This window comes from Molossus molossus, unplaced genomic scaffold (genome assembly GCF_014108415.1).
Source record: "Molossus molossus isolate mMolMol1 unplaced genomic scaffold, mMolMol1.p scaffold_m16_p_7, whole genome shotgun sequence".
In the NCBI taxonomy this organism is placed as follows: domain Eukaryota; kingdom Metazoa; phylum Chordata; class Mammalia; order Chiroptera; family Molossidae; genus Molossus; species Molossus molossus.
In genome coordinates this window covers 77541523-77685701 of record NW_023425401.1, presented here as the reverse complement: position 1 = coordinate 77685701, position 144179 = coordinate 77541523, and the positions used below count along the sequence as shown (strand labels likewise).

Genomic DNA, 144179 nt, shown 5'->3' with positions numbered 1-144179 from the left:
CATTCCAGCCAGCAGTATGTTAAAGTACCCTTTTCTCCACATCCTCACCAGCACTTGTTGTTTGAAGATTTGTTGATGGCCACCATTATGGCAGGTGCGAAGTGATATATTATAGTCATTTTAATTTGCATCTCTCTGATGATCAGTGATGTTGAGCATTTTTTCATGTCTCCTGGTCATTTGTATGTCCTATTTGGAGAGGTGTCTATTCAGGTCCTAGGCCCATTTCTAAATTAAAATATTTGTCTTCCTTTTGTTGAGTTCTATGAGTACTCTGTATTTTTTGGATATTAACCCCTTATCTGAAGTTTCATTGGAAAATATGTTCTCCCAGAGAGTGGGTTCCCTTTTCATTTTGATGCTGGTTTCTTTTGCTGTGCGGAAGCTTTTCAGTTTGATGCAGTCCCATTTATTAATTATGTCCTTTGTTTCTCTTGACCTAGGTGATGTATCAGTGAAAATTCCATTACATGTAATGTCTGAAATTATTCTGCCTATATTTTCTTCTAAGATTTTTAGGGTTTCATGAGTGACATTTAAGTCTTTTATCCATTTTGAGTTTATTCTTGTGTGTGGTATGTCTAGTTTCTATTTTTTTGCATGTACCTGTCCAATTTTCTCAATTTCATTTATTCAACAGACTGTCTTTCTTGCATTGTATGCTTTTGCCTCCCTTATAATATTAATTACTCATACTGTCTGGTCGATTTCTGGGTTCACTGTTCTGTTCCATTGAACAGACATTGATATGTCTGTTCTTGTGCCAGTACCAGGCTGTTTTGATTATGATAGCTTTGTCATATAACTTGATATCTGGCATTGCGATATCTCCAACTTTGTTCTTCTTTTTCAAGATTGTTGTGGCTATTCTGGGTCTTTTTGGTTCCATATAAACTCTTAGAGTATTTTTTCTAGATCTGTGAAATAGCCGTTGGTACTTTAATAGGGATGCATTGAATCTTAGATTACTTTGGGTAGTATAAATATTTTAATGATGTTGATTCTTTTAATCCATGAACATGGAATATGTTTCCACTTTTTTATTTTTTATTTTATTTATTTATTTATTTATTTTTTATCCTCACCCAAGGACATTTTTTGTTCAGGTAGAGTGGGAGGGAGAGAGAGGAAGAGAGAGAGAGAGAGAGAGAGAGAGAGAGAGAGAAACATTGATGTGAAAGGGACACATCGAGTGGCTGCCATCTGCACGACCAACCAGGGCCGGGGACAAACTGCAACCAAGGTACATGCCCTTAGCGGGAACTGAACCCGGGTCTCTCAGGACCGCAGGCTGATGCTCTAACCGCTGAGCCAAACCGGCCAGGGCTCCACTTTTTTATATCTTCTGTTATTTCTTTTTTCAATATTCTATAGTTTTCAGGTCTTTTATCTCCTTGTTTAAGTTTAATACTAGATATCTTTTTTGTTGTTGTTGCAATGGTAAATGGGATTTTTTTCTTTTTTAATTTCTCTTGAGTGTTTATTATTGGTGTATAAGAATGCCATCATTTTCTGAATGTTAATTTTGTATCCTACTACTTTGCCAAACTGATTAGGGATTTTTATACACAAGATCATGTCATCTGAAAATAATGACAGTTTCATTTCCTTCTTTTCCATTTGTATGCCTTTTATTTTTTCTTCTTGTCTAGTCACTGTGGCTAAGACCCAGTTCTATGTTGAACAAGAGTGGTGATAGTGGGCATACCTGTCTTTTTCCTATTCTTAAGGAAAATGCTTTTAATTTTTGCCCATTAAGTATGATGTTGGCTGTATGTTTTTTACATATGGTCTTAATTATTTAGAGATATGATCTCTTTATTCCCACATTGCTGAGTGTTGTTTTTTTGTTTTGTTTTTTATCAGAAATGAGTGCTGGATTTTGTCAAATGCTTTTTCAGCATCTATTGATATCATCATGTTTTTTATCTTTCATTTTATTTATGTGGTGTATCACATTTATTGATTTGTAAATATTGTAGCAACCTTAAACACCTGGGATAAATCCCATTTGGTCACAGTGAAAAATGTTTTTAATACATTGCTGGATCCAATTTGCTAATATTTTGTTGAGAATTTTGGCATCTGTGTTCATCTGTACTATTGGCCTGTAATTTTCTATCTTTGTAGAGTCTCTGGTTTTGGAATTAGGATTATTCTGGCCTCATAAAATGATCTTGGAAGTCGTCCTTCCTCTTGGATTTTTTGGAATAGTTTGAGGAGAATAGTCGTTAGTTCTTCTTTAAATGTTTGATAAAATTCTACTATGTAGCTGTCCAGTCCCAGGCTTTTATTTGTTTATTGATTACGGCTTCAATTTCTTTAATTGTTATTGGTATATTCAAGTTTTCTGACTCTTCCAAGTTCAGTTTTGGGAGACTGTGTGATTCTAGGAATTTGTCTATTTTGCCTAGGTTGTCCAATTATTTGGAGTATTGTATTTCTGGGGTGTGAGTTGTTACTTCTGCTCTTAAGTTTCTGATTTTGTTTATTTGGATCCTCTCTGTTTCTTTGTGAGTCTGGCTAAAGGTTCATCAATCTGGTTTATCTTTTCAAAGAACCAGCTATTGGTTTCACTGATCTTTTGATTTTTTTTTTTTAGTGGAGACTAAATTATGTCATTTGTTTCCACTTTGAGCTTTATTATTTCCTTTCATCTACTTGCTCTGTGTTTTATTATTTTTTTTGTTTGCTTGTTTTATTTTGTTTATCTAACTCTACAACTTAAAGAATTAGAAAGTAATCTATTAAAAATGTTTCTTCTTTCTTGAGGTAGGCCTGTAATTCTATGAACTTCCCTCTCAGGACTGTTTTTTTCTGCATCCCATAAAGTTTCTGTAGTTGTGTGCTTATTTTCTTTGATTTCCAGGAATTTTTTTATTTACTCCTTGAACTCCTTGGTAACACATTCATTGTTTAATAACATCCTATTTATCATCCTTGTGTTTGAATGTTTTTTAGTGTTATTTGTTGTAATTGATTTCTAGTTTCATGCCATTGTGATCTGAAAATTTGCATGATATGATTTCAACCTTCTTCAACTTGTAGAGTTAGTATGTGTCCTCACCTGTGGTCTATCTTTGAGAATTCCCATGTTCGCTTAAGATGAATGTGTATTCTGCAATTTTTGGAGTGAAATGCTCTGTAAGTATCTATTAAGTCCATGTGACCTAGTGGATCATATAGGGTCTCTGTTTCCTTGTTAATTTTTTATCTAGAGGATCTATCCAGTAATGTCAGTGGGGAGTGGAAGTCCTCTGCTATGATTATTTTGCTGTCAATTTCTCCCTTGAAGTTGTCCAGAAGTTTTTAAATATATTTTGGTGCTTCTAATTTCAGTGCATATATGTTTATTAAGGTTATATCCTCCTGTTGGATAAATCCTTTTAATATTATATAGTGGCCTTATTTTTCTCTTTGTATGGCCTTCATTTTGAAATCTATTTTGTTGTCTCTTGGTATGTCCTTCATTTTGAAGTCTATTTTATCAGATATGGGTATTGCTACCCCAGCTTTTTTTTATTATTATTATTTGCTTGGAAACATTTTTTCCATTTCTTCACTTTCAACCTGTGTGAGTCTTTTCTTGTGAAGTGAGTCTCTTGTAGACAACATATATATGGGTCATGCTTTCTTATCCATTCAGCTACTCTGTGTCTTTTGATTGGAGAATTTAATCCATTTAAAACTAATGTTATTATTGATATTTATTGCCATTTTTTCTTTACAAAATTTTTATTGATATTAGAAAGAGAGAAGAAGGGAGAGGGAGAGAGAGATAGAAACATCAATGAGAGAGAATATCAGTTGGCTGCCTGCTGCATGCCCCCCAATGAGGATCAGACCCACAACCTAGGCATGTGCCCTGACTGAGAATCAAACTCGTGACCTCTTGGCAGATGAGTCAATGCTCAGCCACTGAATCACACTGGCTGGGTAACGTTTTTATTTATTATGCTTATATTTCTCACTATATTTCTTCTGTTTATTATAGCTGTCCCTTTAAATTTTCTTGCAATTCTGGTTTGGTGCTAATATATTCCCTTAGCCTTTTTTGTCTGGGAAGCTCTTTATTTCTCCTTGTATTTTGAATAATAGTCTTGCTGGATAGAGTAGTCTTAAATTCAGATCCTCATTTTTTATCACCTTGAATACTTCATGACATTCCTTACATCAGCTGACAGCATGTGTGCGAAGCAGCTGATTGATGTTTCTCCCTCACATCAATGGCTCTCTCTCTCTCTCTCCCCCTTCTTCTTTCTCAAATCAATAAAAAATAAAAATACTTGTCTTTCTAACCCACAGAGCCGGAAAATAAAACTGAATGCAATATAGATTATAAAGCTTTAAAAATTTGCATTTTATTTTATTGTACAATACTAAAAATGTATTATCTTTTATCCCTGGCTGATGTGCTCAATTGGTTGGAGCATTGTCTAGTGCACCAAAAAGGTTGTGGGTTTGATTCTTAGTCAGGGCACATACCTAGGTTGCAGGCTCAATCTCCAGTTTAATACAATAATCAGAACCCTAAATTTAATTTAAGGTGAAGGTTTCTTCATTTCCTCAGACAGGGGGCAATTAACCACACACAACCTCTTTCTGTTAGAGTCCCTTTGCATCTCCAGTCAGTTCTCTTGAGTAGGGTTCCTTTTAAAGCTTCCTAAATATGCTCCTTCCCATGGAACTACTTGATTCTTGTCAGGATCCTTGTCCTACTCTTTAGAAAGTATAGCTTATTCCCAATGTTCTGATTTCCCATTACTGAAAAGAAAGAAACAATTCCAGCCATTAGAAATCTCCAAGGAAGCCTCAGACACCATTTCCTCCAAAAGATGTACTAACTAATATCTTAAGATGATTCTCTCACAGCTCTTCTCACCTGACAGAGATGATGGAGAAACCCTTCCTCATAGTTGGAGGAAGGGGTGGAGGGCATTGTGGAGACACACAATGATCTAACAACTTCTCTAGCTTCTTTTCCATCAAAATTGTGGTTATTTAGGCTGAGATAAGGAGATACAAATGAATCTTCTCTTTAAACTCTCAACACTTCATTCTTTTTTTTTTTTTATCCTCACCCGAGGATAATTTTTTTCCCATTTTTTGTTCAGATAGAGTGGGAAGGAGAGTGAGGAAGAGAGAGAGAGAGAGAGAAACATCGATGTGAAAGGAGCACATTGAGTGGTGGCCACCCGCATGACCCAACCTGGGCCAGGGACAAACTGCAACCGAGGTACGTGCCCTTAGTGGGAACCGAACCCGAGTCTCTCTGGACTGCAGGTCGAAGTTCTAACTGCTGAGCCAAACCGGCCAGGGCTCAACACTTCATTCTTTAGTCACTGAATGTGTTTAATCACCAGGGAACCACCCATCTTTTGTGGGGCCTGAAGCTGATACAGTTTTGTGGAGGTGTTAATAAAAATAATGCAAAATTAGAAATGAACATGAATATTTATTAAGAAGATGAAACAAAATCAGAAATAATTTAAAAAATTTAAAAGCCTACAAGTACCCTAAGCCTCACAAAATAAAAAAATGACAATATTTTTTAAAAATTAACTGCCTGACACACCTTTGATTTTTGGTTGTATATTCTTGATATCCTTTTCATATGCCAATAATTTAGAAATACCATTTTTTAAAAAAATATATTAGAAATATTTCAAGTTTTGATCTTGCATGGTTAATTGAAATTAGTTTGTTTTTTTTTTTGTTTTGTTTTTTTTTGTCTATTTAGTTCCTCTGACCATTTTTAAATTAGGTTCTTTGTCTTCCTTTTGTTGAGTTGTATGAGTACTCTTTATATTTTGGAAATTAACCCCTTATCTGATGTATTGTTGGCAATTATGCTCTCCCATAGAGTGGGTGGCCTTTCCATTTTGGTGGTTGTTTCTTTTGCTGTGCAGAAGCTTTTGAGTTTGATATAGTCTCATGTGTTTATTTTCTCCTTTGTTTCTGTTGCCTTAGGTGATGTATCAGTGAAAATTTTGCTGCGAATGATGTCGGAAATTTTGTTGCCTACATTTTCTTCTAGGATTTTTATGGGTTCATGAGTCACATTTAAGTCTTTTATTCATTTTGAGTTTATTCTTACAAATGGCTAAGACACGCATGAAAAAATGTTCAACATTGCATTACTAATCATCAGAGAGATGCAAATTAAAACATCAATGAGTATCACCAAATACCTGTCAGAATGGCCACCATCAACAAATCATCAAACGACAAGTGTTGACGAGGGTGTGGAGGAAAGGGGACTCCAGTACACTGCTGGTGGGAATGCAGACTAGTGCAGCCACTATTGAAAACACTATGGTGTTACCTCAAAAAATTAAAAATTAAATTACCATTTGACCCAGTGATCCAACTTTTAGGAATATACCCTAAGAAGCCTGAAACACCAACCAGAAAGAATATATGTACCTCCATGTTCATAGCAGCACTATTTGCACTAGCTAAGATCTGGAAACAGCCCAAATGTCCGTCAGTATACGAATGGATAAAAAAGCAGTGGTACATATACACAATGGAGTTCTATGCAGGTATAAGAAAGAAAGCACTCTTATCCTTTGAGACGGCATGGAGGGACCTGGGAAGTATTACCCTAAGCGAAACAAGCCAAACAGAGAAAGACAAGTATCATATGGTCTCACTTATTTGTGGACTATAATGAACATAACAGTCTGAGAAATGGGATATTACCAGAGATGTGGAAGTGGGGTACAGACTGACAATCCCCAGAAGAGGGGGTGGTGGGGGAGAGATAAACCACAGAAGTTATATGCATGTATGCATGAACAATGGACATGGACAACAAAGCAGGGGACAGGGCGGGGAAGGAGGGGGATAGGGGAATCAGTGTGGGGAGGGAGAAACATCTGTAACAAAAATAAATACATTATTTAATAAAAAAATAAAAATAAAATAAAACGAGTTTTTTCTTAGTTTAAAATTTTATTTCACCTTTACACCTCTTTATCGTATTTGCAATGTAAATTTTTGTAACTATTATAAAATTTGGGAAACTCACTAGTGTTTTATATGTATACAGAGAATTTCTTTTTTATATTCTTTTATATAAGATTTCAGGGTGCTCCCAATTTTCTCAAGCAGCAATTAAATATTCTTTTCATGGACATTACTCATTGTCTGGGGAGGGGCTTTGTGCAAGTTAATTTGCTGTTAATCCACTGTGAAATGCTAGTATTAGTGGTTTTATAATGTCTTGGCATGTATCATCTAGGTAAGTGGTTTCAACACATTTCATCTTATAGCACACATAAACTAATTACTAAAATTCTGTGGCACACCAAAAATCATATATTTTGCCTATCTGATGAAAAAATAAATGTAATTTTGATTCATTCATACCAGATGACTATTGTTGTATTGGCTGTTGTCATTTGAAAATCTAAGAGAGGAGAGATCAATGCCCCTGACTAATAATCATTTGTTGCATGTTCCAAAAAGTCTGTGGCTTGCCCTGGCCAGTTTGGCTCAGCGAGTAGAGCGTCGGCCTGAGGTCCAGAGAGACCCGAGTTCAGTTGCCGCTAAGGGTGTATACCTTGTTTACAGTTTGTCCCCAGCCCTGGTTGGTCGTGCAGATGGCAGCCACTTGATGTGTCTCTTTCATGTCGATGTCTCTCTCTCTCTCTCTCTCTCCCCCCTGTCTCCCTCTCTCTCCCTCCTACTCTATCTGAACAAAAAATGGAAAAATGTTCTCAAGTGAGGATAAAAAATAATAATAATAATAAAAATAAATAAATAAAAAGTCTGTGGCACACCAGTTGAAAATCACTGATCTATATCATCTAGTCTCTTGACTTGGGATATGACTCTCAGCACCTATTCTATTATTCTTAGCCTTTAGGACTTCATTTGAAATACAGACTTTAAGTGGTATTACATAATAATATATGGGATCCGTATGAGAGGATTATGTTAGTTTAAAAAATGATATCAAACTTTGTACCCTATAGACAGAAAATAAATATCCCACCTTTCAAGCCATGTAAGTTTTAAGACATTATTGTAAAGGTCAGTCATTGACAAGGCAGTAAACCTAGAAAATTATTACATAGGGATATTAGAAAAGGTCAACTGTTTTAGTGGAGTTTGAAGAAAGTAGCAAAATATATCAGAAAACAATTTTTAAAAATCATATAATTGTATCAATGATACTTTTGTTTATACTAACCTTTCTAGTTACATTTTGATATGATATGAATGGTGATGGTTTTCTTAAGTTTACTTCTACCTTGTTTTCAGTTTATGTTGCATAGTAGACTAATAGATGATAGTAAGTCTCCCAGCTCATCTCATAAAAATCTACTCATTTTGGACTTCCGGTCAAGATGGCGGCATAGGTAAACGTGGTATCGCGTCCTCCCACAACCACATCAAAGTTACAACTAAACTACAGAACAACCATCATTCAAAACCGCCTGAAATCAAGCTGAATGGAAGTCGTACAACTACGGAATTAAAAAAAAAAAAAAAAAAAGTAGCTACATCCAGACCGGTAGGACGGGCGGCGCAGCGGCGCGAGGGGTGGTGGCGGGGTGGTGGCGGCGCGGCGAGACGGGCTGGTCCCACACCCAAGCGTGGTGGATAAAAATCAGGAGGCTCCCGCGGCTGGGAAGGTCCTTCTTGAGGACTGAGGGGTCCCCGTCCCACACCAGGTGCTCCACTCAGGGTTCCAGTGCCAGGAAGAGAACTCCCCATAACTTCTGGCTGGAAAAACCAGCAGAAACTGAGGCTCAGGGAAGCTGAAGCGGCTGGAGCCCCAGGCAGCTCCCTAAAGGGCCGGCGCACGGACTTATCAGACTCTCTCCCTCTAAGCTTGGAGGGGAGGCAGCTCGAGGGGCGCCAGAGACATACAGGGAAGAACTGAGCTGTTTGGCACTGGAGCTAGGGCTGGAGAGGGGGTTTTCTCGGGGACAAACGTGCTGTAAGAGGCCTTTGTTCCTTTGGTGAGCCCTTCCCGGGGGCGGCAGACAGAAGCCATATCTGGGACTCCAGCAACCTGGCTCACACTGGCAGCCCCGCCCTGGTGACTCCCTGAGGCCCCGCCCCGCCCCACACAACTTTCAAGCCCACCCAAGCTGTTGCCAGTTGCTTAATCATAGGATTGGCCGGTCTTGGATCCTGCTTCAGGTTTTTCCTAAATTCTTTCAAACGAGCAGCATCGGGTCTCAGCGAGCCCCATACCTCTCATTAAATAATACACAGAAACAAACACAGGGAGACAGCCAAAATAAGGATACAAAGAAACAGGTCCCAAATGAAAGAACAGAACAAAACCCCAATAAAAGAACTAAGCGAAATGGAGATAAGCAACCTAACAGATACTGAATTCAAAATACTGCTTATAAGGATGCTCAATGAACTTAGTGAGAACCTCAGTGAACTTAGGGAGGGCCTCAAGAGCATAAAAAAGGACCAGTTAGAAATCATGGATACACAGTTAGAATTAAAGGAGGCATTAACTGAAATAAAGAATAATTTACACAGCTTCAATAATAGAGTATGTAAATCCAAGGAGCAAACCATTGATTTGGAACATAAGGAAGCAAAAAATCCCCAATCAGAACAGCAAAAAGAAAAAAGAATCCCAAAAAATGAGGATAGTGTAAGGAGCCTCTGGGACAACTTCAAGCGTGCCAACATTCGCATCTTGGGGGTGCCTGAGGGAGAAGAGAAAGAACAAGAAATCGAAAACCTGTTTGAAACAATAATGGCAGAAAACTTTCCTAACCTGGTGAAGGAAACAGACATACACGTCCAGGAAGTACAGAGAGTCCCAAACAAGATGAACCCCAAGAGGCCCACACCAAGACACATCATCATCAAAATGCAAAAGGTTCAAGACAAAGAGAGAATCTTAAAAGCAGCAAGAGAAAGGCAGCTAGTTATCTACAAGGGAGTTCCCATTAGGCTGTCAGCTGATTTCTCAAAAGAAACTTTGCAGGCCAGAAGGGAGTGGCAAGAAATATTCAGAGTGATGAAAACCAAGACCCTACAACCAAAATTACTCTATCCTGCAAAGCTGTCATTTAGAATCGATGGACATATAAAAACTTTCCCAGACAAGAAAAAGTTAGAGGAGTTCATCACCACCAAACCGTTATTATATGAAATGATGAAGGGTCTTTGAAGAAAAAGATAAAATATATGAACAAAATGGCAATGAATACATATCTATCAACAATGGAATCTACAAACAAAATGAACAGGAAGAACAGAAACATTCTCATAGATACAGAGAACATTTTGTTGGTTGCCAGTTGGGAAGGGGGTTGGGGGAATGGGTGAAAAAGGTGAAGGGATTAAGAAGCACAAATTCATTGCTAGACTGACAAACCTCAAAGGGAAAGGGGTTGGGGGGGTGGGAAGAAATAAACCAAAGAACTTATATGCATAACCAATGGACACAGACAATAGTGTGGGAAAAGGTGGGAGGGGGGCGGGAGTGGGGACGAGGGGTTCAATGGGGGAAAAATGTGGAACATCTGTAATACATTTTACATCCAAAAATAAAGATTTGAAAAAAAAAAAATCTACTCATTTTACAGATAGAAAAAATAAAATAAATTTAAAGAAAAAAATTAGACTTAAGAAGTGACTTGCACTGGGTGCAAACTAGAGTCCCGAATTCTGATCTCCAAGTCTGGTCAATTTTCACCACTACATGCCATGCCAACCACTGGCATTCTGTTTGCACACAATCAGGTTTTCCATTTGCCCCTAGTACCCAAGGTTTTGTTTTTGTTTTTCTTCTTAAATTGGTTTTCTAATATGTTCATTTCTTAGATAAAGAGTCCTAAATCCCACCAGTTGAGGAGCATTGAATAAAATTATAGCCATGAACTGAATGGCCAAACCTACTCTTGCCTGAAACATCACCTCAGCTGTTTCAAAGCAAATCTAATGTTTCAGTCGATGGAATGACTGGTTCTTCTGGGCATGTTTCTGTGTGTACAACATATTTTTTTTCTCTGATCTCTCCATGAGTTTCTGGAATGCGAAGACTGCTTTCCTCAGAAGAAACCACTGGCCTACATACTTCTTTTTTTTTTTTTTTTTTTTAATGTTAAAAGGGGCACTACTATAACAAACAATATAAAATCTTGACCTGTTTTCTAGTTATCTTTCTGCCTGTTCTTTATCCAAGTGCCTGAAGAAAGTATTGTAGTTTTGTGAGTCAGCTAAATAAGTCGAATAAATTAACAAATAAATATACTAAGCAGTTATTAAACTGCATCCCAATGCTTCCACACTGGACTCCTTTCTGTCACATGACCTTCTTCACAAATATCGTTTTTCTCCTAACAACTTATACTTCCAAATTTCTAACACTCTTTCCTTTTCTTAAACCCAGGTTACTCCCTTTCCTTTCTTCTATTCCTTTTTCCTTCTTCCTACTGCTAGATTTTTTTTATTTAACAATTCAAATGAAGTACACTTTTAATAATTAAATCATATTGATACTGAATTGTTATCAGTTAACAATCCATAAGTAATATTTATATCTGAACTTATTTTGGCTTTTTGCTCAAATTTCCCCATGGTGGTATAAGAATTTTCTGTAATATTAGCAATGAATGTGGGAAAATAATGAGTATGTGTGTGAGAGATAAAGACACAGAAACAGAAACAGAGACACCTAGACAGAAAGATTTTATATGCATGTTATCTTATATTATCTAGGATAATTTAAAAAAAAAAGCCAAGGGACATTAGTAAGATCAAAGCTGTATAATATTTATGTGGAGTTAGAAGAAAGTAGCAACAGATACTAGAAAATAATTTTTCAAATTATAATATTATATAACAATGATTTATTCATTCGTACTAACTTTTCTACTTTGATTTTGATGTGAATGAAATGATGATCTCCTTAAGTTTACTCCCACACTGTTCTCAGTTGCTGTTACATAAAATCTTGTTTTCCAACATGTCTTAGGAAGAGAGGTAGAAGAATCAGCCTGGCCTCAAAGTGACATGTGCCATTCTCATTCTTAATCCTACAATTGTAACTTGTCCCATGATCCCACCCTAACTTTAAGAAGGCTGGAGGATAGAGGGAGCGTCAAAATCCCTTGCCACACATTGGGCAGCTGAAAATGCATAGGTCTTGGAGTTCAGAAAATCAGCATTCCAATCTAACTCAAATTCAACAGAGAAGAGTGTATTTTACATGTTTTATCAAAAGGCATGCTTTACTTCCGCTTATTCCCAAATTTATATTGATGCCACAACACCTAATATTTAAATGGATACATTTTGCCGAAGAGCATATAAATCATTGATTTATTGTTTTTATTTTGCTTGAGAGCATTAATATGTTAATCCATTCCAATAAATAGCATTTCCAAAAAAATTAGAAGGAAGCATCAGAAAGAAAACTAGGAGAAGCATTTATTTTATAATTTATTCTGCTCTAGGCCATATATGAGAAACCACAGCCAACATCGTACTTAATGGACAAGAACTGAAAGTGTTTCCATTAGGATTAGGAACAAAACAGAAATGTCTGCTTGCACCACTCTTATTCAAAATACTACTGGAAAGCCCAGCCACAGCAATTAGACAAGAAGAAGAAAGAAAAGGCATACAGGTTGCAAAAGAAGTAATAGAACTTTTGTTATTTGCAGATGACATGATACTGTATATAGAGAATCCTAAAGATTCCACCAAAAAAGTACTAAAACTAATAAATGAATTTAGTAAGGTAGCAGGATCCAAAATAAATAGCCAGAAATAAGTTGCAATTTATACAATAATGAACTATTTAAAAAGAAAATTTAACCAAGAAGGTTAAAGACCTGTACTTGGAAAATTACAGGATGTTGAAAAAAGAGATAGAGGAAGATACGCACAAGTGGGAGAATATTATGTGTTCATGGATTGGAAAAATTAACATCATTAAAATGTTTATACTACCCAAAGGAATCTATCGATTCAATGCAATTACCATTAAAATACCAACAGCATATTTTAAAGATCTAGAACAAATACTCTAAAAGTTTATTTGGAACCAAAAAAGATCCTGAATAGCCACAGCAATCTTGAAAAAAAAAAGAACAAAGTAGGAGAAATCAGTGTGCTGGATATCAAGTTATACTACAAAGGCACTGTAATCAAACAGCTTGGTACTGAGACAAGAACAGGTATATAGATCAATGGAACAGAACAGAGAATCCAGAAATCAACCCATGACATTATACTCAATTAATATTTGACAAAGGTGGCAAGAGCATACAATGGAGTAAAGACAAGTCTCTTCAATAAACGGTGTTGGGGAAATTGGACAGCTATATGAAAAAAATGAAACTAGACCACCAAGTTACTCCATACACAAGAATAAATTCTAAATGAATAAAAATTTTAAATGCAAGTTGTGAAATCATAAGAATCCTAGAGGGCAACATAGGCAGAAAAATCTCAGACATCTCATGTAGCAGAATTTTCACTGATGCATTGCCTAGGGCAAGAGAAACAAAGGGAAAAATAAACAAAAGGGACTACATCAAACTAAAAATTTTCTGCACAGCAAGAGAAACCAGCATCAAAGTGAAAAGGGAACCCACTGCATCGGAAAACATGTTTGTCAGTGATACATCTAATAGGGGGTTAATCTCCAAAATATATAAGTACTCATATAACTCAACAAAAGGAAGACAAACACTTCAATTAAAAAAAATGGGCAGAGGACCTGAACAGACACTTCTCCAAATAGGACACAAATAGCCAAGAGATATATATATTAAAAACATGCTCAACATCACTAATTATTAAAGAGATCCAAATTAAAATGACAATGAGGACAATGAGGTATCACCTCACACCTGCTAAAATGGCTACCATCAACAAATCAACAAACAACAAGTGATGGTGAGGATATGGAGAAAAGGGAACCCTAGTACACTGCTGAAGGGAATGCAGACAGGTGCAGCTACTATGGGAAACAATATGGTGTTTCCTCAAAAAGTTAAAAATGGAAGTGCCATTTGACCCAGTGATCCCACTTCTAGGAATTTATCCTAAGAATCCTGAAACACCAATCAGAAAGAATATATACACCCCTATGTTCATAGCAGTGCTATTTACAATAGTTAAGATCTGGAAACAGTTCAAGTGATCATCAGTAGATGAGTGGATTAAAAAACAAACAAACAAAAAAAAACTGCCCTGGCCGGTTTGGCTCAGCGGTAGAGCATCGGCCTGCGGTGCGGAGAGACCTGGGTTGGTTCCCGCTAAGGGTGCGTGCCTTGGTTGCAGTTTGTCCCCGGCCCTGGTTGGGTTGTGCGGGTGGCGGCCACTCGATGTGTCCCTTTTGCGTCGATGTTTCTCTCTCTCTCCCTCTCCCTCCCCACTCTATCTGAACAACAACAACAAAAAAACAGTGGTACATATACACAATGGAATACTATGCAGCTGTGAAAAAAAAGAAGAAGGATCCTTTTCCTTTTGAGACAGTGACCTGGAGAGTATTATGCTAAGTGAAATAAGCCAGTCGGAGAAAGACAAGCATCACATGATCTTATTTATATTTAGAATTTATTTAACAAAATAAACTAATGAACAAAATAGATCCACAGACATGGAAACATGGAACAGACTGACCAATCTCAGAGGGAAGGGGGGAGTGGGAAGAGATTAATCAAAGAACATATATGCATATACGCATAACCCTTGGATACAGAAAATAGTGCAGTGAAGCCTGGGTATGGGGTGCAGGAGTCAGGTGGAGAACATCAATAAGAGAAAAAGAGGGGGCATTTGTTTACTTTCAACAATAAAGTTATGTATATTTTTAAAAGAACCTAAGAAAACAATCCTATTTACAATTGCATTAAAGAAATACCTAGGAATAAATTTAACCAAAGAAGTAAAAGACCTATGCTCAGAAAACTGTAAGACATTAAAGAAAGAAATTGAAGAAGATTCTAATGAGTGGAAGTATATACTGTGTTCATAGATATGAAGAATTACCATGATTAAAATATCCATACTACCCCCAAGCAATCTATAGATTGAATGCATGTCCTATCAGAATACGAATTGTGTATTTCACAGAAGTAGAATAGATAATCCTAAAATATGTATGGAAACACAAATGACCCCAAATAGCAACAGAAATCTTAGAAAAGTAGAAGAAAGTGAAAGGTATCAAATACCTGATATGAAAAAATAATACAAGGCTATAGTAATCAAAACAGCATGGTACTAGCATAAAAACAGATACATAGATCAAGAATGCAGAATAGAAAGCCAATGCCTATATGATCAAGGAAGCAAAAACACACAATAGGGTAGAGACAATCTATTCAATATATGGTGTTGGAAAAATTGAAACCACATATAAGAATAAACACAAAATAGATTAAATACTTAAATATAAGACCTGAAATCATAAAATTCCAAGAAAAAACATAGGCAATAAAATCTCCACATTTCTCATAGCAATGTTTTTTTTCTGATATATCCCCTTAGGGAGGTAAACAAAAGAAAAAATGAACAAATAGGACTACACCAAACCAAAAAGGGTTTTGCATAGCAAGGGAAACCATCAACAAAACATAAAAATAACCTTTGAATGGAAGAATATATACACCAATGATACTTCCTATAAGGGATTAACACTCAAAATTTATAAAAACAAAAAACTCAACACCAGAAAACAAAAAAAAAACAAATAAAAAGTGGTGAACACACAATACAATGTACAGATAATGAATTATGGAATTGTGCACTTGAAACCTATATAATTATATTAACCATTGTCACCTCAATAAATTCAATAAAAATGAAAAAAAAAAAAAAGTGGGTAGAAGACCTGAATAGACACTTTTCTAAAGAAGACATACATATGACCAATAGACATGAAAAGTTGCTCAGCATCACTAATTATCAGAGAAATGCAAATCAAAACCACAATGAGATAACATCTCACATTTGTCTAAATGGCTATCATCAATAAATCAACAAACAAAAGTGTTGGTGAGATAATCTCACTTATTAGTGGAATATAATGAACAATATAAGGTAATAAACAAAACAGACCCAGCGATATAGAAGTAGGGTTCAGATTGACAAACCTCAAAGGAGGGGAAGGGGCAGAGGGAAGAGATAAACTGAAGAACTTATGCGTATAAACATAATCAATGAACATAGACAACAATGCTGGGTGGGGTGGAGGGCGGGGAGGGGTGGAGGGTGTCTGGGAGAAACAGGAGAAACATCTGTAACAAAAATTAATTAATTAAATAGTAATTTTTTTTTTTTTAAAGTGTTGTTGAAGATGTACTGTTGGTGGGAGTGCAAATTGGTACAACCACTAGGGAAAACAGTGTGGAGTTACCTAAAAAAAAAATTAAAAATTAAATTGCCTTATATGCTAGCAATTCCACTTCTGGGAATATATCTGAAGAAACCCAAAGCACTAATTTTAAAGACTATACACACCCCATGGTTACTGCAATATTACTTACAATAGCTAAGATATGGAAGCAACCCAAGTTTCCATCAATTGATGAGTGGATAAAGATGTGGTACATTTGTAAAATAGAATATTACTTGGCTTTAAAAAAAAAAATAGTATCTTCCCTTGTCACTGTGGCTGTACACCGAAAGGTTACGGGTTCAATTTCTGTTCAGGGCACATATCTAGGTTGCAGGTTCAATCTCGGTCAGGGTGCATATAGGAGGCAACTAATCAATGTTTATGTCTCACATAGATGTTTCTCTCTCTCTAAAGTCAATAAGCATATTCCCCAGTGAGGAAAAAAAAATATTACCTTTGCAAAAGTATGGATGCACCTGGAGAGTATTAGGCTAAGTGAAATAAGTCAGAGAAAACAAATACCATTTGATTTCACTTATATAGGGAATCTAAAGAATAAAACAAACACAAACAATAGAAGTAGACTCATATATACTGAGAACAGACTGATGATTGCCAGAAGGGAGGGAATTTGAGGGGCTGGGTGAAAAAGGTGAAGAGATTAAGAAGTACAAATTGGTAGTTACAGAATAGTCACAATGATATAATTTATAGCATATGGAATATAGTCAACAATATTGCAATAACTATGTGTGGGGCCAGGTAGTTACTTGAAATATTGGGGAGACCACTCTGTAAAGAACATGCTTGTCTAACTACTATGCTGTACATTTGAAGCAAATTCAGAATAATATTGAATGTAACCTGTAATTACAAAATTAAAGAATAATTGAAAAATAAAATTTTCTTCTGCTTTGTTAAAATTTGAGTGAAGAAAGCAATAGAAAATAATGGAAACTGGATTAATTTGTTCCAAGCCCCAGAAAATGCCTATTTACTGGCCTAATTTGTATATAATATGTAGAAAAACATAAGTCTCAACAAGAAATAAAAGTGTACAGTATGTCTAAGGGTTAAATTCAGTGTAAAGCGTGACTCTCTCCACAAAGCGTGACTCTCTCCACAAAGCGTGACTCTCTCTCTGCACTCACACTGATGACGCAAGCAAGGCGCGCTGGGCCGAATGAACGCCATTTGGCTCAACTCGGCTCATCTCGGAAGTTCGAGTTCCAAATATTTGTTCGGATTCCAAGACAAAAGTTTCTCGAATCTCCTGGTCGAATACCGATTTGGTCGAAAGTCAAGGCGTTCGAGAACCGAGGTATCACTGTATATAAATGTATAATATCACTAGTGTGCAGTTCAATGCATTTTCACAAATTAACCATAGATCAGTCATCAGCTATCAGTCAAGATATGAAATGTTACCAGTAATTCAGAACACCTTTCTAGTCAGTAACCTCCTAAGGGTCACCACTATCCTATATTCCAAGAGCATAAATGAATTTATACTTTACAGAAATTGAATTACACAATATATAGTCTTCTGTTCCATGCTTTTTTTACTTAGCATTATCTTGAGGTTTATGTTATGATATTAGATTGTTTCGATTTACATATATTGCCATTTTATTCCACTGAGTGAATAAAGCCATAGTATTAGATATTTAAAGTAAACAATGAAAATTCAAAAATGGCGGCAGAGTGAATGGAAGCTACACAGACAGTCTCCCAGGACCAAACTGGAATTACAACTAAAACACAGACAAATCAAAAGCAACAGAAAAGCAGCTTGCAAGGACCATATAACCAGGGACACTGACTCAATCCTGGTAGGATTGCGAAGGCGTGAGACAGGGGCTGGGAACCCATGGTCAGCAGCTCAGCAGCGACTATACTTGTGAGCAGCGCCCTTGGGTTAAACTCCCAAGCGGCTCCACAGCACAGAGCCGGGACAGAGGCTAAAATATCCACAGCCACTCACTTTGGGCTCCGGAAAAAGGAGGGCAGACTGGTCAGGAACTGTGTGGGGACACTCGGAATTTAGAGGGCGCTCAGACCTTTTGCTGAGTTGCAGCCACACAGGATGGTGGCCATATTGCTCCTTCCCAGGGCTCTGGGGAGAGGCAGCAGCCCCTCCCTCGGAGATCCAACCCCACCCTATGGCCATTGAAATGCTAATTGAGGCTCACTAACAACCAGCATCTGCCCTACCCTCAGGAAATACCCTTATGCTGAGCACCTGAGGGAGTTTTTCAATCAACTAACAACCCAAAACTCTTCAAGTAACCTGGACTGCTAGCCACCAGGCAAAAATCTAGAGGATAAGAGTACCATTTCTGGGCTAGCAACTCTAACCAGGAATGTAAGACTTGACAGTGGTGGTTAACATGGGTCCTCCCTCGCTCATCTAAACCCAGGAGAGGAAGCCACAAACAACAGAACTCCAATACCCACAGGAAAAACTTGACAGGCTCCAAAGCCCACTGTGATAGCTCAAATGGTGAAACACAGAAACAGAAGCCAAAAGAAAGAACAAGGGACCTCCACCAAAGATGATATCAATGTGGAACCGTTAGGCAAGTTAACAAAGCTAGAATTCAGAGCCATGATCTTGAGGAAGCTCAACAGCATGAGTAAGGACAAAGAGATGCTGAAAATAAACCAATTGGAAATTTAAAACCACAAGGAAGAGATCAAGAGTGACATATCAGAAATAAAGATCACATTGGAAGGTCTAAAGAGCAGAGTAGAGGAAGCTGAGGACCAGAGCAGTGAATTAGAAGACAAGGTAGAAAAAATCAACCAATCAGAAAACCAAAAGGAAAAAAATGACTAAAAAACAGGAAGACAGTTTAAGAGAATTGTGGGACAACTGGAAATGTAACAACATTAGCATCATAGGAGTCCCCAAAGAAGAAGAAAATGAGCAAGGGTTAGAGAATATATTCAAAGAAATAGTGACAGGAAACTTCCCTAATTTGGTGAAAGAAGAAGGCATTCAAGTTCAAGAAGCACAGAGAGCCCCAACTAAGAAGAACCCAAACAGGCCCACACCAAGACATATAGTAATTAAAATGCTAAAAATTAAAGGCAAAGAGAGAATCTTAAAAGCAGCAAGAGATAAGCAACAGGTTACCTAAAAAGGAAACCCCATAAGGATCTCAGCTGACTTCTCACAAGAAACACTACAGGCCAGAAGGGAATGGCATGAAGTAATCAAGGTCATGAAAAACAAGGATCTGAATCCAAGACTACTCTACCCAGCAAGGCTGTCATTCAAAATAGAATGTCAAATAAAGAGCTTCCCAAACAAAAAAGGCTAAGGGAATACATTAGCACCAAACCAGCACTCCAAGAAATGTTAAAAGGACTGCTGTAATTAGTAGTAGAAATAGGAAGAAAAATATAACCACTCTAAACAAAAATGGCAATAAATAAGTACATATCAATAATCACCTTAAATGTAAATGGACTGAATGCTCCAATAAAAAGACACAGAGTAGCTGACTGGATAAGAAAGCATGACTCATCTATATGTTGTTTACAAGAGACCCACCTCACAACAAAAGACTCACATAGATTGAAAGTGAACGGATGGAAATAAATTTTCCAAGCAAACGGAAAGCAAAAAAAAATGCTGAGGAAGCAATTCTCATATGTGATAAAACATTTCAAAATGAAGACCAAGACTAGACACAAAGAAGGCCACTACATAATATTGAAAGGATCTATCCAACAGAAAGAAATAACCTTGGTAAACATATACGAACCCAATATAGAAGCACCAAAATATATTTAAAATCTTCTGGGGGACTTCAAAAGAGAAATCAACAGCAATACAATCATAGCAGGGGACTTCAACACCCCGTTGACATCACTGGATAGATCCTCCAGACAAAAAAAATTAGCAAGGAAACAGAGACTATAAATGAAGCACTAGACCAAATGGATTTAATAGATATCTACAGAGAATTACACCCCAAAATTACAAAATTCACATTCTTCTCAAGTGCACATGGGACATTCTCAAAGATAGACCACATGATAGGACACAAACTAAATCTCTACAAGTTCAAGAAGATTGAAATCATATCAAGCATCTTCTCAGATCACAATGGCATGAAACTAGAAATTTATTGTGACAAAAACATACAAAGACATTTGAACACATGGAGACTAAATAGCATGTTATTAAACAATGAATTGCTTACAATCAAGATCAAGGAAGAAATTAAAAACTTCCTGGAAATCAATGAAAATGAACATACAACAAGAAAAATCTATGGGATGCAGCGAAAGCAGTTCTGAGAGGAAAGTTCATAGCACTACAGGCCTACCTCAAGAAACAAGAAAAATTTCTAATAGACTATCTAACCTCACAACTTAAAGAACTACAATGCAAATAAAAGAAAACCCCAGAGCAAGTAGAAGGAAATAGTAAATATCAGAGCAGAAATAAATGACATGAAGAGTAAAAAAACAATTCAAAGGATCAATGAAACGAAGAGCTGGTTCTTTGAAAAGACAAACAAGATTGATGAACCCTTAGCTAGACTCACCAAGAAACAAAGAGAGAGAACCCAAATACACAAAATCAGAAATGAAAGAGGAGAAATAATAACTGACACCACAAAAATACAAAGGATTGTTAACAAATATTATGAACAATTATACGGCAACAAATTTTACAATCTAAGTGAAATGGACAAATTCCTAGCAACACATAGTCTCCAAAAACTGAACTGGGGAGAGATAGAAAACTTGAACAAGCCAATAACAACAAAAGAAATTGAAGATGTAATCAAGACTCTCCCGGCAAACAAAAGCCCAGTCCCACAAAGCTTCATGGGGGAGTTTTACTGAACATTCAAAGAAGAACTAATACCCATTCTCCTCAAACTATTTCAATAAATTCAAATAGAAGGAATACTTCCAAATTCATTTTATGAGTCCATCATAACTTTAATTTCAAAACCAGAAAAGGACACTACAAAGATGGAAAACTACAGGCCAATATCCCTGATGGACATAGATGTCAAAATCCTGAACAAAATACGAGCAAATTGAATCCAGCAATACATCAAAAAAATTATTCACCATGACCAAGTGGGATTCATCCCAGGGATGCAAGGCTGGTACAATATTTGCAAATCAAAAAATGTGATACACCACATAAATAAAATGAAAGACAAAAACGACATGATCATATCAATAGACGCTGAAAAAGCATTCAACGAAATCCAGCACCCATTTCTAATAAAAATGCTCAGCAATGTGGGAATAGAGGAGTCATATCTCGACATAATAAAGGCCATATATGAAAGACCTACAGCCAACATCATACTCAATGGGCAAAAACTAAAAGCATTTCCCTTAAGAACAGGAACAAGAAAAGGATGCCCACTTTCGCCCCTATTATTTAACATAGTACTGGAAGTCTTAGTCACAGCAATCAGACAGGAATCAAAAAGAAAAGGGATCCAAATTGGAAAGAAGAAAGGGAAACTGTCATTATTCACAGATGACGTGCTCTTATACATGAAAACCCCAAAGACTCCATCAAAAATTTACTAGACTTAATAAATGAATTTGGCAAAATATCAGAAAACAGAATTAACATCAAGCAATCAAGGGCATTCTTATACACCAATGATGAACTCACAGAAAGAGAAACTAAGAAAACAATCCCATTTACCATCGCAGCAAAAAAATTAAGATACTTACGAATAAACTTAGCCAAAGAAATAAAGGGCCTATTTGCTGAAAACTACAGGTCATTGAAAAAAGAAATAGAGGAAGATATAAAAAAGTGGAAGCACATACCTTGTTCATGGATTGGAAGAATTAATGTCATTTAAATGTCCATACTACCCAAAGCAATCTATAGATTCAATCCTATCCCCATCAAAATACCAAGGACATAGTTCACATAACTAGAGCAAATACTTCAAAATTTTATATGGAACCAAAATGACACCAAATAGCCACAGCAAGATGAAAAAGAAGAACAAAGTAGGAGAGATCACATTAACAGATTTCAGGTTATACTACAAAGCCACTTTAAACAAAACAGCCTGGTATTGGCACAAGAAAGGCAGATAGATCAATGGAACAGAACAGAGAACCCAGAAATGGACCTAAGACAATATGCTCAATTAATATTTGACAAAGGTGGCAAGAGCATACAGTGGAGTAAAGACAGCCTCTTTAATAAATGGTGTTGGGAAAATTGGACAGCTACATGCAAAAAAAAAAAAAATGAAAGTAGACCATCAACTTACAGCATACACAAAAATAAACTCAAAATAGATAAAAGACTTACATGTGAGTCATGAATCCATAAGAATCCTAGAAGAAAATGTAGGCAACAAAATTTCAGACATATACGCAGCAGAATTTTCACTTATATATCACCGAAGGCAACAGAAACAAAGAAGAAAATGAACACATGGGACTACATCAAACTCAAACTCTTCTGCACAGCAAAAGAAACAACCACCAAAATGGAAAGGTCACCCACTCTATGGGAGAGCATAATTGCCAATGATATATCAGATAAGGGGTTAATGTCCAATATTTATAGTGTTCATACAGCTCAACAAAAGGAAGACAAAGAACCCAATTAAAAATGGGCAGAGGAACTAAATAGACACCTCTCCAAACAGGACATACAAATGACAAGAGACACAAGGAGAAATGCTCAACATCACTAATCATCAGAGAGATGCTAATTAAAACAACAATGAGGTTCACCTCACACCTGTCAGAATGGCCTCCATCAACAAATCATCAAACAAGAAGTGTTGGCGAGGTTGTGGAGTAAAGGGGACTCTAGTACACTGCTGGTGAGAATGCAGACTGGTGATTAATTGTTGAGTAAATGAATGAACACAGGCTTGAAATTTTCTATATGCTGATGAGACTATTATCTGGTAAATTTGCTGACATCAGCTGCACCTAGTGACCATATCAGATTATAGATACTGAAAGGACTTTTGCGTCAAGCCAAAATGGCAAGTATTCAAAATAGATTATTGATTTTTCACTTCCCTTTACTCACATCACTGACCTATATTTGAAAATATATTTTACAGGATATTCGAGATAAACTTGACTTGTTTCTTTGAATATTAATCAAAATTTGTAGGTGTCTTAATTTGTTTTGCCAGGTAAGTGGCTATTATTGATAGGACAACCTATTTTCTTCAACTTATTGTAAACAAACAAAGAAACATGGTGGGAAACAGTATTTTTACATCTGTTCTTTTTTGTTTTTTTTAATCCCCACTGAGTATATATTTTTAAATTGATTTTTATTTTATTTTTTTTATTTATTTATTTTTTTTATTGATTAATTTTTGTTACAAATGATTCTCCTTTTTTCCCCCAGTGGTTCCCCCCTCCCCCTTCCCTCCCCGCCCCTTCCCCCGATTGTTGTCCATGTCCACTGTTAATGCCTATATGCATATAAATTCTGTTGTTCATCCCTCTCTCAGCTCCCCACTCCTTAGGGGATTGTCCTCAAACTGTTATGTTCATTATATTCCAGAAATCAGTGAGATCATATGAAATTTGTCTTTCTCTGCTTGGCTTGTTTCACTCAGGATGATACTTTCCAGGTCCCTCCATGTAGTCTCAAAGGACAAGAGATCTTTCTTTCTTACCGCTGCGTAGTACTCCATTGTGTATATGTACCACAGCTTTTTAATCCATTCGTCTACTGATGGGCACTTGGGCTGTTTCCAGATCTTAGCGATTGTAAATAGTGCTGCTACAAAGATGGGGGTACATATATTCTTTCTGATTGGTGTTTCAGGCTTCTTAGGGTATATTCCTAGAAGTGGGATCACTGGGTCAAATGGGAGTTCAATTTTTAATTTTTTGAGGTGACACCATATTGTTTTCCATAGTGGCTGCACCAGTCTGCATTCCCACCAACAGTGTACTAGAGTCCCCTTTTCTCCACACCCTCGCCAACACTTGTTGTTTGATGATTTGTTGATGGCGGCCATTCTGACCGGTGTGAGGTGATACCTCATTGTTGTTTTGATTTGCATCTCTCTGATGATTAGTGATGATGAACATTTCTTCATATGTCTCTTAGCCATTTGTATGTCCTGTTTGGAGAGGTGTCTATTTAGTTCCTCTGCCCATTTTTTAATTGGATTCTTTGTCTTCCTTTTGTGGAGTTGTGTGAGCACTCTATATGTATTGGAAATTAACCCCTTATCTGATATATCATTGGCAATTATGCTCTCCCATACAGTGGGTAGCCTTTCCGTTTTGATGATTGTATCTTTCGCTGTGCAGAAGCTTTTGAGTTTGATGTAGTCCCATGTGTTCATTTTCTCCTTTGTTTCTATTGCCTTAGGTGATGTGTCAGTAAAAATTCTGCTGCGTATGATGTCTGAGATTTTGTTGCCCACAGTCTCCTCTAGGATTTTTATGGATTCATGGGTTACATTTAAGTCTTTTATCCATTTTGAGTTTATTTTGGTGTAGGGTGTAAGTTGATGGTCTAGTTTCATTTTTCGGCAAGTAGCTGTCCAATTTTCCCAGCACCATTTATTAAAGAGGCTGTCCTTACTCCACTGTATGCTCTTGCCACCTTTGTCAAATATTAATTGAGCATATTGCCTAGGGTCCATTTCTGGGTTCTCTATTCTGTTCCACTGGTCTATATACCTGTTCTTGTGCCAGTACCAGGCTGTTTTGATTATGGTGGCTTTGTAGTATAACCTGAAATCTGGTATTGTGATCCCTCCAACTTTGTTCTTCCTTTTCAAGATTGCTGTGGCTATTCGAGGCCTTTTTTGGTTCCATATGAACTTTTGAAGTAATTGTTCTAATTCTTTGAAGTATGCCGTTGGTATTTTGATGGGGATTGCGTTGAATCTATAGATTGCTTTGGGTAATATGGACATTTTAATGATGTTAATTCTCCCAATCCATGAACAGGGTATGTTCTTCCACTTTTTTACATCTTGTTCTATTTCATTTTTCAAAGATCTGTAGTTTTCTGCGAATAGGTCCTTTATCTCTTTGGTTAAGTTTATTCCTAGGTATCTTAATTTTTTTGCCGCAATGGTAAATGGGATTGTTTGCCTAGTTTCTCTTTCTGTGAGTTCATCATTGGTGTATAAGAATGCCATCGATTTCTTGACGTTAATTTTGTATCCTGCTACTTTGCCAAATTCATTTATTAAGTCTAGTAAGCTTTTGATGGAGTCTTTGGGATTTTCTATGTACAGTATCATGTCATCTGCAAATAATGACACTTTCACTTCCTCCTTTCCAATTTGGATCCCTTTTATTTTTTCTTCCTGTCTGATGGCTGTGGCTAAGACTTCCAGTACTATGTTAAATAGGAGTGGCGAAAGTGGGCATCCTTGCCTTGTTCTTGTTCTTAAGGGAAATGCTTTTAGTTTTTGCCCATTGAGTATGATGTTGGCTGTAGGTCTTTCATATATGGCCTTTATTATGTCTAGGTATGATCCCTCAATTCCCACACTGGTGAGCGTTTTTATCAGAAATGGATGCTGGATTTTGTCAAAGGCTTTTTCAGCATCTATTGATATGATCATGTGGTTTTTATTCTTCAATTTATTTATGTGGTGTATCACATTTATGGATTTGCGAATATTGTACCAGCCTTGCATCCCTGGGATGAATCCCACCTGGTCATGGTGGATAATTTTTCTGGTGTATTGCTGGATTCGATTTGCTAGTATTTTGTTCAGGATTTTGGCATCTATGTTCATCAGGGATATTGGCCTGTAGTTTTCTTTCTTTGTTGTGTCTTTTTCTGGTTTTGGAATTAGAGTTATGCTGGCTTCATAAAACGAGTTTGGCAGTCTTCCTTCTTCTTGAATTTTTTGAAATAGTTTGAGGAGAATGGGTATTAGTTCTTCTTTGAATGTTCGGTAAAACTCCCCTGTGAAGCCATCTGGGCCTGGGCTTTTGTTTGCTGGAAGAGTCTTGATTACATCTTCAATTTCCTCTGTTGTTATTGGTCTGTTCAAGTTTTCAATCTCTATCTGATCCAATTTTGGGAGGTTATGTGTTTCTAAAAATTTGTCCATTTCGCTTAGATTTTCGAATTTGTTGCCGTATAAATTTTCATAGTAGTTGTTAACGATCTTTTGTATTTCTGTAGGGTCAGTTGTTATCTCTCCTGTTTCATTTCTGATTTTATGTATTTGGGTTCTCTCTCTTTGTTTCTTGGTGAGTCTAGCTAAGGGTCCATCAATCTTGTTTATCTTTTCAAAAAACCAGCTCTTTGTTTTATTGATCCTCTGGATTGTTTTTTTGGTCTCTATGTCGTTTATTTCTGCTCTGATCCTTACTATTTCTTTTCTTCTGCTTGCTCTGGGGTTTTCTTTTTGTTTACTCTCTAGTTCTTTAAGTTGTGAGGTTAGGTAGTCTATTAGAGATTTTTCTTCTTTTTTGAGGTAGGCCTGTAGTGCTATAAACTTCCCTCTCAGAACTGCTTTTGCTGCATCCCATAGATTTTGTATTGTTGTGTCCTCATTTTCATTGTTTTCCAGGAAGTTTTTGATTTCTTCCTTGATTTCCTCGGTGACCCATTCATTGTTTAATAACATTCTATTTAGCTTCCATGTGTTAAAATGTCTTTGTATGTTCTTCTTGCAATTGATTTCTAATTTCATACCATTGTGGTCTGAGAAGATGCTTGTTATAATTTCAATCTTCTTGAACTTGTAGAGACTTAGTTTGTGCCCTAACATGTGGTCTATCTTTGAGAATGTTCCATGTGCACTTGAGAAGAATGTGAATTCTGTAGTTTTGGGGTGTAGTTCTCTGTAGATATCTATTAAATCCATTTGGTCTAGTGCTTCATTTAGAGTCTCTGTTTCCTTGCTAATTTTTTGTCTAGAGGATCTATCCAGTGATGTGAGCGGGGTGTTGAAGTCCCCTGTTATGATTGTATTGCTATCGATTTCTCCTTTGAAATCCTCCAGAAGATTTTTAATATATTTTGGTGCTCCTATATTGGGTGCATATATGTTTATCAATGTTATATCTTCCTGTTGGATAGATCCTTTCAATATTATGTAGTGGGCTTCTTTGTCTCTAGTTATGGCCTTCAATCTGAAGTCTATTTTATCAGATATCAGTATTGCTACCCCAGCTTTTTTTTCTTTTCCATTTGCTTGAAAGATTTTTTTCCATCCCTTCACTTTCAATCTGTGTGAGTCTTTTGTGTGAGGTGGGTTTCTTGTAAACAGCATATAGATGAGTCTTGCTTTCTTATCCAATCAGCTACTCTGTGTCTTTTTATGGGAGCATTCAGTCCATTTACATTTAAGGTGGTTATTGATATGTACTTATTTATTGCCATTTTTGTTTAGTGTGGTTCTATTTTTCTTCCCATTTCTCCTGGTAATTACAGCAGTCCTTTTAACATTTCTTGCAGTGCTGGTTTGGTGCTAATGTACTCCCTTAGCCTTATTTTGTCTGGGAAGCTCTTTATTTGACCTTCTATTTTGAACGATAGCCTTGCTGGGTAGAGTAGTCTTGGATTCAGATCCTTGTTTTTCATGACCTTGATTACTTCATGCCATTCCCTTCGAGCCTGTAATGTTTCTTGTGAGAAGTCAGCTGAGAGCCTTATGGGGGTTCCTTTGTAGGTAACCTGTTGCTTATCTCTTGCTGCTTTTAGGATTCTCTCTTTGTCTTGAATTTTTGGCAGTTTGATTACTATGTGTCTTGGTGTGGGCCTGTTTGGGTTCTTCTTACTTGGGGCTCTCTGAGCTTCTTGAACTTGAATGTCTTCTTCCTTCACCAAATTAGGGAAGTTTTCTGTCACTATTTCTTTGAATATATTCTCTAGCCCTCGCTTACTTTCTTCTTCTTCAGGGACTCCTATGATACGAATATTATTACGTTTCCAGTTGTCCCACAATTCTCTTAAGCTCTCTTCTTGTTTCTTAATCTTTTTTTCCTTTTGGTTTTCTGATTGGTTGATTTCTTCTAGCCTGTCTTCTAATTCACTGATCCGGTCCTCAGCTTCCCCTACTCTGCTTTTTAGACCTTCCAGTGTGTTTTTCATTTCTGATATGTCATTCTTCATTTCTTCCTGTTGGTTTTTCATTTCCAGATGGTTTATTTTCAACATTTCTATGTCTTTACTCATGTTGCTCATGTCCTTACACATGCTGTTGAGCTTCCGCAACATCATGGCTCTAAATTCTAGTTCTGTTAACTTGCTTAACTGCACCTCATTTATTTCATCTTCTGTAGAGGTCTCTTGATCTTTCATTTGGCTTTTGTTTCTGTTTCTCACCATTTTGGTTATCACAGTGGGCTTTGGAGTCTGCCAAGTTTTCCCAGTGGGTGTTCGTGTTTTGCTGTTTGTGGCTCCCTCTCCTGGGTTTGGATGCACCAGGGAGGACCCACTTTAATCCCGCCAAGTCCCCTGTTCTCCGGGAGTCTGTGTGGTTCCAGCGGAGAGTTTAGCAGGCTATAGCGTTAGGAGGGCCCATGCAGGGTGGCAAGGGAGGTGGTGGGAATAATTTCCAGCCAAGTTCCCTGGTCCCGCCCAGTTCCCTGGGGGCCGTGAGTCCGTGGGGCTTCAGCGGCTGCAGAGTTTCCAGGGCCGTGCAGGGCGGGGAGGGAGGCGGTAGAATTAATTTTCCGCCACGTTTGCAGGTCCCACCGAGTTGCCTGGGGGCCAGGAGTCTGTGTGGCTTCAGCGGAGAGCCTAGCCTAGCTGGCTACAGGGTTTCCAGGCCGTGCACGGCGGGGGGGGGGGGGGGGAGGCGGTAGACTTAATTTTCCGCCGCGTTCCCCGGTCCCACCGAGTTGCCTGGGGGCCAGGAGTCTGTGCGGCTTCAGCGGCTACAGGGCCTTGCACGGCAGGAGGGGAGGCAGTAGAATTAATTTTCCACCTAGTTCCCCGGTCCCTCCGAGTTCCCTGGTCCCGCCCAGTTCCTTGGGGGCCAGGAGTCTGTGAGGCTCCAGCGGAGAGCCTAGCCTAGCCGGCTGCAGCGTTTCCAAGGCTGTGCACGGCAGGGAGGGACGCGGTAGACTTAACTCTCCACCGCGTTCCCCGGTCCCACCGAGTTGCCTGGGGTCTGCGAGTCTGTGCGGCTTCAGCAGAGAGCCTAGCCTAGCCGGCTGCGAGTCTGTGCGGCTCCAGCGGAGAGCCTAGCCTAGCCTAGCCGGCTGCAGAGTTTCCAAGGCCGTGCACGGCAGGGGGGGAGGCGGTAGCGTTAACTCTCCACCGCGTTCCCCGGTCCCACCGATTTGCCTGGGGTCTGCGAGTCTGTGCGGCTTCCGCAGAGAGCCTAGCCTAGCCAGCTGCGAGTCTGTGCGGCTCCAGCAGAGAGCCTAGCCTAGCCTAGCCGGCTGCAGAGTTTCCAAGGCCGTGCACGGCAGGGAGGGACGCGGTAGACTTAACTCTCCACCGCGTTCCCCGGTCCCACCGATTTGCCTGGGGTCCGCGAGTCTGTGCGGCTTCCGCAGAGAGCCTAGCCTAGCCGGCTGCGAGTCTGTGCGGCTCCAGCGGAGAGCCTAGCCTAGCCTAGCCGGCTGCAGAGTTTCCAAGGCCGTGCACGGCAGGGAGGGACGCGGTAGCGTTAACTCTCCACCGCGTTCCCCGGTCCCACCGATTTGCCTGGGGTCTGCGAGTCTGTGCGGCTACAGCAGAGAGCCTAGCCTAGCCGGCTGCGAGTCTGTGCGGCTTCAGCAGAGAGCCTAGCCTAGCCGGCTGCGAGTCTGTGCGGCTTCAGCAGAGAGCCTAGCCTAGCCGGCAACAGGGTTTCCAGGCCGTGCACGGTGGAAAGAAAGACTGTAGAGTTAACTTCCCCTCTAGTTCCCTGGCCCCTGCCCAGGCCGCTGCGGACCCTGGGCTCTTGGTCCCCTCTCCCGTCCTCGCAAGCCTACCAGGACTGAGTGGGTGTTTCTGGTTAAGTGGTCCTCCAAGGTGTCCTTCAGCTGCCCTTTCCTGACGGTTTGCCTTTGTTTTCCTTGTAAATCCAGTTTGGTCTTGGGAGACGGTCTGGGTCCCTCCATTCACTTCGCCGCCATTTTTCTCTCTCTTAAATTGATTTTTAGAGAGAGAGGAAGGGGAGAGAGAGATACTGATGTGAGAGAAATATTAATCGGTTGCCTCCCATAGGCGCCCTGACCTAGGATCAAAACCATAGCCTAGATATGTTCCCTGAACAGAATCAAACCTACCACCTTTTGCTGCATGGAATGATGCTCCAACCAACTGAGCCACCCAGCCAGAGCTGTTCTGATTTTCATGAACACACCTATCTTGCAATATTCTTTGGCCTTCTTGCCATTTAGGATGTGATCCACCAGATTTTACATTTGTTCAACAGAATTGATAAAAAGCCTTTGTCTGTGGCAAAAAGCCTTTGTTCTCAACCACACATATTTCCACTTCAACTCACCAAAGGCGGGAATACTTTTGTTACTCAAACAGGAAAGCTGGGTCATCTAAAAGGGTCATGAAACAGACTTTTTCCTATTCAGAGACCTCAGAGCCTGAATGTGTGCAACTTAGTTCCTATCCCTTTGGAGACAATCTTGTGGGAGTAAATTTTTCCATAGCAGGAGAGACACTGTGCTTTTTCTTATTGCACTCCAATTTCTTAGAATGTGCAAGAAGTCAGATGTTGAACTAAGCTCTAGATTTCTGTCTTCTCTTTCAAATACATTCTGTACAGATTTTGGCACAATTGTAGGTTATGCCACTTAGCCTCCCTACCACTATGATACATAAGGAAACCCCTTTTATTGGCTGCCAACAAATAAAGAGTTTGGGATAGCAGGGTTTGAGAGCATGTATTCAGAGTGGGCTTGGGATCGGCAGGAACACTGTGTGCACTACAGGCTGACAAAAGTGTACAGTTTACGAGAGTAAGGCAAGATGGAGCTGTTGATGGTGAAAAAGAGTCAAGGAGGCTGCAAGTACTTAGTAAATGAGGCAAAAAAGTAAATGTCACAATTCTGTGTTTCTGTTTCTCTGTCTTTCCTTCTCTTTCTCATTTCTCTAAAGTGTTTTCAGAGCTGAGACATTAATTGTAAATTTTCCAAAGTTTCTTATTCTTTATGTAGCAGGCAAGCCTCAGTGTTATACTTAGCTGTTTCTGCAGCTACACACTGATCTATCCCTAAAATCACCGTTGAACTTGTAATGCTGAAGAATGTGCTAGTTTGAATCAGCGTTACCATACAAGGCAGTTTTGAATTCCTCATGTTAACCTTTTATTACTCTTTTCAAGTTTCCCAAGCATTGCCAGACATCTTGAACTTTGTGGAATGATTATAAAATTTATAAACATAAACCTCTGATTCAACTTTGAAACCTGTTAAAGAATGCCAAAATTATATTAACAATGCCTATTTCAAATCAAAGACCTGGAATACCATTTTGATTACTTTGACCCTAGAAAACATTTGTTGATATCATTAGGTAATTGATAAATGGGCATTGCAACAGCTTTGCTGATTTTAAAGGAGATTATACAACCCAGAAACAGTGCTTGGACTGCAAAGCTGGCCTGTGTGTCTGGGTTATTTGCAAAGGCCTCGGATATTTAGAAAGCTGCTCCTTTAAAATCTCCAAAGCATTTGCTATAAACACTTCATAATGTAAGTATGTTTCCTTTGGCACCTCAGCAGGGCAGTACATATTTTAATCAAAATATGAGAGATTTGGTTGAGGAATAGTAAGGGTTTTGTCATTAGCAGGCTGATATGGGGCTGCTGCTGGTTGCATGACCCAGAATCAATGCAGTATGTAGCAACTCCTTAACAAGGGAAGACCTTTCTTTAAAGGATAAATCAATGCTATTGGAATACACACAGGTTCATAGAAGAATCTCTATGGAAGATGAAACAAGCAAAAGAAAATAATTTTTATGTTGTCCTGACACAGTTGATATGAAAGGGAAGAGATGTGTGCACAGTATGGCAGTATGGTGAAATAGACACGAACTCAGATGTTAGGGCTAGACTGCCAGAGTTTGAATTCCAGTTCTCATGCTTTCCCAGTTAGTAGATTTGGTCAAATTACATAATTTCACAGTCCTCAGTTTCCTTGTCTATGAAATTATATAATAAAAGTACTTACCTCAAGTGTTGTTGTGAGGATTGAGTGTATATGTATAAAGCATTTAGAATAGTGACTAGCTCAGCTCTTCAAAAGAATGTTAAGGCAATTTTAAAAAGGCGAGAGTGAACTTTGTTTTAAAAAAATGTTTCAGTCTAAATTTTCTCTCACATGATAATGCTTGCCCTAACACATACATATATTAGAAAGGTCATTCTAAAACTATTAACTCTTCCTTTGGTAAAATTCATATTAAGTATTCTAATAAATGCTCTGTGATTACTTCCCAAAGACCTTTTGGCTGAAGATAAGTAATGGAAATTCCCATGGTCATTTTATAGGTAAAAAAGCAAGAATTATTCTCAGTCTTTGATGGGAATATTGAATCCTCCTCCTGGGATGCCTCCTTTGCCACAGGGGCCTTGCCTGCTTGCTTGCTCTGTCTTATGGTGCCATAAGAGTGGGCAGATAGGAAGCCTTAATAAATATTCCATGGTAGTGATGCTTTCACAATAGTGCCTTACAGTTACCTCTTAGATTTCACAAAACTCTATAGGGTATTTCCTGATAGAAAATACTGGGTGCAAGTGCTATTGGGCGGACAGTAAATTCTGAATGAAAGTACTGTGTGTCACTGTGGTCCTATGCTGTCCTCCAGCTTCTCTTTTCCCTGATTCTCCAGCCCCTATTTCAAGTCCATTAGCAGAAATTCATTTGGAACAAAGGGAAAGAGAAAATGTGTGTTGATAAAAATAATGTACAACATGCTTTTGTCAAGCAGGACTGCCAAAACTTTCACATGCTCCCTAGTTATTCACTCTTATATACACTTAAGTACTTTGAAGGTATGATTCATAAATTATAAAATTGAAATTGAAAAGAAGTAATTCATTTTTAGATTTCAAAAATAATATTCAAGAAATAAGGTAAATCACTGATTAAGAATAGTATCACAAGCCGTTCATTATTTTTTGGTAAATTATATGTATTAACAAACTTTTGGACTATTCTCAAGATTTTATCTCTTCTATTTGGTTTACGACAATGGATTGCTGGTTTAAATACCTGTCTCCCTTATGACTTGTGAGATTATGAATTTCTTGAGGGCAAGGCCTATAATGTATATAGTTTTATACCCACAGTACTTAGGAGCTTATGGTGATGGATAAACTCCCCCTCAATTTGGAGAATAAACATGGCCCTGTATTCTAAGTTTTCTCCCCTTGAATCTTTCGTAGCACTGAAGGTGTTTCTCACCTCGGCAAATGGAGTCCTAAGGATTCTATTTGTCTAGTAAAACAATTCAAAAACTGAAGACTCCCCATTGGAATACAAACTTCCTGCTTGCTTCCTGATTATGATCCTATACCCTAGAATGTACTGTGTTGAAAAAAGTGCTCTGAATATAGGTTATTATAACTGTTCCTGATATTTATAAACTCTACAGAGTAACATTTAGTAGCATGCAGTGTAATTTCACATTTTGCAGGAATTATCCTATATATAATGAATAATTCTGTTCAATAAATGTTGCATATACCATGGCTGCATAGCAAATTACCCCCAAATTTTGTAACGTAAGGCAACAATTCATGTGAGTTTATGGAATCTATGGTTCAGGAATTTGGACAGGACACAGTGGATTCAACTTGTCTTTGCTACTGCCAGGACCTTCAACTGGAAGATGTAGAGGCTGGGGAATTGAATCATTTGAAGAATCATTTACTCACCTGTCTGGCAGCTGATGCTGGTATTGGGCTTGGAGCCTCAGTTCCTCTTCATGTGGATCTCTCCACGTGGACCCTCCAAATGAGCTTCCTGACAGCATGATAACTGGTTTTCATCCCTTGAAACAGAGAGCCTGGAGAGGTGGCATCACTTGTTATGACCTAGGCTAGGAAGGCATGCATGCCACAATCTGTTCATCTAGGTAATCATAAAGTCCCTCTCAGGTTCAAGAGGAGGGAAGATGGCCTCCAAATAGTAAGTGGCAGGGTTCTGGAAGAGCACGTGGGACCAGAAATATTACTATGGATATTTTGAAAATCCAATCTGCTACATAGGAATTGATATTCTCATTTTATAAATGAGAAATTGAGACAGAGAAGCTTTGTGGTTGTTCAGAACTTTCAGTGTCTACTGTGGAATTACTAAAACTGATAGTAAATTTTTATTTCTTCAGAGAAGAGAAAATATACTGAACCTGTCTTAATTTTACCTGGAGAGAAATAGAGTAACATGAAAATCATTTCAAAACTATCATTTACATATAGCCACATTTCATAAGAAGAATAAGACCCTTTTTTGATAAGTTAATATAAAATGCTAACATAATTTTGTCCACTGAGTTCTTCATCTACATCTCAACCAGAGGTACTTTTTATTCAGATTTCAGGTTCCAAGCTATAATCTTCCACCTGGCTCAAGCTTGACATATTCCAAAGCAAACTCATCATTTTTTCTCAACCTAGCTCCTCCATAAGTGAATTTCCTGTGCTAAGCATTAAGCACTCTATTGGGTTCCAGGGAAACAAACATAAATAAAATTGCATTCCTGCATTCAAATAGGGCAATGATATAAGTAAACTAGTAATATAGGTCAAAACCTTTTCGATTTTTTTTTTTTTTTTTGATAGAGTGGGATGGAAGGAGAGAAACATTGATGTGAAAGAGACTGCACGACCCCAACTGGGCCAGGGATCAAACCCGTAACTGAGGCATGTGCCCTTGACCAGGAATCGAACCTGTGACTCTGGTTTACAAGCTGACACTCTAACTGCTGAGCCAAACCAGCCAGGGCAAGACCTTTTTGAGCCCAGAGGATGGGTCACAAACTTGGTGGTGTTCAAGAGTGTCTTGGATTCGTTACTTTGAGGTAACTACCCTTGCAAAGTCATGCAGGTACGAAAATAGCTACTTCAAGAAACTGCAAGCATTTGGGTGTGGCTAGATAACAATGTGTAAGTATGAAGGATTGGAAAAAGAGACTGAGTTAGTCAGATTTTTAGAAAAATAGAGAATGGATCAGAACAATGTTTCTCAAAGTGTGGACCCAGACATCAGCATCATTACCCGGGGACTTGTTAAGAATGCAAATAATCAGCCCCACCCAAGACCTACTAAATCAGAAACTCAGAGTGGGATCTAGTAATGTCTATTTAGCAAACCCTCTAGGTGATTTTGTTGCAGACTAAAGTTTGAGAACCACTGAGTTAGAATGAGTGTGGGAGAATAAGACTATAGACAGAAAGGCTTGATAAGAACTTAAATATTCCTGGCGAGAAAAAATAAGGTTATCAATTGAAGTGTTGGTTACGGTACTGGAGAGGCAGGAGGCAGGCATGAACATATTCAAATAAGTGTTTCAGATAGCCAGATAAGTCAGCATGGTAAAGGCACCAAGGAATAAGTTATAGGTTTTTGGGGGGAGGAAGAGAGAGAGAGAGAGAGGTTACCTGTGATTTGAAAATAGATCAGATAAGAATGAGAATGAGATGGGAGGTGGGGAGCAAACCAAGCAAACTCCACAACCATTCACACCAAGGACTTCCTTGTGTATCTTGCACTGACTCCACATCATCCCTGGCTATGTAAGTGGCACCCTGCCTAAGAAAGATGTCCCAAATGATGCCCATCTCATCTCACAAACCAACAGAAACCCAAACTTTAGAACTAAACAGCTGCCTGGCAATCCCATACCTTTCAGCTAAAGACTGAACTGTAAATAATTATGTACCATAGTGGTCCCTGTCATCTGCCAATTTAACAGCCATTTTCCTCCTTCCTATATGAGAAAGTTATTGTTCTGGGTAACCACGTGCCCAGCTCTCAGAGCAAGAATTATGATTGGATAAGTCAACCATATCTACTATTTTCCTTTCCTTTTTTTTTTTTTTTTAATCCTCACCCGAGGCCATTTTTCCATTTTTTGTTCAGATAGAGTGGGAGGGAGAGAGAGGATCAGAGAGAGAGAGAAACATCGATCAATGTGAAAGGAACACATCGAGTGGCTGCCACCCACACAACCGACCAGGGCCAGGGACACACTGCAACCGAGGTATGCGCCCTTAGTGGGAACCGAACCCCGGTCTCTCAGGACCGCAGGCCGACGCTCTAACCTCTGAGCCAAACCGGCAAGGGCCTATTTTCCTTTTCCTCTGAGTATGTTCTAGCCAATGAAATGAAACACTGGGTAAGTCTATTAGGAGCTCCTGAGAAAGAGTTTTCTCCTTGTTAAAAAAGTAAAATAACATTTTCCCCCCTGCTCTATACTTTAGGTGCTGTTATATGAGGGAGTTGTGTTTGAATAAAAGGACAGAACTTAGAATGGAAGGCAACACTTACAGGATGGAATATCAGAGGTTAAAAGAAAGTTTCTTCTAAGCCAAATTTGTGCTAGCCCATGTCTCATCTTTAAGGCACTCTTGGCTGTGTTTTAGTTACTTATAGCCAAAAGCATTCCTAACTGATTACTCATCTTTCTCTAGCAAACTATCAGGACTAACCTTGGTTTACCTCCGCTCTGTTTATCCTAGGCATTTATATTTTTTGGCCTCATTTGGAAACCTGATGTCCATTCAGCTTTGTAAAGCCCCTAATCTGGCCCTATCCCTTCCTACACTCCAACTTTACCTCTGTGCCCTCTGAGGTCCACTTTCTGTGAACTGCAAACTCACTATACTCTCAACCTCTTCATCTCCTTGATCCAGGTGATGCTCAGTATTCTGCAAGGTCTCTGCTTCTTCTGCAGTACTTCAAGTAGAGACCAGTTTTCTTTCCCGTAGGTGTCTTACTCATTCTCCATTGTTATTTCCACTAATTCCTTTGTGCTTCCTAACAATCAAATCTCTTTGAAGTATAATACATGGCCTCAGACTTTACCACTCATTTTAACCCTTAGTTGATATCTATTAAATTCCAGGACACTCCATGTTTTTGATAACTTTAGCCTCTGGATCACTCTTCTCTCCATCATTTTCCCTGTTGTCTTTCTTGGTGACTTCAACATATTCACAGACATTCATCCCATACTTGGGCCTGCTATTTCCCAGACTCCTCAAATCTAACAATCTTGTCCTCATCCTACTCAGTTGTAACTCTAAGGAGGAGAGGGACAATCAATGGGACTTGGCCCTCCTTTTTTGAACTATATCATAAAGACTTCACTATCAGTATGTCTGGTGACATCAACTAAAATGCCTTTGCATATGACAATGGCTGACTCTAGTGAAGATAAGTTTTTGTGTGCATGTGTGTGTGAAGGTCAAGATATATTGGAGAAAATGATCATTGAATAAAAATCAATAGCAGTCTTCATAAATGTGAGCATGAAATTATATTCAAAACAAGTATAAAAGGTTAATGATATCTTGTTTTGAGTATTTCAAAATACATTATCAGATTAAATGGAAGTTAAATGGCATGTTGTTTGCCATAAGGAGACAAAATAATTAGCTAAAGTTGTTTAAGCATCTGGTAAATATATGAAAAAAAAAGATTCTATTAGTCAAGCAAGAATAGGTTTCAGGTTGTATATTCAAAATACACCCATGTACCCCAACAATTTTTCATATGTGTGAGTATTCAGTATAATCATCAAAGTTGTTATTGAACACTTAAATCAGGAGAGGTCAGAGAGGGGCAGAGAAAATCTAGTAAGAATTTGTGGGAAGTGCTACTTACTGGAGACATTAGTTTTCTGAGGAAGTAAGTGAATACCTAGAATGCAAGTTCAGATATGCCAGGGCATCTTCAGACAAAGGCTGGGTGGTGGTGTCTATTTGGTAACCATGGTGAAGTTGAGTGAGTTTAAACACTGCATGTTGGTAATTCCTTAAGAATGAGTCAATAATAAATATTTTGCCTTTGGTAAAATTGGGCTGAAATACTTTAATGTCAGATTTGAAAATCTATGCTTGAAGACTTCAGAGTCATAGAAGTTTCACCTAACCTTGATTAAAGAAAAAACAAGCCTTAGCTCCTCATTTCAAAAAAAATAAAGATACCATACAACAAATATGAAGGCCAGTGGATCTCTTGAACAACTGATATTTTTTAGTAGGATTAAATAACCCCAATCCACTGATATCTCAAAACTGTAACTGTAATCCAAGGGTTACAAGCAAAATTATTCTGCCTAAAAATGAATAGGATATGTGTACATTCTGTGAATGACTTCATACGTAATCATTCTAACATAGTCTGTTACAATAGATAGTAAATATATTATCTCAATATACATTAACTGATTGTAAATATATTATGTCAACATACATATTTTGAACTTCCAGAGTCTCAGGAAAGAAATATCTGTCCTCCTTTTTCTCATGTAACCCCTCTATTCTCAAGTACCCATTGCTGATTAGGGGATAAGAGAATTAGAAGTCATCATTATCCTTCTCTAATATCCAAGATGGTGGCTTCTGAAGAAGGGAAAAACATCTTTTTTCTTACTTTCTACGGTACCTTTATTGTGATTCCTATTCTGGTATTCACTCCCTCCCAATCTAGTCTCTTTTCAGGGTGAGGGTGTCTCTGCTGCTAACTGCACAAATGTGGTTGGTAAATGCCAGCTATATAGGATGCAAAAAGGATAAACTATAAATCTGAAAAATAGAACTTAAATGGGATTTGGATAATAGAGACTTCCATTTATTAACCAATAGGAAATAACTAGACAAGGTTATTCTTCATTATCTACCTTTGGGGGAAAAAAAGCATTTTATTAGTTCCCTATCTTTTCCTCACCTCAAGAGGATTTAAACTTAACTATTAACTATCTTATGCTCTTATTAAGTGTTCATAGAACAATGCATTTGAAAGAATTTTTTTTTCTTCCTGATTAACAGTTTAAAATGGCAGGAAACTTTGAAACCTTTTGTATAGAGAGTTTATTCTCTTATATTACAAGACCAAACCAAACTAAACATAAATGAGGATAAAAAGCCAAATGTAGTGGTTCTTTATTTTCCAAGCAAAGTCATTTATTGTTCTAGGAAATTTATAATATACATGCAATTAGCATCTTTGGTAGTAAATTATGGCTTTGGTCAAATTTCTTGGGACTTTACATCACCCAACCAGTCTGATTCCACCTGAAACCCAGAAGAGTGGAGGCTAGGCAGGCAGACATATAAAAAATGGTCATGTTAGTATGTAGGGCAATTGTTTCAATGTATTCCCATTTAGCCATGTCTTGGGGAGGGAGGGAGGGAAATATAAGGAGAAGCACTATCAGTCAAACAGAAACTGGAAAAAAAATCAAATTATTCTGGGTGTTTGTCAGAGAAAACTGCTACTCCCACTGTGACAGAAATGCTTAGCAGGAAAAATGTCATGATTTGCTAATATGAGGAAGAATGAATCTACTACTATTCCACATTTACTTCTTATTAACAATAGGTTGCCATGAAAAAAGCTGTAGAAAACCAAAGATTTGAAATCTGAGTATAAGAGTAATCATTGTTAGATTCACCTCATGAGAAGATAGTTTTCCCTTTTATCTAAAAAAAAAATCTTGCACATGACTTGAAAACTAACAATTTAAATGACTTGATTTATTTTAAAGTTTCATAAAACATATTCCTTTATTATAACAAAAGCCTAATTTCTGTTCAGTCTTGTGGGCAGCCTTTGTTTGGGTAATTTTTAATCCTTGGATTCAGCTCCACCTGCTGTAACAAGTGCTTAATTGCAGAAGAATTTATTGTGTGCTCTACAATGAAAATGATATGAAGAATAAAGTTACAATTATTACAGTAAAAGAACTTTTATTTGGAATAATAATATACATATCATTAATTTTATTTAATTTTCATAGTGCATAGTGTGTGCAAGTATACAAGAAAAAATAAACATTAGGGATACCTAAGGATGGAACTACATTGGTGAAGACAATTGATATACCCTTGAACAGACTTAGAAGCATCACACAGCAGTACTATTAGAAAAGAAATAAAATCATGGGAAAATATATCCAAATCACGGCAGGCAAGTACAATCAACACAAATTATAGCTTTTTGGGTACAAAAGTATACATGTTATTTGGATTGAAAACATAATACAATGAATGGTGTGGCTTTCAAATCCAAGCTGAAAATCATCTATAGTAAAAAGTGTGGACGCCACATGTGACAATAAAATATTTAAGGCCACTTATGGAGGTCACCAGCTTACAAAGAAAATACTGAGAGATAGAAAAATTGAGAGAGAGAGAGAAATGCAATGAAGTCACTCTGCCTAAATTAGGAAAGAGTGAATGCATCCCTTTAAAATGAAAACAGCTCTCCATACTATGTTGTATTTCTATTTTCTCTGTCCAAACAATTCACTGTGTATTGCTACAAAATTCAGCAAATATGATGAGCTTATAAATGTAGAGCTTTGGCATTAGGAAAATTTAAATTTCTTTTCATTTTACAGTAGAGGAAAACAAGAATATAGAACTAGAAATGCTCATCTCTCCATTCAGCACGCTAGCTTTTAAGTTTTCAGATATACTATTTGGCACAAGGGGGATGGAGATATAAAGATGAATTAAACCCAAGCTTCCAACTCAAAGATATTACAACTGGAAAGCTAAAGAAAGATAACATTCTTTACCATTTTAAAATCAAATGCTCAAAGCAGGTTTTAAATGTTGAGATGAAAAAAAAAATGGTGAGGGAAAAATAGCAAAGAAAGATACTTAAAATCTTCTGGTTTGCTTTATAGTTTCTTTTTTTCTCATTTATTTTTCCAAATTGCATTTTACAGTAGAAATGCAGACCACTTTGGATAGCTACGGCTCAATACTGCTTGGTGCTCTCCTCTTAATACATCAGCTTCTTACATGCCACTGAACAGAAAACCATCCCTTCTACTGGCATAAACTTCTGCCCAATGAGACATTTGCTGCAGCAGGAGCACAGAAAGCACTCTGTGGATGCATGCCAGCTGAAATTGTTATAGGTCACCCGCTGTACTTCAGGATCAATGGCATTGTGGCATCCTTGACAAACCTGTTAAGTTAATGATACAAATAAGAAGAGAATGAGATTGACTTTTCAATTTATCATTTTAGCCAACAACTGTAATGGGGTCTATATGCTGAGCATTCTAAGAAATAACAAGTAAAGGCCAAACAGGTGATTTGATACTTGTAAAATATCCCCATGGTATTCACGGCAAAATGTCTTATTTTTTGGAATATGTTTTAATTGATTTTAGAGAAAGAGGAAAGGAGAGGGAGAAAGAGATAAAAACATCAATTGTGTCACCTCCTGCACACCTCCTGCTGGTGAACAAGCCCACAACCCAGGTATGTGCGCTGATGGGAATCAAACCAGAGACCACTTGGTGCATGGGACAACACTCAATCCACTAAACCATGCTGGCCAGGCAACGCAGAAAGAGTCTTGATGGCAAGTTCCAAAGCAGTGAATTTGATTTCAGCATATTGTATTAGATTGTACATTAATAATTACAAAAAAGTTTATGGTTTCTCCTACACCACCAAATTCTAGGGAGGATGTAGAGCAATAGGAACTCTGTTATTGCTGATGGAAGTAAAAAATAAGACAGTTTGGCAGCTTCTTCTTACAAAACTAAGGATACTCTTATCAAATAATCATGTTTTTTGGTATTTACCCAAAGGAGTTAACAACGTATGTCTACTCAAAATCCTGCACCTGGTTGTTGCCTTATTCATAATTGCCAAACCTTAGAAATAATCAAGATTTCCTTCACTAGGTAAATAAATAAACTGTGGTATATCAGACAATGAAATATTATTTAGTGCTAAAAAGAAATGAGTTATCAAGTCATAAAAAGACATGGAGAAAACTTAAATGCAAATTACTAAGTGAAAGAAACCCATATGAAAAGGCTACATACTGTATGATTACAACTATGACATCCTAACAAAGGCAAAACTATGAATACAATAAAAAGATCAGTGATTTCCAGGGGAGGAGCGTGTGGTAGAGAGATTGGAGAGATAAAGAAATAAATAGGCAAAGCACAGAGGACTTTTAGGGCAGTGAAAATACTTTGTATGACAGTATAGTGATGTATGTATGTATGTGTGTATATTACATATATATATGTAATTTTTCCATTCTATACATTGTCCAAACCCAAAGAATGTACACTAAGAGTGAACCCTAAGGTAAACTGTGGGCTTTGAATGATTATGATGTGTCAATGTAGATTCATCCTTGGTAAAAAATGTAGTATTCTGGTGAGTGATATTGATAATGGGCAAGGCTATACATGTGTGGGTATAAGGGGTATATGGGAAATCTCTTATCTTCCTTTTAATTTTGTTGTAAACATAAAACTGTTCCAAAAAGAGTCTTAATGAAAGACTTTTCCTCACTCATTTAAGCTTTGAAGTGATAATTTTATTAGTCTTACCTATGACACAAGATTATTAACATCGCTAATTTTTAGACAGTAGTAAATGAAAATCATGTTCAAAGTAATTAAGGATGTCATAAAAAATACTGACAGTGTTTGAGAATAGTTTTCATTAAAACTATAACTTGTAGTTAATTGACTGCTTTCGGTCATAAGTCATAATTTATGTATAATTTAACATTGTAGAACATTAATACTTATATCCCCCATACCGTTCAGTGTATATGTATGTTATATACAAATATATAGTATATATACGACATCCACACATCCACACCCACAAACACACATGATTTTCTTCTTCAGCTGAATATGTATATAAAGAAAATAAATGAATAATCCTCATTATACCAGAAAGGAAACTACACATTTGAGACCTGCAAAACACTAGATAGTTCATATGCCTTCTTGTTTATGCATGTTTTGAATGACTATGACTATATACAGTTTTCACTTTAAATATTTTATAAGTGAAGAAACCAACAAGATGGTCCAGTATTACATGACAGTGACTAAACTTTAGTTCAAGTGGTCTCTTAATGTGATTGTCAGGAATTGCTGAGAGATGAGTGGGTGGGTAGGTTGAGGAGGGTCATTCAGCCTGAGCCTCCTTTATTTGAAAATGCCTCAAAATGTGGTTGTTTCTTAGTGAGCACGTTGGTTTTAGGATGTGAAGTGAGGTCTTGTTACAGATACCCATTTCAGACCTGCAATATAGTTTCCATATTTTTTAGAGCTCCATGGCTTTTAATTAGAGATTATAGCTGCTTAATTTATACATTATGTCTACCCAGTCTTCCCTGAGAAGCAAGGGAATCTCTTTGCATCATTAACACAGCATTCCTGAATATGGCAAACATGAATGTTTTCATTACAAATACCCTCCTATTTTGTAGCTGCACTATGCAAGCAATTGCTTTTGTATATATTCATTTTATAGCTTTATAATTAATTTAGAATGTTCTCCTTTGTAGTTTCCTATATCTTATATTATTTTTTTTCTTTCTTTATTGATTTTAGAGAGAGAGGAAGGGAGAGGGAGGGAGATAGAAAAATCAATGAGAGCGAACATTGATTGGCCACCTCCCACATGCCCCCCACTGGGGATTTGGCCTACAACCTGGGCATGTGCCCTGACCAGGAATTGAACCAGCAACCTCTTGGTGCATGGATCGATGCTCAACCACTGAGTCACACTGGCCAGGGTATGTTAATTTTGTAATATCTTAAGACTTGTTTATATATAAAATATTCAATTTTTTTTATTCTCTTGCTTTTAGATCATAAATTATCTTCTATATCTCAGCCTGTAATATTTGTGGATCTTTTTATAATCTTTTAAAACACACACTTTAATCTGTAATTGTAAGAGATAACTACTGTTCAACTATACATAAAATTAAAAAAAATATTTAGATTAAAACATAACTAATGAACACACTGAATTTAGGGTTTATGGTTTCATAAAATTTACTTTTATTAATAATTTGATTGCCATTAATCCCATGGACTAACACATAATCGTAGGTAAAATATATTGATCCCTAATTCTTCATAAACCTGGAAGCAGCCTAGCCCTTACTGAGGGTTTGGGGACTATAGAACCCTGCAGGGAGATGATGTGTTTCCAGTGTTCTTAAACCTCAAATATTTCAGAACTTTAATTTTCTTCAAAACCTCCTACTTCTTTTATTGTATTTGAATACATAATGTGAAATAGCTAATGACACTTGTTGTAATGAGTTCTCTAGCAGCAGAGTCTTATGAAATCTTGTAGATGTGAATTCTGGGGGTGGCCATTTGATACTGGAATTCCAGACCACGCAGAGACAAACTCAGTACACTTCTAATTTTCCTCCTTTTAGGGGAGGTTTCTTTTTTTTCTCAGAAATACCTTGTTTTGAGCTGAATTCTTATTTTTAGTTTAAATGTAATTTGTATCCCTCTCCTTTTAATTAAATTTTTTTTTTAAATCTAAGTAGATCAATGCCCTAAACCAGATAACCTTCTTCAAACTTTATACATTATTTAGAGGATAAAAAAATGTCAGTGGACTGAATGCAAACTACACTGACCTTCTCCCAGGACCAAACTGGAATTACAACCAATATATAGAAAAGTCAGCCAGAATAACCAACTGAAGACTAGCTGGAGAGAACCCTTATAACCAAGGATGTAAGGAGGAGCCCACACTGACTCTTGCAGGAAATGAGGTGAGAAAACTGGCTGGGCTCCCACAAGCAGTAGCTACATTTCTGGAAGGATATCTCAGCTGTGGGTAGGTTCCCCCTGAGAAGTATGAGGTCTACACCCCAAGCTGGGTACCCCAGCCCTGAGTAGCAGAACTGAGAAAGGTTCCCACATAACACCTGGCTGTCAAAAGCACCAGAGGTTCTGTCTGGCAGGGAGAGATAGTTGGAAATATAGACACCCTCTTGAAGAGCCAGTGCACTAAATTCATCTACAGCCACTCACCTTGGGCTCTGGCAGAGTGTGAGCTGAAGAGCCTAGAGTAGCATGAGGAGAGTCTGAGATTTGGGGCTCTGGGGAGTGAGCTGGGAAAGCAGACACCAGAAGCCCTGTACTGAATCATTCCCCCAAGCTGCAGAAGCCATCTTTCGCAGGCAGTTTTCTCATTAATATTTATCAAAGCAGCTTTAGCCCTGGGGGGTGGGAGAGCAATTACCACACCCATTGGAATTTCTCTCACCCTGATGTTTCAAAATGGTGGCAGAGTAAATAGAAGCTACACAGACCATCTCCCAGGACCAAACTGGAATTACAATGAAAATAAAGACAAATTGTTGGGAAAAAGCAACAGAAAAGCAGCTTGCAAGGGCCATATAACCAGGAACACAGAATCAATCCTGGTAAGATTGTGGAGGCACGGAAGGGGGGCTGGGAGCCCATGGAAAACAGCGGTCATAGCTGTGAACAGCGCCCTTGGGGTTAAACTCCCAAGCCTGTTCCACAGCACAGAGGGTTGTGACAGAGCGCTAAAATAGCCACAGCCACTCACCTTTGGCTTTGACAGAGGGAGGGTGGATGCACTGGAACTGTGTGTAGACACTCAGTATTTGGAAGGCACTCAGAGCTTTTGCTGAGTTGTGGCCACGCAGGAATCTGGTCATCTTACTCCTTCCCAGGGCTCTGGGAAGAAGCAGCGGCCCCTTCCTTGGAGATTCAACCCCACCCAGTGGGCCATTGAAATGCAAATTGAGGCTCATTAACAAACAGCATCTGCCCCACCCTCGGGAAATTCACTTACACTGAACACCTGAGAGAGTTTTTCATTCAACTGAAAACCCCAGGCTCTTGAGAATAACTAATCCATTCCTGGGCTTGCAACTCTACCCAGGAAAGTAAGACTGGACAGTGGTGTTTCTCTCATGCTCACCCAAAACCAGTAAAGGGAGTCACAAACAGCAGAACAACAACACCCACAGGGAAAATTTTGCAGGCTCCAAAGCCCACTGAGATAGCCAAAATGGTGAAAAAATAAATAAACAAATCCCAAATGAAAGACCAAGAGACCTCTACTAAAGATGAGACAAATGAAATGCAGATAAGCAAGATAACAAAACTAGAATTCAGGGCCATGATCTCGAGGAAGCTCAACAGCTTGAGTAATGACATGAACCATGAGTAAAGACATAGAAACATTGCAAAACGACCAATTGGAAATTAAAAACCACCAAGAAGAAATAAAAAATGACAGAACAGAAATAAAGAACACACTGATATGACCAAACAGTAGAGTAGAGAAAGCTGAGGACCGAATCAGTGAATTAAAAGACAGAGTAGAAAAAAATCAGCCAATCAAAAAACCAAAAGGAAAAAAAAAAAAAAAAAAAGATGACAGCTTAGGAGAACTGTGGGACAACTAGAAACGTAATACTATTCACATCATGGAAGTTCCCAAAGAAAAAGAATATGAGCAAGGGCTAGACTATATATTTGAAGAAACAGTGACAGAAAACTTCCCTAATTTGGTGAAGGAAGAAGGCATTCAAGTTCAAGAAGCACAGAAAGCCCCAACTAAGAAGAACCCAAACAGGCACACACCAAGACACATAGTAATTAAAATGCCAAAAAATAAAGACAAAGAGAGAATCATAAAAACAGTAAGAGATAAGCAATAGGTTACCTACAAAGGAACCCCCATAAAGCTCTCAGCTGACTTCTCAACAGAAACACTACAGGCCAGAAGGGAATGACATAAAGTAATGAAGGTTATGAAAAACAAGGATGTAAATCCAAGACTACTCTACCCAGCAAGGCTATCATTCAAAACAGAAGGTCAAATAAAGAGTTTCCCAGACACACACACCCAAAAAAGGCTAAGGGAATACATTAGCACCAAACCAGCACTGCAAGAAATGTTAAAAGAATTGCTGTAATTAGTAGAAGAAACAGAAAGAAAAATATAACCAAATTAAACAAAAATGGCAATAAATTAAGTACATATCAATAATCACCTTAAATGTGAATGGATTGAATGGTCCAATAAAAAGACACAGAGTAGCTGACTGGATAAGAAAGCATGACTCATATGTTGTTCATAAGAGACCCACCTCACAACAAAAGATTCACATAGGTTGAAAGTGAAGGGATGGATAAAAATCTTCCAAGCAAATGGAAAGAAAAAAAAAAAAAACTGAGGTAGCAATACTCATATCTGATAAAATAGATTTCAAAATGAAGACCAAAACTAGAGACAAAGAAGGCCACTACATGATATTGAAATGATCTACCTAACAGGAAGATATAACCTTGTTAAACATATGTGCACCCAATAAAGGATTACCAAAATATATTAAAAATATTCTGGAGGACTTCAAAGAAAAAATCGATAGCAACACAATCATAGCAGGAGACTTCAACACCCCGCTGACATCACTGGATAGATCCTGTAGACAAAAAAAAAAAAAATACGAAGTAAACACAGACTTTAAATGAAGCACTAGATCAGATGGATTTCATAGATATCTACAGAAAATTACAGCCCAGAATTGCAGAATTCACATTCTACTCAAGTGCACATGGGACATTCTCAAAGATAGACCACATATTAGCACACAAACTAAGTCTCTACAAGTTCAAGAAGACTGAAATCATATCAAGCATCTTCTCAGATCACAATGGCATGAAACTAGAAATCAACAGCAACAAGAATATGCAAAGACACTTGAACACGAGGAGGTTAAATAGCATGTTATTAAACAATGAATGGGTTACCATGGAGATCAAGGAAGAAATTAAAAATTTCCTGGAAACCAATGAGAATAAACACACAACAAAACAAAATCTATAGCATGCAGCAAAAGCAGTTCTGAGAGGGAAGTTCATAGCACTACAGGCCTACTTCAAAAAACAAGAAAAATCTTTAATAGACTATTTAACCTCACAACTTGAAGAAATAGAAAGCAAACAGAAAGAAAACCCCAGAGCAAGTAGAAGGAAGGAAAGAGTAAATATCAGAGCAGAAATAAATGACATAGAGACCAAAAAAACAATTCAAAGGATCAATGAAACAAAGAGCTGGTTTTTCAAAAAGATAAACAAGATTGATGGACCATTAGCTAGACTCACCAAGAAACAAAGAGAGAGAACTCAATACACAAAATCAGAAATGAAAGAGGAGAAGTAACAACTGACACCACAGAAATACAAAAGATTGTTAATACTATGAACAATTATATGGCAACAAATTCAACAATCTAAGTGAAATGGACAAATTTCTAGAAACACATAGTCCAAACTGGACCGGGAAGAGATAAAAAACTTGAACAGACAATAACAACTAAGGGAATTGAAGAGGTAATCAAGACTTTACTAGCCAACAAAAGCCCAGGCCCAAATGGCTTCACAGGGTAGTTTTACCAAACATCAAAGAACTAACACCCATTCTCCTTAAACTCTTTCAAAAAATTCAAGAAGAAAAACTTCCAAACTCATTTTATGAGGCCAGTATAATTCTAATTCCAAAATGAGAAAAAGACACTACAAAGAAAGAATGCTACAGGCCAATATCCCTGATGAACATAAATACCAAAATCGTGAACAAAATATTAGCAAATCAAATCCAGCAATACATCAAAAAAATTATTCACCATGACCAAGTGGGATTCATCCCAGGGATGCAAGGCTGGTACAATATGTGCAAATCAACAAATGTGATACACCACATAAACAAAATGAAAATTTAAAGAAACACATGTTTATATCAATTGACACTGAAAAAGCATTCAACAACATTCAGCACCCATTTCTGTTAATAACGCTCAGCAATGTGGGAATAGAGAGATCAAATCTCAAGATAATAAAGGGCATATCTGAAAAACCTACAGCCAACATCATACTCAATGGGCAAAAACTAAAAGCATTTCCCTTAAGAACAGAAACAAGACAGGGATGCCCACTTTCAACACTCTTATTTAACATTGTACTGGAAGTCTTAGCCACAGCAATCAGACCTGAAAAAATAAAAGAGATCCAAATTGGAAAGGAGGAAGTGAAACTGTCATTATTTACAGATGAAATGATATTATACATAGAAAACCCCAAAGACTCCATCAAAAAGTTACTGGACTTAATAAATGAATTTGGCAAAGTAGCAGGATACAAAAGTAACGTCAAGACATTGACAGCATTATGAAGTCACAGAAAAAGAAACTAAAAATAACAATCCCATTTACCATAGCAGCAAAAAAATTAAGATACCTTAACAAAAGAAGTAGAAAACCTATTTGCAGAAAACTACAGAACACTGAAAAAAAGAAATAGAGAAGATATAAAAAAGTGGAAGCACATACCTTGTTCATGGATTGGAAGAATTACCATCACTAAATGTCCATATTACCCAAAGCAATCTATAGATTTAATGCAATCCCCATTAAAATACCAATGACATATTTCACAGAATTAGAGCAAATATTTCAAAAGTTCATTGGAACCATAAAAGACTCAGAATAGCCACAGCAATCTTGGGGGGAATAAAAGACACAATAGGTGGGATCACAATACCGGATGTTAGGTTACACTACAAAGCTACTGTAATCAAAACAGCCAGGTACTGGCACAAGAACAGGCTTATAGACCAGTGGAATATAACAGCGAACCCAGAAATGGACCCAAGACATTATTCTCAATTAATATTTGACAAATGAGGCAAGACCATATAATGGAGTAAAGACAGCTTCTCTAATAAATGGTGTTGGGAAAATTGGACAGCTACATGGAAAAAAAGTGAAACTAGACCATCAACTTACACCATACACAAGAATAAACTCAAAATGGATTAAAAGACTTAAATGTGACACGTGAATCCATAAAAATTCTAGAAGAAAATGTAGGCAACAAAATTTCAGACATCATATGCAGCAGAATTTTCACTGATACATCACTAAGGCAATGGAAACATTGGAAAAAATGAATACATGGGACTCCATCAAACTAGAAAGCTTCTGCACAGCAAAAGAAATAAGCATCAAAATGGAAAGGCAACCCACTGTATGAGAGAGCATCATTGCCAATGATATATCAGATAAGGGGTTCAGATATAGAGTTCTCATGTAGCTCAACAAAAGGAAGACAAAGAACCCAATTAAAAAATGGGCAGAGGAACTAAATAGACACCTCTCTAAATGGGACATACAAATGGCCAAGAGACAGATGAAGAAATTCTCAACATCAATAATCATCAGTGAGATACAAATTAAAACAACAATGAGGTATCACCTCCCACCTGTCAGAATGGCCGCTATGAACAAATCATCAAACAACAGGTGTTGGCGAGGTTGTGAAGAAAAAAAGGACTCTGCCCTGGCCAGTTTGGCTCAGCGGTTAGAGCGTTGGTCTGCGGTCCGGAGAGACCCGGGTTCAGTTCCTGCTAAGGGCATTTACCTCGGTTGCAGTTTGTCCCTGGCCCTGGTTGGTCATGTGGGTGGCAGCCACTCGATGTGTCCCTTTCACATCGATGTTTTTCTCTCTCTCTCTCTCTCTTCCTCCCTCTCCCTCCCACTCTATCTGTACAAAAAATGAAAAAATGTCCTCGGGTGAGGATTAAAAAAGAAAAAAAGGACTCTAGTACACTGCTGGTGGGAATGCAAGTTGGTGCAGCCACTATGGAAAACAATATGGTGTTACCTGAGAAAATTAAAAACTGAACTTCCATTTGACCTAGTGATTCCACTTCTAGGAATATACCCTAAGAAGCCTGAAACACCAATCAGAAAGAATATATGTAGCCCCATGTTCATAGTAGCATTACAGTATTTACAATAGCTAAAATCTGGAAACAGCCCAAGTATCCATCAGTAGACGAATGGATAAAAAAGCTGTGGTACATATACACAATGGAGTACTATGCAGCTGTAAGAAAGAAAGATCTCTTATCCTTTGAGACAACATGGGGGAACCTGGAAAGTATTATTCTAAGTAAAACAAGCCAATCAGAGAAAGACAAATACCACATGATCTCACTGATTTGTGGAATATAATGAACATAACAGTCTGAGGAATAGGGTAGACCCGGATACATGGAAGTAGGGTATAGACTGACAACCCTCAGAAGAAGGTGTGGTGGGGGAAGGGAAGACATATACCACAGAACTTATATGTATGTACTCATAACCAATGGACATGGACAACAAAGCCGGGGATGGGGTGGGGGGAATGGCGAGAAGGGTGTCAGTGGGGAAAAAAAAGGAGAAACATCTATAACAAAAATAAATTGAGTAAAAAAAATAATTTCTCTTATTCTGCCCATTGAGTGTAGTTTACATCTAGTAGAGGACTATAGCCTGAGGCTCATTAAGTGACTGAATTAATAGTCAGCCTGCAGGCAGAGACTGATCTCTGGATACTTTTAATCTTTGCCTTTCCTCAACTTGAACCTGACCTGGGAGAGTAAAACCAGTCCTTGGTGTTCAGCTTGGTCCAGTCTATACACATCCATCCTCACCAGAGGGATCCACATACTGCAGATTGTTGATATCCACAGGGAGATTTTTGGCAGGCTCCAAACCGTGATTAGTTGAATTGCACTTTATGTAATAAGCAACTGCATTGAAGCCTACTCAGTGTTGTGGGTTGAGTATCACTGTCAGCCTGCCAGAGTGTTGAGCCCATGCACAAATAGGCCAATAGCAATCAAGACTCCATCACAACAGGAGGACCCACAGAAATTGCATAAGGGACATAATTAGAGCATCCAGGTCTGGTGATCATGGAGACTGTGCCACTAGGTCCCACAGGTTACCAATGACATAAGACTGGGAGTCACAGAAGATCTACCTAATACATAGGAACAAACCCAAACAGGCAGCCAAAATGTTGACACAAAGAAATGAGCCCCAAAGAAAACAAGAGAAATCACCAAAAAAAGCGCTAAATGAAATGGAGATAAGCAAGCTATCAGATATAGAATTCAGGGTAATGATTTGCAGTAGTTCTCAATCTTTTTAATGCTGCAACCCTTTAATATAGTTTCTCATGTTGTGATGACCCCCCACCATAAAATTATTTTTATTGCTACTTTATAAGATTGATGAAACTTTAGACAGACTCACCAAGAAACAAAGAGAGAGGACCCAAATAAATAAAATCATAAACAAAAGAGGTGAGATAACAACTGAAATCAAAGGAATAAAAGGAATAGTATGAAAATATGATGAAAATACAATTACTATATACCTACAAATTGGACAACCTGGACAAAATAGACATTCCTAGAATCATATAATCTTCCAAATCTCAACCAGAAAGAGTAAAAAAATCATAACAGACCAATAACAACTATGAAAATTGAAGTTGTAATCAGTAAACTCCCACCAAACAAAAACCCTGGACTGGGCAGGTTCATAGGAGAGATTTACCAAACATTCAAAGAAGAACTAACACTCATTCTCTTCAAACTATTATAAAGAATTCAGGAGGAAGAAAGACTTCAGGGATCTCTTTATAAAGCCAGAATAAACCTAATTCCAACACCAATGAAGACCCTATAAGGAAAGAAAATTATAGGCCATTATTCTTTACAAACATAGATACCAAAATCCTCAACAAAACATTAGAAAATCAGATCCAACAATATATCAAAAAAAAATTATTCACCATGATCAAATGGGATTTAACTCAGGGATGAAATGATGGTACAATATTCGCAAATCAATAAATGTATACACCATATAAACAAAATAAAAAATAAAAATCATGTGGTCATATCAATAGATGCTGAAAAAGCATTTGACAAAATCCAGCACCCATTTCTGTTAAAAACACTCAGCAAAGTGAGAAAAGAGAGAAAATACATTACATAATAAAGGCCATATATGACAAACCTACACCCAGCATCATACTCAATGGGAAAAAAACTAAAAGCATTTCCCTTAAAACAGGAACAAGACAGGGATGTCCACTTTCACCACTCTTATTCAACATAGTAATAGAAGTCTTAGCCACAGTGATGAGACAAGAATATAAAATAAAAGGCATCCAAGTTGGAATGGATGAAGTAAAACTCTCATTATTCACAGATGACACGATATAGTACATAGAAAACCTGAAAGATTCCATCAAAAAACTACTAGATTTAATAAATAAATTCAGCAGAGCAGCAGGATACAAAATTAACATCCATAAATCAATAGTACCTTTATAAACCAATAATGAACACTCAGAAAGAAAAACTAAAAAAAAAAAAAAGTCACATTTATCATTGCAACAATAACAACAAAAAAATAAAATGCTTAGGAATAAACTTAACCAAGGAGGTAAAAGTTCTGTTCTCAGAAAATTACAGGACATTGAAAAGAGAAATAGATGAAGATAGGAAAAAGTGGAAACATATACCATGTACATGGATTGGAAGAATTAACATCATTAAAATGTCCACACTTCCGAAAGCAATGAACAGATTCAATGCAATGCCTATTAAAACACCAATGGCATGTTTCACAGATCTAGAACAAATACATCAAAAGTTTATATGGAATTTAAAAAGACCCCAAATAGCCACAGCAATCTTGAAAAGGAAGAATAAAGTGGAGGGATCACAATACTGGATATTACGTTATACTACAAAGCCATCCTAATCACAATAGCTTAGTACTGGCACAATAACAGGCATATAGATCAGTGGTACAGAACAGAGAGCAACCCAGAAATTGACCCAAGTCATTATACTCAATTAATATTTGACAGTGGAGGCAAGAGCATACAATGGAGTAAAGACAGTCTCTTCAATAAATAGTATTGGGAAAATTGGACAGGCTCATGCAAAACTTGAAATGAGACCACCAACTTACAACATACACAAGAATAAACTCTAAATGGATAAGAATCATTAGTAAGTTATGAACCCATAAAAGTCCTAAAAGTCCTAAAAATGTAGGCAGCAAAACCTCAGACATCACATGTAACAGAATTTTCACCGATACATTGCCAAATGTTAGCTAAACACAGGAAAAAATTAATAAATTGACTACATTAAACTAAAAAGTTTCTGCAAAGCAATAGAAACCAGCATCAAAATGAAAAGGGACCCCACTCTGTGGGAGAACATATTTGTCAATGATACATTTGATAAAGGAGTAATTTCCAAAATATATAAAATACTCATACATCTCAACAAAAGGAAGACCAAAAATCCAATTAAAAAATGGGCAGAGGACCTGAATAGACACTTCTCTAAACAGGACATACAAATGGCCAAAAGACATATGAAAAAAAGGCTGACCAGCATTAATGATCAGACTAATGCAAATTAAAACAACATGAGGTATCACCTCACACCTGCCAGAAAGGCTACCATCAACAAATTGTCAAACAAGTGCTGGTGAGGATTCGGAGAAAAGGGTATTCTAGTACTCTGCTGTTGGAATTGCAGACTGGTGCAGCCACTATGGAAAACAATATGCTGCTTCCTCAAAAATTAAAAATAGAATTTCCATTTGACCCAGTGATTCCACTTCTAGGAAGATATCCTAAGAAGCCTGAAATACCACTCAGAAAGAATATATGTGCCTATATTCATAGTAGTGCTATTTACAATAGCTAAGATCTACAAACAACCCAAGTGTCCATCAGTAGATGAGTGGATAAGAAAGCTGTGATACATTTACACGATGGAATACTATGCAGCTGGAAGGAAGGAAGGAAGGAAGGAAGGAAGGAAGGAAGGAAGGAAGGAAGGAAGGAAGGAAGGGAGGGAGGGAGGGAGGGAGGGAGGGAGGGAGGGAGGGAGGAAGAAGAAAGAAAGAAAGAAAGAAAGAAAGAAAGAAAGAAAGAAAGAAAGAAAGAAAGAAAGAAAGAAAGAAAGAATCTCTTACCCTTTGAGAAAACATTGAGGGACCTGGAGAGTATTATCTAGGTAAAATAAGCCAGTCAGAGAAAAATGAGTATCATATGATCTCATTTATTTGTGGAATGTAATAAACAAAATAAGCTGATGAACAAAATAGGTCCAAAGACATGGAAGTAGGGAACAGACTGACAACCTCAGAGGGAAGGGAGTTAGGGGGCAGGAAGAGATAAATCAAAGAACTTATATGCACATATGCATAATCAAGGGGCACAGACAACAGTGCGGTGAAGGCAGTGAAAGCAGGGGTAGAGGAGGTGTGGGAGCAGGGAAGAGGGCGTCATTGAGGAAAACAAAATGAGGGACATCTGTAGTACTTTCAACGGTAAAGATTAAATAATATTTTTTACATCATTTAGCACATTGCATGCTTTCTTTGCCATCAGCTGGAATTTGTTTAAGTGATAATATGTTTATTCATTTTGATTTTAGGGAAAGGACAATCATATATCTTACAGGAAAGTAAACCTTTAAAAGAAATCATACCATATTATAAAGTGAAATAATGTAGAGTTTATCTCTTTTAAAAAAATCAGCCCTGGCCAGTTTGGCTCAGCGGTTAGAGCGTCGGCCTGCGGTCCTGAGAGACCCGGGTTCGGTTCCCGCTAAGGGCACGTACCTCGGTTGCAGTTTGTCCCCAGACCTGGTTGGGTCGTGTGGGTGGCAACCACTTGTGTCCCTTTCACGTCGATGTTTCTCTCTCTCTCTCCCTCCAACACTCTATCTGAACAAAAAATAGAAAAAATGTCCTCGGGTGAGGATAAAAAAAAAAATCATATCTGTGGTTATAATCCTCCCCAATGAATTGATACAATGTAATGGAGAGAAGCTGTAACAGTTAAATAAAGTAGCTTCATCTATTAAAACTTTATTCAATAAGTGTTTATTATCTACTGTGTTGTTCTAGTGTTGGAAATAGAACAGAAAACAAAGCAGACAAAAACCCCTGCCCTCATGGACTTTGCATTCTATTCCTTGAGATCAAGGTCACATACCCTATAATAAAATGCATGTCAAATGATAAATCTCAGAGCACAAGTCAGTCATGCAGATGTTTCTTAGGTACAGACATTGAGGATATGGAAGTAAAAATGCAAGCTCAGTCTGACTGGTGTTGCTCAGTGGTTGAGCATCAACCCCTGTACCAAGAGGTTGCTGGTTGAATTCCTGGTTGGGCACATGCCCAGACTGTGGGCACAATCCCCAGTTGGGGGTGTGCAGAAGGCGGCCAATCAATGTTCTCTGTTATCAATGTTTCTCTCTCTCTCTCTCTCCCTCTCCCTTCCTCTCTCTCTCAAAATCAATAAAGGAAAAAAAAAAAAAAAACTAAAAAAAGAAAAGGCAAGCTCATCCTCCAACTGTCTAGTGGAGAAGACAGATGAGTGATATTAATAATTACACAAACGTTGGCAAGTACACACACAGGGACCCATGTGAACAGAGAGGCATCCAGCCTAGCCAAAGAGAAAGGGGTGGAACTTGGGGTAGGAAATCAGGAAAAGTGTTCTGAAAACTGTTAAGCCTAAATTGATTCTGGAGGAATGTGTAGCCATAGTCAGGTAAAAAGGAATAGGAGGGTATATCAGACAAAGGAATAAGGGTGAGCAGAAGACAAAGAACAGTGTGTAAACTAGAAAATACTAGTAACTTGTGGAAATGTATGATTTGAATTGGATGACTAATAGAAACAGCCAGATAGATAAGAAGATACTGGTGAATCCATTAAGCAAATGCTTAAGGGACAGATTTGCATTTTGAAAGATTACCTTCCATCATTATGGAAGGTGGCTTTGAATAAAATCAAGAGTGAATGGGGGGGGGGGGGGGGGGGGAGACCAAATTTGAGACCACTGCAATAATCCAAATAATAAAAAATAAAGATCTGAAGTAAAGATGCTGTAAATGTGAGGATCTGAGATATATTGATGAGAGAGAGTTGATAGAAAAGAATTAATTCTATCTGGGGACAGTGGGTAAGGGCTGAAAACTGGCATCGGCACCAAAACTTGTTACCTTATTTTCATAGTGTTGTACTTCTAGAACTATATAAATATGTTATTTTATTAGCCAGGAGTCTCCTGTACTTGATAGCTCAGGGGGATCTTTAACTAGTATGTATTTTTCTGCATATAAAGAAGTAAATGTCTATTCTTTTAATATCCCCTGCCTTATAAGATTTACCATATAATGTGCTTTTTAATGTACTAAATGTACTTTTAAATGTACTAAATTATCTGTTGACCATCATGTAATAATAGCTCTGTGTAAGTAGAGTAGATCCAAGGCAGAGGGTGGGGAGGGAATACTCCCACATTAAATACTTGTGTTTAGTTCATACAAATAAACCATTTAGATTTATTTAGTCCAACTCAATGGTAAATAGAAAATCATTTAGATTTCCCAAATCCAACCCAAAATTTACAGGTCACATTTTGTTATACTAAATCAATTCCATGAGCATTTAAAAACTAGGCAATGAACAGCCTCCAAGCAGCAAAAACAAAGCCCTAGTGGATGGTCTAGTGACATGAACAGAAATCATAAACACTAAAATAGAGTTAAAGAATAGAATGGCCTCAGAAATCTTAATTTAAATAGAATCTGATCTGTATGATCAGAATCAATCAGTTAATCACATTCTCATTAAGAAACTTTTTAAAAATGGGGATTTGATTATTGAGTAGCATTTATAATCTACAGTTTTAATTGCACAGATAGAAACCTTTAGGTGGCCCACAGTCAAAGTATTTATTACTTTTGAATTATCTGGATTTTTAACACTCTATGGTAGGAATTATGTTTCCTATTTGAAAGTAATACTTTCTATTTCCCACTTCTAAGAGGCTTAAATGAAGGCATAAAGTAAAATGATAAAGAAGATTGAAACATCTGGATCCCTAGAATGTTTCTTACCACAGCATGATTCTTCACATAGCAAGGCTTACACACGGGCTTGTCATTGACCATCACATATATTTCCCCAGCTAGGATGTTGTCACAGTCAAAGCAGCAGAAATGTTTCAGGTGCCAATTTTGGTTTTCTGCCTGGGTATACTCATTGCTAAATATCAGCTGGGAAGAGGATAAAAATAAGATGAATCATATATTTTTGCTACAAATAACAAAGCTAGGTTCTTTAGACAATAGGGATTTAGATCCACAAGTATATCAGCTTACTTTCTTGTCTGAAAATAATCTAAAGCTTGAACTTAGGTTAGTAATCAGTTTAGTCCAAATCAATTTATTATGATTGTAGACAATATTTCCTTAGTCAACACAATTAAAAGAGTAGGCAGAATAACTGAAATTAGAATCTTTTTCTTTCAACTTCTTTGGATGTAAATAAAGAAACTGATGCTTGGCTATTTGTACTGCCTTCTCATGAAGGGTAGCGTTAGGATGGTAAGGGGACCATATGGGGGTACAAAAATGAGCCTGCATGCAGGTAGCCCCAGAGAACATACCTCATCACAGCCAGCACAGCGAGGTTTCTCACTGTCACAGTAATGTCTGCCACAGTATAACTTCCCATTCTTCCAGAAATAAATCATGTCAACCAGGAGTTCATGGCAGGTACTGCAGATGAAACAAGCTGGGTGCCAAAGCTTATCATAGCCAGCCCTTTCAGCATAGATGGCTGGGTCACCTTCCTTCATACTCAGTTTGCAGCAGTAGCAGGACTGAAAGGGAATCAACCCAAAACAATCTAGTCACCATACGAATGGTATTTCTCATCACCAGCGTTCATAAAAATTCAAAGAAACAACTTTCAAGAGAAAGAATTTCTACTGAAATTATAGTCTGACCTTGTAGACCACAAGGTGAAAGAGAATCTGTTGACTTTCTCCAGGCTGTTCAAACCTATTCTTACACCCTGTGTGTAACAAAGTATTGTTTCCTCAATTAAAGTCACTTATGAGAAAAGGCTAATAGTAATTTTATTTTATTTTATTTTTATTTTTTCCATTACCATTTGTTCACTCTATGCCCTCTTCCATCTTCACCCATACCCCTCACCCCCATGGAGGAGTGTTGGGGTGGTGGAGGGAATGAGCAAAAAAAAAATTTTCACCTAAATTTTAAGTGGGTCTTTAAAAAAATCGCTGCCTTAAAGTTTATCAGTGCTTTTAAAAAATAATTGTTTTTACAAGACTAAGACTTACTGATTGATGTGCTAATAGAATCTATGAGAAATATATTACATTAAGTTTAGTTTTCATTTTTTTGTTCATCTGTGTCACAATTTTCTTCAAGCCATAAAAAAGACTTCAATTTCCTTCATTAGGAGAGATTTTTAAAAATATGATTGAACACATATCCTTATAAATTTAAGCTTGAATTTTAGGTGCAATGTTCAAGGAAAACTGAATTAAGCTAGTCATATAGTATTCTTATTTATGGGAAGAGATAAACAATTAACACCAAAATTATATTTAGAAACAGATTCTAGATTAATATGCTGTATTCCAGAATGACACCAATGCTAATTATTGTGTTTACCTAAAAATCACAATTATCCTTGGCAAACTCAGAAAACTTGGCTTTAGGCAGAAGTTTCAAATGTGATGATTCTCTAAAAACAGCATACATTGAATTTGAATTCAATTTATTTCCCCCACCTACTCTCTTTTGGAAACAGGAATGGCCTCCAAAAAGTTTCAAAGAAAGGGAAAAGGCATGTAAAATACACCAATTGGGCCAATGGTGTGACCACTTTACTCACATATTGAGTTGTTCTCTGTTCAGCCAATTTGTCCTTCACGGTCCCCACTGCTGCCACGGTGCTTCTGCCTCCACCAGGAATGTACATTCTGTTGGAATCTTGAGCATCCATCTCACAGGGAAGTTTGATATCTCCAACTCCCAGAGCCTCGTTCTTGTATTTCTTCACAAACTGCTCCATCTCCTTCACCTCTTTGGGAGACAACTCATGACACTTTGAAGGGTCCTGGTCATGTGCAGGAAGCTGCTTTGCCAGCTGCTTCTTCCGGTACTGTGCCCCCTCTGAACCCGCCACTGGCTGCTTTTCTTTGGGCAGCATCTGCATGTACTGCCTGGCCTGAACCACAAGGAGACCATTGTCAAGTGGGAGAGGCCTTGGCCATTAGGCAGGCGATATTATTTTATAGCACAGAAGCAAGTTACTTAACCAAGAAGTTAGTTTTAATTATTACCAAAAAATAATCTTTATCATATAAATATCTTAATATTAAATATTAAAAATAGATTTAGTTCAATAAAAGTAAACACACTTTTCTCCAAAAAAATTAAATATATTTTTGTTCAATTTATAAAAAGATTAAGGTTACTAATATTTACTTGTGCTAAATGTACAAACGTACAATTGAAATAGAACATACATTTTTAGGCAGCATGTTTAGAATGGCCTATGGATCAGCAACATTTTCATTGTAAAAAAATATCATCACAAGATTCACTCTAATGATTTAACTAACATTCTTAAAAGATTTCCATATCTTATCTAGTTGTAACATGATTGTCACACAAAATATATATTTTTTGCCTTACCTAATAAAAAAATACAGTGTTGAACATGTTTGGAGCTCTAAATAATCACAGAAATGTTATATTCTTTAGATATTATTTACATCTTAAGAGAAATGGTCTCAAGAGTAAGTTAGAAGAGTCACTAGAGTTGTACAAACATCTGTTTTTCATCTACTTATTAAGAATTTCAGACCATTTCCTCAAAAAGGTTAATGTATTTGATTGTCAGAAAAATTCTATGAGGTGTCTAATCTTACTTTCAAAAGACTATAATAAGAATTGAAAGTCAAAGTAATGGAAACCCCAGAAAAAAAAAAAAAAAATAGATCTGAAGTTGGTTAGGTCACTGAGGGAACTGCCCTAAATAAGTAGTTCAGGAACTTTAACAAAGGAACTTCCCTCCTGCTTATTACTTACCAATGCCTGATTCTGGACAGGAGGAGCCCATTCATAGGTAACTGTGTTGATGGAGACATTCTTTTTGGCAGCAACTGGATTGGTCAATATCATAACATTGCGTTTGTACATGGGAATTCCATCTGATTTTAGCTTTGCAATCAGAGTGGTATACTTGGTGTCTTCAAAAAGTTTCCCTACTTTTCGGTCCTCTTCATTGCTCAATAGGACATCATGTTCTTCTTCACCACACTTGCAGTTACGACATATTTTTCTATAATTTTGAAGAAAAGCAGGCAATGACTAATTATACCTAATCAATAATAAATATGTGCATACATTTAAAATTCATAAAAATATTTTACACATATTCCATTTAATAGTATGCAAAGGAAAATCTCTTTTTGTGTGGGGACCACTAAATAGCTATCCATAAATTTAAGTAAGGAAACATAAAATATACCTTCACTTTATAAGACTTTGAAAAATTAGGTTTTGATTGGAAAATGCATGCTCAAGGGGTCATTCTAAGAGTAACACCATCTGGTATTCTTCGTTCTTGTAAATAAATAAATAAATAAATAAATAAATAAATAAATAAATAAATAAAACAGAAAACTATCATAGTAAGAAATTTCATTTTTTTCTCTTAATTTTTATTTTCTTTATTGATTTTAGAAAAAGAAGAAGGGAGAGGGAGAGAGAGATAGAAACATCGATGAGAGAGAACATCAACTGGCCGCCTTCTGCATGTCCCCTACTGGGAATCGGGCCCACAACTTGGGTATGTGCCCTGACCAGTAATTGAACCAGCAACCTCTTGGTGCATAGGTCGACACTCAACCACTGAGCCACACCGGCCTGGCTCTTCTTCTTCTTCTTCTTCTTCTTCTTATTATTATTATTATTATTATTATTTTTGTATTCTCACATTTCCCAACCGTTACTCAAGTTTTTCTTTAAAGTAAGAAATAGGGAGATTGACATAGCTTTTCTCATCAAGGACTATAACTCTAGATTTAGGTTTATCTTGTCTTTCCCCTTTCCAATTTATCTGCCTCCTTCTTTTATTTCTTCAAACACTTAGTGATCACCTACCATGTGCTAAATTATGTATAAAAAGAGATAAACAAAAGTTTCTGTTCTTCTTATAGTTGAAGTACACCACCAGCTCCCCAGTCTGGTCTAGGACATAATCACTCATTCATAAAACATTTGAGTGTCCATGTACCAAGCAACATCCTTAATACTAGGACACAGTGATGATAAAAATAGGCCCAGTCTCTGACATTCTAAAATTTACCACCTGATAGGGAGACAGACATACACACACACACACAACTGCATTTGTGGTAGAAAAGTAGAGGACACTTTGAGAGGGTATTAATTTTGACTTGGAAATGATGAACAAAGAACTTCCTAAGAACATTACTCAATAACAAAGTGACATTTAGGTTGAGATCTGAAGGATGTGGGAAATATAGATGTGAATTGGGTATGTGTGTATATTTTTGGGAAGGAAGAGAGATATGAGAAAAAAAATACTTCCAGCCCTGGCCTGTTTGGCTCAGCAGTTAGAGCGTCGGCCTGCGGTCCGGAGAGACCCGGGTTCAGTTCCCGCTAAGGGCACGTACCTCTGTTGCAGTTTGTCCCCGGCCCTGGTTGCGTCATGTGGGTGGCAACCACTCGATGTGTCCCTTTCATGTCGATGTTTCTCTCTCTCTCTCTCTCTCTCTCTCTCTCTCTCTCTCTCTCTCTCTTTCTCTCTCTCCCCCTCCCACTCTATCTGAACAAAATATGGAAAAATGTCCTCGGGTGAGGATAAAAAATATATATATATACTTCCAAACATTCTGGGTAGGAAGAGTATTTGTGGTGGTCCTAAGTTAGGAAGAGGTTGTTCTTTTAGGTTCCATGATCAGAGAAGGCTGGTAGTGAAGTAAGAAATGGGCAGTGACAAGAATGGGAGGCAGCCATGACATTATGCAGGGACTTGTAGGACACCTGAAGGAATCTGGCCTTCATTATAAGAGCAATCAGGAGGCACTACAGGCTTTTAGGTAATGGAATTACATGATTTAATCTATAATTTTCAAAAATTATAATCCCTGCACTGTGAAGAGAAGATGGATATACATAATTGGATGTAGGGGGACCAATTAACATGTCAGTGGTGCATCCAGTTTGCAGTGGCATGGATTCTAATAACAGGAATTCTACTGCTACTTCACAAGTATATTGAATTTGTTGTGGTCCAGGTAAGATATGTTATAGCTTGGACTAGAGTATTTGACAGTGGAGATGTAAATCAAAGAACAAATTTAAGAGCTCCTTGAATATAAAACTGACTAAACTTTGTGGCTCGTCTGGATGTAGTGATGGTGAAGGAAATGCCCAGTTTGTCAAACAAAGATGAGGTCATAAAATGAATACAGGTTTCTGAAAAGAATAAGTTGGTAAAACGTAATTTATTAAGATAGTAAATGCAAAATAACACTTCTGAGGTATTTCGTGTTGGCGGAGGGAGGGTGATAAAAGGACTCCAAAACTAAATTACTGTTAATTTTGAAGTGTCTATGAGACTGAGTAAAGATCTCAAGTAGACTGTAGGATATATAGCTCTAGTGTTAACTGTAGCCTGGTAAAAAATATAAACTTAAGAGACAGGGAATGATACATATGCATTATGAGTTAAACAGGTCACCTTCACTTCTCAGGGGAAGAGTGGAAGGAAAAGGTGAGGACTCAGGAAGGAGTCTGGCAGAAGAACAGAGCTGGAAAACGTGACAGAGGAAACTGGAAGTAGAGAGGCTGTGGTGTTAAAAACAAACCAAAAATCAGGGGAATCTGAGAGTTTTAAAAAACATCCTAACATCCTTACATTGTCAGGAAAATATTAAAGATATAAATTAACATTGGATGTTAAGTATGCATGTTAAAATATCTAGATAACTAAAGAGAGAAATATTGCATATAGCTTCTAAACTAAGAGAGAAAATGAATTGAATATACAAAATGCAATTAGTCAAACAGAAGGCAATAAGAAAGAGAAGAAACAGAACATTGGGGCATGTAGAACGCACTAATTAAGATCATTGATATAATTAGTCACAATCAATAGTCACAATAAATAACTCAATTTTCCAGTTAAAAGCCAATGGCTTTCACTGGATAATACAACAAAATCCAACTATGTGCTATTGTAAAAGACACTTAAAATTTAAGGACACAAAAAGGATGAAAGTATAAAGATGCAAAAAGATAATACAGGCAAATACCAGCAAAAAAAAAACACCTTGTATACCTTTATGAATAATATACAAATTGGACTTTAGTGCTTTTTTCTTTTTAAGATTTTTTAAAAATTGATTTTTAGACAGAGAGGAAGGGAGAGGGAGAGAGAAACATCGATGTGAGAGAGAAACGTTTCTCGGCTGCCTTCTGCACACCCCCTACCACAGGATTGATTCCCCGAACAAGGCATGTGCCCTGACCCAGAATTGAACCAGCAACCTTTCAGTGCATGGGACAATGCCTAACCAACTGAGCCACACCAGCCAGGACTGATTTTTCCTTTAATGAGTATTAAGCCACTACATAGTGACAAAATTTTTCAAACACCCCTATGATATTGTAACCGTTCTAAATTTAATACAGCCTAATTACCTAACTACAAAATACATAAGTGAAAATAACAGAGCTATAAGAAACAAATGGACAAACCCATCATTATAAGAAAACAAAACAACATTAAAAATAAAGATTTGAATAAGACAATTAATAAGCTTGATCTGACACACACAAAAATACCATATCAAATTATGTATCTGTATTCATTTGTTTCTTTATGATTGCACTTTTTAAATAAAGGGTTTAAGTAAACTTTGCCCACTCTTCACCAAAACAAACACACATATCCAGTGCCTACAGAATACACATTCTTTTTCTGAGCATTTGAAACACTGTGAAAAGTTGAACATAACTATGCCATACAGCAAGTGTCAGGAAATGCCCAAGGACTGATCATAAACCACAGTATCTGAACAGAATGTGATTATGTTAAAAATCAACAACATTAGAGCAACCAGAAAACACTTCTTAAAAAAAAAACAAAAAAACTAGCCCTGGCCAGTTTGGCTCAGTGGTTACAGCGTTGGCCTGCAGACCAGAGAGTCCGGGTATCGTTCCCACTAAGGGCACATACCTTGGTTGCAGTTTGTCCCCGGCCCCGGTTGGGGTCATGTGGGTGGCAACCAGTCGGTGTGTCTCTCTCACATCGATGTTTCTCTTTCTCTCTTCCTCCCTCTCTCCCTCCCACTCTATCTGAAGATAAATGCAAAAATGTCCTTGGGTGAGGAAAAAAAAACAAACAAAAACTAAATTTAAATTTAAATGCTGAAACAATCACAATAGAAAGTAAAAGAAAAATATTTTCAGAAAAAAGAAAACAAAACTTCTTGAAACTTTTAGAACACATCTAAAGCAATTCTTAAGAGAAAATTTATAGCTTAAATACTCAAATTATAAAAAAAAGAGATTAATAAACTAAGTGTTCAATTCAAGAAGTTAGAAAAAAGCAAAATAAGACTAAAATAGAAGGGAAAAAAATAAAGATAATAGTAGAAACTAATAAAGTAAATGTTTGCTTCTCATTAAATACAGGAAAAACATTCAATAACACATTTCTCAACATCTTTCCTGATTACACTTTGTTTATTAATTTTAGTTATAGTAGAAAATTTGAAATAATTTTAGAAAGGGTTTCTGGGGGAAAAACAGCAACAAATACTCAGCATACATCAAACTTAGTACATTCGTTTTAGGATTTGAAGCAAGAAAACCACCTCGCTATCATTACTTCATTTATATTACCTTGCAGGTATTAATCAGAGCATTAAAAAAAAGAAGAAGAAGAAGAAATAGAAGTTATAAGGAGTCATCAGAAAGAAAGAAACTATTGTTATTCACAGATACTATGACTAATCACATAAAATGCAATGTATTAGCATCAATAAGAATTTAATAAGTTTTCTGGATTTAAAGTTTATATAAATAATTGGATTTCTTTACATCAGAAAGTTGGAAGAAACAAACAAAAACTCTTAAATCAATCTCTTTGCCAAATAACATATATTAAATAATTACAGATTTTTGTGTTCTGAGTTTTCTTGAGGTGAGTTTTGCAAACTAAAGATATTAGATCTGATTTATACAGTTCCAGAACGTGAGAGACTAAAACAGAGAAAGACAGAGAATTAAACGCAGAAATATACAGGGTGGGGAGGCAAACTACTTTCCTTGTACACACTATTCAGAAATCTTTATTTGGTAAGAATTTGCTGAAGATTTTGCATATTTTGATAAAAGACTCTTACATCTTTTTATCTCATACTCCCATCTAGTGAAAAGGAGCATACTATTCTATTAGAGTGTGTTCTTTTCATTCTTGTTCTTTGATTAACAAAAATAATATAATTAATCATAAAACTATCACACTGCTTTTGGACCAAGTTTAAAATCATACCTCCCTGACGGGAAAGAGGTAGGGTGGGAATTCAGTTCTTGATATAGATAAAGAGGTCCTTAAATGGTTGTGAATTATGGTATGCCTACTAATAATTAGCAAAGTGATTGACTAAAGAAGTAATAATATTACAAGGATATGTGATGAATACTAGGTTTCCTTTGGAAATGTTTATTATTCAGTTCTATAGCTGTATAACATGTACACCACAAAATAAGAAAAGTTAGATTTTTAGAAATTGCAAGATAAATAGTAAATGAAATAAAGCCTGCTGATTTCTAAATCATGAACTGTAACAAACTGTAGCATGGTTAAATAAATTATATTTACTATGAAAGTGTTATATATAAAAAGGTATATTCGATAGAAGAAGATGGTGGTGGACAGGACCGGAGTGAGGGTGAGGGTGTGAGAGAGTGAACGAGTGTGTGGGAGAGTATGAGTGGACACGAAGGTGGACAACCAAACTTGTGCAGTGCAGAGACATGGAGCAGAAGGTTCCTGTGCTGTGGACCAGAGCAGCCAGCTACCGCGGTACGCAGCTCTTCAGGGCTTCTCTCCCTGCACCACTGGGAGGTCCCACCATTTTGGAATATCCCGGGTATTTATTCCCTGGGAGGAGGCAGTCGGAGCGGCTAGGGCCCAGCAACCTGAGCCCACCAGCGCATCTGGCACCATCAGACCTGTGGACACTCTATGTCAACACAGACCAGTGCACAGTATTAGAGTGCACAGTATTAGAGTGCACAGTAGTGGAGGTCCCAAGGTGCCGGTCTCGGAAGCCTGGGACAGCCTGGAGCCCAGCACCATCCCCCATAGTAGCAGCCCATCACAGTGGAGATATACGCTCAGCAACAGAGGCTGGGGAGCAGACGACATCCATCCCCAGGCAACAGAAGCACAGACCAGCAGCTGAGACCCATTCGCCAAAACTACAGCAAAAGCTGAGCAGGAGTTGAGCCCCACAGAGTAGCAGGACTCCCCAGCCAAAGGAACGTGACCTGGGGTTCCACAGAAGCCTTTGCGGTCCAGTATCTCACAAGAGCAGTAGAAAGCCTGAGCCCAAGAGAGACTGGTGCTATCCAGCTGCCCGCCCATGGGACCTGCAGAGGGCAGGGGCACCAGAGAGGCCTATGAGACCCAGCTGCACACAAGATAGGCATAGAGGATGTAAAAATGAGGCGAAGTGAATAGAAGCTACACAGACGATCTCCCAGGACCAAATGGGAATTACAACTAAAATAAAGACAAACTCTCAGAAAAAGGCAGCAGGACAGGACCATATAACCAGGGACACTGGTAGGATCTGCAGAGGCACAAGAGGGTAGCCAGCTGGGAGCCCACGGACAGCAGCAGTCTTAGCTGTGAGCAGCGCCCTTGGGGAATAAAGAACAAGCCCACTCCACAGTGCAGAGAGCCAGGACAGAGCACTAAAATAGCCACAGCCATTCACCTGGGGGCTATAGCAGAGGGAGGGCAGACTGGGTTGGGACTCTATGGGGACAACCGGAATTTGGATGGCACTGAGAATTTTTGCTGATTTGCGGCCACAAAGGACTGTGGCCAGTGTGCTCCTTCCCAGAGTTGTGGGAAAAAGCAGCAGCCTCCCTCCCCTCCCCAAATATTCAGCCATACCCAGGTGAGGCAAAGAAATACAAATTGAGGTTCATTAACAACCAGCATTTATCCCACCCTCTGGAAATCCTCTTATGCAGAACACTAGGGCTATATTCCAAGGTACTGAGTAACTGAGACTACTAGCCTCCAGGGAAAAGCTAGAGGATAACTGAACCTTTCCTGGGCTTGCAAATATACCCAGGAAACTAAGACTTGACCGTGGTGTTTAACGTGGGCCTGCCCAGGCCCATGAAAACCCAGTAGAGGGAGCCACAAACAGCAGAACACCAACACCCACAGTGAAAATTTGGCAGGCTCCAAAACCCAAATATACAAAATCAGAAATGAAAGAGGAGAAATAATAACTGACACCACAGAAATACAAAGGATCATTAACAAATATTATGAACAATTACATGGCAACAAATTTGACTTTATAAGCAAAGTGGACAAATTTCAAGAAACACGTAGTCTCCCAAAACTAAACCAGGTAGAGAAAGAAAATGTGAACAGACCAATAACAACAAAAAAATTGAAGATGTAATCAAGACTCTCCCAGCAAACAAAAACCCAGGCCCGGACGGCTTCACTGGGGAATTCTACCAAACATGCAAGGAAGAACTAATACCCATTCTCCTCAAACTATTTCATAAAATTGAAGAAGAAGAAATACTTCCAAACTCATTTTATGAGGCCAGCATAATTCTAATTCCAAAACCAGAAAAAGACACTACAAAGATAGAAAACTATAGGCCAATGTCCTGATGAACACAGATGCCAAAATTCTGAACAAAATACTAGCAAATCAAATCCAGCAATACATCAAAAAAATTATTCACCATGACCAAGTGGGATTCATCCCCGGGATGCAAGGCTGGTACAATATTCGCAAATCAACAAATGTGATACACCACATAAACAAAATGAAGAATAAAAACCACATGATCATATCACTAGATGCTGAAAAAGCATTCAACAAAATCCAACATCCATTTCTGATAAAAAGGCTCAGCAGTGTGGGAATAGAGGGATCACATCTCGATATAATAAAGGCCATATATATGAAACACCTACAGACAACATCATACTCAATGGCCAAAAACTAAAAACATTTCCCTTAAGAACAGGAACAAGACAGAGATGTCCACTTTCACCACTCTTATTTAACATAGTACTGGAAGTCTTAGCCACAGCAATCAGACATTAAGAAAAAATAAAAGGGATCCAAATTGGAAAGGTGGAAATGAAACTGTCATTATTCGCAGATGACATGATACTATACACAGAAAACCCCAAAGACTCCATCAAAAATTTACTAGACTTAATAGATGAATTTGGCAAAGTAGCAGGATACAAAGTTAACGTCAAGAAATCAAAGGCATTCTTATACACCAATGATGAAATCACAGAAAGAGAAACAAACAAACAAAAAAAAAACAATCCCATTTATCATCACAGCAAAAAAATTAAGATACCTAGGAATAAACTTAACTAAAGAAATAAAGGACCTATTCACAGAAAACTACAGGTCATTGAAAAAAGAAATAGAGAAAATTATTAAAAAGTGGAAGTGCATACCTTGTTCATGGATTGGAAAAATTAACATCATTAAAATGTCCATACTACCCAAAGCAATCTATAGATTCAATGCAATTCCCATAAAAATACCAAGGACATACTTCACAGAACTATACATCAAAAGTTCATATGAAACCAAAAAAGACCCCGAATAGCCACAGCAATCTTGAAAGAGAAGAACAAAGTTGGAGGGACAACATTACCAGATTTCAGGTTATACTACAAAGCCACTGTAATCAAAACAGCCTGGTACTGGCACAAGAACAGACATACAGACCAGTGGAACAGAACAGAGAACCCAGAAATGGACTCAAGGCAATATACTCAATTAATATTTGACAAAAAGGGCAAGAGCATACAGTGGAGTAAAGACAGCCTCTTTAAATAATGGTGTTGGGAAAACTGGACAGCTACATGCAAAAAAAAGAAAGTAGATCATCAACTTACACCCTACACAAGAATAAACTCAAAATAGATAAAAGACTTAAATGTGATGCATAAATCCATAAAAATTCTAGAAGAAAATGTAGGCAACAAAATTTCAGACATCGTACACAGCAGAATTTTCACTGATACATTACCTAAGGCAATGGAAACAAAGAAGAAAATGAACACATGGGACTACATCAAACTCAAAAGCTTCTGCACAGCAAAAGAAACAACCACCGAAATGGAAAGGCAACCCACTCTATGGAAGAGTATAGTTTCCAATGATACATCAGATAAGGTGTTAATGTCCAATATATAGAGAGTGTTCACACAGCTTAACAAAAGGAAGACAAAGAACCCAATTAAAAAATGGGCAGAGGAACTAAATAGACACCTCTCCAAATAGGACATACAAATGTCTAAGAGACATATGAAGAAATGCTCAACATAATTAATCATCAGAGAGATGCAAATTAAAACAACAATGAGGAATCACCTCACACCTGGCAGAATGGCTGCAATCAACAAATCATCAAACAACGAGTGTTGGCGAGGCTGTGAAGAAAAGGGCACTCTAGTACAGTGTTGTGAATGCAGACTGGTGCAGCCACTTTGGAAAACAATATGGTGTTACTGCCATTTGACCCAATGATCCCACTTCTAGGAATATGCCCTAAGAAGCCTGAAACACCAATCAGAAAGAATATATGTACCCTCACGTTTATAGCAGCACTATTTACAATAGCTAAGATCTGGAAACAGCCCAAATGTCCATCAGTAGACGAATGGATAAAAAAGCTGTGGTACATATACACGATGGAATACTATGCAGCTGTAATAAAGAAAGATCTCATCCTTTGAGACAACATGGAGGGACCTAGAGAGTATTACCCTAAGCAAAACAAGCCAAGCAGAGAAAGACAAATATCACATGATCTCTTATTTGTGGAATATAATGAACATTATGTGAAGAATGGAGTAGTCCCAGAGACGTGGAAGTGGGGTACAGACTGACAATCCCCAGAAAGGTGGTGGGGCGGGGGAGAGAGAAACCACAGAACTTATATGCATGTACGCATGAACAATGGACATAGACAGCAAAGCTGGGGACAGGGCAGGGAGGGTGGGAGAGGTGAGTATCAGTGGGGGAAAATGAAGAAACATCTGTAACAAAAATAAATTAATTAAATAAAAAAATAAAAAAGATTTTGAAAAAAGGTATATTAATCAATGACATAAGAGCCACCAGTATACTTTTTTTATTATTTGTCTTGGCTATTATTGGAAGATTGTGAGGAAATCTGTTTTCCCCACTGATCCCTTCACCCACCCAACATACCTTTATTAAACAAATAATAATCAAGTTAAAACAGTACACCAATAGCAGCAGTGATTAGGGAACAGTAGTTACAAAAGTCATAACTGTGCTCAATCATCAGTTTTTTGAGTGGGGAAAACCCTCTGTTTGATTAATTATAGTTTTTAAAGTCACAAATATATTATAAAGCTCATCTGCATCCTTGTTCCAACAGCTGACATGTAATAAAAGAACACTTGGCAGAAATGTGACTAAAGAAGAATGGAAAATGGTTCTTTCAGCTAGAGTTGTCAGCACTGAAGCAGTTAAAAATGACCACATACCTTCCAAACCTCTTACACTAAAGCTTCATTTATACAATAAAAAGAGACAGCTACAAATCACTACGCAAGAAAAAAAAAACTTAAAAAATGTGGGCCAAGGACCAAGAGTTATTCATTGTGGAAATCTGTGGTATTTACAACCAATCTAGTTTTAAAAATTGATTTAAATCCTTTGTAACAGTGTTTTATATTTGAATCTCCCATATTTAAGAACTTTTAAAGTCATTTGGAAGATATCTGATAAATTTATGAAAAGAAAAACCTTACTAAGGAATTAGGGAAGAAAATAATACTGTTATCTTGGTATCCAAAAGAAGGCATGAGAATAAATGGGGTATTTATCATATTTAATTTCAGTCTATAACCCAGATTTCATCTTTCTTAAAATAAATAAATAAATAATGAAAGACTTTTAAAAAGTGGTTTTACACAAAATGAAAACAAAAACAAAAACAGGACATGGGTGAGCATAGTACCCATGCCATATGGGCTATATTTGTAAAGTTGGTATAATATTTTTCCTCAGATGAGTCGTAAATAATTTTTTATGATATATGTAGACTTAGATGGTTTATGTTTATTAAATTCACTTGAGTTATACTAATTTGATAGCAGTTTTATGAGGAGCATATAAATCAATTCCCAAACTCAAGCACAGACGTCAAATCTCTAAATCTTCTGAACTCTTGTACAGCATTCTCCCCAAATTCTCCATGGGATGTTAGTAAAAGTTATGTGGGGGGAAAAAAGGGGAATTCAGAATTTAATTTAAAACAGCCATTTTTATGACTAAAAGACACAAAGACTAGTAGACTGGGAAACTCTAAGGTGTTGGGGGAAGAGGATTACTTGTTCTAAAAAGCTCATCATACAAAATGTTTAGCATGTGAACACATACACAAAGATTAATATATATGACAAATTAAAACTTTTCACTCACAATTTTATATTACAACTTGAGAGTTCTTACATTAAGTCCAAGACAGTACCAAAATTTTACCAAAAGCATCACCTCAAAAAAACACATACAGATATACAGTGTCAGGCTGAAGGCAGTCAAACTATCCCTCATCCTCCCAAAAGAGAAATGATTTTTATATTCCTATTTGTAAAAATTATTATTTATCCAAGGAAAATAGTAGCAATTGGAGTGCTTTGACATGCTGCCAGCATTCACAGTGATTTAAAGGCATAGTCAAGGCACTGCTACAAACCATAATTTTAAAAGGGTTGGAAGATGCCCTATTATAACAGAGATAAACATATATAGGCATAAGCATGGGCTTCTGTTATAGAATTCAACATGGGCATTAATCCATTTATGGTGGAGAAGTGTTAGTTTCAGCCAGCTCTACACCAATCAAAAATTTTCTGAACAGATATAAGCTATATTTAAATAATACTTTTCTCATAAAATGCAACTGTTTTATTTGAAGGATTTACCAAAGATAAGACAAAGGAACAATTTTTTTATGTATATGATAAATGATCTATGATTCCAATGATATTACTATGCTTTCAATATGAAATAGTTGGCTATAAACTTCTTAGAATCTTGGGTTTATGTCTTATATTTCATAAATATTTGTTATGTCTAAATATCTAATTATGTGCAAGTGTGCCCAGAAGTTACTACTTTTTATTCAGTAAGTATCAGGCATCCTTAATATTTTATTTTCCTCTAGTCTTGTAATCATTGGTGCCTAAAGAAGATTGAAAAAGGGAAGAGCTCATACTTAAGGGACCCCATTGTCCATGAAGTACCACCACTCATGGACAAAAGTACCACACTTCAGAGAAGATAGCTTGGTGCAGTCTGATGTTCACTGGCCATGAGAATGTATGTCTGGGTTCTAGTTTCTGCTCTATCATGTAGAAAGGTGGTGGTAATAAGGAAAGTTTTGGCAAGCTTCGGATCCAAATTCCAGCTCTGCCATCTTTAAACCATGTGTTTGATAAGTTATTTGACTTTCCTAACTGCTTTATTTCTTATATGCAAAAAGGGGGAAAATACCACTTATCTGAAAGATATAATCAGGTACATAAAATGTTGTGGTAACCAGAATTTTAAGATGATCCCTATCACCTTCATTCCTAGTGTTATTTTCATGATTATGTTACTTTATATGGCAAAAGAAATATTATCCAGGTTTGCCTAATTTAATCACATGAGCTCTTAAAAAAATGACGAGTTTCATCTGGTTGAGAACAGAAGAGGAAGGTAGAGAGATGTGTGGTGCAGAAAGGATTCTAAACACTGTCGTTGGCTTTGAAGATGCAAAGGAATGTGAGTGGCTTTTAAAAGCCAAGAGCAGCCTTGGCTGGTTTGGCTCAGTGGTTAGAGCGTTGGCCTGAGGTCCAGAGAGACCCGGGTTTGGTTCCCGCTAAGTACCTCAGTTGCAGTTTGTCCCTGGCCCTGGTTGGGTCATGTGGGTGGCAACCACTTGATGTGTCCCTTTCACGTCGATGTTTCTCTCTCTCTCTCCTTCCCACTCTATCTGAACACAAAATGGAAAAATGTCCTTGGGTGAGGATTAAAAATAAATAGGTAAATAAATAAATAAATAAATAAACCAAAAGCCAAGAGCAGCCCCTGGCTGACAGCCAGCAAGAAAACAGGGACCTGGCCTACAACTATAAGGAAACAATTCCACCAACATCAGGAATGAGTTTGAAAGCAGGTTATTCCCCCAGAGTCTACAAGTAAAAGCCCAACCTGGCCAACAACTTGATTTCAGCCTTTTGAGGCCCTAAGCGGAGAATCTAAATAAGCCTGCCCAGATTTCTGACCTAAAGCATAAACAGATATTGAGTTAATTAATAGATGTTGTTTTAACCTACTGTATTTGTAGTAACTTGTGCAGCAATAGAAAGCTATTCTAAGTGTTCATTGGTGTACATTTAAACTTCCTTGGGGTTTAGTTCTTTGATCTATAAAATGAGGTGTGGCTAGCTAAGTGACAAGTTCCACCTTAAACTTCCATAAGCTAAGAATTCATGTTTAGCTTCATACAGTTGTTGTCATGTTTGCTGGATCTTTTCCATTCACTAGCCAGATCCATTCAGCACACTTCATTACCCAGTGCTATGTCCTTGGAGGCTTACCTCTAAGGACTGTAGCAGTAGGCTACCTTGTCCTTTCAATGGAAGATACCAGCAGGATATCCAAGTGACAAATAGTCAGGTCTGAGTATTGATTTCCTGGCTTACCACAAACGCACAAAGTGCTAAGGGAAAAAATAATTCCTTACTTGGGGGTGTGTGGAAACGGGAAGAGGGTACTTGGGACTGAACTGTGCCCTCTACCAAAAAATCTTATGTTGAAGCCCTATATTTGGAGATAGAGCTTTCAGGAGGTAATTAAAGTTATGTGAGGTCATAAGGGTGGGGACTTAATCTAATATGACTGGTGGCCTTATAACAAGAGGAAGAGAGAGAAATGTCTTTCTTTCCATGTGCACATACTGAGGAAATGCCATGTGAGGACATGGCAAGAAGGTGGCCTGGCCATCTGCAAACCAAGAAGAGGTTCCTCGCCAGAACCCAACCATGCTGGCATCCTGATCTTGGACTTCTAGCCTCCAGAATTATAAGAAAATAAATTTCTGTTATTTAAGCCACACAATGTATTATACTTTGTTATAGAAGCCTGAGCCGACCAATACCAGGGACAAGGAGAACTTCTCAGAGGTAGTCCTTGAGCTGAGGCATAAGGAATAGGAAGAGATTTTTGTTTCCTGGTGGTGAAATGTATGATCTTTTCAGGCAAAGGAAACATGCAAAAAGGCACAAAAATTTCAGGTAGCAGTATCCATCCAAGCTGTTGAAGCACAAGGTGCTTGGAAGGAAAGTGGGAGAGGAGGCTGGAAAAGCAAGCTGAGGCCAGACATGGAGGTTTAATATCAAAGGCCAAAGATTTTGCCTGAAAGATCAAGTTCAGTGGGAGAGCATAAAGATTGTTAAGCTTATTGGGAAGTATATAATAGTATCCACTTTCAAAAGACCATTTTTGTAGCTGTGTGAAAGGACAACCTGGTATGAAGTAGAGAATAATTTAGCTCTGATTTTCATATTGTGTCTCATGAAGCCCCATGGGTCCTACAAATCAAGGGTCACCATAAACTCAGAGAAGGAGGCCAAGTGGGCAGGGTCCCCATACCTCTTTAATCACAAAAGTTCTATGGCCCTAGATTAGACCTGAAATCTTTGCTACACTCAGGACAACCAGCCTATAATATTTTACTTCAAAGACTAGAGAAAAATGGCTTATCTGGAGATCAGAGACACTACACTTAAAGCTTGCCTTCCAGTTGTGGTGGAAAAATCGGAGGATTGTCAAGAATTCTCATAAAAATGTGTCTGGATTCCTGCCAGGAAGAAGACAGAACTAGTACCATGTGAATGGGCCCAAGCTAGATTGGAAGTCATGCCAAAGCCCTAGTCTTTCATGGCTCTTAACAGAGTCTCAAATTACACATAGACAAGTAAATGATTCTGTGTGGAAAAGTTTGGGTTTTTTTAAAGTAAATTTTATGCCACAGAGATCTCTTGTCTGACATATTTTTATCTCAATATATCAGATTATATTAACCTGCAACAGAAAAATAATATAGAGCAAAAAAAAAAAAAAAAATTACTATAAATTAACCTTCTGGTTTAGAGAAAAGATGCTATTACTTAGGAATAAGCTTGAAAAATCTCACAGCAGTTTTTGGCAACCGGATAGCAGAACTTAAAAGACTATTTTAAGACTGCAAAGAATTTTATCCTGTCCAGCAGAGGGCAGGGCAGCTCTCCCCAAAGCCCCTATGAACACAGCAGAGAATGGTGTGTAAAAAAAAGAGCTGAACTATTCTAATTCATGAAAATTATTTTGTGTCTAGTGATATTACTTTTCTAAAATATGTCAGACATAATGCCTAACTGCTACCTTGAAAAGGTAGCACAAAGGTGAGCTATTAAAGTCTTGTAGTAATTTAAAAAATTTCTTGAAAAATTTAGCTCCCTACAAATAAAGAACTGTATCATCATTTCTGGGAGGGCTGAAGTTTCTGTCGCCCTCACTATTTAAAACAATTGCCTTTGTTTCCTAAAACTTAAAAGGTAAAAACAAGTTAGCTTTTTTTTTTTTTTTTTTTGAGAGAGAGAGAGAGAGATACATTGATAGATTGATCGCTTGGTCAATTGCCTCCCATACATGCCCCAATCAAGGACCAAATCTGCAACCCAGGTACATGCCCTGACATGGCATAGAAACTGTGACACTCCATACAACTTATCCACACTGGGCCAGGGCTAAATAAGCCTAATATACCATCTCTTATTTTTATTTTGTTACATTCTTCTTTAACTTGTGCTGTACATAGCCCTGATAGCTGATTATTTTTTTTACTCCACTTTTCTATGGAAACAGGCAGTACAGAAGTGTTTCTCAAGTGAGATTCATTCTAACAGGCAGCTGCCATCCTAATAATGTATAATTGATTAACTTTATTTTTGTCCTCTTTTATTCCAGCTTTGAACAGATTTAGAAACTACCATTATGGTCTTGACAACCACTAATGACCACTGATGAATAACATTTATGTTCTTTATAAGAATCATAAGAACAGGTTGTAAATACGATTATAGGCTTTTATGATTGATATACAATATTATTTTTAAAAACATACAGGTAGATCTCAAAAATGCCAGTGGAGTTATTGGAAGCTACACATCATCTCCCAGGACCAAACTGAAATTACAACTAAAATTAAAAAAAAGTCACCTGCAATAACCAACTGAAGACCAGTTGGAGAGAACCCTTATCACCAGGGACATAGAAAGGAGCCCAAATCTAAACTGGTAGGAGGTGCCGAGATGCAAGAGTGTTGGCTCGGCTCCCACAGGTAGCAGCTGAGGGCTGTCTTAGCTGTGAGAAATTCCCTCTGAGAAGTCAAGGGTTTAAACCCCAGCACAAACCTGCAGAACAGGAAAAGGTGCCCACATAACACCTAGCTGTGAAAAACACCAGAGCAGAGGATCTGACCAGCAGGGAGAGGTGCTAGGAACACTGGCACTTCCCTGAAAGACCAGCACACTAAATTAGAGCTACAGCCACTCACCTGGGGCTCTAGCAGAAGGCAGACTGACTGGACTGGAGCTGTGTGAGGAGAGTTGTGGGTTCCTGGCACTAGAGAGAGAGCTGGAAAGGAGGCCATCATGAGCTCTATGCTGAGTCATTCTCTCATGCTGCATTTTTCTAAAGCAGCCCCTTTCCATAAGAGTGGCTTTAGCCCAGGGGAGAAGCAACTTCCCCTCCCTTGGGAATTTAACCCAGCCCAGCCAGGAGATGCTTAACTACCACACAGCCAGTAGGCAAAGATGAGTCTCTGAAGCCTTTCAGCATTTGGGCCTGGCTCTGGTGACTGAGCTGTAAAGACTAAAGCCTGGGTCTTTGTGCTGAGCCATTAACCCAGGCTATAGGAACCACTCTGACCAAGCAGAACAACCCATCAAAGCTGCTATAGCCTGGGGGGGTGGACAACTTCCCCTCCCTTGGGAATTTAATTTGGCCCCAGCCAGTAGAAACCCGACCTGATGTTCATTAACTGCCAGAGACTATCAGCCAGCCAGGCAGTAGGCAGAGAGGTCTCTGAAGGCTTTTTGAACCTTAGGCCTGGCTCTATTTTATTGGGTTTTGTAGCTCTGGGGACTGATCTCTGAGTCCCTGTGCTGAGCCATAAATCCATGCTCCAGGAACCATTCTTATCAAACAGAATTCTCCCATTAAAGCAGCTACAGCTAGGGGGGAAAGCAACTGCCCCTCCCTTGGAAATTTAACCCAGCTAGGCCAGGAGAAGCACAACCTGAGGCTCATTAACTTCCAAAGACTACCAGCCAGCCTGCAGACAAAGACAGGTCTCTGGATGCTCTGACCCTTGAGCCAAGCTCCTGGTCATTGGTCCCTGGGTTTCAAGGCACTTGGGACATAGCTGTGAAGGATGCTGCTTGGGTTCCAGTGCTGAGTCAATGACCCTTTTTGCCAAAACCATTTTCTTCAGGCAGAATTTCCCACTCAAAGCAGCTTTAGCCTTGGAGGAAGTAATTGTTCCACCTGCTGAAAATCCTCAAAACCTGCCCCATTTAGAAGGGCTAAATGAAATGGACATAAGCAAGTTATAAAATGTAGAGTTCAGAGTAATGATTATAAGGAAGCTCTACAGAATGAGTCAAGATATAGAAACAGACTTCCGGTCAAGATGGCGGGTAGGTAAACGCGGTATCGTGTCCTCCCACAACCACATCAAAGTTACAACTAAACTACAGAACAACCATCATTCAAAACCACCTGAAATCAAGCTGAATGAAAGTCCTACAACTATGAAATTAAAGCAGCAGCCACATCCAGACTGGTAGGAGGGGAGGCAGGGGCGGCGGCGGCGGCGGCGGCGGCGGCGGCAGCGGCAGCGCAACGGGCTGGTCCCGCACCCAGTGTGGTGGATAAAAATCAGGAGGCTCCCGCGGCTGAGAAGGTCCTTCCTGAGGACTGAGGGGTCCCCGTCCCACACCAGGTGCCCCGCTCAGGGTTCCAGTGCCAGGAAGAGAAGTCCCCATAACTTCTGGCTGGAAAAACCAGCGGGAACTGAGGCTCAGGGAAGCTGAAGCGGCTGGAGCCCCAGGCAGCTCCCTAAGGGCCCGCGCACGGACTTATCGGACTCTCTCCCTCTAAGCTTGGAGGGGAGGCAGCTCGAGGGGCACCAGAGACATCCAGGGAAGAACTGAGCTGTTTGGCACTGGAGCGAGGGCTGGAGAGGGGGCTTTCTCGGGGACAAATGTGCTGTAAGAGGCCTTTGTTCCTTTGGTGAGCCCTTCCCGGGGGCGGCAGACAGAAGCCATATCTGGGACTCCAGCAACCTGGCTCACACTGGTAGCCCCGCCCTGGTGACTCCCTGAGGCCCCACCCCACCCAACTTTCAAGCCCACCCAAGCTGTTGCCACTTGCTTAACCATAGGATTGGCATGTCTTGGATCCTGCTTCAGGTTTTTCCTAAATTCTTTCAAACGAGCAAGCATCTGGTCTCAGCGGGCCCCATACCTCTCATTAAGTAATACACTGAAACAAACACAGGGAGGCAGCCAAAGTGAGGAGACAAAGAAACAGGTCCCAAATGAAAGAACAGAACAAAACCCCAATAAAAGAACTAAGCGAAATGGAGATAAGCAACCTAACAGATACTGAGTTCAAAATATTGCTTATAAGGATGCTCAATGAACTTAGTGAGAACCTCAGTGAACTTAGGGAGGGCCTCAAGAGCATAAAAAGGGACCAGTTAGAAATCATGGATACACAGTTAGAATTGAAGGAGGCATTAACTGAAATAAAGAATAATTTACACAGCTTCAATAATAGAGTACGTAAATCCAAGGAGCAAACCATCGATTTGGAATATAAGGAAGCAAAAAATCCCCAATCAGAACAGCAAAAAGAAAAAGGAATCCAAAAAAATGAGGATAGTGTAAGGAGCCTCTGGGAAAACTTCAAGCGTGCCAACATTCGCATCTTGGGGGTGCCAGAAGGAGAAGAGAGAGAACAAGAAATCGAAAACCTGTTTGAAACAATAATGGCAGAAAACTTTCCTAACCTGGTGAAGGAAACAGACATACACGTCCAGGAAGCACAGAGAGTCCCAAACAAGATGAACCCCAAGAGGCCCACACCAAGACACATCATCATCAAAATGCAAAAGGTTCAAGACAAAGAGAGAATCTTAAAAGCAGCAAGAGAAAGGCAGCTAGTTATCTACAAGGGAGTTCCCATTAGGCTGTCAGCTGATTTCTCAAAAGAAACTTTGCAGGCCAGAAGGGAGTGGCAAGAAATATTCAGAGTGATGAAAACCAAGACCCTACAACCAAAATTACTCTATCCTGCAAAGCTGTCATTTAGAATCGATGGACATATAAAAACTTTCCCAGACAAGAAAAAGTTAGAGGAGTTCATCACCACCAAACCGTTATTATATGAAATGATGAAGGGTCTTTGAAGAAAAAGATAAAATATATGAACAAAATGGCAATGAATACATATCTATCAACAATGGAATCTACAAACAAAATGAACAGGTAGAACAGAAACATTCTCATAGATACAGAGAACAATTTGTTGGTTGCCAGTTGGGAGGGGGGTTGGGGGAATGGGTGAAAAAGGTGAAGGGATTAAGAAGCACAAATTCATTGATAGACTGACAAACCTCAAAGGGAAAGGGGTTGGGGGGGTGGGAAGAAATAAACCAAAGAACTTATATGCATAACCAAAGGACACAGACAATAGTGTGGGAAAAGGTGGGAGGGTGGCGGGAGGGGGGAGGAGCGGGTCAATGGGGGAAAAATGTGGAACATCTGTAATACATTTTACACCCAACAATAAAGATTTGAAAAAAAAAAAAAGATATAGAAACAATAAAAATCAATAAATTGGAAATGAAAAACAACCAAGCAGAAATGAAGAATAACATAGCAGAAATAAAGAACACATTGGAAGGAATAACCAGCAGATTAGAGGAAGCCAAGGATCAGATCAGCGAATTAGAAGACAGTGTAGAAAAAAATTACAGATATGAGACCCAAAAGGAAAAATAACAAATTTAAAAAAGAAGGGCAGTATAAGAGCTGTGGGACAAAATGAAAAATAACAACATCTACATTATGGGAGGACCAGAAGAAGAAAAAAGTGAGATAGGATTAGAGGATCTATTTGAAGAAATTGTGACAGAAAAGTACCCTAACTTGGTGAAAGAAAAAGATATACAAGTTCAGGAAGCACAGAGAGCCCAAAGCTAGAAACCCAAAAAGGCCCCCACCAAGACACATAATAATTAAAATGGCAAAAATTAAAGACAAAGAGAAAATCCTAAAGGCAGCAAGAGATAAGCAACAGGTTATCTACAAAGGTGTCCCCATAAGGTTATCAGCTGATTTCTCAACAGAAAAACTACAGGCCAGAAGGGAAAGGCATAAAATATTCAAGGTAATGAAAAATAAGGATCTAAATTCAAGATTACTCTATCAAGCAAGGCTATCATTCAAAATAGAAGGTGAAATAAAGAACTTCCCAGACGAGGGAAAAAAAAAAAAGTTTAAGGGAATATATTGGTCCCAAACCAGCATTGCAAAAATGTTAAAATGGTTATTGTAACAAGCAGAATATATATAGAGAGAAACATAGGCATAATAAATTAAAATGGCAATAAATAAGTACATATCAATAATAACCTTAAATGTAAGTGGATTAAATGCTCCAATCAAAAGACACAGAGTAGCTGCATAGATAAGAAAGCATGACTCATACATATGTCTATAAGAGACTCAACTCACAACATAAGACTCACACAGGTTGAAAATGAAAGAATGAAAAAAAAATTTTCCAAGCAAATGGAAATTTAAAAAAAGCTGGAGTAGCAATACTCAAATCTAATAAAATAAACTTCAAAATAAAGGCCATAACAAGAGAGAAAGAAGTCCACTACATAATATTAAAACAATCTGTCCAACTGGAGGATATAACCTTGATAAACATATGTGCACACAATATAGAAGCACTAAAATATATTTTAAAACTTCTGGAGGATGTCAAGGGAGAAATTGACAGTAATATAATCATAGTAGGGGACTAAGACACCCCACTGACATCACTGGATAAGTCTTCTAGACAAAAAATTAACAAGGAAACACTGACCCTAAATGACACACCAGATCTGATGGATTTAATATATATTTACATAGCATTTCACCCCCAAACTGCAGAATGCACATTCTTGTCAAGGGCACATGGGACATTCTCAAAGATATACCACATGTTAGGACACAAACTAAGTGTCTACAAGTTCAAGAAGATTGAAATCACGTCAAGCATGTTCTCAGATCACAATGGCATGAAACTAGAAATTACAATAAAAACACTCAAAAATATTCAAACATATTGAGGCTAAATAGCATGTTATTAAAGAATGAATGGGTGACCAAGGACATCAAAGAAGAAATCTAAAAATTATCTGGAATCTAATGAAAATGAACATATAATACAAAATCTATGGGATGCAGAAAAAGCAATCGTAACGGAATTTCATAGCATTAAGGGCTACCTCAAGAAATAAGAAAAATTTCTAATAGAATATATAACCCTACAACTACTAGAAAGTAAACAAAAAGGAAAACCCAGATCAACTAGAAGGAAAGTAATAATAAAGGTCAAAGCAAAAATAAATGTCACAGAGACATAAAAAAATTCAAAAGATCAATGAAACCAGGAGTTGGTTCTTTGAAAAAATAAACAAGAAGATCATCCTTTAACCAGACTCACCAAGAAACAAAGAGAGTAGACCCAAATAAACAAAATCAGAAATTAAAGAGAAGTAACTACTGACACCACAGAAATAAAAAGGATTGTTAGAAAATACTATGAACAATTATACGCCAAAAAATTGGACAACCTAGGCAAAATGGACAAATTCCTAGACATACAGTCTTCCAAAACTGAACCAGAAAACTTGAACAGATGAATAATAACTTAAAAATGGAAGCTGTTGTCAATAAACTCTTAGCAAATGAAAAGGCTTCACAGGGGAGTTTTATGAAACATTCAAAGAAGAACTAATACCTATTCTCAAACTATTTCAAAAAATTCACTAGGAAGAAAGGCTTCCAAGCTCTTTTTATATAGCCAGAATAATCTGAATTCCAAATCCAGATAAAACACAATAATTAAAAAAAAAAAAAAAAAAAAAACTACAAGCCAATCTCCCTGATAAGAATTGGTGCCAAAATTCTCTACAAATTCTTAGCAAATCAGATACAGAAATATATTAAAAAGTTATCCACCATGACACCAAGTGGGATTTATCCCAGGAATGCAAGGCTGGTACAATATTCTCAAATCAAAAAATGTGATATACTACACGAACAAACTGAAAATAAAAATCTTATGATCATATCAGTAGATGCTGAAAAACCATTTCACAAAACCCAGCACCCATTTCTGATAAAAAAACGCTCAGCAAGTGGGACTAAACACATCATATGGCAACATAATAAAGGCTATATATGAAAAACCTACAGCCAACATCATACTCAATGGGCAAAAATTAAAAGCATTTCCCTTAAGAACAGGAACAAGATAGGATGCCCACTATAGCCACTCTTATTCATCATAGTACTGGAAGTTAGCCCTGGTGACTAGACAAGAAGAAAAGATAAAAAGGCATCCAAATTAAAGAAGAAGAAGTGAAACTGTCATTATTCACAGATAACATGATATTGTACATAGAAAACCCTAAAGACTCCATCAAAATTCTACTGGGTTTAATAAATGAATTTGGTAAAATAGCAGGATACAAAATTAACATCCAGAAATTGATGGCATTCATATACATCAATAAGGAACACTCAGAAAGAGAAACTAAAAAATCAATCCCATTTATCATTGCAACAGCAAAAAAACAATAAGATGCCTCGTATTAATTTTAACCAAGAAGGTAAAAGACCTGTTTATAGAAAACTATAGGACATTGAAAAAAGAAATAGAGAAAACATACACCATGTTCATGGATTGGAAGAATCAACATCATTAAAATGTTCATACTACCCAAAGCAATGTATAGATTCAGGGCAATCCCTATTAAGATACCAACAGCATATTTCACAGGTCTAGAACAAATACTACAAAAGTGTATATAAAACAAAGATCCTGAATAGCCACAACAATCTTGAAAAAGAAGAAGAAAGTTGGAGGGATTACAATACCAGATGTCAAGTTATACTACAAAGCCGTCATAATCAAAACAGCTTGGTACTGGCACAAGAACAAACATAAAGATCAATGGAACAAAGCAAAGACCCAAAAATTGACCCAAGACTGTATGCACAATTAATATTCCACAAAGGAGGCAAGAGCATACAGTGGAGAAAAGACAGCGTCTTCAATAAATGGTGTTAGATAATTGGACAGGTACATGCAAACAAATTAAACTAGACCACCAACTTACACCATACACAAGAATAAATTCTAAATGCATAAAAGGCTTAAATGTAACTCATGAAACCATAAAAATTCTTGACGAAAATGTCGGCAAAAAAAGCTCAGGCATCATATGTAGCAGGACTTTTACTGATACATTACCTAGGGCAAGAGAAACAAAGGAAAATATTAATAAATGGGACTACATCAAACTATAAAGCTTCTGCACAGCAAAAGAAACCAGCATTAAAATGAAAAGTGACCCCACTCTGTGGGAGAACATATTTGCCAACAATACATCTGAAAAAGGTTCATTTCCAAAATATACAAAGTACTCATAAAACTCTACAAAAGAGCCCTGGCCGGTTTGGCTCAGCGGTTAGAGCATCGGCCTGCGGTCCGGAGAGACCCAGGTTCGGTTCCCACTAAGGGCACGTACTTCGGTTGCAGTTTGTCCCCGGCCCTGGTTGGTCGTGAGGGTGGCAGCCACTCGTGTCCCTTTCGCGTCGATGTTTCTCTCTCTCTCTCTCCCTCTCTCTCCCTCCCACTCTATCTGTACAAAAAATGGAAAAATGTCCTCAGGTGAGGATAAAAAAAAAAAAAAAAACTCTACAAAAGAAAGACCAACAATCCAATTAAAAAATGGGCAGAGTGCCCTGGCCGGTTTGGCTCAGCGGTTAGAGCGTCGGCCTGCGGTCTGGAGAGACCCGGGTTCGGTTCCCGCTAAGGGCACATACCTCGGTTGCAGTTTGTCCCCGGCCCTGGTTGGTCATGCGGGTGGCAGCCACTCGATGTGGTGTTCCTTTCACATCGGTGTTTCTCTCTCTCTCTGTTCCTCTCTCTCCCTCCCACTCTACCTGAACAAAAAATGGAAAAATGTCCTCGGGTGAGGATAAAAAATAAAAAAAATAAAAAAAAATGGGCAGAGCACAAGGGGATTTCCCGAGGGTGGGGCAGATGCTGGTGGTTAGTGAACCTCTATTAGCACTTCAATGGCCCACAGGGTGGGGTTGGATCTCCGAGGGAGGGGTTGCTGCCTCTCCCAGAGCCCTGGGAAGGAGCAATGTGGCCACCGTTCTGAGTGGCTGCACTCAGCCAAAGCTCCGAGCGCCCTCCAGATCCCGAGCGTCCCAACACAGTTCCAGTCCAGTCTGCCCTCCCTCTGCCGGAGCCCAAGGAGAGAGGAAGGGAGAGAGATAGAGAAACATTGATGGGAGAGAGACACATTGATCAGCTGACTCCTGCGCATCCCCCACCAGGGTGAAGCCCGCAACCCGGACATGTGTCCTGACCAGGAATGGAACCAGGAACTCTGAGTCCATGGAATGACGCTCAGTCCACTGAACCACACCAGACGGGCGACAGTTTTCTTAATGTACTCATCATGTTTTGGCAACATTAAGTTTCAGATTAGGTTTATGGTTTTAACAGTCTGAGTCAATATTGTAACATTTGAGGAAACATGATATTTCATATAAAAATTGTAAACAGAATCTTATTAAATTATGGGATATTTTTGTACTTTAAAAAAAAAAAAAAAAATGGGCAGAGGACCTGAATAGACACTTTTCCAAATAGGACATACAAATAGCCAAGAGACAAATGAAAATATGCTGACCATCATTAATAATCAGAGAGATGCAAATTAAAACGTCATGAGAAATCACCTCATACCTGCCAGAAAGGCTACCATCAACAAATTACCAAACAAGTGTCATTGAGGATGTGGAGAAAAGGGGACTCTAGTACACTGCTGTTGGAATGATAGACTGGTGCAGCCACTATGGAAAACAAGATGGTGATTCCTTAAAAATTAAAAATGGAATTGCCATTTTACCCAGTGATTCTTCTTTTAGGAGTATATTCTAAGAAGCCTGAAACACCAATCAGGAAGAATATATACACCCCTATGTTCATAGCAGCACTATTTATAATAGCTAAGATCTGGAAACAACCCAAGTGTCCCTCAGTAGATGAGTGGATAATAAAGCTGTGGTACATTTACACAATTGAATACTATGCAGCTGTAAGAAAGAATAATCTCTTACCCTTTGAGACTACATGAAGGGACCTGGAGAGTATTATGTTGAACAAAATAAGCCAGTCAAAGAAAGACAAGTACCACATGATCTCACTTATTTATGGAATATCATGAACAAAATAAGCTATTGATCAAAATGGATCCAGAGACATGGAAGTAGGACAAACCTCAGGAGGGATTGGGGGATGGAGGAATGGGAATAGATAAAACCAAAAACTTATATGCATATATGCACAACCAATGGACACAGACATTAGTTTGGGGAAAGCAGGAGGGGGGTGGGAATGGGGAGGAGGTCCATGGGAGAAAAAGAAGAATACATTTATAATACTTTCAATAATATAAATAAATAAATAAAAATAAAAACATGCAGGTAAAATCTATACAAAACTTCTCATATTTGACCTACTAATATTTGTCCCCCATATACAGGCACTTGGTTCAAATCAAATCACTAGTAATTAATTATTTTGTTACTATTCTTTTTTTTTAAATGTTTTCTTTATTAATTTTAGAGAGGAGAGGAGAGGAAGAGAGATAGAAACATTGATGAGAGAAAACATCAATTTGCTATCTCCTGAATGTCCCCCACTGGGGATTTGGTCCACAATCTGGGCATGTGCCCTGACTGGGAATCAAACCAGCAACCTCTTGGTGCATGGGTCGATGCTCAACAATTGAGTCACACCAGCTGGGCTATTGTTTTTATAAACTCAAGTGCTCTAAAGTTTTTCATCAGTAAATTTATAGGAGAAAAGTTTGAAGAGATCCAGATTCAAGTTTCCTGACAATCTGGACCAGAATGCTCAATGCATCATTAATATTTTTGTTTATTGAAAATATAGAGGCAAAGATGTGCAAAGTTATCAATACTTATAAAAAGACTAATAATTGCCCAGCCAGTGTGGCTCAGTGTTTGAGCATCGACCCATGCACCAAGAGGTCACCGGTTCAGTTCCCAGTCAGGGCACATGCCCAGGTTGTGGACCAAATCCCTAGTTGGGGTGGGGAGCATGCAGGAGGCGGCCAATCGATGTTTTTGCTCATCAATGTCTGTATCTCTCCCTCTCCCTCTCCCTTCCTCTCTCTCTAATGTCAATAAAAATTAAAAAAAATAAAAAGATTAATAATTAAATTAATACACATTTTTAGGAGAGTACTACAAACTTCATTGTCACTCAGAAAGAGACATACTCAGTGTTCTAGACTCAAAAGAAGTCTGAAGGACTTCAAATAAATAAAATAATTCCAAATATAACTACTATGACCCAATTACCTCGGACTTAATGACAGGAAGACAGACTATCTTTGGAAGGGGCAGGAAAGAATATTAGAATTGATAGAAAATATTAGAAGAGTAAGAATACTAATCTTAGCAGGGCACTAGCCATAGTTAGAAAAAGTGTTAATCATCCTTTACAATGTTAATCATGATTGCTTTGTTCTGATTTTAAAAAGCCCACTCTGACCTGGCTGGAAGGTATGCACCTCAGGAGGTATACTGTCCATTTTCCTAATTGAAGACAAGGGGCACTGCCAGACATCGTGGAAAGATTAACAACCTGATTATCTATCAGAACATTGGAACCTGGACCTCTGACTGCCCCTGCAGCCCCTAGCCAACATTCTTTCCCCTTGCTAGAAACCTTTTACAATCCCTCTCCCCAGCCCACATTCCTCTGCCCTTGCCTGTCATTGTTTCTCTACCCTTTAAAAGCAGTTTGGGCCCAGCCAGAATGGCTAAGTGGTTGAGCATTGACCCATGCACCAAGAGGTTGCTGGTTCAATTCCTGGTTAGAGCACATGCCCAGGTTGTGGACCAAAATCCCAATGGGGGACATGCAAGAGGTGGCCAATCGATGTTCTCACTCATCGATGTTTCTATCTTTCTCTTCCTCTTCCTTCCTTTCTCTTTAAAATCAATAAAGAAAAATAAACAAACAAACAAATAAATAAATAAAAGCAGCTTGCAAGTGAGGAGGGGCAGAACAGCTTTCACGGGATAACCCACTACTCTCCCATACTGCTGGCAATATTGGAATAAACACTCATATAAGATTCAATCTTGTCTCTGCTTAATTGGTTCAAGTAATAACAGGTGACCTGGATCCATTGTTTGTCTGGTTTCATATTTTGATGACTCTACTGGACTGCAAGAGGGACCCTTCTATGGTGAGTACTGGGATCCTGCTGGCTGCCTGGGACTAGGTGTTCCTAGGACTAAAAAGAGGACTCTCATTATATTCAGAGCTGTCAGGAATTTTCCTGTTAGAGACCTGCTTTTGGCTCCAGCATCCTTGTTGCCTCACTTAAGTTGAATTGAACGTATGTAACTCTGTAGCTCTGTAACTCTGTAATGAGCAGTGTCTGGTGTCTGTTGCCTCTCATCTAGTATGAGCCTGATCAGCTTCTGGATGCAAGTGACTTCTCATGGTCCTTGCCTGGTCTCCAAACCCAAGCCTGATCAGCTTAGAGTTGACATTGCTCTGTGTGGCACAGGGTATTCTGTTTGGTACTCTGGCTGTACCAGCAAAGGGGCACGGTAAGCCATAAAGCTTTTGTTTTTAGGCACACTTGTAAATATCATATTTTAGGGTGGGTTTTTGTCTTGTGTGACTTTGCCTACAATTTTGCTTAATTTGTTTAAAGATGGGGGCATATCTCAGTTAGCTGGGGGACCCACCTGTTTGTGGTAAGCTGACCCCATGGCAGGGAATGCAGGAACTTCCCAGCAGCTGCTGAGATTTTATCTGCTCTCCCTCTCAAAATATCAGCCACCCAAACACTTAACTAATGCCAAAAAAAAAAAAAAAACAGAAAAAAAAAAACCAGTTATAAGGGCTCTCCTTTGTCTGTTGCATTCTGTTCTGTTAAAGAGCTCTCCGAGAGTTCTTGTCTGTCTGTAATGGAGTTTTGGTTTTGAATATTCTTTGATTGCTCTCCTGTTAGGGACTTGGTTTGCTCTTTGCTGTTTTATGAACACAGGGAATCCTCTGTCTTTGCCATTTGGACTTTGTGCCACTTAGACTTGTGAGGGTAATTTTGTTGTGCTGGTCGGTGTGATAAGATTCTGAAGCTAGTGTCCCTGTCCTTCCTTTTGAGAGTACTCATGTATTTAGTTTAGATGTTGTTTCTGTTCCTGTTTTAAGATAGGGCAGTATCTCTTCTTATGTGCAAGATTTCATTTTGTTACATCATAAGAATTCTACTCAGAAAGATCTAAACTGATGATTCAAAGAGGATAAAAGCTCTTACCTCCCAGAGAGTAAAAGAAAAATGTGTTAAATAAGTCTTTTAAACCCATTAGATCCTCCTCCTGGAGACCTGGGAACTACAGCAGACTCGGAGAAATGGGCAAATTAACACCACCCTAAAACTCTGTGCAGGCTGTGGAAGCAGCAGGGGCCAGTGTCCCACCTCAATGTGAAGGAAAAAACACGGTACTTTTAAATTCAAGCCACTGGAGTCCTGGGAGCTGCTGCAGCCCCTGGAATAAGCTGTGGGGTCTATTATCTCCCCTTCCCCTGCCTATTCTCCAGCCTTCTAGAACAGTTCACTTTTGAGCACATTGAAGGAATACAGTAATCACCAAGAATCATATGGGTAATTTAACTGATATTTTTTAAGTCATTAACATAATATACAGGTTCATTTTGCCTGGGTTTGTAGGAATAAGTTCATATTATCTGTTTGTAAAGAATTTGTCAAGAAAATGGCTTGGGTAATGTTGACTTTTTTAAATAATAAATAAATGTAACTAAAATGAAGGGTTTTTGGTAAAGCTTTTCAGTAATAATTATATATGTCAAACATAGTTTTATAAAGTCTTTGTAACTTAAGCTCTAGAGGTTTGTTGGGTTAAATAATTAAAATGTTAAATATCTAGGTATTTAAAAATAACAGGATACTAAAATGTTAATTAATCTGAGTTTGCCTACTTTGGGCTTCATATTACAGAGAAGCTAGAGGATAAATTTAGATCTGTCAATGAATATCTTATATTTTATTTAAAAAATGTCTCAAAAATGTAAATATATTTGCCAGTCTGAGGAATGTTAATTATTTGCCTGTCACACACACACACCCAAAGATCAAGGTTTCTAAGAGTTAAAAGCTCAAATTAATTGGACAAAAATTGTATAATTTTGGTGATAGGAAGTATAAAATATGAACATATTTTTATTTTTTTAAAGAAAGTTGTTCTAAAACTGGTTATTTCTGAATGGGTAAAAAAGGTTTGTGAAAGTTGTAGAAAAGGTTTATAGAGAGAATTATAAGTAAACTAAATAATAAATTTAATTAGATAAATGAATCTAAAATGAACTAATATAGAATTTGTTCATTTTCCAGTCTGTTAAAAGGAAAAAAAAAAGTTTTTTCTATGTTTGCCCAGGAAGCAAAGGTTCTATATATTATTGAAATGTTTATATGTTGTGCTATGTGATTATTTAAAAACCCATCTTCTTTATGGTACCTAAACACTAACCTATGTTTATGTTTAATATCTTTTGTTGTTACTTTGAATGAATAAATAATTCAATACTGTTTCATAATAATAATAAATAATCTTTTGGTCAAATATGTTTGACAAACTTCTCAGGGTTTGAATTTGAAGAAACTTTTCCTTGACTTAGATTTAGCTTTAGGTCATTCCAATAGGCCCTGGAATGCCCTGGATTTGTTTTCTCTTCTTATGAAGAAAAAAAAAAAAATTATGCCTAAGGTACATAGGAAGTTTTGTCACATAAAGAGATAATAACTATATTTTACTTATACATGCATGTTATTAATGGATATTCTGGAGAATATTTAAAAATCTCCAGAAGTCTACAAATTTTAATATACTTTTTTTATAACTCTGATTGTTACTCTGGAATGTTGTGTTTTACAAAATGAACAAGATTCTGTGTCAATTACCTTGTAATAAAATCTATAACCTGTCATTTTAAGTTTCTTTTTTGTCATTTACAGACAGTCACTGTTTTACTCTGATGCATTTGAAAAGATGGTATATATTCTGAAAGACCCATGGAAAGAACTATGACTTATTTTAAATTTTCAGATAATCCTCTTGAACTGGATGGAAATTACTAGAACTCTGTGGAACATCTGAATTTATGGAAGTACTGGCAAGAAAAAAAAAATCAGAAGAAACAGAATCTGATTATGGGACTGAATAAAAATAATTATAGTTTTGGTAATTCTTTTAAGTATTGCTGATTTTAATCTTTTTGTTTTCCAGACATAAGAAAACCTGTTTCTTTTTTTTTTTTTCCTCACCCAAGGACATTTTTCGATATTTTGTTCAGATAGAGTGAGAGGGAGAGAGAGAGAGAGAGAAACATCGACGTGAGAGCGACACATCGAGTGGTTGCCACCCACACGACCCAACCAGGGCTGGAGACAAACTGCAACCAAGGTACGTGCCCTTAGCGGGAACCGAACCCGGGTCTCTCCGGACCGCAGGCCAACGCTCTAACCGCTGAGCCAAACCGGCCAAGGCGAAAACCTGTTTCTTTTCTTAAAGCAAGTTAGTAAATTATACTTCCAGAATTTGGAAGCTCTTAATGAGTATTATTAATTTCATGGCAATACATTTATTTGCATGAATCCAATGGGAGTCTGATTTCTTCATAACAAGACACATAAAGCCAGTTTCCAATTGCAGTTTTATTAACCAAGACTTTGACTGAAATGTCTGAGAGAGATAGGCCAGGATTCTGGATGTCACCAGAAAGCTTTAAGGAATGAAGATTGACTTTGAAGCCGAAAAAGCCTCTTGGAGACATGGCCTGGTACGTTGTTTGGTCACATGGTTCATAATAATCTTTCCAGGTAAGGAACAAAGGTTGCTTTCTGAAAGATGGCAAAAAAGAACCTTAGCATCTTTGGAAACCTCAAGGACTTGAGGATATAGCCCAATTCTGCAGGTATTCCAGGCAATGCCTGATGGCAATTGTGTTTTTGGCTTCTCTGCCCTGAGGGGGCTGACTGTTGACTGCTCAGTAGAGCTCTATCTAAAAATTCCTTACGAATAACATTCCAGCAAAGTAAAATTGGAGAAAGCCTATGCTATCAATTTTATCTATTGATTCTCTCATATTTATGCAAATAACCAAGATAGACTAGAACTGGACTTAATACAGTCTCTTTAACAGTAAGGTACTCTTAGAAAAAAATTATGTCTCAATGAGAACCACAATACCCAATCATGGGTATTGATTTCCAGTGCAGTTAACTGTCTTCAGTTTTGTTGTAAGGTTTTGTCTGTATATGCCATGCATGCCTCAGTACCTGATGACATCACTACAGATGTTTTAATTGCAGACAATCTGTCAGATTGTCACTGCATGATTTCATTTCAGTGGAAGCCTATGTCTGAAAATCTTCTCAACTGGTTTATAATTTAATGTATACATTAGCCTTTATGTTTTCTGTTCTTCTGTTTTGTAGAATGCCTATGTCCCTGTTTATCTAACTGTTTACTCACACAGTATAGGCCCCATTATAAAAGTTACCTGCATCACTATCTCCTGAAACATGAGACTCAACAGTTTGGACTTACGATTGAGTCACTGAAACGCACATGGTCTATTGACTTCACCTAAAAACTGATTTCTACTTTTGGCTCCCCCCTTCATTTATCAGAGAGGGAGAATCTCAGGACTCTGCCCCACCATCAGCCAGAAATAGCTATAGATGAGACCCGATGCCCCTTTTCCTTGAAAGGATTCAGAGTCAAAATTTACAGTGGGAAAATATAATAGGCCTGGAATCATACAGTTCAACAAGATACTTTTCATTTAAAACTAATCTCATAGATATGAGATGATAAATCAACAGTGGGAAATGAAAGGGGCAGGACAGGATATTAGAATGAGTGGAAAATATTAGAAGAGTAAGAAAACTAATCATAGTAGGGCACTAGCCATAGTTAGAAAGAGTGTTAATCGTCCTTTGCAATGTTAATCATGGTTGCTTTGCTCTGATTAAAGAAAAACCCATTATGACCTGGCTGGGAGGTGTGTACCTAAAAAGCTTACCTCAGAAATGCTGTCTATTCTCCTAATCTGAGGACAAAGGGGACTGCCAGACATCACAGAAAGATCAAGAACTTGATTATCTATCAGAATGCTGGACCCTGGATCTGTGACTGACCCTGCAGCCCCCAGTCTACATTCCTTTGCTGGAAACCTTTTACAATCCCCCTCCCTGGCCACATTCCTCCCCCTTGCCTGTCATTGTTTCTCTACTCTTTAAAAGCAGCTTGCAAATGAAGGGGTGCAGAGCAGACTTTATAGGATAACCCACTGCTCTCCCATACTGCCAGCAATATTGAAATAAATTCTCATATATGATTCAACCTTGTCTGCTGAATTGGCTCAAGTAGTAACAGGAGGCCTGGACACATTCGTTGTTGTCTGGTGTCAGCTTTATTTTTTATTTATTTCTTATAAATGAATGGAAGAGATCTGAACGTTAGCAACCAGGCTAGAAAATTTGTAAAAAGATTTCCACTGTTTGAGGAAGCACTACCAAAGAGTAAAACTTCCTAATGTGGTTGTAATTTTAAAACTATTACCTCCAGAAGTGCAGTTCAAATCCTTCACATTTTTCTTTGCATTTTAAACAGGGAGCTCCAAATCCTTGCTCATGACCTAAGCCCATCTGTTAAAAAGAAAACAATATGGATTTATGATTACATATTTTTAAAAATCTAAATAAGTCAATAAATTGAACTTTTGTTTTTATATTTTTACAAAACATGCTTATTCTACATGATGTGATTATATATTTTTTTTCATTTATTTATTTTAACTTTATTGTTGAGAGTATTACAGATGTCCCTAATAAATTGCACTTTTAATTTCACTTACCACTCCTATTTATAAACTTTCGAACAAATCTTTTATGAGTATTACATTGTTTAGTCAATGATGACACCCTGGTAAGTATATGGTGACTTCAAGTACATACATAACATACTTTGTATTCTTATTGCTTTTTTTTTTTTTTTTTTATGAAACAAAAAGCATCAGAATAAAACCATATATAAGACTACAAATTTTGCAATTTTCAAAAAGTCATGAAATGATTTCTTTGGCCACTATATGTCCTGTATACATAAGTATAGGGAGCTGAGAAAGTAAGCCTGGCCCTAAACGACATATTTTGCATGAAAGATTTTAGGTGCTACAATAAAAATATTATTTTATACTATGATAAATATAATAATAGCAACAACAAACCTATATTGAATACCAAAGGATTTAGATACGTACTTATAACCTCATAAAATGCTGTCAATAATGCTGTCATATAGACAACATTATTCTCCATTTTAGAGATGAACAACTAAAATTCAGGGAGGTTATGGAACTTGCTTAAAATCAAAATGTTAATAAGTCTAGGTTTAATTCTTAGGCTTGTGCTTTTATGCCACGGTTGGAGTGGGGGGATTACTATTGCCCTTATCATAGAAAAACAATGTTTTTTTTTTACCATATTATATAATAATTCTCAGGAACTTGCTGATATATGACCTGAGTGGAGGAGAAGGACATGAGGGAAGGACACAAGAAGGCAATGTAAGCTCTTTTACCCAACTATTGATATTATAGTAAAAAAGATCTGCCTACTGGCTTAGCATCAGCACATTGGGAAAAAAAAAAAAAAAAAAGAGAGAGAGAAAGAGAAAGAGAGCTTATTTTGTGTTTTAAATATCACATCAGTGACTACTGAAAAATTCATTTTCTGTTAGTGCCTGGAGTAATACTTCAAGACAGACAAGTAACAGATATTTTTCAGTGGCATCCTTTTGTAATGTTATCAAGTTGTATTTGTCACTAAGCATTCAAAACTATATGATAACTTATTCCTTGAAAGATCAGCCTAGCCACGCCCTTAAGTTTAATAATTATATTAATAAACAGGAAGCCATCCCCATGTTTTGTTTTGTTTTTTGCTTTTTTTTTTTTTTTTAAATAAAGAAAGCCCTTCCTTTTTTCTGAAGAAAATCATCATATCCTCTTACCATAACTAACGGCATATTCAAAACCAGCTGGTCCACTGAGCTGCTTAGGAGAACCCATATTACTTTGTCAGCCTATCTCAAGCATGCTTTCTAATGGTGAAAAAAATCTGTCCAACATTAACTAAACTTCATCACCTTTGCCATGTCTACATTACCAATTTTCAAAAGAATAACAATTCTCCAAATAGTATATTTAACTTTAACACTAAAATATACTTTATTTTTTATTTGAGGAATCAAATTGTTTCCATGTTACTGATGATCACAGTTCTCAGTACAGAAATAAGATGGACTAAGCAAAAGCCAGAGAGAGATGGCTATTCAAATTTTCTGGCCTTTAATGAGTCCAGAAAACTCTTTTATAATTAAAGAGTTTTCTCCATTACAATACCCATAGTAAAATGAACAGCTAATCTAAAGAGGTGTATTCCTTTTCAAGCCCTTTCTAGTTTTCCATTAAGGAGAGTTAACAATCCTGAATTCACCTAGTTCATAAAATTGATTCATACTGTGTTCCATGCATTTCTTGCTAAACCCTGACCTCAAATAAAAATTAAGATTATATTATTAAGGCTTAATCACAAAACTCAGCTTAAATTAACTACTTTTAAAGTCTCTTCTATGTAATCCATAGCAAGAAATACAATTCATCTTGTGACATAGAACATACATACACACATACAAACTTATGTGCGTGTAGTATGTGCAAATCTTGAAACAGAGACTTATTGGCTTGGATAATAACTGAGACTAAGTGTGATTCTGCCTAAATACATTCTTGCCTATTTTTAAATCTGAATTCCCTGGTCTGAGCAACATTAGGCTTAATAAAATACTACAAACATACTGAAAAAATACCATCATGTTTTTTATTTCTCAATAAAGTTTGGAAACTCAGCTAATATTACTAGAACCTCAAATAGTCAGCAGACATTTTACTCTAAGTAGCTCACTGATGATTTACAAAGTCAGCCTTGGAAAGGAAAAAGTTGCTTCTTTCCTACCTGCTTTTTATCTTCTTAAAATAGTTATAAAATTGTTTATTAGAATTATTAAAACTGGTATTATTACATGAATATCTGCTCTTTTAAAGTGCCCCACATATTCTTAGTGCTGGACAGGAGTAAGCAAATCCCTGGTATAAGAGATCAGGAAGCTAAAATTCAGAGGAGGTGATCTGCTCCTGGTTATACAATCAACAGCAAGTTAACCTAAAACTCGGTGTCTGACATGCTCCACTGAGCTGCAGGAGTAGACCTCCATAGAGTGTCCAATGGGAGCCCTTCAGTCTTCCAAAGAGATTCCCTGGCTCACTTGTGTTTCAAGGAAAAGGAATACAACAAGCCTCCTACAACATCTCTAAATGTAGAATACTTTCAGAAAGATTTATAAAGGTAAAATCTGAATCTGTCAGGAAATTGGAAAAGCTATTTTGAAAAAATGATGCTTGAATTGTGATCAAAAGGTAGGCAGCATCTAAGTCAGCAAAGAGAAGGAGGAAGTACATTCAAGGCAGATGAGACACCATATGGGAAGACCTGTGGCAGAATAAGGCATGGTAAAAGCCTCAGACATCTTAGAACATTTGGAAGATGAAAGCCTTGTAGTAGGCAGAGTGGGTTTTTTCCCTTTTCCCAAAGAAAAAATAAATCTTCTAAAATATTTTCCACAATGTCTTAGGGCACCAGGTTTAACAGAAGAAAAGATATTCCCAGAGACAGTATGAAACTGGTAAGGAGAAGTACTAGAAAAAAAAACAGGCAATGGGGCTGAGTGTGAGAGGATCAGAGCCCCTTTCAACTCTGCTACCCAAACCTCAGAGGGGGCCATCCTTAGGGAAATTAGGAGACCTGACCTGAGAAAAGCAGAAATTTGAGAAAACAGCTCTACTTACTGCCTGCCCTGGAAAGCTCAGAAAGCATTGCTCCAGTGTTCTCCCATCTATTGGCTTCCCTGGAAGGCCGATTTAATCTCTAGATAGGCTCCTTTCAGCACAGTTGTGACCACCTAAAAAAAGTATTACCTCCCTACATTCCATTTTATTCAAATACTCAAACATAAGGAGTGAGGGTATTCTGAATATATCGTAGAGAGAGAACAAGTGAATGAAAAAGAGTGGAATGAGATCGTGGCAACGTGATACACTCTCCTGTGATAACCCAACCGAAACAGTTCTAATTAAAATTAAACACTCAAACAAAAAAGACATTTTCAAAACCATTGTTAGCAGCTAAAGCAACTAGAAAGAGTTTCAGTTGGCAGTGAACTTATTTTTCTTTGGGAGTTTCATTTATTATTATAGCTATAATTGACACTCAGCAATGAGGATCTCTAATGCCACATTACTGGGTGGGAATTTCTTCCATATCTTATCCTTTTTATCAACTTGTTAGGATAAAGAAACACAATGCCACTCAAACAACAAAGATATGTGGTTCACCAGCTAGTATTTTCTCTGTTTAGTAGATTGCATGTTCCAGACTGAATTATAATCTAGAGTGCTATTGGGTTCTCTAATCCTGTTAGATCAAATTTATATGATAAAACTGTGCCAGAGCCCTGGCCGGTTTGGCTCAGCGGTTAGAGCGTCCGCCTGCGGTCCGGAGAGACCCGGGTTCGGTTCCTGCTAAGGGCATGTACCTCGGTTGCAGTTTGTCCCCGGCCCTGGTTGGTCGTGCGGGTGGCAGCCACTCGATGTGTCCCTTCCACGTCGATGTTTCCCTCTCTCTCTCTCTTCCTCTCTCTCCCTCCCACTCTATCTGTACAAAAAATGGAAAAATGTCCTCGGGTGAGGATTAAAAAAAAAAAAAACTGTGCCAGAGAAGACAATTTTGTTCTGCTTCTGTTGTCACCCCAATTTAGGCATCTAGGCATCTGCTATTATCCCTTCACAAGTCAAACCTATATCAGATAAAGGAAACATATTAATTCTACTCTATAATAAAATGTGTTTCAGAGCCAGAGCTGCCCCAGGCAGTTTCTCAAGGCTGATTCCCAAACATTTTGGGGCAGAGGTTCACAGGGCCTGGGATCCCATAACTCTTTCTGATTTCAGTCCAATATCTGAAACTTCATCTGCCCCAAGAGCTCAGCCAATTTCTCTCCCTCCTTTAGGATCCCCTCAAGTCCAAGACCCAGAACTCTTCTCACTATACCTCTTCTCTTCTCTTTACTCTCAACATAAACTATACCCTCTGGTCAGGGTCTCCTTTCCTCAAGAGCCATGACTGTTCCTCTTGGACATCTAGATCATGTAGGTTAGTTTCTGTCCAGGTATCTGGTGAACTTTTGGTGAGGGGTAAGAACAGGAAGGGTATATGGGAGGGCCTGGTGGAGAGGAAAAAGAGTCCAGAAAGTTCCTCAGCTAAGGCACTTTGTTAAAAAAGTGAAATTATCAAGAATTACATGGCAATATGTCAATGATGTCTCATTTTTTAAAATTACATGGTTAAAAATATTAGAGAACTAAAAAAAGCAAACAGAATTATAGAAATGTAGACGGATCACTGAAGGAGAGTCAGAAAAACAAGGTCTAGTCACAAAGTGTCACTACAAAGTTCAGTGATTTTAAAAGTCATTCTTTCCCCCTTTGGGCTTCATCTACATAATGATGAATCAACTAGATCAACTCAAAGACAACTCTTAATTCTTTAATTATGACTGTAATTTATGTTTCAAATTAACTTCACCTTAGTGTGTTATTCAACATTGTCATCTGTCAATGTTTTAAACACTAAATAGAAAATAATTATTCGAGAAAGCAAATATATTATGGGTTCTTAAAGTCTGAATTGTCTGAACTTAGTTTTGAAGAATAGTTTATAAAGTACACATAGGAAACAAAAAATTTAAGTTATGAGGGATAAGACTCAGTTCTGTTGCATATAATTATTTCAAAAGCAAATATGATATGAGATTCCCTGCAGAATCAATACTCGGTGCCTAGAAGCACATATTTTTCATAAGCACGCAAGTCCCAAAGCTGCCTACTTCATTTAATTTTAGTAACACATTCTGGATAGCATCAATACAAGGACATGACAGATTAATTTCTTTCTTCAATATCCAAGAAAACAGGTCCTTTGTATTGACTATATTTGGAAAAACTATAATCAAGCTTCAGGAATACCTATCAAGACCCTTCAAAAAAATAAAAATGGCCATATTTATCCTGAAACACAAATCATAGAAAAAAATAAGTTTTTAAATATCCTTAACTGTAGGCTCCGGATACTGAACTTATATCCCCATGATCTGTGCCACCAAACATCCTCTTATTCCCTGCTTTTTTTACAGTAAGAAATGGGAACAGGATAAATTTCCTCATAGTCATTTCAGGCAACCAGATAGGTTGGCAACATTTCAGGTGACCCTTCTGACCCAGACAAGGGTATTGCATATAAGATACTTCAAAGAGAAAAGGATAGGAAAAATATGGTATTTTAAACATGGTCTGAGATGATTTGGATCTGGAAGATATTACGCAGTATTCAGGGTGAGATCATCTGATCAAGCTGTTTTCATAACCAAATTTTCTTCTGGAGCAAGGAATCGTGTCATTACTAAACAAGGTAGTGTTACTAAGACTTTTTTAATCATCTTGGAATGAAGCTGACCAAAGTAGATTATATGAAATATACATATATATTCTCCTTCTCTTTGTTTGTATGTGTGTACATATACATGTCTATTTATCTACCTATGATATATGTATGTATATACACAAAAATGTATATACACACATATATTCATAGTAGTATAATCTTAAAGAACATTTTAGACCTTGTTCACACAAATGAATATTCAAGACTATAGAACCACATTTCTAATTAATTCCTCTCAACACATGGCTCTCTTAGAAACCTAGTGGAATCTGTGAAATCCCCTCTCATGAATCATTATATTTTGATTAATCTCTGACTCAAGATTTCAAATTGTTTTAGATTTTTAGTTCATTGCCTGTTTTCCAATCTCTACTGAGACCTATAGTGCCAAAAAAGGGGAGGTTACATAGAAAACAAGACTTAAATATAAAAAGTGGAACCCTTCAACTTTTATATAATTTGCCAACTTTCTTAGGTGAGAATAAAAACTACTGTGATTAAGAGCTCTTATAAATCATTCCTAATAAAATTCCTATATATTTTTCTCTGCTTATAAGAACAAAATCCTCCATCTGTGGGACTTTTGCATGGCATCCATTTAAGTAAAATCTGCTCTGCCATCTCCTGCCCCAAGGCAGGATATCTCTGCTTTATCTCTGCATTTTGAACCATTTACTCAACAAGCCAGTCTTTGCTGATCTTTTGTTCCACCCGTGCTTTGGGGTGGTTACTCAATAACTTATCGCTTGACAACAAATAATCTCGTTTTTTCCTGCCCTATATATTGTGTAAATTTCCCCAGAATAAACGAGACTTGATCAGAACCCTGTCTTGTCTCCATTTCTCATGTCTCTTGTCCCTCCTCATCCTCACTCCCCCTCTAGAGTCCTCGTTGCTCGACCTGTGGGATTCCATCTCTCCCTTACTCAAGTCTAAAATACATGAGAAGAAGAATGAAGAATAAGTCTTGGGCCAGGAGGCCTCTTTATCCTTGTGTAGCCATGCTTATTATGCTCCCATGTGCTGACCTCTTCTCTAAAAATGACAAATGTGTTCCCTCATCTCCACTTCCTTGTTAGTGTTCAAATTTCTGTGATGTCAACCTAAGACCACTCTCTCCTAACTGACTGCTCCCTTTGTATGAAGTCATATTGTTGCTCCCAAAATATTTTAATAAAACCTAATGATCATAGCAGTCCCCTTGTTAGGTGTTTTAATGAGTTCAGTGAATTTCACATGTCTTATGGCAGTAAAGAGCCTTTTCAACCTGGCAATGCCCTCACTCTTACCATCCTCCTCCTTTCTCCCCTCCCTTCTAGCTGCTCTCTGCTTCTAGGGCACCTGGATCTCATTCCCGTCTTCCATCTGGCAAAATTCTACTCTCTATAGACCCAATTTAAAAGTCAGTTACTCTGTGATACCTTTCTTCATTTATTCATTGAAATGTTCTTCTGAATTATTATTTGGTCTTGATAAAAATTCTATTATTTAATTATTTTTAACTATGACTGTTTACACATCATTTTATGCTATTAGACTGTTTCTTGTTCCTATATAAATTCCTGATGCCTAAATTTTATTTATTAGCTGTTTCAATCACAAATGATTTTTTATATAGTATATCTTTACCCCCAAGAAATTTTCCTCCCCTCTCCCCCCTACCCTACAGAAAGTCTGGGGCAGGGGCGGTGATAATAATAATAGTGACAGCAAGTATTTCTTTTTCTTTTTCTTTTGAGTTGAGATATAATTGACATATAATATTAGATTAATTTAAGACATACTATGTAATAATTCAATATTTGTATACATTGAGAAATCAGTACCACAAAAACTCTAGTTAACATCTGTCACTTTAAATACATACAATTTTTTTCTTGTGATAAGAACATTTATCACTCTCTTAAGCAACTTTCAAATATGCAAAACAGTATTATTTATTGAGAACTTATATTGCCAGGCATAATTCTAAGTTTTTTATGTGGATCATCATGTTTTACCCTTATAAAAGTCCTATGAGTGTCTGAGGCACTATTAATTATTATCTGCACTTTCTTCGAGGTGAAAAAATTACAACTTATTAAGTTGCCGAAGGTGATTGCATTTCAAATACCTATTCTTAATTACTAGTGCCTAAACACAGGTCATGAACATAAAAAGACCCTGGGCTAGATAAATCTTTAGTAAATCAGGTTTTTTGTTTTTGTTTTTTATTGTTTTGTTTTGTTTTTTAATCCTCACCCGAGGACATTTTTCCATTTTTTGTACAGATAGAGTGGGAGGGAGAGAGAGGAAGGGAGAGAGAGAGAGAGAAACATCGATGTGAAAGGGACACATCGAGTGGCTGCCACCGCATGACCAACCAGGGTCGGGGACAAACTGCAACCGAAGTACGTGCCCTTAGCGGGAACCGAACCCGGGTCTCTCCGGACCGCAGGCCGACGCTCTAACCGCTGAGCCAAACCGGCCAGGGCTGTTTTTGTTTTTTAAATAGGAAGACCATGAATGTTGTGGCGTGAAAAAACCGAGAGAATACCAGAGTTGAATTAAAGCCAAATAGAGAGCAAAGCTGGCAGAAGACTGATCCTGAGTTCTCGGAGATCAGCCCCTACTGGGCTTGTTACAAATTTCTGCAACTGGCATTTCTTGTTGGCCTTGGGGGAGAGCAAGCAAGCAAGTACAGAGGCTGAGGCAGTTAGTTATATATGAGAGGGAACCGAGGTGGGACTGAGCTAAGGTGGAGGGAACTGGGTGAACTGGGTCAGCACACATCTATCCTGCTATTCATTTTATTGTCTAAGTTCTAAAAAATAACAAATTTGCTTAGAGGACAAGTACATTTATAAGAGTACCAGGCCAGCTGGTACTTCCTCAGTTTGCCTCTGAAAGCTCCATGGTTGGCCTTTTGTATTATTTAATCAGGACGAGGTGATAGGAGCAGGCCAGCACACCGACCAGTGTGGCTCAGTGGATTGAGTCGTCCAGTGGACTGAGGTACTGGTTCAATTCCTAATCAGGGCACATGCCCTGGAGGGCTCCATCCCTAGTAGAAGCTGGGCAGGAGGCAGCCCATTGATGTTTTTGTCTTACATCGATGTTTCTATCTCTCCCTTCCTCTGTCTATAAAAATCAATAAAAACATATTTTAAAAAATAAAATAAACAGAAAGAAATACAATTTTTAACTTAAGATTAAAGGATTGCAGCTCATACATAATCAATTAAGGGTCTATGGTTGTCAGAACCACCTAGCCAGAAGCAAATGGAAACAAAACTCTTCACTGCAGATTCTAGGATTCATTTCCATATTTCTTCAGCTTTTCAGTGCATAAAGTACAAAGCTAGAGTCCTATATGAAACTATATCAGCAAATTCACTGTGAACCTAATGGGCTGACACCTCTTTGTTCACATACACTACTAAACATTACATAGACTAATCTGTTTTGAAGGAAAAGGAAACAGTGATCATTCAGCCTAAATAGTTTATAATACATTCTATTCTGGAGGTACTGAGTCAGTCTTTCTGGAATTTTAAAAAATGACTCCCACCCAACCTGCCGCTACATTTCTTAAGGCAGTACAGTGACACAGAAACCATCACAAAGGGGATTTGTCTATCCTGCAGTCTGAGGTGTAATCAGGTTGTAGCAGATTACCTAAGACATATATACAACTTCAGTAAATAAGGTAACATATTTGACAAAGATCAGAAATAAATCCTGGTGTTTTTTAATAGGAAACAATAATTAATTTAAGCTTGGTAGGATACCTTGAAACACTTCTGATTATACTTTTTCTTAATGAATACTGGTGGTTAACATGGTGCGGTGGTAGTAAAAATACCTCAAAAATCATTTGTTAAGATCTTACTACCTGCCAGGCACAATACATACATCATCTTGTTTATTTCTGAAAACAACCTATGGGAAAATGTTATCATCCCTATTCACAAAAAAGGAAACTGAGACTTGGAGAGATTAAGTAATTTGTGCAATATTGCCCAGCTAGCAAGTGACAGATTTGAATCTTGGCATTTATAACTCCAAATCTTGAGCTCTTAACTACAAAGTCACAATATCTTTTTATCCAAAATGAGACTTTGAAGATAAGTAATAATTTAAATGAGTAATATTCCTCATCTGTAACTTCAAGAAGAATAGGTTCTAATCTGAAAGACTGCCCTATTTGTCACTATTCAGGCAGGAGCTCCTCCTTCCTAAAAAAATCTGAGACTAATTATAAGGAACTGGAATGTCTGCACACCAGCTGTACTAATAAAGAAGGCTCTGAGGTCATTAATTCTCATACACACACAAGGGTCTTCTAAAGAATGGGGTATGGTGAGAAGTCAGGAAAAATTCAAGGTCCTGATGCAAAATATGTCTCTTCCAACGTTATAGCAAGAGAAAACTGTTTTCAAAGAAACAACCAAATATGAATAAACAATTAGATCTCAGAGTTGAAAGGTCTTTATTCAAAATGTGTAGACTTATCATTAGTACTGAAAATAATTTGCTATATTATATGTACAATTCTGTACATTATTATTGTTGTGGCCAGGGATAATACAATGAAACAAAAACTGAAATTTCATTTTTTTAAATCACTAAATGTCTAGATTTATAATGTAAAACCTCTGTATTAGTTACAAATTATCCCAAAACGTGGTGGCTGAAAATAACAAACATTTATCATCTCACCATTTCTGTGGGTCAGGTAGTTGGGAGTGGCCTACCTAGGTGGGCTGGCTCAGGATCTCTTGCAAGATTGCAATTAAGGGGTTGGCCAATTAAGTTAGGACCAGGGAATAGTCTTCCAGAAGACAGGATATAATGATGTTTAGTCTCTAAGCCTTATGCTCTATCCATCTTAACATATATACATATTTGTGTTTACACTTATATACAAATATACGTGTATTACAGAACTCAATCAGAAACCAGAATGCAAAATATCAGGCTTAACTAGCAAAAAATTTTTCAGAAATATATTTAATAGAAAAATTTCACAATATTTGTAATATGCCCTAGCCCTCTTTAATGAACACAATAAATGTAAACAGAATAAAAGTAAAATAAGAAAATATTTATATAAACTTTAGGCTATTACCTAAATTTAGCTGGTGATAGAATAAAATAAAATAAATATAGCACTACTTTGTGATATCAGGATGCAAATTACTTGATTCAAATGAGATAGTATTATAGTCAGAGGTTCATAACTACTTTTCCACTACTGCTTACTTATTCAAAACCTAATATATAAGGCAAAGGATCTGCACTTTGGGTAAGCAAATAATAAAAAGAAATTGTCTGTTCAGTTTATGCTGGTTCCTTATAAACATGTTCCAAACTTACTATCAGATTATTTTTATACTACTGCATAAAAGAAGTTGCTTGAACTGTTGAGTAGAATACCCTTCTTGTGAACTGGACTCAAAAAAAGACTCCTCCTGAAACTGTGACCTTGAGAAAGACAATGCAGGCTATTAAAAAAAGAGAGAGAGAGAGAGAGAATTAACAGGCTATGCTTGTTGCTGAAATTGCTTCTCAATTAGGATTGGGTAAGATCTGCCTCCAAGGAAGGACTCTGCAACGGCAAATGCTTATTTATTTATTTTTCTTCTTTAAAACTAATCTGTATTGTTGAATGTATTACAGATGTTCCTCATTTTTCCCCCATTGACCCCCTCCACCCCACTCTCACACCCCCTCCTGCCTTTCCCCACACTGTTGCACTGTTGTTTGTGTCCATTGGTTATACATATATGCATATAAGTTCTTTGATTTATTTCTTCCTACCCCCCAACCCCTCTACCCTTTGAAGTTTGTCAGTCTAGCAACCAATTTGTTCTTCTTAATCCCTTCACCTCTTTCACCCATTCCTCCAACCCCCCTCCCATCTGGCAACCAACAAAATGTTCTCTGTATCTATGAGAATGTTTCTGTTCTGCTTGTGCATTTTGTTTGTAGATTCAATTGCCGATAGATATGTATTCATTGCCATTTTATTTGTTCATATTTTTTATCTTTTTCTTCAAGAAGACCCTTCAACATTTCATATAATAATGGTTTAGTGGTGATGAACTCCTTTAGCTTTTCCTTGTCTGGGAAACTCTTTATATGGCCATTGATTCTAAATGACAGCTTTGCAGGATAGAGTAATCTTGGTTGTAGGTTCTTGCTTTTCATCACTCTGAATATTTCTTGCCACTCCCTTCTGGCCTGCAAAGTTTCTTTTGAGAAATCAGCTGACAGTCTTATGGGGGCCCCTTGTAGGTAACTAACTGCTTTTCTCTTGCTGCTTTTAAGATTCTCTCTTTGTCTTGAACCTTTTGCATTTTGATGATGATGTCTCTTGGGGTTCATGTTTGGGACTCTTTGTGCTTCCTGGACTTGTATGTCTGTTTTCTTCACCAAGTTAGGGAATTTTTCTGCCATTATTGTTTCATATAGGTTTTTGATTTCTCATTCTCTCTCTTCTCCTCCTGGCACCCCTAAGATGCGAATGTTGGCATGCTTGAAATTGTCCCAGAGGCTCCTTACACTATCCTCATTTTTTTGGATTCTTTTTTCTTTTTGCTGTTCTGATTGGGTGTTTTTTGCTTCATTATATTCCAAATCAATGGTTTGCTTCTTGGCTTTACGTACTCTACTATTGAATCTATATAAATTATTCTTTATTTCAGTTAGTGTCTCCTTCATTTCTGACTGTGCATCCTTCATTTCTGACTGCTCCTTATTTATGTTCTTGAGGCCCTCAGTAAGTTCGCTGAGGTTCTCACTAAGTTCATTTAGCATCCTTATAAGCAGTATTTTGAACTTAGCATCTGTTATGTTGCTTATCTCAATTTTGCTTAGTTCTTTTCCTGGAGATTTATTCTGTTCTTTCATTTGGGACCTGTTTCTTTGTCTCCTCATTTTGGCTGCCTCCCTGTGTTTGTTTCTATGTATTATTTAACGAGAGGTATGGGGCTAGCTGAGACCAGATGCTGCTTGTTTGAAAGAATTTAGGAAAACCTAAAGCAGGATCCAAGACAGGCCAATTCTATGGTTAAGCAACTGACAACAGCTTGGGTGGGCCTGAAAGTTGGGTGGGGCGGGGCCTCAGGGAATCACCAGGGAGGGGAAAACAGTGTGAGACAAGTTGCTTGAGTCCCAGATATGGCGGTTGTCCAAAGGACCAAAGGCCTCTAACAGCACATCTGTCCAGGAAAAAGCCGCCTCTTCAGCCCTTGCTCCAATGCCAAACAGCTCGGTTCTTCCCTGTATGTCTCTGGCACCCCTCAAGCTGCTTCCCCTCTGAGCTTAGAGGGAGCAAGTCCGAGTAAGTCCATGTGTGGGCCCTTTAAGAGTAGCTGCCTGGGGCAGCTCATCGCGCCTCTTCCCCTCCTACCAGTCTCTATGTGGCTTCTTCTTTAATTTTGTACTTGTAGGACTTCCCTTTAGCTTGACTACAGGCGGCTTTGAATGATGGTTGTTCTATAGTTTAGTTGTATCTTTGATGTGGTTGTGGGAGGATGCGATACCGCGTTTACCTCCGCTACCATGTTGACTGGAAGTCTGGCACATGCTTTTATACACTAGCCCTCCAAGCCTCCTATTATTATCTATAAAAGGGATTTAAAAAACCTGACTCCAAAAGGCATCTGTAGGAGTCCTTTAAAATAATTCAAATCATGGCAAACAATCCTAATTTGGTTTTATGTCACCACCTCTAACTGGCTCTAAAGAGAAGATCTCACAGCTAAATATTGAGAGAACTGCATTAAGATTCCATGTGTCCCAAAACTAGAATATTGCCATCATTTGTGCCAGACCTAAGGGCTATAGTATTATTTCTTTAGGAGTAACCTGTTGTAACAAATGGATGAGGGCAGGGGAAGGTGACTGTACAATTATGTGACTTATTGCCACGAGTTCCCTAACTATCAAATCAGAGCACGTGCAAGAAAAGAACACAGCACAATAAACCCTTGATTTTGGAGACCTCAATTTAACAAACTCCATATTTAATTAATTAAATTTCCAGTCTGTATGTCATATATGAAAATTAACACCCTGTTAATTTTAAATGCTTTTAACCAGGATTTGCTTATAATTAAATTAACTGGGTTTTTTTTTTGTTATTGATTCACTGATATTTTTAACAAATATTAGCGACTAGGCCGTATGTTGGAAAAAACATTGTAGTAATTTTGCTGACATAAATAAATATTACATATCTACAACTATAGTCTACATATTTAAATCCAAGAGTCACTGCTCATAAACAATGTTTGGTGAATGATTAGCATGTGATCACACCACATCTCACCCAGTAATTGGTTCTGTTGTTTTGTGGCATGACTTTCTGCAGCAGTTTTAACACAAGCCAGGCCATATGTTCTGATGTGCGCTAAGCCTCACGCTAGCCATGTGCATTTGTTTACTTGGTGACTGGTGAATGCACACATTTACTGGACCTATTTGGTATAACTTTAAAATTACAGTAATACATAGAGAAAACTTTTCCATAAAATTAAACTTTTCACACATACTTAATTTTAATTACACAAATGTGTCTATATAAATAAAAACAGATAAACTTGTCAACTTTTTAACATACACATTCTGAAAACCTTTATTATACAACAGACATTTGGCTGTAACAAACACCTCCCTTGCCCAAATGAGTCCTTTGTATAGAAATTTTACTGTACAGGTGTGTTTTTCACAGAGCAGAGAATGAAGGGAAAGGCTTGCAGCACTGGCTAAGAGGTCCATTCGAGGAGGCTACCCAGGAGAGTAGGAAGATCCAAGGGATGTGGAGAGTAGGAGGATCCAAGGGACGTGGAGAGCAAAACCCAATAAAAAGAAGACACAGAAAACAAAGATTGGGGGAGGGGGGCATGCCAAATGACAGTCTGTTTTCCAGTTTTGCCCAGGATCGGCATCCAGGGGCATTTAGAACAACAACAAAAATCTTACAGCACAAACGGGGGTCTTGAGTAAATGGAGAAACAGAGGGAGAGATGCAGGAACTCTCCTGCCAGATACCTTAAATTGTTTACTTTTTGTCTAGTCGTTTTATACCATCCCTTACTCTGCAAAAAATTAATTGTGTTTACATGGTGTGGTGTGTAAACATAAGAACTTAACTAGTTTTTGACCCGTCTTTTGATTTTTCATCTATTAGAGAAGTGGTTTGATTTCATATGCTTTTTGTTCTATATTTAGACTACAGCCCAAGGACTCTCCCTTTATAAAAGGTACATAGACATCGTTTTAGATTTGTCTAATGATTTAGGGGAAATAGACAACTTTCAAAACATGCCTATACCACCTTTTTACCACTAGGATCAAATTTCAGTTGAATATTAATTTAATTTTCCTTTACCTTGATGGAACAAAAAGCAAGTCAAAATTAGATTTGACTAGATTATAAAGAGGGGCCACTGTCAAATGACCAGTGATGTCAAGGAACCTACAATGTCTTGACTCTTTACTCTTTTATATGTACAGAGGACTATGAGGGTAATTCAGAAGGGGAAAACCCTTTCCATGGCTCACTAACAGAAGGGATGTAAATTATGATTTATTGCCTTAAAAAAATCGCCCTTAAACATAGTGTCTTATTACAACTGTTTATTCTGTAGTTTCTGATCATGACATTCTACTCATGCTTCTGCAGTTTGGCAACTTGGGCTGGGTTCAGCTGGGCTCACTGTATCTGCAGTCACCTTGGAATAGCTGGTCTAGAGGAATCTCAGCTGAGATGTTTCATCTGTTCCATGTAGTCTGTCATCCTCCAGCAAGCTGGGCTAGTCTACTTCACATGGGAGCAGCAGGGTTCCAAGAAAGTAGTTAGAAGCAAAAATATCTCCTGAGGTCTAAGCTTGGAGTACACATGACATTACTTCTATCACATCTATTGGCAGCTCAAATTCAAAGGGTAGGAAAATAGACTTATTTTCTCAATAAGAGTTTCTGTAAAAAACTGTGGCCATTTTTGTAATTTACCACAAAAAAGTCCGAGAAAGATTCTGTTCAGGAAAACACACCTGTTCTTTACACTAGACCAGAATACTTGGTAATGTTAAATCAAATGCCCCCTCTCTATTAACCTAATTAATATAGCTTTGGTATACACTCAAACAAGTACTGGAAATAATTACTTATAAATGTTTACTTTTGTCTTAAAAAATTAAAATCAAAGTAATTTGCAAGTTATAAAAAGGAAAAAAATTAAATCCAATAATTTAATAGATCCAAAGTATTAAACTTTAAGTGAACATTTCTTTGTGCCCAACAAAGCCTCAAGTTATCAACAGTTTCCTGAAACATATTGTCATAAAACGCTTGATAATATATTCAGGTGCTTATTAAATAGGTTGAAAATCTATGAAAAATTTTCCTCCCTCTGCATTGATTTCTCAGTAATGATTATGATGCATCCGTTTACTGTCTATATGCAGACACTATACTTTGTGCTTTAAAAGGTTCATCTCCATTATCCTTATACTCCTGGTAAGATAGATCTGTAACCCATTTTCAGATTAAGATCCTGAGGGTTAGAGAGTTAAGTAACTTTACCAAATTCACACAGCTAGTAAGTGCCAGGACTAAAAACTCAACCCAGGATTCTAAAGCTGATAATCAACCTTGCTGCAATGCCCTCTAGTGTTCCAACCCTTTGCTTAAGGTATCCAAAGATCTAAAGATGAAAGATATGTGGAGTCAATATGGTCCCAACCTGCAAGGGGAGACAAGCATCAGCTAAACCTCAGTGTGACACTTCCTCTCTATATCAAGGGATGACACAGTGTATTAAATAAGAATCAAAATTAGGATAGATCACCAACTGTAGGCTAGGCTCCTGTACTGGTTCAGTGACACACTTCCTTAATTCAAACCTATGACCTGAAAAAATGATTAATTATGACTGACCATGTACCTTGCCTTTATTCTAGAAGAATCAAAACTGAAAATGTAATAGTATGAATACCAAGAGTTTACTGACTTTCACAGCCCTGTTCTGTTGGTTCATTTATTCTTCCTAGAATACCTTTTTTTTTTTGCCTAATGAAACTGAATTTGTCCTATAAATGTTGTTTCCTCCATAAAATACTCCAAATCCACACAAATAAAGTTAATTACTTCTGCTTCTGAGACTTCATAATAGTGGTCTGTATTCCTATTATTGCAATACTACTCGAAGTGTGGCAGTCCACAATGAGACACATAAAGAAACAGAGAGCAAGCAATTAGGAATTACTATTAAGCAATTTGATGCACTTAATAATTTTTTTTTCCTTATTGATATTAGAGAGAGAGGAAGAGAGAGATAGAAACATTGACGAGAGAGAACATCGATTGGGTGCCTCCTGCATGCCCCCCACTAGGGATCAGGCCCACAACCTGGGCATGTGCCTGACCAGAAACTAAACTGGAGACCTCTTAATGCATGCGTCAACTCTCAACCACTGAACCACACCAACCAGGCAACACTGAATAATTTTTTAGTCGGCCTTGTATTTGTCTTTTTTTACTAATTCATTTTATTGTGTTTTTTAAAATAATGGATTCAGAGTTGTTTTTTTTTAATAGTTTGGCATCACAGATATTGTGAGAAACACCATATTATAGCATTTATTTCACTTTATTCAGCACTATAGTTAATTTATATCTGTCTTGCCCACTAGCTCAGTTGCCAGCCTGCCTTTTTTAAATCTGCCAAAGCTGATACCACAGTGTTTTGAGGTATACAATCTCAACAGGTGATATTGATAGAAATTGAGCTGAGAATCTTCTGTAGTCTTACATTGAAACTGCCTTCTTAATATTCTCTCTGAAACACAAAGGATAACTTCATTTTGTTTATCCCCCAACTGTTATTAATGTAGGCCAGTAACCCATAAGGAATATATAAGTGTTTATATATATTCTTTACATTTATTTTATGACTCATTCTATCACGGTTTTCAAGATGTTACTCAGAGAAACAAAAGATATACCTAATATCTGCATAATCATTTTGCAAAGAAATATGATATCACTTTATTTTTAAACAAAGCAATGGCAAATTCACTGTGGCTATAGACTTATTAATAGACTCAGCACCAAGGCATTTGTCTGAGGCTTTCAACCTCTTTGCTAGGCTCACTGGTCAGATAAAAAGCTATGTGATGGCCCTGGCTGGTTTGGCTCAGCAGTTAGAGCGTCGTCCAGCAGACCAGAGAATCCCAGGTTCAGTTTCTGCTAAGGGCACGTGCCTTGGTTGCAGTTTGTCCCCGGCCCCAGTTGGGGTCATATGGGTGGCAACCACTCGATGTGTCTCTCTCACATCTATGTTTCTCTCTCTCTTTCCTTCCCTCTCTCCCTCCCGCTCTATCTGAAGATAAATGAAAAAAAAAAAAAAAAAAAAAAAGTCCATGGGTGAGGATAAAAAAAAAAAAGCTATGCAATGGATACACAGAATCCCCTTTTTATAATTTTGCATGGTGGTCAAAATGTTACTATAATAAACAGAAGCTGAAACATTCATGATTTGAGGATGATTCAGCATTTCAGAGATTACATATATGCACAGAGTAGTAGCCTTGTTGTCATTTAGTAGATGTGATCTCAGCAATTCTCATTGCCTGGCTTCTCATGCAGCTCCTCTCTTTAAGCTTTGCTCAAACATGAGCAGTCCCCCATTCTCAGCAAACTACCTATGGATCAGAGAAATTGGTAATCTTAAACTATGCCCATATTCCTTTTAAATGTCTAAAATAAAGGCAGTGATACTTGGAATCAACCAATTTTTATAGCTATGTACTCAGTGTGACAGAAACATGAAATACTTCCACAGCACTTTTTCTAATTATACCTAGTGAGTTTCTTGTAGATTTTTCTTCTTCCTAATATTTTTGGCAATGAATAATGATTATACTGGTTAGCTGAGAAAGAAGAGAGAGAAAAATTAAAAAGTCATTTTAGGGTAATAGCCTGAACTTGCATTAGAAACTTATAGTTATACATACACTTATCTCTTTAATTCTCCATTATATAAGTAGGAAGTTGGGTAGATTGGTGCTTAAGAAAAAGCAAACATGTGAAACTACTCTAAATTTGATTGGAGCTAGAGAGCTGTAAAGCATAATTACATCTAAATATAATTCTCTACTAACAGTGCTTAAGACAAATTTTAATACATGACTATTCACTCAAAGAACAGAGGTACACCTATCAATAACCAAATTATTTTTATTAATATCTTGAAAACCTATGAGATTTTAAAACTGTTTTCAATTTGGTTAGTCTGTTTTCTATTTTCCTCTCCTTGAAAAAGTGTATTTCATAATTTATAATTTATATAATGGCCTCTGAACATCACCATTTGTAAAAAGCAAAATGATTTCCTGTATGTACTGTATATTAATGATCTAATAAAAATCTTTTAAAATAACAGTTTTGTTACCACAGCAGTAATTACCAAACAAAAATTAGTAATGATTGCAAACAGGAAACAACCTAAGAATGACTCTTTTGTAAGGCATTTGTAATCAGGAAGAAGACCTAGTTTGTGTACACATAGGTATAAGCTTGTAATTAGTATAGCCTTATCCATTTATGAACTTTTTCAAATTTTGATACATAGAAGTTGCTTTCTCATTTATTTTCCATGTGCCATTACTTAAGATAAATTACATAAGAATTCCTAATTACAAAGTTTGCAAAACCAGGAACCTACGCTAAGAATCCCCACTAAAACTACTCATCTTCTTTCTATGTTAGAGTCTAGTGCACTGCTGACATGTAAAGAGTTCACTTATGGGCAGTCACCCAAATTGTGCTTACTTTCTATCATTTACTTTGTTATTTACTTTCATTTACATTTTTGTTCCATCATTCCTCTCAACAGTATTAAGTTCTGTGTTACAAGGTACCTTGTCCTTTTTGTTCATATGATACCCCAAAATCTACAACAATGCTTGACACAGAGAGAGTACTGACATAGTTTTTAAATGAATCATTGTATCTGGAAAGCAGTAAATTTAAAGAGAAACAAACAAAAACAAACTCCATTATTTTTCATTTTCCAGTAAGTAAATATCAAGGAAAGTAATATATCACTTCAAGGTTTATTTGACCCAAACTAATGGATCAGTCTATATGCCTTTGAAGCTTTATATGAGAGATTTAAATTAATTAAACTTAACATCTTCAAATATTAAAAAGGTGAACTAAGTAAAAACAAGTTGAAAAAAAATCTAAGATTTGTGAAAAAAAATTATTCAGTTTAGTATACTACTCCATTTCATTAAAATCACACATATATTTATATTTTTTGGCTTCTGTGATTTCTAAGCACTGTGGAATTTTATTATACTTATAGACTATTGGTAATACTTTTCCCAGTCAAAAAGAATCATAGGATTTGAAGAAATCTTAAGAATCAAGTGGTTCACATATACACAATGGAGTACTATGCAGCTGTAAGAAAGAAAGATCTCTTATCCTTTGAGACGACACGAAGGGACCCGGAAAGTATTATCCAAAGTGACACAAGCCAAGCAGAAAAAAACAAATGATCTCACTTATATACAGAATATAATGAACATAACAGTCAGAGGAATACAGTAGACCCAGAAACATAGAAGTAGGGTACAGACTGACAACCCTCAGAAGAGGGGGAAGTGGGAGTGGGAAGATATAAACCACAGAACTTAAATGCATGTATGCATAACCAATGGACATGGACAACACAGCTGGGGCGGGGGGGATGGAGAGGAGGGTGTCAATGGGGTAAAAAAGGAGAAACATCTGTAACAAAAATAAAATAAATAAATTAAAAGAAAAAAGAATCAAGTGGTTCCCTATTGATTTTTATAAATATGAAAACAGATCCAAAACAGCCAACACTACAAAAACTAGAATGGACTCAGATCTACTCTCAGTTCAGAGTTATTTTAACATTATATTGATAAATAGTGGTGAGAAAGCTGATATACCACAGATCTTTCCATACACTACAACTCCTTAGATATACTGGGTACTTTCTAACCTTTTCTAATTGTTGACCACACTGTGGTAATTCGTTTTGTAAAAAAATTTATATTCAAATTAACATCAGTCCAAACTGTATTCCTACCTCTAGTTCTCAAAAAAAGAACATAGGAAATAGACATCTTTAATCATTTATCGCTCAATAATAATTTATTGAGAATGATCAGAAATTTATCATTCTCTTTCTACTAAGTGGGCCCCTCAGAGTAACCCTTATTGCTCCCTGATAGTCCACAATGAAAATTCCATGCTCACAATGCTGGTATAGTCTTGGAGTTCTGTGAAAGCCTCATGAAATAGTTGACCATTTTGATGTTTCCCATTGTTCTCAACAGATGCTTGTGTATGAAGGATAGGAAATGTAAAGCAATGACAACAACAAAAAACAGTTCTCCTCCCACCCAGCACTGAGGTTTCTAGTTTGTTTTAACTGCTCTATTCTTAGCTGTCTGGTCTGTCATTCCAGTGGCACTTTGAGCACTTTGCTGCTGGGAAATGGGAGATTTAGCCTCCCATACTATGTTTAAGGCTTTTTAACAACCGTGGAGTTCAGCAACTAGAACAACTCTTCTACAACCCAACTATGAGTGTCTCTATACAGTTTCAGATGTCACTGGTTGAAATCCCAAAGCAGAAAGCCAAAAGCAGGGTCACTATTGTTCAGGACTATATTAAGTAGCTAGGAGGCAACACTACCACAGCTTCCAACAAAAGTTGGGAGGTTGGAAGAATCCCATTAGATATGGTCCAGAATATTATTGGAGCTTACAAAATTTCTTTGCCTATATAATGCTCCCAAAGTTCGTTTTCATGATACGTTTACTTTATTTAGACTCTGTTTCTTTCCAAAGAAGGTCAATGACAACTTACCCAAAAGGGCATACATAGAAAAATGGCGGCGCAGTGAAATGAAGCTACACAGATCAACTCCCAGGACCAAACTGTAATTACAATGAAAATAAGACAAATTGACAGGAAAAAGCAACAGAAAAGTAGCTTGGAGGACCACAAAACCAGGGACACTGACTCAATCTTAGTAGTCTTGCAAAAACGCAAGGGGGGGGGGGGGCGCTGGGATCCTATGGTCTTTAGGGGCCTTAGCTGTGAGCAGTGCCCACGGGTTAAACCTCCAATCACTTCCACAGCACAGGGCGGGGACAGAGGCTAAAACAGCCACAGCCACTTACCTTGGGCACCAGCAGACAGTGGGCACACTGGACTAGAACTGCGTGGGAACATTTGGGATTTGAAGGGAGCTCAGAGCTTTCCCTGACTTGTGGCCACACAGGACAGTGGTCATCTTACTCCTTCCCAGGGTTCTTGGGAGAGGTGGAGGCCCCTCCCTTGGGGATTCAACCACACCCAGTGGACCATTGAAATGCAAATTGAGGCCCATTAACAACCACCATCTGCCCCACTCTAAAAAAATCGCCTTACTCTGACCACCTGAGGGAGTTTTTCACTCAACTCAGAACACAAACCTCTTCAGGTAACCTCAACTGATAGCCTCCATGCAGAAAGCTAGAGGATAACTGTAATATCCCTGGGCTAGCAACTCTAACCAGGAAAGGAAGACTTGACAGCCATGTTGAACTTGGGTTTTCCATGGTTCATCCAAACCCAGGAGAGGGAGCCACAAAGAGCAGAACACCAACACCCACAGGGAAAATTTTGCAGGCACCAAAGTCCACAGTGATAGCCAAAATGGTGAAACAAAAAACAAAACACAAATAAAAGAACAAGAGACCTCTACCGAAGATGAGATAAATGAGGTGCAGTTAAGCAAGTTAACAGAACTAGAATTCAGAGCCATGATCTTGAGGAAGCTCAGCAGCATGTGTAAGGACATCAGCACCATGAGTAAAGACATAGAAATGTTGAAAATAAGCCAGTTGGAAATTAAAAACCACCAAGAAGAAATGAAGAACAACATATCAGAAATAAAAAACACATTGGAAGGTCTAAATAGCAGAGAAGAGGAAGCTGAGGACCGGATTAGTGAATCAGAAGATATAGATTTATTTTTTTCTACCCTCAAAAAACCAAAAGGAAAAAACAATTAAAAAAAACAGAAAGACAGCTTAACAGAACTGTAGGACAACTGGAAAAATAATCACATTCGCATCATAGGAGTCCCCGAAGAAGAAAATGAGCAAGGGATAGAGAATATATTTGAAGAAATAGTGACAGAAAACTTCCCTAATTTGGTGAAGGAAGAAAGCATTCAAGTTCAAGAAGCACAGAGAGCCCCAACTAAGAAGATCCCAAACAGGCCCACACCAAGACACAAAGTAATCAAAAAGCCAAAAATTAAAGACAAAGAGAGAATCTTAAAAGCATCAAGTGAGAAGCAACAGGTTACCTACAAAGGAAACCACATAGGCTCTCAGCTGACTGCTCAACAGAAACACTACAGGCCAGAAGGGAATGGCAAGAGGTAATCAAGGTCATGAAAAACAAAGATCTGAATCCAAGACTACTCTACCCAGCAAGACTATCATTCAAAATAGAAGATCAAATAAAGAGCTTCACAGACAAAAAAAAAGGCTAAGGGAATACATTAGCACCAAACCCGCACTGTAAGAAACGTTAAAAGAACTGCTGTAATTAGCAGGAGAAATAGGAAGAAAAACAGAACCACACTAAACAAAAATGGTAATAAATAAGTACATATCAATAATCACCTTAAATGTAAATGGACTGAATGCTCAGATAAAAAGACACAGGGTAGCTGATTAAATAAGAAAGCATGACTCATCTATATCTTGTTTACAGGAGACCCACCTCACAACAAAAGACTCACATAGGTTGAAAGTGAAGGGATGGAAAAAAATCTTTCAAGCAAACGAAAAGAAAAAAAAAGCTGTATTATCATATATCATGTCTGATATAATACTGTACATTTCGAAATGAAGACCATAACTAGAGACAAAGAAGGCCACTATATAATATTGAAAGGATCTATCCAACAGGAAGATATAACTTTCATAAACATATATGCACCCAATATGGGAGCACCAAAATATATTAAAAATCTTCTGGAAGACTTCAAAGAAGAAATTGATAGCAATACAATCATAGCAGGGGACTTCAACACCCCGCTGACATCACTGGATAGATCCTCTAGACAAAAATTAGCAAGGAAACAGAGACTCTAAATGAAGCACTAGTCCAAATGGATTTAATAGAAATCTAAAGAGAAATACACCCCAAAACTACAGAATTCACATTCTTCTCAAGTGCACATGGGACATTCTCAAAAATAGACCACATGTTAGTACACAAACTAAGTCTCTACATGTTCAAGATTGAAATCATATCAAGTATATTCTCAGATCACAATGGCATGCAACTAGAAATCAATTGCAACAAGAACATGCAAAGACATTTGAACACATAGAAGCTAAATAGCATGTTATTAAACAACGAATGGGTTCTAGAGGAGATGAAGGAAGAAATTAAAAACTTCCTGGAAACCAATGAAAATGAACACAAAACAACACAAAATCTATGGGATGCAGCAAAATCAGTTCTGAGAGGGAAGTTCATAGCACTACAGGCCTACCTCAAAAACAAGAAAATCTCTAATAGACTATCTAATCTCACAAGGTAAAGAACAAGAGAGCAAACAAAAAAGAAAACCCCAGAGCAAGTGGAAGGAAACAAATAGTAAAGATCAGAGCAGAAATAAATGACATAGAGTACAAAAAAAAAAAAAACAATTCAAAGGATCAATAAAACAAAGAGCTGGTTTTTCGAAAGATAAACATGATTGATAGACCCTTAGCTAGACTCACCAAGAAACAGAGACAACCCAAATACACAAAATCAGAAATGAAAGAGGAGATGTAACAACTGACACCACAGAAATTCAACAGATGGCTAACAACTACTATGAACAATTATATGGCAACCAATTTGACAATCTAAGCAAAATGGACAAATTTCTAGAAACACAAAGTCTCCCAAAATTGAACCAGGAAGAAATAGAAAACTTGAACAGACCAATAACAACAGGAGAAATTAAAGATGTAATCATGAATCTCCCAGCAAACAAAAGCCCAGGCCCAGATGGCTTTTCATGGGAGTTTTACCGGACCAAAAAAGAACTAACACCCATTCTTCTCAAAGTATTTCAAAAAATTAAAGAAGAAGGAAGACTTTCAAACTCGTTTTATGAAGCCAGCATAATTCTAATTCCAAAACCAGAAAAACACACTACAAAGAAAGAAAACTACAGGCCAATATCCCTGATGAACATAGACATCAGAATCCTGAACAAAATACTAGCAAATTGGATCCAGCAATACACCAAAAAAATTATTCACCATGACCAAGTGGGATTCATCCCAGGGATGCAAGGCTGGTACAATATTCGCAAATCTAAAAATGAGATACACCACATACATAAAATGAAGAATAAAAAACCACATGATCATATCAATAGATGCCCAAAAAGCCCTCAACAAAATCCAACATCCATTTCTGATAAAAACGCTCAGCAAGGTGGGAATAGAGGGATCATATCTCGACATAACAAAGGCCATAAATGAAAGACCTACAGCCAACATCATACTTAATGGGCAAAAACTAAAAGCATTTGCCTTAAGAACAAGAACAAGGCAAGGATGGCCACTTTTGCCACTCTTATTTAACATAGTACTGGAAGTCTTAGCCACAGCAATCAGACATAAAGAAAAATAAAAGGGAACAAAATTGGAAAGGAGGAAGTGAAACTGTCATTATTCGCAGATGACATGATACTATATATAGAAAAGCCCAAAGACTCCATCAAAAATGTATTACACTTAGTAAGTTAATTTGGCAAAGTAGCATGATACAAAATTAATGTCAAGAAATTAATGGTATTCTTATACACCAATGATAAATCACAGAAAGAGAAACTAAGAAAACAATCCCATTTACCATTGTGGCAAAAAAATTAAGATACCTAGGAATAAACTTAACCAAAGAAATAAAAAAACTATTTGCAGAAAACTACCAGTTATTGAAAAATAAATAGAGAAAGATATATAAGTGGAAACACCTACCCTGTTCATGGATTGGAAGAATTAACATAATCAAAATGTCTATACTACCAAAGCAATCTATAGATTCAATGCAATCCCCATCAAAATACCAACAACATACTTCACAAAACTAGAACAAATACTGTACTTCAAAAGTTCATATGGAACCAAAAAAGACCACGAATAGCCACAGCAATCTTGAAAAAAAAAAAGAACAAAGTAGGAGGGATCACATTACCAGATTTCAGGTTATACTAAACAGCCACTGTAGCCCTGGCCGGTTTGGTTCAGCGGTTAGAGCATTGGCCTGCGGTCCGGAGAGACCCAGGTTCGGTTCGCGCTAAGGCCACGTATTTCGGTTGCAGTTTGTCCCCGGCCCTGGTTGGTTGTGCAGTGGCAGCCACTCGATGTGTCCCTTTCACGTCGATGTTTCTCTCTCTCTATCTCTTCCTCTCTCTCCCTCCCATTCTATCTGTACAAAAAATAGAAAAATGTCCTTGGGTGAGGATAAAAAAAAATAAACACACAAACAAACAAACAAACAAAAAGCCACTGTAATCAAAACAGCCTGGTACTGGCACAAGAACAGGCATTTAGAACAGTGGAACAGAACAGAGAACCCAGAAACAGACCGAGGACAGTATGCTCAATTAATATTTGACAAAGGTGGCAAGAGCACACAGTGGAGTAAAGACAGCCTCTTTAATAAATGGTGTTGTAAAAATTGGACACCTATATGCAAAAAAATGAAATTAGACCATCAATTTACACCATACACAAGAATAAATACAAAATGGATTAAAGACTTAAATGTGACTCATGAATCCATAAAAATCCTAGAAGAAACTGTAGGCAACAAAATTTCAGACATCATAGGCAGCAGAATTTTCACTGATACATCACCTAAGGCAACAGTTACAAGGGAGAAAATGAACACATGGGACTACATTAAACTCAAAAACTTCTGCACAGTGAAAGATACAATCATGAAAATGGAAAGGCAACCCACTCTATGGGAGAGCATAATTGCCAATGACATATCAGATAAGGGGTTAATTTCCTATATATATAGAGTCTCATACAACTCAACAAAATGAAGACAAAGAACCCAATTAAAAAATGGAATGAAGCCCTGGCCGGTTTGGTTCAGCGGTTAGAGCGTCGGCCTGCGGTCCTGAGAGACCCAGGTTCGGTTTCCGCTAAGGGCGCGTACCTTGGTTGCAGTTTGTCCCTGGCCCTGGTCAGTTGTGCGGGTGGCAGCCACTCGATGTGCTCCTTTCACATCGATGTTTCTCTCTCTCTCTCTGTTCCTCTCTCTCCCTCCCACTCTACCGGAACAAAAAATGGAAAAATGTCCTCGGGTGAGGATAAAAAAAAAAAAAATGGAATGAAGAACTGAATAGACACCTCTCCAAACAGGACATACAAATGGCTAAGAGATATTTGAAGATATGCTCAACATCACTAATCATCAGAGAGATGCAAATTAAAACAACAATGTGTTATCACCTCACACCTATCAGATGGGCCACCATCAACAAATCATCAAACAACACATGTTGGCCGGGGTGTAGGGAAAAGGGTACTCTAGTACACTGCTGGTGGGAATGCAGACTGGTGCAGCCACTATGGAAAACAATATGGTGTTACCTCAAAAAATTAAAAATTGAACTTCCATTTGACCCAATGATCCCACTTCTAGGAATATACCCTAAGAAGCCTGAAACACCAATCAAAAGAATATATGTACCTCCATGTTTGTAGTAGCACTATTTACAATACCTAAGATCTGGAAACAGCCCAAATGTCCATCAGTAGATGAATGGATAAAAAAATCTGTGGTACATATACACAATGGAGTACTATGAAGATGTAAGAAAATAAGCTCTCTTATCCTTTGAGCCGACATGGAGGGACCTGGAAAGTATCATCCTAAGTGAAACAAGCCAAACAGAGAAAGACAAGTATTATATGATCTCACTTATTTGTTGAATATAATGAACATAACAGTCTGAGGAATAGGGTAGTCCCAGAGACGTGGAAGTGGGGTACAGACTGAAAATCCTCAGGAGAAGGGGTGGTGGGGGAGAGATAAACCACAGAATTTATATGCATGTATGCATGAACAACGGACATGGACAACAAAGCTGGGGACAGGGAGGATAGGGAGGGGGAGAGGGAATCAGTGGGAAAAAAAGGAGAAACATCTGTAACAAAAATAAATTAATTAATTAAATAAAAAAACAGCATACATACAACAGTAAATAAAATATATTTTTTTTAAGTATTGGATCAGAAACATCTTTCTCCATGTAATTCCTTTAAACAAATACAAATGTTAAAATGTACCCATGCTATTTGTTTTTATATTAAAGTAATTCATTCACCATATATTTAGTGAGCAAGATGGGAATATGGGAATATCAGACTTAGAAGCTAGGTGGCAGGATGAAAGGAGCATGAATTCTCAAGACTATGGTTCAAGACCATAATTGGGTTCTGCCAGTTTCTGATTAACCTATCTAAGCCTAAATTTCCTTATTCTCAAAATGAGGCTAAAATGAGGTCAAAATCAAAGATTGCTTTGAACAGCAAACAAAATAACTATGCAAAAATCAATAGGATATGAATCCATTTCTCAATAAGCTTTCAATCTAGATAAGAAGAAAACTATAACCTAGAGCAGCAATTTTCAACCAGTGTGCCACAATAATTTTTAATACAGGCAATGCCTGTTTAGTGAGAGGCACTGGTCTATTTTCTCTTAGATTGTCAAATTTGAAAATGATAACAGCCAATACAAAAATCCAATGTGAATGAATCAAAAGTATAACTATTTTTTGTCAGATGGGCAAAAAATATATTTTTTGGTGTGCTACAGTATTTTAGTAATTAGTTTATGTGTGCCATGAGATGATAAAGGTTAAAAATCACTGATCTTGAGGGAGAAAGTGATGAGGATCCTAAGAGTTACAGATAACATGTTTGGGAATTCAGAAGAAAGGTTTTGCATCTAGCTTAGGAACAAGAAGAAAGATTTCATGGGAAATGGTGCATGGTGGGGGGTGTCTTAAAGGATGAGTAAGATTTAATATTTTAGATGGGCAAGCAAAGCCAAGGGGTGAGGCGATGGTACATAGCTGAAAGCCAGTTGAGATATAAATCCCCAATTCTACTTCATAATATGGCATAATAGAACAACAACAATAGAAAACCTACATATTCTATTCAAAAACAATATTCAGGGCAAGTTAGAGAAAGTGACCTTTCATATCCAATTAATGTAATGAATCACATCATTGGTTAGAAGAAAGAAAAACTGAGCTGAGGACCACTTTAGTTCCTTCTGTACTTATTCTGAGAGACAGAGTAACTGCCTCTAAGGTGAAGTCCTCGAAGTACTTTGCCCTGCTCTCCCAATCCCCTTGCCTTGCCAAAGATTTTTGCAGCAAGAATGGCTTCAAGCAGAAATTGGACTATAAATTGGAGCTTGAAGTCACTGTATACTTGCCTTTTCCACGTCAGTCAAGGGCCACCTGAAAGAAATTGTTCATTCTAATTTCTAATAGAAACAATATCTGCGGTTCAGTACTCTTTCCAACTGGTTTCACTATGCACTTTTGGCTAATGACAAAAGCTTTTTAAAACAAGTTTGGATGCTAAAAAGGGGGATTTTTAGTAACCTCTAATCTTTAAAATGCATCTCATCCTTTTTAAAAAATCTTCACCCAAGAATATGTTGTTGTTTTTTAATTGATTTTAAAGAGAGAGGAAAGGGGAGGAGGGGGAGGAGAAGAGAGAGAGAAGAGAACATTGATGTAAGACAGAAATATCTATTGGTTGCCTCCTGTACACGCCTCGACCTGGATGGAACATGCAACCAAGGTATATGCTCTGATTAGGAATCAAACCCACAACATTTTGGTGTATGGAACAATGCTCCTACCAACTGAGCCACCTGGCCAGGGCTAATGTCATCTTTTAAAAATAAAATGAAAGGAACAAAGTAAAAATTACAAGAAAGAAATACAAAATTTAGGAAGAATTAAGAGACAGAAGTTAGGAGCCAGAATAAATAAGGTACAAAATTAAAATCCTTGCAGCAATTCCAGGCAGAATATGGAAATTACTGCAGTTCTTTTTTTCTTCTGGCATGGTCCTCGTTCTTTTTGGTATGTTATTAAAGGAAAAAAAAAAAAAAAGTGATTCTCATAGGAGAATAATGAAAGAAATGAAGGAGGAAAACAGCTGGCTGTGGGCCATGATTTACCATTCACTCCAAAATGAGTCTCTGGTTCTGCTCTTCAAAGCTGATTGCTTTTTGGCAAGTAGAGATAGGCTCTACTTACACAAAATCAATTATAATGAAGAGACTAAGACATAAGGAAGAGATCTAGATGCATAATTCAGAAGACAGTGCTAAGACATAAAAGTCAAATTCTATTGTAAAATATTATTAAAACTAAAACTCTGTATAATCATACTAGCTCCCACATCCTACCAACAGCTCACTTACTTCAAACAAAACAAAACATAATAAAATCTAATTATAAAAAACCCTTGTCTAAGATCTGGAAACCCTAAATGTCTATCAGTAGATGAATGGATAAAAAAGCTGTGGCACATACACACAATGGAGTACTATGAAGCTGTAAGAAAGAAAGATCTCTTATATTTTGAGATGACATGGAGGGACCTGGGAAGTATTGTCCTAAGCGAAACAAGCCAAACAGAGAAAGACAAGTATCATATGATCTCACTTATTTGTGGAATATAATGAACATAACAGTCTGAGGAATGAGGTAGTCCCAGAGACGTGGAAGTGGGGTAAAGACCGGCAATCCCCAGAACAGGGGGGGTGGGGGACAGATAAACCACAGAACTTATATGCATGTATGCATGAACAGTGGACCTGGACAACAAAGCTGGGGACAGGGCCAGGAGGGAGGGGGTGGGCAGAATCAGTGGAGGAAAAAGGAGAAACATCTGTAACAAAAATAAATAAATAAATGTTTAAAAATAACCAACCCTTGTCTTTGTGATGGCGGGTAATTAATCCAAGTGTGTGCAAATGATATAGAAACTAAGTTTTCCTTTTATAAACCAAGAATCCTGTAATGGGATCATCCACCTAGGTTGTGAAATAAAGACAACCCTCTTTAATTCTTATACAAAAGGTTAATGGAAATAAAAATAATATCATTCATCTGCCTGGGGAAAATTCCTTATGAAATCAACAGTATACAGGTTTTAGAAGGGGAAAATGACACATATCTTAAAACAGACAACACATTTAGTTTTATTTAAATGGTTGGTTGTGTCTTTGCTCCAACTGCAGACCTGGCTTTTTAAAATTTACATTTCAACTATTATTTTTCTTATATACCCAAGTCAAAAAGAATAAAGGCCTGAAAACTATCCGGGTACCAAAATAGGATGAGAAGGCTTTGCCAGTAGATCAGAGATAATCATATAATGATTCCTTCTTCTGGTGTGTTAGAAAACAATTAAAGTAATGAAAGAGTTTTTTGTTATTTTTGTTTGTTTTCAGGTTATGCTAAGACTATAAAATGTATTTCTGGGATGTCTAACCTCTGGACTGGGAAACTGTTTATGGAATCCACAAAACATCAATTCTTTCAAGGTCCTACAAAGCCACACCAAGGGTATCTTTGAGTTCTTTTAGTAGTTTCCAATGTACTGGTTGAGGATAAGGTAGGGAAACAAGAATTTGTGATTGTTATGGGATTATCTGTAAAAGTTTTAAATTTATGATGTCCTGTTTTTTTTTGTTTGTTTGTTTGTTTTTTCGGAGAAGGAAATTAGATAGAAGGATAAGATTCTTAGTTGAAAAGATAACCTTTTGAGGGACTTCTGGTCAAGATGGCGGGTAGGTAAACGCGGTATCGCGTACTCCCACAACCACATCAAAGTTACTACAGAACAACCATCATTCAAAACCGTCTGAAATCAAGCTGAATGGAAGTCCTACAAGTACGAAATTAAAGCAGCAGTGTCATGGAGACTGGTAGGAGGGGCGGAGGTGCGCGAGGGGCTGTGGTGGCGGTGGAAGGTCGCACACCCAAGTGTGGCAGATAAAAATCAGGAGGATATCTCAGCTGGGAAGGTCCTTCCTGAGGACTGAGGGGTCCCTGTCCCACACCAGGAGACCCACTCAGGGTTCCAGTGCCAGGAAGAGAATCCCCATCACTTCTGGCTGGAAAAACCAGCGGGAACCGAGGCTCAGGGAAGCTGAAGCGGCTGGAGCCCCAGGCAGCTCCTTAAAGGGCCCACGCGCAAACTTATCAAACTCTCTCCCTCTAAGCTTGGAGGGGAGGCAGCTCGAGGGGCGCCAGAGACATCCAGGGAAGAACTGAGCTGTTTGGCACTGGAGCGAGGGCTGGAGAGGGGGCTTTCTCGGGGACAAACGTGCTGTAAGAGGCCTTTGTTCCTTTGGTGAGCCCTTCCCGGGGGCGGCAGACAGAAGCCATATCTGGGACTCCAGCAACCTGGCTCACACTGGTAGCCCCGCCCTGGTGACTCCCTGAGGCCCCACCCCACCCCACCCCACCCAACTTTCAAGCCCACCCAAGCTGTTGCCACTTGCTTAACCATAGGATTGGCATGTCTTGGATCCTGCTTCAGGTTTTTCCTAAATTCTTTCAAACGAGCAGCATCTGGTCTCAGCGAGCCCCATACCTCTCATTAAGTAATACACTGAAACAAACACAGGGAGGCAGCCAAAGTGAGGAGACAAAGAAACTGGTCCCAAATGAAAGAACAGAGCAAAACCCCAATAAAAGAACTAAGCGAAATGGAGATAAGCAACCTAACAGATACTGAGTTCAAAATACTGCTTATATGGATGCTCAATGAACTTAGTGAGAACCTCAGTGAATTTAGGGAGGGCCTCAAGAGCCTAAAAAAAGGACCAGTCAGAAATCATGGATACACAGTTAGATTTGAAGGAGGCATTAACTGAAATAAAGAATAATTTACACAGCTTCAATAATAGAGTACGTAAATCCAAGGAGCAAACCATCAATTTGGAATATAAGGAAGCAAAAAATGCCCAAATCAGAACAGCAAAAAGAAAAAAGAATCCAAAAAAATGAGGATAGTGTAGGAGCCTCTGGGAAAACTTCAAGCGTGCCAACATTCGCATCTTGGGGGTGCCAGAAGGAGAAGAGAGAGAACAAAAAATCGAAACCTGTTTGAAACAATAATGGCAGAAAACTTTCCTAACCTGGTGAAGGAAACAGACATACACGTCCAGGAAGCACAGAGAGTCCCAAACAAGATGAACCCCAAGAGGCCCACACCAAGACACATCATCATCAAAATGCAAAAGGTTCAAGACAAAGAGAGAATCTCAAAAGCAGCAAGAGAAAGGCAGCTAGTTACCTACAAGGGAGTTCCCATTAGGCTGTCAGCTGATTTCTCAAAAGAAATTTTGCAGGCCAGAAGGGAGTGGCAAGAAATATTCAGAGTGATGAAAACCAAGAACCTACAACCAAGATTACTCTATCCTGCAAAGCTGTCATTTAGAATCGATGGACATATAAAAACTTTCCCAGACAAGAAAAAGTTAGAGGAGTTCATCACCACCAAATATATGAAATGATGAAGGGTCTTTGAAGTAAAAGATAAAATATATGAACAAAATGGCAATGAATACATATCTATCAACAATGGAATCTACAAACAAAATGAACAGGTAGAACAGAAACATTTCATAGATACAGAGAACAATTTGTTGGTTGCCAGTTGGGAGGGGGGTTGGGGAATGGGTGAAAAAGGTGAAGGGATTAAGAAGCACAAATTCATTGATAGACTGACAAAACTCAAAGGGAAAGGGGTTGGGGGGTGGGAAGAAATAAACCAAAGAACTTATATGCATAACCAATGGACACAGACAATAGTGTGGGAAAAGGTGGGGGGGGGGGGGGAGAGGGGAGGAGGGGGTCAATGGGGGAAAAATGTGGAACATCTGTAATACATTTTATATCCAACAATAAAGATTTAAAAAAAAAAAGATAACCTTTTAAAGTAAAGCAGTGATGAAGGAAAATAATTATACCATATATCAAGGGTATTATTTATCATAATCCATGTTTTAAAACTAAGAAAATTGTTTACAAAAATTATCTGCATTTTCCCCTTGTAAGCACAAAAATAATTCTTAACTTTGGAAATTCTTCTTCGTCTCAAAAATTTTTTTTCTTTATTTTTAGAGAGAGAGGAAGGGAGAGAGAGAAACATCAATGAAAAGGAACATCGATTGGCTACTTCCTGCATGTCCCCCACTAGGGATTGGGCCCACAACCTGGGCATATGCCCAGATCTGGAATCAAACCAAACCAGCAACCTCTTGATGCATGGGTCAACTCTCAACCACTGAGCCTCACCAGCCAGGCTCAAAATTTTTTTTAATTAATTTTATTGAGATGACATTGGTTAATCGAATTGTATAGATTTCACCACCCAAAGTCAAATCCTTCATCACTATATTCAAATACATTCAAAATCTCTTTTGGATGTTGATTTTTCTTTAAGCAGACCTGATTTTTCAGGGTAATGTTAGGTTCACAGCAAAACTGAGCAGAAGGCACAGAATTCCCATATATCTGTCCCACACACAGCTTCCCCTAGTGTCAATATCCCACACCAAAGTAGTATATTTGTTACAACTGATGAACCTATATTGACACATCATTATCCCCGAAATTCCATAGTTTTTACTAGGGTTCATTCTTGGTGGCTCTATGGGTTTTGACAACTATATAATGACAAGTATTCACCATTATAGTTTCATACAAAATAATTTCACTGACCTAATAAAAATTCTCTGCTTTGCCTATTGAACACACTCTCCTTCCCTCAAAGAATGTTGACTTTTAAAAGTAGTTTTGAATCAATATTTATAAGCATGAAAGCCTCCTCAAATTTTAGACAACTACTAATGTAAGTAACTGTTACCCACTTAACAGTGTTCATCAACAAAAGGCTAACTAAGCAGCAACTAAAATGCTTTCTTAGTGCCAAGCAAGATTAACAACAAAAATAGAGTAACTTAAAAGCAAATAAAAGAATTAAGAAATCCAGTGTGAAAAGACTAGAGTGCAATTATGCCGCTCTTAAAATTTACATTATTGTTTCCTGTCCTTAGATGCCCTTTGAATGCTGGTTCCAATAAGGGATGAACTGTTTTCCCACTGCAGGCTTTTGTTTTTCAATAACTTCCTAACCTAATATTTGGATTTTTGTACATTTTCAAAAATCCAATTTGGGGCATTAACAGAATTAATGCTCAAGTCGAGAATTTTGTCTTTAGCAGATAAAATAATTTCAATATTGGCAATCATAGTGGGCAAGAGAAGAAAAGTAGGTTCTAATCTGTCTATGCAAAACTTCCTTCCCTATTTGTAAGGGGCAGCTGCCTTAAATTTACCACAAACAGGAGCAATTCCTTGCGACCAGACCTTACACCAGAATGTAACATTAGTGGAATGTGACATCAGCATTCTTTTTGGTTCATAGTCTGGTCCCCACCCCTTTCTCCTTGGAGACTTGAGGCTCACATTAGGAGGGAGCAGCTCAGGTAGTGCCTTGGGTCCTGACGCCCAGGGCAGCCAGGCAGGAAATGTCTCTGGTTACTAAAAGCACTGATGACAATCGCCATTTGGGGCTAGTTGCCAACGAGGGAGAATGTTTACTTTGAGCCATAGCTTCCTGAGAGGGAGGCAGTGCTTTGGAAGTACAGAAATGAATGACAAAAAAAAAAAAAAATCCCTTTTCACGTTATCACCAGCCTCATGTGTGAAGGAAGTGCATTAAATCAGCATTCACTTCGGAGAGCCTATGGCAGCCAAGCTGGGAGGGGAAGAGGGCTGAGCTGTCAAAGACACACCAGTACTTAAGTCACAGAGACTAAATAAAAATGAACTTCCCGAGACAGGAAGAAGTGGTGTCACGACCTCTACTGAGCAGTCCCTAACGTCATCCATTTCTTTTTAGGAGGCGAGGAGCAGGTGAAACATCTTAAGGAAAGTTTCAAATACTTCCAACCGTCGGACGCGACCAGAGAGGCCCCGCGCCAGCGCGCCCGACTCTCCTTCGCTCCGGATTTCGGGAGTTAACGGGGACGTCGGACGTCTCCTCTACCTCCAGGGTGGGGACCTGTGCTGCCGGCACCTCCCGAGCTGTCTTGAGCCAGGAGGCCCTTGCGCCTCACCCAGCGCCTACAGCCAGGTGAAGCGGCCGTCGCCCGCGTCCCCCGACCCTACCTTTTTTACTTTGGCCTCCAGGTCCATGTTTGTGTATCAGACAGGTTCCTTCTCCTGTCCAAGATCTCACGCCCAGGCTCGCCTGGCCTCCCGCTACGTCGTGGGTACAGGAGATGAGGAAAGGGGAAGTGATCTGTGGGGACTCTGGCGCCACTGCAGCAGCCACTCGCCTGGCACCGTCAAACTTCCGCTGCCCAGTCAGCTGCATCAGTCTTGCGGCGGGGACCGGGAACAAAGAGGTCCAGGCAGCCAATGGCAGCAGGGCAGCGCCGGGCAGCCGCCAATCACCAAACGCCGCACACACCTTAAGCAGCTGGAGTGCGGTGCCCTCAAGGTGAGGGGTGGGACCGAATCCAGGGCCGTGCCCTAGCAAAGCATTCCCATAACCGGGACCTGGTCTCTCTGCGGGTGCCTTGGTCGTCAGCTAGCCAACTTGTACAGTATTGGGACCCAGTCTGCCTTCAAATGAGGATGAGGAAGAGCCCTTTTCATTCTGGCAGCTTGAACTTCTGTTTGCCTTTTACCTGTATTCTGAGGAGTACTTATCCCACTACTAACTTCTTGGCTTATCTTCAGGGCAAGGAGAAAGACAACATATTGTGGAAATTGTTAGGGATCCCTGTAATGGGCATTACGTTCTAAGTTCACAAATGAATTGTGGAGATAACCTTTTTTTGTAGAGAATGCTTTTCTCTACAATCCCAAGCACTGACAGAGGAGTCTATTATAGAATTGTACACCTGAAACCTATAAAATTTTATTAACCAATGTCACTCAAATAAACTCAATAAATAAATAAACATAAAGACTTGGGATTTGATTATAAGGTGGAGTGAGAGAGAATTAGGGTTGTAAGTGGGAACCCTGGGAGCATGGTTTAAAAATAAATATGAAAAAGAAACCTAGCCCTGGCCAGTTTGGCTTGGTGGTTAGAGCGTCGGCCTGCGGTCCAGAGAGACCCGGGTTTGGTTCCCGCTAGCGGCATGTACCTCAGTTGCAGTTTGTACCCGCCCTGGTTCCTGGATCATGTGGGTGGTAGCCACTCGATCTGTCCCTTTCACATCAATGTTTCTCTCTCTCTCTCTCTCTCTCTCTCTCTCCCTCCCACTCTACTGAACAAAATATCGAAAAATGTCCTCAGGTGAGGATTAAAAAAAAAAAGACTCTTGAGTCTGGCTTTCTCATTTTACAAGAAACTAAGGATAGGGGAGATGCAGAAACCTGCCCAATTTCTGAGTCTTTTGGAGCAGAGTTAGTGTTCCTAAGTCTTTAACCAATATATCCAGCATGTTTGGAATGTAAACACAGCTAAATAAAAGTCCAGGTTTTTTTTGTTTAGTTTTGTTTCAGTTTGATGTTATGCCAAATAAATATAATAGGTGGACAACAAGTGATTTCCCCATCTGGAACCTATAATAAGCAAAACTGAGCAAGAGAAGCACAGAAAGGAGATGAGGCTAGTCAAAGGGTAAGACTAAAACACTGGAGTCCCAAAGACCAAGAAAGGAAATTTAAGAATTAATTAGTCAACAATGTCAAATTGTAGAGGAGGATCAAATGCTCATTGGATTTAACTAAAAGGAAATCATTGGTAAACTTGGAAAATGCTAGCTATATCCACCTGCAATAGGAGAATGGCCAAAATAAGGTAGTAGCAATGGGTATGGAGAGTTAGAATGAATAACCGGTAATATTAAAAAGATAGAAAATATTGGAATTGATTGATTGATTTGAAGGGAGGGAAGATAAGAAGTCTAGAATGACTTTCAGGCATCGATTTTGTTAACTGATATGGTGGATGTATCTCACTCCTTAAGGTAAGAAATAGAAAAGAAGGAAGATTGAGAAAATTAATGAGTTTAGTGTTGTATGCATTGGTTTATCAAGGACAATTGGTTCTAAATCTGGTGGTCAAAAGAAAGATTTGGGCTAGAGATACAGATGATTAGTTATAAATACACAGGCACATACATATACACAAATACATCTGTGATATAAACACAGATACAGTAAACATACTAAAAGCACTGGGGGGGAAAAAAACACTAATGGGAAAGTTTTCTACACCAGGTGAGGTAAATTTTCAAGATAGAAACAACTGCACCTAATAATCATCTCAATTATTAATGTGGTCCCAGGATCCCTCTTTAAAGATGTTAACCACTTATTAACACCTACCTGTTAGAGGCACTCCTGTCCTAATAATAAAGCTATTATTGCTCATTAGCAGCTTGTATAGGATTACACATTGTTCTATGGGGATACACCAATATATCCCAGAGAAAACTATTACCTGTAAAAAAATTTAACTTACCAAACACTAGAGATTGGATAAGTAAATAATAGATGATCCATATGATATGTTTATTATAGGTTCTGAAAAAAATACTTAAAAAGTTTGTAATAATAAACAATTTCAATGTTATAGGAAGAAAGTAGAATATAGAATTGTTACACATTATGCTCACCAATCTGCAAAATACCATGCACAGGAAAAGAACATGAGGAAAATACACTAAAATGCCAGCAGTGGTTTGCCTTTGATTGGTGGGTCCATGGGTATACCTTTCTTTCCTTAAAAAAAAAAAAAAAAAAAAAAAAAAAAAAAAAAAATTCTATGATAAGCATGGCACATTTCTTAATAGAAAAAAAATTATTTAAAAATATGTTATTCAAAGCATTTTAAGAAGATGGGTCATTGGCAGTATAATATTTAATCTCTTTCAAAATCCACATTAAAAAACAAAACAAAAAACAGCCAAACCAAAAACTCATGGACAACCTTTACAATAAAACTAGATGAAAAGGTATCTACATAAACCTCAAAACACAAACAGTGAGGACAAACCACCAAAAGCCACAAGACATGTATGAACAATTTGTTGGGGGAGAAAGGAAAGCAAGAGGTCAGTGTCTGATGGACAGGAAACTCAAGATGTTCTCCTCCTGTTATTTATTTTAAAATACTGCAGGCCTGCCTTGGCCAGGTAACTCAAGTGGTTAGAGCATCATCCTGATATGCCAAAGTTGTGGGTTTCATCCCTAGTCAGGGCACATATAAGAAGCAACCAATGAATGCATGGATGGGTGAAACAACAAATCAAAATCTCTCTCTCTCTCTCTCTCTCTCTCTCTATCTCTCTCTCTCTCTCATCGCTCGCTCGCTCTCTAACACAATCTCATCTCAAAACATGCTCCTGGACTCCCTTCCAGGAGAGGGTCCCACAATAAAAAACTGCAAGGAGGGAATTCAAAATTGAGTGGGATGGGGCAGAAGAGGTGGTGAAAAGTGAAAGACTAGGAGAGTATTCTCTAATATGGTATCCAGTAACCATGTGTGGTAATTTAAATTTTAATTAATTAATTAATTAACAATTAAAATTTAAAATTTAGCTTCTCAGTCCCACTAGCCATATTTTAAGTGCTCAATAAAAGGGTTAGTAACATTGTAAAGGGTAAAGGTGAAAGCTTGCAAAAGGTGGACACTGTGAAAAATACGTTGCTTGAATTACCTTTGCTTAGCCTTCTGCTGAGTCAGATTACGTGGATTATCCACAAAACAATGAATCACCCAGCAGGTGCAGGACGAGATACCAGACCAGTCCAACTGCAAAGTGGACAACAGGCCATGTAGAGTACATCAGCAGGAACTGCCGGAAGCTAAAAGTAGAGTATATATAACCTACACGCCAACTGTTATTTGGAGTTTGACCTCTTTTTAGCTCAGCCTGCCTGCACCCAGATGCATGCAGTAAAGCCATTTTGTTCTACATTGGCCTTGCGTTGTGGATGTGATCTCCCACCAGCTCAGACCTTTTATTTGGTGCCACAACCCAGAATGTCTGTGAGGATCCTGCATGGGGGCAACCACAGGCTTCTGGAGTCCTCTGGGCCCCCTTTTAAACAGAGCAATCACATCCTCAGCTGGATACCAGACCTCTAACCTTTCCTGCCGATCAAACATCAACACTAAATACTAATTTGTTAGTGAGTGTTTTTGCCTCCGGGCTGTCCTGCTACAATCTGGGACATAAAAGAGCTAGGTCCCTCAGTCACATCTATGTGATTGTCCTTGAAATCCAGTGCTGGTTGGGACATGTTCCTTGGGAACCAGGTTCCCTCAGCTCACCATATATCTAGGGACACCTAATATAGGTGAGTTTCACATCTTTCTACTCTAGGGGAAAAGGGGGAATGCCTTCTTCTTCCACTAGTGTATCCGTCAGACCACAAGGCCACAATATCTCACACTGCAACATGGGAAACACTCAATCTTCCATCCCTTGTACAACACCCGTAGGATGTCTCCTAAAAAAATTTACAGACCCTAGGGCTTGCTCAGTACTTATGTCCCAAGCGACTAATTTTTTACTGCAACACTGCATGACTTCAATACAAATCTAGTGGTTCTTAACCTGTAGGTCGCGATCCCTTTTGGGGTCGAATGACCCTTTCACAGGTGTCGCCTAAGACATAACAGTAGCAAAATTACAGTTATGAGGTAGCAACAAAAATATTTTATGGTTGGGGGTCACCACAACATGAGAGTATTAAAGGGTTGTGGCATTAGGAATGTTGAGAACCACTGAAGACTATGGGCCACAATAGTCTGAGAACAGCACTTTTGACATTCTCACTGACCTAGACAATTTCTGTCAAAGGCAAGAAAAATGGTCTAAGGTTCCTTACTCCCAGGCCCCTTTGCACTCAGATCACACCCCTCTTTATGTAATTCTTGCTCTCCCTCCCAAATCATCCCACTCCACTGTAATCCTCCCAAACCTCCCTCTGAAGACAAAGTGCTAACTTCTCCTGTTTCCTTCTTTGACCCAGCTGATTTCACTCCACCATCTCCTCCCTCAGCCCTTCTGTGCACCCCCCACCCTATCCCGAACCTCCTACTTTGGCTCCAACTCCCTCACACATGAAATCAGAAACCATCTCTGGTCCCTGTTCATCCCCTACCTTGGATCCCATTTTAGATGCCCCTGAGGGAAGTACCGGGAGCTAAAAGGATTGTCAGAGTTCATGTCCCCTTATCTCCATCAGGTTTGTTCCAAATAAATATAAGACTAGGGTCCTTCACTGAGGATCTCACCAATTATACTCAGGAATTCAAGTACCTTACCCAGTCCTATGATCTAACTTGGAATGGTATTAATGTTATTCTCTCTTTCACCTTTAATCTGGAAGATAAAAATCGAGTCTGGGTTAATGCCCAAGGCCATGCTGATAATCTGAGGCAACAGACTCCCACTAACCTGGTAGAGGTTGAAGCAGTCCCTAGCCAGGACCCTAGGTGGAATTATCAAGACAATGAGATGGGTAGAAAAGCCAGGCACCATATGATAACCTGTCTCATTGACGGGCTTAAAAAAGCCTCACACAAGGCCATTAAGTATGAAAACTGTCTGAAATAATCCAGGAAAGGAATGAAAACACGGCAATCTTTCTATCTCACCTTACACAGGCTATGAGAAGATACACTAACTTAGATCCAACTAGCCCAGAAGAGACTATCATTTTAAACCTGATATTTATCTCTCAGTCAGACCCAGACATTAGGAGAAAGTTAAAAAAAACTTGAAGATGGCCCTCAAACCCCTCAACAGAAACTTCTAAATCTAACCTTTAAGGTTTTCAATAATTTTGACAAATAGACTAACAGCAAAGAATAGCAGAATTCCAATGCTTGCCTCTGCCATCAGAGGCCCCACTAATCAAAAGGGTCAGCAAACCCCTTTCAGGGTAAAGAAGAAGGGCACCACTAAAATCAGCAGAGTGGACCCCCAGACCCCTGTTTTAAATTTAATTAGACTGGCTATTGGGTGAGGCAATGCCTCAATCCCCAAACACCACCTAAGCCATGCCCTCAATGTGTAGGACCCCACTGGAAGTCGGCCTGTGGACAGACTGTGCAGAGTCAGTCTTCATTCCTTCCTCAGGCTGGAAGAATGGGTAATCCAGGCCTTGATCTGATTGACCTTGCAGCTGAAGACTGAAGGTGCCCAAGAAGAGATGCCCTGACAGTCATTTTGAACTCCAAATCTCAGGTAACTCTGATGATAGCAAGTAAGCTAATTTTATTTTTAATTGATACGGAGCAACCTACTGTGCCCTCCCCGAGTTCAGGGGACCTCCGCAACACTCTGTGGTTTCAGATGTGGGAATTGATGGTCAAATATTACAACCCAGGCACTCACTTGTTCTTTAAACCCTTATATCTTTTTCCACTCTTTTAGTGTTATGAGACTGCCCCACTCCCTAGTTAGGGCGGGGCATTCTATCTAAACTCCATACTACTTTAACCTTTGTTCCTACCCTCCCCACCAACCCTTCCCATTCTTTACTTTGTCTCCTTCAAGAATTTGCTTTCTCTCCTAACATAAACCCCCAGTGCCCTTCTGTACCATCAATGGGGTGGGGCAAAGTGGGGTTGCCAGCCTTGAGGCCCAGGGTGAAATGCCACTACACTTATCATTTTTTCACTGACCCAGTGAGGTTTGGGGGGAGAGGCTAGCCTCAAGAGCCTCTCACTTCTGGTACCAAGCACTTGGCTACACTGACTAAGTGTGACCTGTTCTGGAAATAGTGCTAGGTAGAAACTGTACATCTGTCAGTTGGTAACCCAGGTGTCCTAAGGCAAGCTCAGGGAGGACAGAAACCTCCTGTAGAGCAGAAGGGCAAAGCTCCCTTAATCTTGATTCTCAGTATGAATACAGACTGAAAGAGGGCACCACATATAATATCTCTCACTATAACTTTACAAGGGGTACTGTAATGTAACTATTCATGATGTGTCTAACCCCTGCAGTTGGAGTTTATATGTGCAAGTCCAGAGGAACTTGATGAAATACCCCAAAAACCATACAAAAATTTGTCACTCTCCAGAGTACAGTTCTGCTGATGGCACTAGCCCTTTCCTCCCTCTATCATGGTTTAATTATTTGAGCCTTACTCTGGGTCTATAAAACACCTCCCTAGGCCCAAATATGACTGGACTACTTTGCTTACCAATGGGAATGATGATTTTAGGTGCACTTAACTTTTCTGCCCCCAGGAGAAGGATTGCTATTTAATGCCTAAACCCAGCAAAGCAGAGTGGTTTATGGGCAATAGGATATGTCTCTCCAGCCAATACCTTAATCCATTCCTTCATCCCTAACTCACCCTCATCAAGCCCTGAACCCAGATGCCATTATGGGGCAAAAAGGGAAGTCAAACACCTCATAGCAGGAGTCATAGCTGCAATTACTACTGGGGGCCTATTGGGAGGAATTACTTATAATGCCATAACAGCAAAAAATGTAACCACCACCATGGCAAATATTGGTAGAGATACAGGTGAAAATTTTAAACTTCTTTCGAAATCCCTTGACTCTCTTGTCTGGATAGTAATGGATAATAGATAATCACATTGGACTAGACTATTTACTGGTCAAAAAAGGTCTATACATGATAGCAAATACATCTTGTTGCTTCTATGTTAACTCAACTGGCCAGGTTGAGGAGAGGACACAATGGATTATAGATAATGACCAGTGGCTAGAAGAATTTAGTAAGGATCACCTAGCCCAATTTATCTGGACAAGTATAGAGGCAGCCTTGCCTAAACTAACCTGGCTACATTCCTTTATCGAGCCCCTAGTATTAGCCTTCTTATTATTGCTTTTGGGACCCTGCCTCTTGATCCTGATTACTGTTTGTACAAAATTGACTGCAAATGTTAGTCAATCAGACAGTTGGACAATTTGTTCTAGCACAGGTAAAAGGACCCTATGGCTCAATTCCCTAAGAAGTTATCTAACAAATTCTTTTTAGGTGTCCATGATGATCCCACACCTGCATGAAGTAGATAAAGAGAAACTTCACCCCTTTTTTCTTTTTATCATCATTATAAGATGGAAATAAAAGGGTTAGTAATATTTTAAAGGGTAAAGGTAAAAACTTACAAAAAGCAGAAACTAAAAAATGTGTTGCTTGCATGACCTCTCTGTCTTCTGTTTAGTCGGATTATCTGCAAAATAATGAATCACCCAGCAGATGCAGGAAGAGATACCAGACCAGTCCAACTGCAAAGTGGACAATGGGCCATGCAGAATACATCAGCAGGAACTGCTGAAAGCTAAAAATAGAGTATATAACCTATACCCCAACTGTTATTTGGGGCTGACCCCTTTTCAGCTCAGCCTGCCTGCACCCAGATGCATGCAGTAAAGCCATTTTGCTCTACCTTGGCCTTGCATTGTGGATGTGACCTCCTGCCAGCTCAGACCTTTTACTCAACAGCAAGAAAGAGAAAGAAAGTTAGGAAGTGCTCCAAATACACTGTATTTTTTAAAACTTCATAAAAACAAGGGATGATGGAGATTTCTGAATTTGGACATGATTTTCACTGTAAAAGTTCAGAAAATTAATATCACATAAAAATGGACAACAGTAAATTATCAAGGTCAAATTCAATACAAACTCATAAGAAAAAAAAGAGAAAATAGAGCAGAATAACTTTCCAATGGATACTGAAAGAATAATAAAAATAAAAAAAATGTGCTCACAAAACAGAAAAAAACTCTAAGCTATTATTTTAAAAGAAGCTAAGAAACATTAAAAAGTTAATACATGTCAGGAAAAAAACATAAAAAACAGAATTTAAAAAGCTCAGAAGTGAGGTGATAGAACTGAGGAATGAACTAGAAAAGAAGAAAACAGTATTACATAAATAGAGCCTAAACTAAAAGGGGTGTGAGGGTAAAAACCGATAATGCTTAAGAACAATAGAAGGTAAAAAAAAAAAAAAAAACTTCTAAAAAAATAAAGAATTATAGATAAAGTAACCAACATTAAAAATAGGATAATACTCATGCCTGAGGTTAGTGGAGTCAGGAACTAAACCAGAGGCCGAACTTGGGATCTGACTAAATGGCCAGGCTGTTCCACAGAATTATTGTTGTAATAACCTGGTTATTAATTAATACAAAAGGAGCAAAGGGGAGACTAGATAATTTAGGCATGCCATTTATTCAGCTTTGTCTGTTCCCTGCAGATTCATGTGGAAAGGGATTGGACAAAGGCAGTTTAGATTAAAGCCCAGTAAGGTCACAGTGATATGGGAAGATACTTGCCTCTTAGTCACACCTGGAATTAAGTAGTTGGCCAGAATAAGTGTGACACTACAAGTGGCCAGGCCCTTTTAGCTCACTTGCTGCTGTGCCTGACTGCTGGTTTGCTGGCAGGGTTCTCATGCTCCTGCATTTGCCCTCATGGCTCATGGCCATGTGGACCCCACACTGACTTTGCTTTTTGCTCTGCTGAACACCCAACTGCATATTTTCCAGGACTGGATTAAGGGAAATGGGTCTTTGAAAACCGAGGAATGTAACTCTACGCAGATAAAAATCATTCATTCTTCCATGAGAGACCTAGCAATTTTTTTTCCCTCAAAATAGTGAAAGAACCCTATTCCCACTAGCAACGATGAAGTTCCACTTGTGCAATTCTTCAGTAACAGACTGTCAATCAGGAAGAGATGTAAGAACTGGGAGAATGGATTTGTGGGACATCCACTTGCAGCCTCCAAACCTGCACTCAGAGGGCTAAACTCTTGCCTGCATCTGCCCTGCATGGAAAAGAATGAAAATCTGGACTGGATTATCTGGATTCTGGTGAGATGAAATCTCCCATCCCTAAACTGGAGGTTTTGTATCCCGACTCTGCATTTTGCCAGCATTTCTGTGGTTTCTCTCCTCTCTATTTTCGCCACATGCTATTCAGACTGTAGCTAGGAAACACCCCATGGCAATATACAAATGAATCTAGCAGGGCACTTGCTAGAAACCCCAACTGTCCCCAGCTGGTTTTCCCTGCTTGCTGTTGTAACCCAGGGGAGTCAACCTCACTCAGACACAAAATTGGGTGAATTAGAGGTGAGCTTTATTATCTGCGCAGGGACTGCAGCCAACCTATGCAGAGGAGAACTGCAGCCCCAGCATCAGACTCTCAGCCCTTTTATAACCAGGGTTAAACAAATACTAACTAGCAAGCTTGTGACAGAGATGGATAGCAACAGTCAGCCAGGTGCAATACATATATTTTTAACAGTTACAGTTTTATGGGGCAAAAGGGAGCTTCAGTTTCTCCCTATCAGCCCATCTACAGAGCATGCATGACCCTGTGACCTTAGGGCCATTTCTGTTTCTGTCCTCCCTTTTTCTGGAGAATGTTGCCCCTCAAAGTCCCAGTGAAGGTCAAACTCTGGTTAACCTTTATGCGGCTAAAAGCCATCTATAACATTCCCCATTGTTTACCTTGCCGTCCCTGAGGCTGTCAATTAGGGCAGCTTAAGGACAAGTTGTTGTTTTGTTTTGTTTTTTACTGAATTCCAAGGATAGTGAGCTATAACATTCCCCCCTTTTCTAGTGAGTGGATCAAATCAATTCACAATTGTCATGGGGAGACAATTTCTGGTAGGATTGTGCCAGGACCATTAATTTGACTGATTAGACCCTTTCTTTTATGAAGGCTAAAAGTCTGTTAAGATGGGTCCACAAGTTATTCCAATTAATAATAGTAGTAGTGGCCCTGCTATAGCTGAAATTAGGGATGTTAGCCATGGTGACCAATTAAATAAGTTTTCATACCAATTACAGGAGGCCTGTTTTTCTTCTTTTTTTAGTTTAAGTCTTTGTCTTAGAATTTGGATGCTCTGTCTGATTATACCTGAATGGCTGGCATAGAAACAACAGGTTTAACCTAAGGCTGCACATAGACCCCCTTGTGGTTGACATTTCTTAAGATTTTTAAAAATATTTTATTTATAAGTTCCCAGTTCTACTGGGGTCTAGATCTATAAAGATTCCTTTGTACAGTTATAATCAGAAAAATTAGAGTCCCAATAAACATAAGAGTCTCATTTTTAAGGGATCTGGAGAGGTTTGCACCATCTATTCTGCTTGTTCCGCCTTCAGCCAGGAATGATGCAGCTAGACCAGGATGCTGTTGACCTTGATAGTGGTTGGTGCAGGCAGGATGACAGTGTATGGTCCCTTCTAGGCCAGAGTTAGTCCCTAGATGGTGAATTTTTTTTATCTACATTGAGTCCCTGGGCTGGAAAGGGTGCACAGGGTTTGAAGTGGGCACAGGCATGGCTTCGCAGATGTGTTTATGGATGGCCTTCTGGGTGGACTGCAGAGCCTGTAAGAACTGCAAGAGGGTGAGGGGGAGCAGAGTGGTCCAGTTTTCACTGGTTTCTAAAGTAAATTTGATTAAGGTTCCCTTTAAGGTTCTGTTCATGTGCTTTACCTGCCTAAAACTCTGTGGGTGGTAAGCACAATAGAGCTTCTAATTTAAATTTAACCCCTTAGAGATATCCTGTGATATCTTTGCTATTAAGGCAGGGTCATTGTCTGATCTAAGGGTCAGGAGTAGCCTAAATCTGTTATTCCCTTTATTAAATCCCAGACTGTTATTCTATTACTAGGGGCAAGCTCTCCCTCTCTTAGTGTTCTATTTTCTTTTCTTCTTTAGTATTTCCCCAATGTCCTGTCTTCCTGTACTATGTGTGTCTTTTTTTTTTATCCTTTTCCCTGTAACCTTATTGGACATTTCTTGCTTCTCAAGAGTTCAGTAAGCTTAGTGTAACCTAAGTGGGTAGTCTGGTGCAGCTGGTTGACTAAAGTCTGACCTAGAGCCTCTGAGACCAATAACCTCCCATGAGGTAGTGTCTATCATTTGTTGATTTTCTTTATGACTTATTTCTGCTTGATTAAGTCATTTTCTGACCCAGTGTAAGTAGGAGTCAGAGGCAAACTTGGGTTTGGCATGGTGACTGATATCTGGAGAGGTCCCCACTGGTTTTAGGGCCATATGTTGAGCTTCCTTATTTGCAGCATGGTTTCCCCTTGTTTCATCAGCCTGGATAAGGGCTATGAGTTCAGCCCCTTGGGCTGAAGTTCCTCTGTTTAATGACTGAGACCAAATGACACAGTCCAGAGTTACTACTGCTGTTCCAGTATACCTGATTTTTTACCTGGACATAGCTATTCCTATCTGTAAACAATACCTCATCTGATGATGGCAGTGGGTCATCCCTGAGGTCTGGGTGGCCATCTACAGTGTCTATTGCCTCCAGGCAGTCCTGCAGAGGTTTCTCTGGGTCATCATCTGGAGGCAGCCTGGCAGGATTGACGGCCAACATCTTGTGGAACTTGATGTTGGGGCTGGCCTGGAGTGGCAGTGGCCAGCAATTGAATGATCTCTGGAAGAGATCATGTCCGAGTAGGGGGTGTGGGCATTTTGGTAGGAACAGAAACAAATGAGTCACAGTATTTTTCCCAAGGTCTATAGTCCTTTTTGAAGTCCAGGGGTAGGTTAGGGCCCCAGTGGCTTGGTCCGGACTGAGTCTGCTGCACCAGTGTCTACCAGGAAACTAACTAGTTTGTCCCATATTGTCTTGTATTATTCTGGGCTCTGGAGGGCTCAGTTGGGAGGAGCCCTAGCCCTGTCATTTTCCTAAATTAAGGATGGTTTTTTATTTTGTTCTTCTATACCTGACTTTGCCTTTGTCATTTCAATCCCTAACTGGGATCTAGGCCTGTTGTCTTGACTTTTTCTCAAGTTTCCCTTCCTAGGGTGATCCTATTCTATGGGCCCTGTTACCCTTCAGGCACTATTATTATCTTTGCTAATTCAGCCAATTGGGCCAATAGGCCTAACAGGAGAACACGGTGAAAAGTGTCTAAGGAAGCCTTTTGGAAATCAGTTGCTATCAAACCCGCTGCAGATGAGCAGACTAGGCTGGCATTTCAATGGTTAAATAGTTTGCCTGTAAGAATGTTAATAAGCCTTGTAGAGAGGCGTTGAGACCTCACTATAAATAAGTCAGTACATCCAAATTCATCCATATTCATTCAGATATTGGGTCTTCCCATACACAGGGGACATAAGAATTGAGGCTCTGAGAGAAGCCTTCCCTGCTGACAAGGCAGGAGAAAGCGGCAAAGAATCATTATTATTTTTTTATTCCTTTATGTTAATTTTATATTTTTTATCATTTATAAATCTTAAATCTTTATTATTTTAATAATTTCCTTTTCATAAAGCCCTTCTCAGGTGGAGACCCAAGTACATCAGAGGTATCATTTTATTCGTGCTATAGTAACCATAGCTCAGATTCATTTTATATAACATAACATAAAACCATTTCAATAATATATAATTTTTGTTTTCCAGGCAAATATTGGGAAAAAAACTTTTTCCCTTTTA

General features: G+C 38.0%; 1 protein-coding gene across 2 annotated transcripts; it reads right to left on the bottom strand.

Moving 5' to 3' along the window:
• Nucleotides 1-41155: 41155 nt before the first annotated feature.
• TES (testin LIM domain protein) lies at nt 41156-131044 on the bottom strand. 2 transcript variants are annotated; one of them, XM_036247353.1, is made up of 8 exons: nt 113424-113479; nt 105929-106056; nt 94515-94600; nt 61133-61385; nt 59931-60266; nt 58672-58887; nt 58121-58279; nt 41156-41444 (listed from the first exon to the last, which is right to left on the bottom strand). In XM_036247353.1, exons 3-8 carry the CDS (start codon nt 94598-94600, stop codon nt 41256-41258), a joined length of 1239 nt encoding a protein of 412 aa, XP_036103246.1. In that variant the 5' UTR covers nt 105929-106056; nt 113424-113479; the 3' UTR covers nt 41156-41255. The 2 variants fall into 2 exon arrangements, with proteins under 2 accessions (XP_036103246.1, XP_036103245.1); XM_036247352.1 differs by lacking the exons at nt 105929-106056; nt 113424-113479 and adding an exon at nt 130920-131044.
• Between the last annotated feature and the right edge of the window lie 13135 nt (nt 131045-144179).

What these genes read in the sequence shown, in the direction of transcription:
- TES (XM_036247352.1), bottom strand. Translation starts at nt 130,946, where the DNA reads ATGGACCTGGAGGCCAAAGTAAAAAAG. An exon ending in GCTGTGCTGGCTGTGATGAG is followed by an intron (nt 58,280 to 58,671) that starts GTATGTTCTCTG and finishes TCCTCTTCCCAG; the next exon opens with CTGATATTTAGCAATGAGTA. An exon ending in ATGTGAAGAATCATGCTGTG is followed by an intron (nt 41,445 to 58,120) that starts GTAAGAAACATT and finishes TTAACTTAACAG; the next exon opens with GTTTGTCAAGGATGCCACAA.